This window comes from Vidua macroura, chromosome 10 (genome assembly GCF_024509145.1).
Source record: "Vidua macroura isolate BioBank_ID:100142 chromosome 10, ASM2450914v1, whole genome shotgun sequence".
NCBI classification, from domain to species: Eukaryota; Metazoa; Chordata; class Aves; order Passeriformes; family Viduidae; genus Vidua; species Vidua macroura.
In genome coordinates this window covers 24,381,222-24,525,400 of record NC_071580.1, presented here as the reverse complement: position 1 = coordinate 24,525,400, position 144,179 = coordinate 24,381,222, and the positions used below count along the sequence as shown (strand labels likewise).

The window sequence follows — 144,179 nt, the reverse complement described above, 5'->3', positions numbered from 1 at the left end:
GAGCATACACTATGCACTGTCTTCCAGTTTGCCTCCAGCCTTCTGCCCCTGAAACACCCTTGGCAAAATGAGCCATGGTTTGGTTTTTCTGCCACCTACATTTAAGCTGCTCTCTCTTACTTTCTGGTGCATTCTTCCTACAGTTTGACCCTTGCAAAAATCCAGAAGTATCACCAGATAAATCTTTCATCCTGTTTGCACCCACTTTACCCACTGATGGAAACTTCTTTCAATGTCAACACCAAATGCCTTAAAAATTAATTAGAGCTCCGTGTGGCTGATTCCATCACCAAACTCTGCCAATGTCAGAGTTACACCCACACCAGGGTCTCACCATCATTAGTCTGGTCTAGGAGACCTTGCTTTTTCAGTTGTTACTGTAAAAGGAGCAGTCAGATATTTTCTCAATTCCTCTGACTGGAAGGAGAAGAGGGCACCCATGGGCTTCAGTAAGATCTGTAAATGCCAAAATGTCAAAAGGTCAGAGATACCAAGAGGCACCTCAGTTTTAAAATAATTTCAGTATAATAATTTTACAATTATTTCAGTAAGTTGCAAAGTATTTCTAAAATAATTGATTTTTTCTTTTTAAGAGTGGGTATCTGCAGGGTTGGGCTTTTTGCTTTTTCTTATTGTAACTAGAATTCAGGAACCAAAAGTCGAGCCAAAAGATCTACAAACACTGTCTACCAAGATCAGAGGTGTCACTCAGCTTTTTTAACCACCCGGACATGAAGTCACAGCCAAATTCTAGGCATTGTCATTAAATGGACAGGTCCTTTTCGGCAGGCTGTCAGCAGCTGTGGGGCTGCACCTGGGAGCCTCAGTGGCCATACCCTTCCCACAGGGTGCATCCTGCTGTGCCTGAGCCTGGGGAGCAGCATGGGGAGCCTGGGCAGGTCTGCAGGGAGGCAGCCAGAGGGTTGTAGGTGATGTTGCAGAGCCCCTTGGGCCATGACAGTGACACTCATAGCTGGGCTGTGGTCCTTTTAAACATGCCTGCCAGTTTAAACCTAACAGCAGGCTGTTATGAATCATCAGGTGCTGACATTTTTCCAAATTTTTAAAGATTTTAATTCCACTCTGTCATATGGTTGCAAATTTCTCTAATACAACCACACACACACTGCATAGACAAGACCTGGCACACAGCTTCAAACAAATCCCTTTGCAAAGGTCGGAAAGTCAGAAAAACACACATATTGGAAAGCAATATAAATAAACCACTGTCTGTTCCCCATCACCACAGGCAGCAGAGGCCCAATACACTCTGGTAGTGACCAGAGAACTTTCAGTCTCTCAGCAAGTCCAAATTTTGGGCTAGTTCTGCTCTTCAACAAAATCTTTAATTTTCCAAGTGGCTGTACCATCTAAAGTACCATATATATCACAATCCTTCTCCAGGTCCTAAAATAATAGCAATTACTCTAAATTTTAACATTCTGTGCAGTGTATTTTTGTCCCTGACCATGGCCTCGGCTGAAATTCAAACCCTCTTCCACTCCTGAACTTTGCACCTAAATTTTGGCTCCTTAACCTTACCTTTCAGTTCTCAGAACTGGTTTGTGGCTCACTTGCTTAAACTGAATAAGGTTCCTTACAAAACTCTCCACTTTGCTTGTCCTCTTACCTCTACCTAAAGTAGGAAATTATGCACAGGTAGAAAAGGAGAGCCATCCCTGTGGCAGCAACAGGGGCCACCCCAAGCAGGCATCCCCCCTCCTGCCCTGCAGCAGCCTCTGTACTCTTTCACTTGGTGTTAGCCTCCCTGGCAGTTACCTGTCCACAGAGCTCCTTTCCCAGGTTTGATGTTTGCCAGCAAGCCACAGCTGGGACTCTTCTGAGAATCTGCCCCAAATTTCCCTCAGCAGTGAGAAAAGGCTGCTTTTTCCTGTACACTGAAAGCTGTGGGATTGAGTCACCTTTCTTCTCATGTCAGAGAGCTGAAAAACCTGAAGGTCTCATGTACATCTGGAGCTGGAGCACAGGGTGCTCAGCTAAAGGGGAAGAACTGGGGGTAATGAAATGACTGACATGCCACACGAAGAGAACATGAACATGAAAGTCCTGCCTGAGTTTCCTTCTGGCTGAGAGCTTCACTCACAGCACCCAGACCCAGAAGGTTTGCCTTCAGCAGTAGTCTGCCTCCTGAACCTTAGAGAAGACAGACCTGTATGAAACAAAACACCTTTAAATACTAGAGCACCTTAAAGCACAGCCCTTTACCACAGGCAGAGAGGTTTCTGAAATGGAGCTCACCCATCTCTGAGCATGGCTCACCAGGAGGAGGGCACAGGGTGGCAATGAGGCTCCCCGAGAGCCAGATCCCCTTTTCTGCTGGGTAGCAGACAGCCCCTGGATCCCCTGGCAGCTGGAATGAGGCTGAAGGCAAGCTGGGCTCCCTTGGTGGCTGTGCACCACAGCTCTGCTTGAGCTGCCTGTGAACACAGCTGGATGCAAACGAAAACCCAGCACTCACACTCGCTCTGTGGTTCCAGTATGTACAATAAAAATTGTCGTGGTGTAACCAGCATCAAGTTAACAAATAGAAATAGCATCACATACCCTTCCCCCCCCTACCTAGCTGCTTACATGCTGTTAAGACCTGGCTGAAAATCTCTGTCCTGCTGAATAGCAGCTGCCCCTACCAGGAGTCCCTTGGACATTGATGTGGGAGGTGCTATTGAGCAGAAGAGTAATAAGCCATAATTATGTCGTGCATCTGTTTGTTTGGGGGAGAATTCCAATTAAATTAACATTTCTGGGTGTCCCTCCAAACATATATCTTCTCCTCAATCCAGAATCATTAGAGCTCGCCTATACAGAAATGGTCAGTATTTCGCTGTCTTCTTTATTCCTTAGTTTGCTAAACCAGGTCAGGTTAAAAGAAAAAGAAAAAGAAAACAAGCACAAAAAATAGTTACTCTTTTTAACTACTGGAGAGAAACAAATTTTGACCCAGCAGTTACAGTTTCAGGCAGAGATCTGGCTGAAATGTGGCAGGCTATATAGATGTCATTTAAATTGCAGTTCTAAAGGCTTGGACTCATCTTCATCTCAAATTTGATCTGACTTTTCACAAGTTTATGAGATCAGAAAGAATGGAAGAAACAATATTCTGGATGTTGGAACAATTTACTCCAAGAACCAGATGTCAACACTGAAAAACATGAACTAAGCATCATCTGCAAAAACCAGATTACAGTAAGAATATTTAAAAAAATAAAGATCATTTGGTTAAAGAAAAACATATTCTAACCACTTTCTCCCGCACCCCACTTAATTCAGATCACAAGCCAGACTGCTAAATCAGCACTTACAGCCCTATTTTGTATTGCTTCAGTGGTTGTGGTTATTTACAAAAAAAATGCTCAAGACCAGAGAAATTTTTATGCTAAAATATTTTAATACTTGACTTTAGAAACGCTTACCAGGAAAACAACAGGAAAAGGATGTGGCCTGATAAATGCATGCTACATCTTCATCAGTGTCATATATTTATTCATTTGAATTTGATTTCACTGAAATTAATAAGTGTGAGAAGTGTGAAGTGCAGGCGTGTCGCAGTACCAAACGAGCAGCTATCAAGCTCCATTTTCAGGAAGGAAGATGGACATCTTTTAACTCACAGTGAATGTTGTCCACTAAAAACCCTTTAAACCTTTCACTGAAGGGGCACTCAGAAAAGGCAGAGAACGGAGTAGGCTCTGTGCACACCAGCTCTGAGGGAAGCAAAGCAGTGGGAAGAGGAGGGGGGAGATGGCAGCAGGGAGAGGGCAGGAGCAGCAGGGAGAGGGCAGGAGCAGCAGCTCTCCCTTCTTTTGGTTGAAACTCAGAGTTTTGGGTTTTGGTTTTTTTTTTGTGGAGCCACTGGTCCCCTTTCTCTAGGGACCACACCTCTAACTTTGCATACACAGATAGCATCCTCTAGATACAGAGGCTGGCACAAAGCTCTCCCTGCCCTCCTTCACACAGCCTCACCCCAACTGAAATGTTATTGAAATTAATCAGAAAGGCTGAAAGATTCAAATTAATTAAGTGATCACATACATATGAAACCTGGAAGGAAATAAAACAACGTCATTTAATACTTCTTTTCCTTGTTACTACATACTATCAACACAGTTTCAACAATTACCACCCAAGAGTAGTTAATTCTGAATAGGAAAGGGCAGACAGATAAGTTTTTTTGGAAGAATGTAGGACTTCTAGAAGGCTGTGAACCTCCAGGCATAACTGATGCAATGCTGTCCCTCCTGGGCTGCAGACAGAGCTGGGCCCCAGGAAGGAACAGGTGAAAAATTGTTGTGTTGGTTTTGGACATCTGGATCTGGGAAATTGAACTCCATTGCAGGTGTCTTGTATAACCTTTGGAAAATCCTTCTTATTAGCTCTGCTTCGATTTCCCACACATCAAATGGGAAAAAAAAAAAAAAACAAAAAAAACAAAAAAACAAAAACACAAAAAAAACCCCAACAAAACAAAACAAACAAAAAACCAAAAACAAAAGAAACAAAAAAACCCCAAAAAAACAACAACAAAAAAAACAACAACAACAAAAAAAACCAACAACAACAACAAAAAAAACAACACAAAAACCAAAACCAACCAAACAAAAAAACACCACAACCCAGACCCTTTCTATGCCAGCAGGACAAGACCAGATCAGGTAATTGAGAAGAGGACAAAAAACCCCAACCTTGGCTGTGCCCATCAGGCAAAGCCTGTCATGGTACATTTAGATGTCCTGTGCAGAAACCTAAATCACCCTAAAAGTGGTTTGTCCAGGCACAAACATCCTACCTGCTCAGCACAGTGTTCAGCAGGGATAGTATTTGATAAACAGGTTGTAATGTTAGCAAAGCACCAAACTGATGTGTCCAACTATGCAACAACAGGAGGAAAGAGATTTTCGTTAGCAGCCAAATCCTCTGTGTGCTCTACCTCTGGTGATAAAAAGTTAAATTTTACTAGTACATCATGATATCATAAATTGCTGCTGGTCTGTTAACATTAAAATAGACTGTGAGTTGATGTTTGGCACAACAATGGTGCACACAGTTTACATAATGAAGTAATAGAGCAGAAAACAGAGAAAGCAAAATGGATTCTAGTAAAAACATTTTTTTAAAGTTTCCCTTTTTCCCCTGCAAGCAGGTATTTTGCAAACATACAATTTTGTCAGAGTATTTCCTTTGAGGAATATCTTATCAATAGAAATTCAGGAAAATGTAGATTTATCAGCTTCTCACTGCTGTCACTGCATTCCTAATGAATTAATGTCTTAATGCTAATTATCTAAACTTGGAGGTTTGCTGTCTTTCAATTTCTGCTACCATAGGAACACTGGAAATCATGATTCAGCTGCCAAACCAGAGTTTTTCTCTTCACACAGTTTTTAACTCCTCCCCAAACATCCACTGCTGGCTCTGGTCACTTGAGCCACTTGAGCCACACTTTTGCCTAAAAGACTCTGAGGTTCCTCTTCCATTCATCATTTTCTTGTAATGAAATGACATTCAGAGACCTTCCCTCCCTGCTGTAAATACCTCTGGCAGTTTCTCACAGACACATTACACACCCAGAAACGAGCCAAGGAAAACTGACTTTTCCCATTAGGAAGAAGTGGAACCATGAGATGTAGGGTCTGACTGGGACTCTTTGGTCACCACAGGGTGCACACAGTACCTCAGCCATCTAAGCAGCCCAGTTGGCTCAAAATTGAGTGCAAGTGCCTTTTGGAAAGGAGCTCCACTTGTGCAGTTATTTTCCTAGAGCTCTATGCACAATTCACAACTGTGAAAAATAAAATGAGATCTTGACCATCTTCAGTAACTGATTTTTTTCCCCACCTTGCAGAATTCCAGCCAAAGTGCCTGTCTGATCTTGCCAAGTCAGTCACATGGTTTGGAAGTTTGTATGTTCTCTCAGGAAATACCAGATTTGCGAAAATGCTGTCTCAAGTCTTCCAAAGGTAATGATAATTTGAAGACCAATGTAGCTAATGGTTTAAATAGAAAAAATATACCTTAGAAGTGTCAAAATGACTCAGCCATTAGGCAGAAGAGACACATAAGCTATGTGTGATGTGTTATGCAAGGCCCATAGCTGGGGTGCATGAGCCTCGCTCTAACGCCTGCTCTGCGGAGCCAGAGAACAACTGAAAGTGCAAAATCTGCAACACCAGAGACAGATCTCCACCAGCTTCAAATTTCACCACTCTCAGGGCACTGAGATGAAAAATACCTACCCTGCTGATCTGGACTCAGAAGTCCCACAGGAGCATCCCCTGCTGATTTCTCTGTGGAAACTGAAACACATCTCTCAAAAAATATTAGATTGGTTCAACACTAAACATGTCAAGGCTCAAAGAGCCAGAGCAGCTCACCTGCTCTCCCAAGCAGCAGACTGAGCTCCTCCAGCACTGAAGGACCAGTGGGGCACTCTTGCACAGCCAAGGTTGGCTTGTGCCTCCCTCAATCTTTCTAGAGGACACCAAACATCCGTGACAAACGTCAGTGCCTGTGGTCAGACCACTGATTCGGCTCAGCAGCTTCCTGGCCCTGGCCCCTCGGCCCCACGAGCCACACACAGTCAGTCCCTGTGGCCACTTCCTCCACAGAAAAGCTTCATTTCACCTGTTCTGTGCTTTGGTCCTCCCCACCCATACCCATCAGAGCTTCTGCCTCTCCCTTGCTCATCATTCCAGGGCGGGTGCCAGGGGGGACAAGGAGCAGAGCACTCGGCTGGTGGGGAGAGGTTGGGATAAAACGTTTGAGCTACACGATGAGCTGCTCCTTCCGGTGACCACAGACAGACACACAGACACATGGCAGGGCTGAGGCCGAGTTCCTCATTCCCGCGGAGGAATGCGGAATGGCATTCCGCAATGCCTTCCGGAAAGGCGAGCTTTGAGCCTGTTTGCCTTTCTCCTGGTCCTGCCTCGCAGCACGAAATGAATGCACAAGTGATGAGGCGACACTGAACCCACCACACTCATTGGTATTTTAGCCGGGAAATCTCAAACTGGCCAACCAAAACCGCTACGCTCCTGTAGCCACGAGATGGAGCAACGCAGTTACAAACAGCTCTGCAGAGCCGCCAGGGAAGGTGACGGGACATTTCATCCCGCTTCTGGCTCACCCAGAGGCAGCAGGCAGTTTTGGATCACAGCAGTGGATGCTCTCTTTTCTCAAGCAGGACAAATACTTGTCTCACTGGTTAGGATACGATTTAAATCGAGAAAAACCTCAGCATGTCTTCACTGCACAGCCCTGTGTGGTTACTGACATGTCGTAAACTGGAAGGCTGACGGCAGCATCAGCCCCAAGCTGACACTTCCCAAGAGCCAGGACTGACAGCAGGAGAGCCAGGACCTTGGCTGGCACAGCCCAGCACTGCAAGGAGAAGGTTGGCCCTAAGGGCAAGCACGAGGGGTCAGCAGAATTTCTCTGGTTGCCACTGAGGGATGTGTGTGTGTCCTGAAGGGGTGATGTGTGTGTGTCCTGAAGGTGAGATCTGTGTGTCCTGAAGGTGAGATCTGTGTGTCCTGAAGGTGAGATCTGTGTGTCCTGAAGGTGAAGTCTGTGTGTCCTGAAGGTGAGATCTGTGTGGCAGCAGCAATATGGCGAAGTCCTCAATACCAACAAAAAAAAATGCATGTGAAGCAGCTCCTTTATGAGGAAAAAGGCACAAGATGATGCATCCAGCATCTGAAATCACATGAAACAGGAGGTGCTTCATACACTGGTGACATTGGTGACACACACAGACCTGTCAAGGACAGAGGAGAATGTGCAGAGGTGGCCCTCTTCTCCCAAGTCTCCAAGAAAAGGGACCCACACTTGGACTTGGGGACTTTGTGAAGAGACACCTGCCCTTAGCACAGAGCAGAGCCTGTGCTGAGAGCAGAAAGGTTCCTTGCTGCCCACTGCTTTCCCCCTGCATCCCAAGTAAGCTGTCAATGAACAGTGTGGGAGTCCTCCACGGGCTCTCCCAGCCTTTCCATTATGCTGCTCGCTCGGATTCATGTTACCCTCTCCATCAGCCCTCAGCATCACACTTTTTCATCCATTCTATTTTGAAGGCAGAGGAGCCTCCACACCTTGTCCCAGGTGCATTTGTACACCTGTCCATGCCTTCTTGGCCATTTCTTCCCTGAAAAACTCACAAGGATACTGCTGGAAAAAAGCAGATCACTCACTGGTGGTGGCTAAACTACCCCTGCCACTGCTGCTTCCCCATGCTGCCCCTCCCAAAGCATCTCTCTCCAGATGTGGAGTCTCACGGGGCTCTGTGCAGCCAGGGGACACCTTGCCCAGGGACACCCGGCTCGGGACAGCCTCCAGCAAGGTGGGCAGTGCTCAGAACATGAGGGTCAAAGAGAAAATGAGACAGAAGGAAAAGCACCGAGTGTGTGAGGGGAAAACCTTGAGTGGGAAGAGAGAGAACCCGCTGTGAGCGTTGGTGGCACTTTCAGAACTGGCATCTGCAAACCCTAGAGCAGGGCAGGAGCACAGAGGAGCACCAACCTAAAAATGAAAACTTCAGTCTCGCTGATGAAGAGGAACAAGAAACAACACATACTGAAGAAACTCCACCATATAATCCAAACTACACTAAAAAAAATAAAACTCCAAAGCATCTACAATATATCAATAACATCATTGTGTAAAAAAATACAATGAAAGTATTAAAAAAAATCCAAATTCTCCTAAAAACCAACTTCACCATCAAAAAAAACCAAAATTTAAAAACCTACCTAAAAAATCCATTTCCTAAAAACAAAATAACAAAACAAACAACATCAAATTCTCACATCATCAACAAAATTACAACAATATCTCCACCAACCAACAAAAAACCCCACAAACTTTCCTAAACACCATAAACTTTTAAAAAATAGACATTTCCAAATACAACCAAATGATAAACCCTCTCTACCTAATCATCCACAACAAAACCACTTTCCAATAAAACCCTAAACAACAACAAATAAAAAATTAAATTAAAACAATACACATATCAAAACATAATACAAATATCCTAAAACAAACTCAAAATACCCAAAAACCTCCCACAAAACAAACAAAAAAAAAACCTCACTTAACCTTAATTTTCAATACAAATGCAAACCATAAAAACAAAACCTCACAATCCTTCTAACGCTTTATATTTTAAACAAGAAATATCAAAAAAATTACCACAAAAATAACTAACTTCTAACAACCAAGTATTCATAACAACATCACTTTTTAATCCTTCAATATTGACTCTTCCTATCGTTATAAAACAGAATTCACCAAGCATTGCATTGTGGTGTGTGTGCTGCCAAAGTGAGCACAGCCGTGCACATCAGGGCAGCCCTGCTGCCCCCAGCCAGGCTGGCCCAGCCCCAGATCTCTCTTCATGGTGGTGGTGCCTGCCTGTGCTGGGTTTTGTTCATATCCAGAATACAGCCACGGTCACAAGAGCACCACAGGATGCACAGAAGTGAAACCTAGCTGAGAAATGAGATGAGGTGCTAGTCATTCAAACTTGTATTGGTTTTTTCCTTTGGTGGTGTTTCTTTTTTTTTTTTTTTTTTTCCTTAAATAGAGTCATTTCAACTAAAATACCCCGGGGAAACCCCAAGGGACTCTTTCTTCTCTCATCTCCTATCCCCCATCTCTTTCACAGATGCACAGTTTTAATTTAGCCAATATAATCCTCAGTTTTGAAATGTAAGGAGCATGCAGAAGACCAAGCAAACTACATCTGTGGCTTTTCTTTCCCTTTTTGGAAAGAACACTGCAAACATGCATACAATGGCCAAAACCCCCCACTTTTTTTCCCTTTTCTACCTGAACAAAATCATCACCTGACACTCTCCATGGGTATATTCCCTGCTCCCTAGGAGTATAAACAGATGTAAGAGTAACCCTTGACTCTTTTGAAACACCAAGTTGAAGTGAACATACCAGATCACCACTGAAAATCAGCAATCTTTTTCCTTTCTGATATCATGAAAAGGGAAACAATTACAGGATTTAGCTCAAAGCACATTTTGACAACTAATGCTCTACCCGTGGATGCTATGGACAATCAATAAAATCCTTTATTGGGGAAAAAAACACAAAACAACAATAACAAAAAAAAAACCCTAAAGACAAACAAAAAAAACACAACCAACCAAAAAAAAAAAAAAAACCAACCCCACACACACACACAGAAAAAAACCAAACAAACAAAACAAAACAAAACAAAAAAACAAAACAAAAACAAACAAAAAAAAACAAACAAACAAAAAAAAAACACACACACAAAAAACACACAAAGGAAAAAATAAAAAATTTAAAAACCCAAAGAAAGACCAGTAGAGTCAGATTTCTTTCCGTGTTATCAGAACCTGGTTTTAAAGGGTGACTCAGAGGTGTGAGTCCCGCAGATTTACATCTTAAATGAGCTGTGTGACTCCCTGTGTACACAGAGCCCGCATGCAGACCCAGCGTGGGGAGGCCACGCTGTCATGGAAATCCGTGATGCAACAAAAAGCAGCAGCACTTGGTGCTTTCTGACATTCTGACCAGCAGCTGCTTTGTGTGCAGCTCACTCTGCTGCCTTAAAAGAAAACACAAGACTGCAGAATTCTACAAGCTGAGAAGGAGAAAAAGTCAACAACCAGGGCACGAGGCAGCCCAAAGGTAAGATGACAAGAGATATTTCACTATAGCAAAACCTTGCCTTAAAAGCTTCCCTCTTGTCACGAGATCCAAAAACGAATTATATTTTACATAATTTGCATTGCTTACAGCATAGCTAACTTTTTTAATGACTGAACAAAACTTCCCTTTGCATTTATGTTTTATATAATATTTTTCAGTTTATTTTTTAATAAATCTGCACAACAGATCCTAGTCTGAAACATCTTTTAATTATAGTGAGAATTTTATTAGTTAAGCATCTTGGTGAGAAGCTGAAATTCTATTTCTCTAGACCCAGAATTTCTTAGACACACTATCAAACAAATTAAAAACAAGACTGAAGAAAAAGGAAAATAGTAATGAAATCTCCTACAGAGGCGTTGAAGTAAAGAACTTTGTCAGTATTTATTACTTTTCAGAAATTCCTTTGGCTCTCAGTAATGGGCTCCCTCCCAGCATCAGACTCACAGTGCTTCATGCTGCTTTTCTTACTTCTGTCTAAGCCAGTAACTTACGGAATCTCACTTACCTGCCATTACTGTGTCTTTAAGAAGCAAAGAATTAAATTTTCTTTTTTGCTGATCTTAATCTCACTCAAAGAGATCTTGATCTCTCAAACCACAGCACGGGAGAGTTTACCTGTGAAATACTCAGGGGGGTGACTTGATCTGCAGGACAGAAACTTTGCTCAGTTGACAAAATGGAACAGCATCAAAATCAGCAGCTCATGTAGGAAAGACACTGGTTTGAAGTAAAAACTAGAGAACAGCAGGGGAAATTAATTTCTGGGTGCTGACAGAAAGATCTCTGACAGACTTTATTTACAGGTTCCATTTGCTGTCATGGAACTGGCTGGAGGAAAGGATCTGGTATTCCTGGCCATTTGCATTTTTAAGTGACTACAGCACTGCAGAAACCAATGAGCACCTTCCTAGTCCTTATCAGGAGAGTCTGAGGGCAGGATCAAGCCAGAACCCTTCCTCTGAAGAAGATAAGTTGTGACCCCAGCTCAGCTTAGAGAGTGCCTGCCGACTTTCAGTCCCCTCTTTGCAGAGGCAAATCCAGCTGCATGTTTCCTGTAACCCTTGTCTCTGCTGTGGTAAGTCTGGCTGATTTAGACAAAATCTTATCCTTCTACCAAAGACTTAACCTCTGCCAGAAATAGCCCGTTAGAAGCTACCTGCCTGAAGCTTTCAGACAGCTTTTAGAAGGGCCAGAGGTACTACTCACAGTCCCTCTTTGCCCTGGGGTTGTGGGAGAGGGTGCAGGATGGCAGTGACTCTATGGGATCTTCACATTAATAAATGTGGGGGACTCTTCTTTTCTTGGCTCCCCAAGATCTCATACAATACCTTGATGCAGGAAACAGGATCCACATCATTGTTTCCACCCTCGTGTTCCAAGAGCCCCTAAAATCAGGGTCTGCTACCTCAGTTCTGCAGAGAAATCTCTCCAATGGGATGGTGCAGTCACACACTTTGCCCAGGCTGAATTACAGGACAGCACAGTCTGGGGTTACAGCAACAGTGCAAGTGAGGGTGGACACCAGAAAGCCCCATCCCCCCTTGAGGTACAACCTTGCCCCAGAATCATTGGCACTGAGAAGCTCCATGCTACAAGGAGCTGCAATTCAGCACACAGCAGTCCAAGAGGGGAAAAAAGGGATTTCCAAGGCTGTGGACACATAGAGACCTTATTAGCCCTTGTTCTATGTCTTTTACTGATCTTCATCTTTCCTTGCGGTGATTTTCTTCTCTTCCAGCATACTTGGAGATATGAATGACACCCATGGCAAGGGCAATATCAGTGCTACTGTGGAACTGTTCCAGCTCATCATGTACACCCCCACTTTTATCCTGGGTTTGCTGTTCAACATAATGGCTCTGTCATTCCTGTTTTTTAAGGTTAAAAAGCTGTCAGAATCTACAGTCTACATGATAGCCCTTATATTCCTGGATACTTTGCTGTTGTTTACTCTTCCTTTTAAAATCATTTCCTACCACCTTCAGGACAACTGGAACTTGGGGTCTGTGTTTTGCTCCACCTTGGAGAGTCTTTACTTTGTGAACATGTACGGCAGCATCCTCATCTCCCTGTGCATCTGCGTGGACCGGTACATCGCTATCCAGTACCCCTTCGTGGCCCTCACCCTCCGGTCCATCAAGAAAGCTGCCATGGTCTGTGCTCTCATCTGCCTGGGCACCTCCGTGGGGACACTCTCCACTTTCCAGCTGCATGGGAAGGGCCGCAACATCTCGTCCTGCTTCCATAACTTCTCCAAGAGCACGTGGGAGAACGCAGGCCTGTTCAGCACCCTGGTGATCATCTTCTTTGGCAGCATGGCAGCCATGACCTTCTGCACTGCCCAAACTGTCCGGTGCCTGAGAAGGCACAGAAAGCCAGACAACCTCCAAACACACAGCACCAGAGCAGAGAGGATCGTGGTGACAAACCTGGTCGCCTTTCTGGTGTGTTTCACACCTTACCACGTGGCGTACTTCATGTACTTTTTGGTGAAGAACAACATCATCCACGTCAGTTTTCAGCAAGTGCTACGAGACATTGTTCAGGTCACCCTTTGCTGGGCAAACCTGAACTGCTGTCTTGATGGGGTGTGTTATTATTTTGTTTTAAAGGAGTCCTTGGAAGACCCGTTGCAAAACAGTGAAAAAAGAGCCATGCAAAAGCCTTGATTTATGTACTGCATGTTCATTACTTGGGATGATGTGTGGAGAGGCTTTTGTGGAAAGTACAGGGTTCTGAACTTCTTGCCTAAGCAGTTTGCTTTAAATATTCACAGCTGAAAATATTTCCTAAAAACCAGAACTAAGTCAATTTCCAGGAGACTCTTCCGAACTTTTTTTACTTCTTTCCGTAATGTTTCCTGTTATTATTTATGTATAAAAATATATTTAATTATTCGTATGAATAGTGATGCATATTTCTTTGGATGTGATTCTTCTTTACTTTGAAAAGAAGAAAAAGGTTAACTTATATGTGGTTGCAAGTTTCAGCTTCCCTGTCCACACTGTACCTGCAAACCTTCCTCAAAACTTTAGTCACTACAGACTTGGTCTAGTAAGAAACAAAGACTTGAATCTCAGGGTAAAAAGCTCCAGACTAAATTCTGTTGCTAAATTCTGTTGCCTCCCCTGTCCTGGTCACGTATGCTTTTCCTCACACACATGCACCTGTCGGGTTTAGACTTGCACATGCTATTTAAAAAAGAAGATAATGATTGTAACTCTAAATGCAAAGGCAGCTTTAGGTTCACATGGATATAGCAAGACCTCCATGTCATTCCTCCACTGCTGGACTTCAAGGTGCAGCACTTGTTTTAGTGACAGCTGTTGTGACAGCTCATCACACATCTAACTAATGCTGCCACTGGCTCAAATTACACAGCACACATTAATTGACTCCCCCAGTTCCAGGCTTCCTCACCAGCTCCTCTCCTACTTGCAGGCTTTTCACATCTATTCCTTCCTGCTTGGTTACAAACATAGTTTCATGAACAGAGCCAAACCAAACAAGAGCATGAAATAAAATCCCCATGTCCAATGTAGTGGCAAGCACATGAACCTGAAGGAACTACCCCCACTTTATGGGGGGATAAGATAAGAGTAGCCCTGATCCCTAAAGCAGTAGCCAGAAACATGCAGAACCCTGGGGGAAAGCAACCTTTTGGACCTCAGAGCAAGCTAAGCACTCCCATTCCCCAAGCAAACAAGGCAATAAAAAATAATCAAGCAGCGAGAGCCTAACATGCCAGTCAATTACTTCTTATCAGCGCTCACAGGCAGAGATAAACCCAAAGACAAGGAGCATCCAGGCTGCAGAGAGGCAGCCCACTGCTCTGGGCCACCCCCACTGCTGCCTGCAAGCCCGTCCCAGCCATCAGCTGCCACCTTCCTGAGAGATGAGGCTGATTTAGCAATGAAAGCCAGAGTTCTCATGTTCATGCTGAGCTGGATCCTTGCAGTACCTCTTTGAGGCAGGGACACTAATCGCAGCCTCTTTTCCACACACTTTTGGCAAGGATAATGCACAAACTGTGTACTGATTTCTCCCCTGAGCTGGAGGGGAGAAATTACATGTGGGGGCTCCAGTCTGTCAAAGGGAATGTTTTTTAAGTGAATCTATGTATGAGATTGTACCAAAGAAACCCAGTTCCAGTTGGGAACACAGACCCAACACAGACCTAAGTATCTATTGTTGTTGACAAAGTCCTTTTTGGTATTCAGGCAATGAATTGTGCTTCTGAGAAGACACGGACTGTGTATTTACCTTACGTCCTGGTTATGAAAAAATGCCTGAAAATAAAATTCAGCAGGATATTCCAGCAAGAATTCCCTCCCCATAGCAATGGCCATTTCCATTGATTCCCTCAGTAACTTCAGAATATCTGATTGAATATCCCTGCCAGCAGACAAGGACTCCTCATCAGGTCCTTGCTCATAACTTAACTTTTAACTAACTACACTTCAGTAGACACAAAGATTTTACCATTGTGACTTCAGGCTTCTTTTGGAAAAAGAGTTAACAAATCATAGAAGAAAATAGTGCTGAGGCAAAGGAGTTATTTTCCATCTCAAAGCAGTGGGCCAAGCCAAGAGGGCCTCCAGCTTAACTGACAATGCCTGAACAGAGGGAACGGGGATTGCGTCAGTACCTGGGGAGGCAAAAAATGCCAAAGTATATGAGGAAACTGATCTCAATTGCTCTTCTGTAGCCTGAGGCAGCTCCATTCGTTTCACTGACATGTCTTTGGGCTTACACTGCAATAATTGAGACAAGAAGCTCACCTGTAGTTTTACGCTTCCTCTGTTGCTCAGCTTTTTTCCGAGTACGCCTGTTCTTTGTTTTTTTACCCTGCTGTCCTTGGTCCCACAGATCATAAAGTAACTTGTACTGTGATTTAATTTAGAGTGCTGGTAGACAGCAGGGAGATGAACATTAAATTTAGGAATTTTTGGCTTCTAGGCTACCTTCCTCAGCGATAACATACTGCTTAGAAAGGGCTGGGGTGTTGACCAGATTAAGTATTGTTAACACTGAACAAAGGAAAGCTAAAAATGCTTGAAGCATTTCTTCTTCATCTGAGCATCTCCTCTGTGTTTCTCCAGTGAATCTGGCCACTGATTTTTCTAGAAACAAACAGACTGAGGTGTGGAAAAGCAAGTACCTCTCCATGGACAGGGTACAGCCAAGCAGGGTCTGAGCTCCCTGCCTGTGCACATGGCCCGCAGTGCCCCTGCCTGCTCTGAGAGCACCGATGATCAGGGCACAGTAACGACTTTCATTCTACATCCCGGGACAAATTAGAATTTTGTAAAGGCAACACTTTCTACTAAAAAGTCCCCTGCTGGATCTTACTGTTTCTGGGCCTCTGAATAGTCACTCTCCAGGTCAAATGTAGTGTTGTCTGATCCTTTCTTTGCTCAGATGGGTGACTGCAGCAACTTGCTCACTGGCAGGCATTTATATCTAAACCACGAACATGGGGTATGACCAAGAGAATATTAAAGGATGTAGAGTGCTAAGAAATAAAAGGAGAAAAAATCTGAAAACCTGAAATTCATATGAAGAAAGCAAACCCAAGGATTTGTTTGGAAACAATTTGCCCCCAAGAACAGAGGACTCATTCCTAACACATATAGTTCTTAGCTTAAAATCATTAGTTCATTCTAAAAAAATGCAGTGGGGGCTAGAGAGCTGCTATAGAGCATGTTTTCTACTTGCACTTGGCTTTGCATTTGGATAGTGAAAGGCAGAAGGTTTGAACCAGCACTGAAAGCACAGCAGGTCATGGGAGCTGATGCTGCACTGCTGGGGAACTTCACCCTTTGAGCCAAGCAAGGCATTTCAATTGAGAGGCCTTTCAAAAATGCACCCCGAGGCTGCCACATTTCTTGCCAAGTGTTGCAGACGTTCAAGCCTGTATCCTGTTCACATAAGCAATTTCCCCACTCACTTCTTTGCAGGTTTCACAGAGAGACTGGGCATGTGCTTCAGCAGCAAATGCTCTATTCCCGGCAGCCTCACTCACCTGAGAAAGCAGTGAGGCTCAGACTTAGATTAACTCTGCACATCTGTCCTTTGCTTTCCAAATTTCTTGTCTTCTAGTACAACTATTATCTTATGTGTCAGGCTCAGGAAGTATCTGTTTGGCTTGTGAAAGAATAAAAGGTTTAAAAGAAAACATCACCAATGATATTTACAAATAACCACACAAATCCTATTCATCTCCCAGATGAAAAGAATCAACACAGGTACCAGGCATGCAGAAAATTCTGCAGAGTTTTCACTATTGTGGGAATAAAAAATAAAAAAGTAAAAAAAAAATTCACTTAATATATTTTATGAAAGATGTTCACATACAATGAATGGAGAAAAGTATTTACCATGAACAATATCATATCTATGATCAGCGGTAATGAGAAAAAGCTTCAGAAAAGTAATTCTCAACAGAAATAAAAAGGGTTTTATAGAGATTTTCTTATGATTCACTTCTCTCAAAATGTTCTAGCATTTTTACTGCTGCTAAAACGGGTTAAAATAGCCCTTTTTTTCTCTCTGCAGAAGGACAGCAGTATGATCTAAAGACAAATTTGTAGCACTGTAGATGCTAGGCAGAAGCCCTCTGAGAAGTGAAATAGTTAATTTTGCTGTGAAAGTGAAGTGCTGCAGATAAGCAGAGGCAGAAATCACACCCCAGCTCCCTTCACAGCTATTTCCCCACAGAGAAAAGCTGTTTGCATGCTCTTTCCATCTGCTGCATTTACTGGTGGAAGTCTCACAAAGAAGTAGAAATGTCCTAAGTGGGACCCCAAAGCAGTAGAGAATTCCCACAGCTGACCTTGGAGTGCCAGGGACACGCAGATGTGACTCCAGTTTTGGGGGGAGGACACTGATCTCACACATGAGGAGCAGTTTGCTCCTCAATCTGCAGCTGGCCAATGCAAAGCCACAATTCAATCAGGGGCTACAGCTTGCCTTATTCATCCCTGTCTTCATCCTTCCTTCCCTTTCACAAGCCTCTGCCTTCAGCTTTTGGAGGCACTGAACCCTTTAGCAAAGCTTAGACTTCTCCTCCATTGGGTTTCTTGCTAATGAGAAAGGTCTACCATAGCAACAAACTAATAAATCAGTGTCTTTAGCTGCTGGGAAATGCAAAGGACGCCTACAACCTCCTTCATTTTGTTTATTCTTATTATTCTGACTTTATACACTGTCACTTCGTAAGAATGGCATTTATCACGTTTTCTAATGTTGCTGTGGGACAGTGTTAAAATGAAAAATCTATGAGGAATCAGAAATGTGTCCCTGGAAGAAGAGCTGAATCAGTGCCATTTGCAGACATCAAACGATGTAGAACCTCACATCTGCTGTATGCCACAGATTCCTATTAATCCTTCTCTCTATTCCAAGACAAAAAGTGCATTACACTGGGACTAGGTAGAGAGCAAGCATCAGCAGTTTAGAGCTATAAACACTGGTGGGCAATTGTTAATCCAAAGCTAAGCATTACAAACCCAGGAAATCCAGTTTGGATTACACTTTGGAGTACACCACAAGAATCCCAACCATTCCTGGCTAAGTATTAACTTTGTGACTACAAGTAAAGCCACCTCCCAGAGCCCAGCATTTAGCCTGGGCCTACTTGGCCTGCCATCACTATTGAGAGTGAAGGACACTGTCTGACACAGCTTTTATCAGTTTAAAGAAGAGCTTAGGAAAGAAAGCACAAGAAGTTGCAGACAGCAGAGACCTGACTTCCTATCATACTGATAGGAAGTGGTGTGGTTTGAAAAAGTTGCAGCTGGAAGGGGGCAGAAACAAAGGACTGTGACTTTTGCCAGACCAGCTCGGCATAGCAGTAAAAGCCCTGCATGTGGGTTTGTTTCCCTCATGCAGAGCAAAATAACTTGGTATTAATAATAAACATGCTATTTAGACCTTTTTGTTTGAGCAGTGACTGAGGTATAAAACACTCTGTTTTTGCTCTGAGCTCAGCTCTTGCTGCTGGTCCTGCCTGTGACTGCACAAAGACCTTGGGGTGGGACCCTGTTGTGTCATGAGGGGTGTTTGTTCCTTTTGAGCTGCCCTGTGGTATCCCACCCAGCCTCCAATGTGGAATTGAGCAGGGATGGGGTATTCCTGGTCCATCTCACTTCTGCCCATCTCTCACGGCAAAAACCACACAAAAGGAGCCAGATTACCCCTAATTCAAGCACACAGCCTGACACACATTGCCTTATGATTCCTCAGAAAAACCACATGTTCAGGAAAGGGAGGAGGTAAAGCAATGCCATGGCCACATGTGCATTTGTAACCCACTCCACTCTATAATGGTAAGAAAAAGCCCAACACACTCAGCAGCAAGAGCGAGACTTTTAATGCCCCCTTCTTTGCACCACAATATACTGAGGCTGGAATAACATGTTACCTTGGTTGGGAACAACAGGGCAGAAACCAAGCAGGATCACTGACTCTTATCCCAGAGTTCATTTTTGCACATAATCACACCATTCTGATATTTTTTATGCTTTACACTATTATGAGTTATTGCTCTCTCAAATTAGCCTGTGTCATTTGCCTTGGGGTGCCCACATACACCTGTCACAAAACATCTTTAGAAGATATCCTAAATCTCTCTCCCACTTTTTGCCAATCAAAAATCCAATCCTGTGGGTAAATACACCCATTCTAACCCTCAGGCTATCAGACTGTTAACTTGAACACCACAGCAGCCAGACTCCCATACTGAGAACTGTTTTGTTTGTGTTAGATGAAGTATTTGTTTTTCCAGAACTCCACTGCATGTGTCTAAGAATCTTATTCCTGACATTCTCCCTAGTCATATTACAGGTTTACAATCCAGCTCCCACCTCACATCCTTAAAACACAGATGGAAAGAGAACCACATAGGTAACAATCTCTCTTATCAAAGTTTCGGCAAAATTGCTCAGGATACAAAATATTATTTTCTTGGTTGTATACAAAATGTCAAAACAGCAAAGCTGGAATGTCTTTCTGTCAGGGAGCCAAGAAGAAGAAAGGACTTTTCTAGCCAGCTCAAGAACACCTGGAAGTCTGGTGATGTTTTGAGGGTTAATGAAGACAGCACAAAGAACCATCAGGCAAGTTTCTCCAATCAAACAAGATGAAGCAGCAGCACCACAAACCAATTGCAAGTGACAAACCAGCCATGGAGCCACATTGCAGGTGGCCCACTGGAACTAAGGGACAGGAGATTAGGCGCCTGCAGCTCCAGGATTCTCAGCCCCCCGGGAAAGAGTGGGGTTTCAAACACAGCTGGAAACAACACATGAAAGTTTCATTTCTTTAACAGCTACATTTGGCCCTTGGACTCTGGGGAAATTCCTGTCAGAAGGGAATAACTTCCACTGAAGTGCACCCCACTCTCCATTACAACCACGTTTGCTCAGCCTCTGCTGCATACTTAATCCACCTGAAGTGAGAAACCCTTTTCTGTATCACAGTCAGATGCTGTGGAAGTGAGCCCAGTGTCCCAGAGGATTAGAGTCTAGAGGATTCGAGTTAATTGCACTCTCTGGACAGACTCAGGCTCCAATGGTCAGTGTCCAAATGAGGAATAAGTAGCAGGGATGGATCAGCTCTTCAGAAACAAAAAGTCCCATTTTCATGCAAATAGCATTCATTAGGAAGAACAATGAAGGACAAGTAAAGAAAAGTCAGACAAAGCAACAGAATCCTTATGGTCTGAAGGTTTTTAGGAGGTATCAGCTGCTCCTTAAACTATTAACAATATTTCAGAGGGTTTCTGTGTTTGTTTTTGCATCCCTGTGTGTGAGTTCATAGATGCAACCAAAAGTAAGTGTCCAATTTGCTTTAACTTTGTTTTTGTCACCTAAGTCCTATTCACACCTTCAGATGGGAACAACATCTGTTATCAAACTTCTGAAGGAGAAAGAAAGAATTAAAAAAAAAAAAAAAAAGGAGGAAAGAAAAATGCCATAAAAAGCAGAATGGTGGCAATGCCAACAGCTCTCCTTGGCAGGCACTGGCTGTGAAAGGGGCTCCTTTGGAAGATCTTGGCAGCAGCACCCTGGGCCCGAGGTGAGTGAGTGCCAGGAAAGGGGGCGGTGGGAGACAAGGGAGGGCTGAGGGAGCCCCTTGGCACAGGCACAGAGAGCTGACAGGCAGTGGGACAGCCAGGGCTGACACCTGCAGCACTGCTACATCCCCGGGGAAAACTCCAGTCGGCAACTGTCACAGAGGGAAAGTGCCAGGAAAATGTATATACAGTGATAGTTCTTAGAATAAATCATGATAAATCATGTATTGCTTTGCAAATTTTTCCATGCTAAGCCCTGATGACAGGAGACATCTTTTTTTGTTTGTTTGCTTTTTGGTTTGGTTTGTTGTGGTTTTCTTGCTCCACTGACACCAGAGCACACCAAGAGCACGTCACATCCAACTCATGAAGGGTTCACTACTGCCCAGCATTTTACTCCAACCATGCCAGTCACTTCTAGCACATTTTTTGAAATGACAAGGCAATTACAATGCCACCCTTCATGGTGCTACACATCCCTGAGTGCAATCTGCAGCCTCAGCCCTTTCTCCTCCTGCTCCTGCCACCATGGTCTGACAACCCACCCTTAAGGTGCATCCTTCCCCTTAAAGGGTGGGTCATCACAAACAGCTGGTTTGTTTGGTTAGCAAAACAAACCAAAACAACATTTAAGGAACAAAACAAAAAAAAACCCAAACCAAACAAACAAAAAAAAACCAAACAAAACAAAACAAAAACAAAAACAACAAAAAAAAAAACAACAACAACAACAAAAAAAAAAACCCAAAAAAAAAACCCAAAACCCCCCACCCTCAAATACTTTCCTAAGTACACCACCACATGCAGGATTCTGCCTCCACAAGGTGTCCCAAGGTCCTGTTTTGCAATGACCCAGGAGCCCAGGGGACCATGAGGTCCTCAGCTGGTGGCAGACTCTGCCTCAATGCAGCAGCACAAGAGTCTATTTTAAACATGGACAGCAAAGGATATTTAACTTTTCTCCTCAAAGCCATTTGCCAAATTCAGGAACAGTTTTGGTCAGAAAAGCAGTGTTACTTTTAAACACCCCCTGTGCCCAGGGAGGATTTTGCATGGAAACACTCACAGCTTTGGAGGCAAAGTGCAGCCTCTGGCACCTCATCTCTGTGAGGGAAAAACAGGGGTTTGGACATTAAAATATAAGTTTTAGCTTTTGACACTTCCTGTGTGTTTGGGTGAGTGCCAGGACACGGCCACGAGTGAGGGCAAGCCTCAATGTGAGGGGAGGGAGGGCGTGCAGGTCCCAGCCTGCTCCTGCCTCCACTGAGCGCTGCCACCCTTGGCCACCACCCAGCACCGTCATTGCCCAGCTGGGGTGAGTGGCAGCAGCAGGGCCACAAAACCTGTCATGAAAGGGTCCCTTGATGAGATAACAACATGGTAATTCCAGCAGCAGCCCCGCAGACTCTTTGGCACAGGTGCTGGGCAGCCCTCGGCCGCACTGGCTGAGGAGGCCTGGAGCCACGAGGGCGGCAGCCACCACGGCCTCAGGAGCAGGCAGCATGATGCCTTAAGATTTCAGCCTTTATATTTTTCAAATCCTGTGCTGCATTAGTGCATAACTCTAAATTTCATATAAAGTGTTAACTACTGTCTTCACATTTTGGTCGGACAAAACAATCCCTCTGGGCCTGGAAGCCAAGGACACCCCACAGCCTCAGGCCCTTAAAAGTACAAACAAAAGTGAATTGGGGGGAGCAAACTGGAGGTAAATGACTTCATTAGCTGAAGCTGTAATTGGAAGATTAACCCCTGACATGGGAAATGGACCCATTGGCAAATGGACCAAACTTTTAATTGTCTGAAAAACTGGTGCCCATTGTCCACCTTGGGTGCAGCCTCTGGGAGGCTTCTGACTGCCCAGGGTGCCTTCAGTAAATACCCACTTTATTCTCTGAAGCTTGTCCAGCCTCTGCTCTAGACAGCCCCTCCAAGGCATCAAGCAGACACAGAATCTTCTCCTCGCAGGTAAAACCACTCTTCCTGGCCACGCAGGTGGATATAGGCAGTGCCAGGATAGCTCACCACACCTGCGTGGGGCTAGGATTCCCCTGCCCACACACGTCACAGCACACAACTGAACATGCTGAGATGCACAAATATTAGAAGGCCTTAATGAGTTTTATGGCTCCTGCAAACAGCCCTGCACAGTGCTGCCCTTCCAGCATTCAGAGTGAAAGAACAGTGGCTGTTAATGAAAAATCTAGGGAAAAAGGCAAACTGAAGATGCAAAGCCCCACCAGCTCCCTGCATGGATGAGCACAACATGCTGTTCTGGCAGAGGCAGTGCTTCAGGAACAGCTACAGCAGATGAACTCAAATTGTCAAGGAGATTAATACCAAATATTTACCTTTTAGTGCAATCAAGCAACTTCATCAAAAGCACTGAATGAAAGCAAAGTGCATTTCTTTTGCAAACCTTATTAGAGAATTGTCATGTTTTCCTCTTCCCACTTAACATTTCAGCCAGCCATTTGATATTTGGTAGCTGCTGTTATAAAGACAACTTGGTTTGAGTTGGCTTATTGTTGGCTCACGCATTTCATGGGCTAAACACTAAAATACTGGACCAGGGAGAAAGAGCAAGCATTTCTATCCATGACATCTTAACTGAATTTTTTTCAAAGCTGTTATAAAGCACAGAAAGAAATGGTCCAAAAGGCTTAATGCAAACCTGCTTCATGCTTCAGAGGGGTTCAAGCTACGTTGCAACTGTCTGTACTTCTGCAGCATTCATTTTTCTTGGAGAGGGGGGATGAGTGTCAGTTCTAAGCACCTCCTTTCCAAATACAGCAAAGTGCTTCTCAAAGCACTTTGATCAGGCAATTCTTTTTCCCCAGCCTGCTGCTGCCAAGAGAGGAGCCCTCCTTGCAGTGCTGGGGATCTGGATGTCTTCAACTGAATGGGGAACTGAGACCAAAATAGGGCAGCAGACAGAATATGCTTAATTGGCCCTCATTTCCTTCCCAGGTCCTGGGCTCAAGCCGAGGCAAGACTGACAGCTGTGACCCTTCAAACAGGCAGCTGTCCCCAAAATACAATAAGAGCTTGATAAGGACCTAGTTAGGGCAGCGTTTGCTGCATGCCAGGGAGGAAGCACAGAGACAGCCAAGGCCTGGGGCTTGGGATGGAGCTCAGTGCTCATTCCCAGCAATCGCCATCCCGCATGACAAAGGCAAATGTGCCCCAGAACGGCTGTCATTCTCCTGGCCATCCAAGCAGCTCCCTGCCTGGGGCTAACCACATTCCCCTGGCCCAGACCCTGACCTGGGGCACAATTTCACAAACACCCTGCCCACAAAGGGAAACACAGCACGTTTAAACAGTTCTGCCAGCGGTGGGGTGGGAAATCACCTGTTTGCTGTTCCCAGCCATATTCATTGCCTGCCCATTGTCTGCCACATTCACATCACGGGTGCTGCAGGTGGTGCCACGGGATTTTTCCAACATTGCTCAATAACTGGGCGTGCTGTTGGATTTTAAGGAGGATGTTGTGTTAGGCTCTCATACCTCAGTGAGCAGCCTCAGAGGCAGCTGCTGCTGCAGCCCTTCAGGGTGTGTGCCCCATGGCAAGTGTGTGCAGGCTGTGCCACAGCCAAAGGGCCATCTGGGATATGTAGAAAGCGCCTTATAATTCAGTAGCACTGGAGAAGGCCAGGGATGGGGAGTGCTCTCAGAAATTTGGAGTCAGCATCCAGCCCACAGGCTGAGCCCCGCTCCTGCTCCCTGTCCCCACAGCTGTCTGACAGCCCAATCTCACTCCGAGGTCTAGCTGAAGTCATTACAAAGCCAAAAGCAATTCAGCTGCGCAACCTGGTGCGTGGGGCTGCCAGCCCACACAGTGTCCCCTGCTCCGCTCCCTGGGAGCTGGGGCTGCAGATGGCAGTGCAAATCCAGCCTGTAGATGTGGGTGTCTGTGCAGGGTTTACTCCATCCTGGGCTTTTTTTTTTCCCCTGCATGTTTATGCAGTGACCTCCAGTGTTTATTCTTAGCTTGTATAACATCAATACAGCAGTTTACTAGGCTGCTCCCAAATATTTGACCTACAAAATGATCAGTCTAATTTGGAGACCAAGCTGAACTCAGCCAAGTCATAAAATGCTGCCTCACATTACTACTGGCAGCCTTTAAAACCTAAACCCACAGCTGTGTCAGGTCCAAGCCTTTCTCTAAAGGGTAACTGCATTGGCCTGTATTTTCCTACACATCCCCAGAGGCTGCTGGTTTAATTGCCACAAAGACTCCTGTACATTCTAAACCACTGAGCTGTAAATCCTTCATTTCTCAAATCCAGCTTGCCAAATTTCTTTGTGCATTGCAAAGCCACTGCGCACTTGCCCACCAGTGCTTCCCAGGCCTCCTCAGTTCCACCAGACCCAGGCACACGGCAGGAGAAGGTACCAAGGGCCAGGGACAGGCTGCAGCTCCCAAAACCTCTGCAGAAGGTATTGCTCTGATGACACTGCTGACACTGGGACATTTTCAGATGGCAGCTCTGGGTATCCACAGTACCAGAGCAAGTCAGCTTACAGATGCTTCTCTGCATTTTACTTGCAACAATTTTTGGAGAAGGGAGAATGACTTAGGGGATTGACTGTCTTTCCAGCAGTGGCAAGCACATAATGACCATCTGAAAAGGGGGAGAAATGAGATGGGGCCTGATCCAAAGGCTTTCTTGTTACTTCAGGGAGAACAAGTTACTCCATGAATAACAACTGGGAGAACAGAGTGACATTCCAGAGAAACCTCTTGAAAAGAAAACAAATTTTAATTTCTGAGGTTTTCTTCCACATAAAATTGTCTTCTTTTTGGAAACTTCTTTCCCAGTCAGACCAGGAGAATATTCAACCATTGCATAATGTGATTTCAATTCAAATACAGATCTAAAAGTTCAAGTACGAAATTACATACTTGGCCTTTTCACATTAATTAATCCAAATCAGTAGAGTAACACACTAGCTTTCACTGGAGAACATCTTTGTGCTAGTGAGAACAGTTAATTAGAGCTGGCACAAACACCTTCCATATCCAGCATGAATAATAATATTCCCAGAGCAAATTTTCTCAGCAAACTTGAGGAAACAGCTGATTCTTGATTCTTCAGCCCACCCACTTCTTCAAAGATTTTAATGAGAGAGAAGGAGTTAATTGATGAGCAGCCCCTGTGCTCTTCCTGCACCAGCTCCAGCCCCTCCTCTGATGATGTGAGCTGCCAACACCAGAGGTGCCCAAGCCTGTACCATCAGTCCCGGTGCCAAGGCTGCCTTGCACGTTGTGTCACCTCTGCAGCATCCTCCTGCTGCCTTCAGCAGGACATCAGCCACAGCCAGTGACAGGGCTCAGGGCAGGGGCTGAGGCTCTGGGATGTGCTGCACCACTCGGGTCTGCTCCAGATCTGTCCCTGAACTGGGGCCTGTAGGGTGAGTTCTGCCAGGTGAGACCCACCTGGGAGTACCCCATGGAAAAGGGAACAATACATGAAAGGAGATGATGGGGAAAGTCACAGTGATCAGCTGAAACTGCTGTGGAGGTAACTCCAACCTAAATCAAGAGATTTTCCTTTCATTCAATAGACACCAAAAGCAGCAGCCACACAGGGACACTCATTTCTGCTCAGCAGTCCCCTCCTCACCTGCAGGCACAGCAAGTCAGAGCCCGCTGAGCTCCTGAGGAAGGAGAGAAACACAAGGGGTCGTGTACGCAGCAGCCAGTGAGTGGCACCCTGTCCTAAAGTCAGTCGTGTGTTAAAAAATGCCACTCATTAGAAGTATCTGACAAACAAGGGTGTTCACATTGCCTAAGGAGACTCAGATATGCAGGAACTCTTCAACTAAGCAGTCAAAGGCATCCTCTAAGAGATGTCCTTACTCTCCAGAAACAAAGACTCCTAAATTAAATATGACAAGTTAGATGGTCCAAACGTTGCTTCAAGCTCCAGTTCCCTTCCCAGTCTCATAGGGCCCTGCTGGCAAGTAAGGCTGGACACTGTTTTATAGACATTTTGGTCAATATAAATGTTTCTTTTAAAACAAAATGTTTCATTTATTCACATGATACTTTGCCATTTTAATTCAGCATTTTAGATAAAAAATTGTTTTGAAACAAGAAATAATAATTTAATTACTAAAATGTTAAAACAAATGCTTCAGCTTAACATCAGGAAGTTTAGCTGCTTCCATCCCTTTATATACTATTACTTTTTTTTTATGGAAATATTCACTAAAGCTCAACCCATATGTGTTAGAGACTTTGTTCCTTCACACTCTGCTTTTTGTTCATTTAATCCAGAAAACATTCCCTGCAACGGAGCTGCAGCACCTCAATGATTTCACTGGGACATCAGGAATTGTACTTGCCAAAAGAGCAAGAAACAGGCATTTACCTGCGACCTGGGAAGCTATTTTTGTTGATCACATGGCTGTCCAAACATGCTTTTTTCTCTCTGGGAAGCTGTGACAACATCCACAACACTTGTTCTTATAACATTCCATGTGGAATTCAGAATGAGAGCGGCAAAATGCTCTGGGAACAACTTGCACATCCTAAGGCACATACATGAGCATGTATAGGAGAGAGAACAGGCTTTCCTTAGCTTGGCATCATAATACACCAGAGAGCTGTTCCTGCTGGGCTGGAGTCCTTTCCCAGCAGGGACATCTGGCAGCTGCTGCCTGCCCAGATCCTGGTGTGACACACGAGCAGGATGCAGCCACGCCCTCCACCAAAACCAGCTCGCCATCGTGCTGGTGGAAAGCCAGGTCCTTCATTCTCCATCAGGGTCTGAACACTCCTTGTCCCAAGGCTGCAGAGATCCCAAAGGGCTGCACATCATGGGATGGGACTGGACTGTAAAGGCAACTGCAGAGAGCTTGTAATAGATAAAAACTTCATTTATGTTTTAATAGGAGACACTGAGGTACCTCCCCTCAACTGCTAAGTTAATGATTTTCCAGCAGTTCTTTTTTATTAAAAAAAAAAACAAAAAACAAAACAAAACAAAAAAACTCCAACAAAAAACAGAGCTTGGAGGTGGATGCTCCTAGAGCTAGACCAACTTTGACTTACTGTGCACTGTCTGTCAGAGCTAAACTGCCTGAGCCATGCTGCAATCTGCAAGTATTAGAAAGTAAATTATATTAGGTGCCAGCCATTATCACAGTGACCCATATTTTAGGGTTTCAACTGCATCTCTGCCAGTCTTCCTTAATCAGGTTTTATTGCCAAGCTTTTATACATGCCAATGTTCAATCAAATAAAGCAACCTTCTGCCAGAGTGTGAGCAAGATTAGGAAGTAGAACTGACTTGTTTTAAGTTCTCTTAAGCACAAGGGGCAATAAATGCAACCTTAGAAAATGAAAATCTGAACCATGAGGGAAATTTGGAAAACACAGTTTCACAACACAAGCTGGTTTTCTTTGTAGTGGACAAATCTCAGTTGGCTGACTTACTGCTAACTGGATTTAATGGAATGCATCTATCACATTCTTAGTATCAGCATTTCAGCCTTCAAGAGGCATGTCTGAAAGGTTCAGGTTTCCCACAGAGTGGTGCAGAGTTGCTTCCTCAGCCCAGAGCTGATGGAAGAAGAGGGAAGTCATGCAGAGCCGGCTGGGCCAGCCTGGGAGAAGAGGCTTTGGCAAACACAGTTACTCTAAGGTGCAGCTCCCCTCATGAGGAACCCCAGGATGGAAAGAGCACCCATACACTGAAGAGTTAAATGCAAAACGCGGCAAAAATTACTGTAATGAGCGAAACATGAACTTCCTCCCTGAATGACCAGAGACTAACTGTGGAAAGAGGAACAGTCAAGGAACAGTTCAGGAAAAATATTCTGATACTTTCCTACCAGAAGGATGAAACGGGGAGAAAGCCTGGGAAGGCACTAAGGGACCCCCATTGCTGTGTGTAGTGAGGAAAGGAAAAACCCAAAAGGCCAGCCCTGCTGAGCCAGCCAGAAGGCATCTGCAAGCTTAGGTCATGTTGGACACATATCTTGTAGAAATCAAACAGCTGGAAAAGCAGGGCTGAGCACAAAGATCCAGTGCCCACAAGCCACCCAAGCAGCAGAGGTATCTGTCTGCTTCAGAGACATGAGCTGGGCAGCTTCCCCACACAGGCTGCCCTTGGGTGCCCCAGGGATGGGAGATGGGAAGAGCCCTCCAGAGCCTGCAGGCATGGGCAGCTCCCCAGCGGGTCAGCCACATCCCCACAGCTCTCCCATCACCTTGGGAAGGGCCTCCCCACTGCAGCATCCTCCCACTGCCCAGCTCCTCCATCCCACTGGGATGGACCCTCCAGCTGCTGCCTCCCATCAGCTTTGTGGAGGGCATGTGCTTCCCATTCCAGACAAACACACACTTCACAGATCAGAGGTAAAAGACTTTATTATCCCATGGGTTTTTCCTAAGAAGTAAGATTCCCACCAGACAAAATATACAAAGCATCTTATGTTTTCTTTCTACAACTGCATTCTCATCCTATGGAACAGTGAGCACATGAGCTGACCCCAAAGAACCAAGGTTTGTCCTTACAGCTGCGGGACTGCACAGTTAGCATATCCAATGACCAGTTACATCATGCAGAACCAGAGGGGAGGGCAAGAGGCCTGTATGGTCACCTGAGTGCAGGCTCAGGCTTCTAGAAATGAACAGAAATGCAGGGCTTAAATTTACCAGTTACTTCCATTAAGCGAACCAATTCTCTGACCCACTTCTTGTCATCCTCTTGGCAATTAAAGGCTGGGACTAGCAGCAAGTTATTGCCTAGAAAACACATTTCTTGAAAAGTAAATACCCATCTGGCAGTGGGAAACTTTCCACACCAACCTGCAAGAAGTGCATATAATTCTTCATTTTACATCAAGCTTAAAGCAGAATGAAACCAAAGTGTCCTCCTCTATTTGACAGAAATTAATATTTATAGCTATGTTTATATAAAATAATAAATACTCAGCCTCTAATGGCATACTAATTCCTATTGCATTACATGACCATCCTGAGATCCTGTTTTGTTTTCACATAATTAACTCATAAAATTAACACTCAGAAGTTTAAAATATATTAACTTTGCATTTTGGTTCTGCTGACTTAATGATTGTACTTGCATTTACTTTATCCTTCCTCTTCCAAAACAACAAGCTCATTTCAACAGATGGTGAACAGGTCCAGATTTGCTGGAAACCAATTAACAAGAATGTGCCAAGTTGAAACTCACCCCATTCTTTCAAGCCAAAAAACTGCCTGCATTTCAAGAACCTAATTAGTTTTAACTACATTTATGGAACGGAGGGAAGAATATTTAATTACTCTGCAATTCTTCTATCTGATGATCAATAGAAATGCAGTTTTGTTCAAACAATTTCTCTGAAGTACATTGATCAGCTGAATCTTGCCTTATATCAGTATCTGTACTCCACTGGTGCCTGCAGATAATGTGATACACAGCTGGATTACAGTGATTACTATCAAAACAGCTTTCACTGGAGGAGTTACACAAGAATACACACTGTTAAAAGATTTGAAAAACCTGCTTCTTCACTTGCCAGTAACTACAAGTTCTGCTGCTGACACCACCTTCCCTCTGCTGAGCTCTCAAACTGTCCTGTCTGTAGCCTCACAACTATTCCTTTCCTAAATGCACCTGGTTCAGGTCATTATATCAGCCCCGAAATGGAAATCCTCCTCTTGTGCATACACCCTCTGTCCCAGTGCCATGGCAGCCTCAGAGCAATATCCCAGCCTGAAATTGCTCAGCCAGGAAAAGAGCACTTATTTCCAGCATTCCTATTTCTCAGCTATCCCTTCTACCCAAACCTGCTTCCAAAAGAGATTTCCATACTGGAGTGTGGAGGAAGCTGCATCTACCCCCAGTTATCTTTGAGCACTGTGTAAATTTAAGCCCAGCCAATGTCTTGGGTAGGTAGAAGGGAAGAAAGGGCCACAAAGGACCCCAGAGGTTAGAGCTGCACAAGCTGGGGGGAGTATAAAAAGTAGCCAGATTACCATATCTAAAGAGAGGGCTGAGAGCATGTGTGTGCAAGCAAAGCCAAGGAAGGTTACATCTGGAGAGTGGCTTCATGACTTTTGGCAGATAACAGTTTCGACCACAAAAGTGTTTTCAAAGTGACGAATGCGATGACAGTTTCCAGCCTCGCGTCGACTGACACCTAGAAGTGATTTAAAGAGAGGAGAGAGGTGAATCAACAAATGATAATCTGTAAGAACCAAAGAAAGGAGGGGAAGGAAAGCAGATGAGATGCAACTTCTGAACACTGAAATGGGGGGACAACATAGCCCATATGGAAAGCAGCATTATCTGGTCTTTGGAAGAATTAACAATCTTCTCCAGGATATAGTCCTGCAGTAAGAGCTGCTATGGGCTGAAGGAGTCACCTGGCAACAGCTGGTTCCAGCTGACAGCATCTCAGTGTTATCTCAGGGACCAGAAAGCCTTGAGAAACCAGCAGAAGTCACAGGCTGGTACAGAGCACAGCCCTGGATGCAGCCAAGAAGTGTTTAAAACACCTGTCTGTATCCCTGTGTTCCTGTTCCTGCTGCGTCCCCAGCCTGGGGTAGTGCTTCCCCCTGGGTAACACTTCCCCATGCCCTCCAAATGCAGGTCCTCATCTCTGGGCAGCTCTGCTGGCAGTTCCTCCCCCCTTACAGCAAACCCATGGTGCCCCAGTGACAATGGACCATGCCAGGGCTCCATGGGAGCAACAACCAATGTGTGCCAGCAGCTCCTCCATGTCAGTGCAGCTCCCACTGGGAAAGCACCATCAGCTACAGCCGTGGGGACCTCTGCGCCCTGCAGCTTCCCCAGAGATCCAAACCCCACTGACTGTAGGTCCATGTTCCAGGTGAGCCTTTAAGCATATCTTAAAAGCAAATTAATACAAATACTGGTATTAAAGAGTATATTGCAGCAATGTTACCATTTCAATATAAGGTACATACTGCTAATTTCCATGAAATCATTTTTACACAGTCCAGTGTTCCCTCTTCACAACACTTTCCATACTATTATGAACTTAATTAAAGGCAATTTGCAGATCTAATCTGCTCTGAATAGCTGCTACTGAATCGGGTGCCTTCATTAGGGAAATTTTCCAAACAGTTCCCAACAGCACTGCTATTAGTTCAGCCCCAGGAGCCCACGTGTAAATGAATTGCTGGCTCCTGCAATCATTTTTGCAGGATTTGTATCAGGCTGATGGATGACACAAACACAGCAGTCAGCACCCATTTGCAGCAGCATCCTGAAGTTGGTTTAGATTAACTGGATGGGAAACGCCTCAAGGCAAACGCCCCAGAGGGAAACCCCACGCTGGTCATGAAGAGTCCAGCATAGCTGTACCAGCTACAGTGGGGCTGTGACGTGCAGTGAGGAACAAGGGACAGGGCTGTGATGTGGGGTGAGGAGGATGGGGCAGGACTGTGATATGGGGTGAGGAACAAGGGGCAGGACTGTGATGCGGGGTGAGGAGCAGGGCAGGACAGTGATGTGGGGTGAGGAGGATGGGGCAGGGCAGGGCTGTGATGTGGGATGAGGAGCAGGGCAGGGCTGTGGTGCTGGGTGAGGAGCAGGGCAGGGCTGTGATGCAGGGTGAGGAGCAGGGACAGGCTCTCACGCCGGCGGGCGCTGCGCCGCCGCAGCCGGTACGTCTCCTTGCCGCTGCACAGGCGGTAGATGAAGGAGCCCAGCTGCTCCATGTCACTGACGTGCTCCGTGGCGATCATCTCCTCCTGGATTATGTACGTCTGAGGCAGGTATGTCCCTTTCTGAAACGACAGTTTCCACTGAAATAAGGCACAAACACTGCCATGATCTCATCCCTGAATGCAACTGTTTCACGCAGAGCACCATGGACAACCAAATGGAAAATTCATTCCCTGCTGAGGCTCAAGCTCCACTTACTGAAGCCAGTTAACATGTGTCCTTGTCCTTGCAAGAAACTGTCCCTTGCTACTAGCACAGGGCACACAAAACAGATTAGATCCAAAAATGGAATGTTGACATAAGGGGTGATGTCAGTGTAGGATCAACCCTGTTATAAACTGACCCAAATTTTAGAGCAGGATGCCCAAAACTGTAACTCTGAGAGTACAACAAAACCATCTGGAGAGAAATAAAAGCTTAACCAAAATTCCAGGAACTCCACTGAAATGTGCACTCTACATTTACTTCGAAAGACAAAACCCAAAACTACCAGCCCAGCTCAGATTCCAACATTCCCCTCTCCTCTCTGGTCCATTCAGCAGAGCCACAATAATGTCCTTTCCTTAGTGCCCACAGGAATGGGGACTAGACATGGGTCATGGGTACCACATTCAGAGAACTGAGTTCTCCACACACCTTCATTGCCCCAGGAACGTCTGGGGCAGTGACATCCCTACTGTTGGGGTAGAGGCCACTATGAAGGCCAGGGTGATGGGTGAGGTGTCACGGCAGAAAGCTACCAGAGGATGGAAAAATGAGGTTCCTGTGTGCCCCCCAAAGATGGAGGTCATATCTTCCCCTGCGGTAAAAAGTTCAGCTCAGCTCTGGAGTCTCTCTGCAAGTTCAATTCCAGGTGCTCAGGACATCTTTCATGTTTGGACACCATTGTAGCAACAAACAGCTGTGTAACAAGTGCAGCCTAGGCCAGGGTGCACTTGTGAGTAGATGCTAATTAGATCATGAAGCAAAGAATCACCTCTGGTCCCTTTTCCTTAAGTAGAGTCAGAGAAATAAAAGAACTGTCAGACCCTGGGGCCAAGGTAAAAGCATAACTGTCTCAAGTTGAAAGGTGTAGCTGGGTGTGTATTCTTTTGCCATCTGTCAGAGCTGGGGCACTTCTCTTCTGTTCATTGGGCAGTTTTCTTTATCTCTCCCACAGCCAATCCTCCCTCCAGGAGATCTCTGCTGTCCATGGCCAGTGTGTGTCCCTGCATGGCTGAGAAAATTCCATCATCCCGTGGGGAGATGCTGTGCCCAGGGGAGGAGCCAAGCATTCCTACCTGGATACAATCTGACCTGGGAACACCACAGCAGCCTTTGCCCACTGCATTCCCAGAGGAGCAGCTTTCTGCCCCACTGCATTCCCAGAGGAAGCCCAGGCCCATCTCCAGCAGCCCTGGAGCTTCAGAGGAAAACTCCAGCCTTGTCCAGGGTCCTGCTCCAGCAGAGCCACAGCTGGCACTGCAGGAGGGCTGAGCCACCATGGAATGGCACTGCTGCCACCACCCTGACACACAGGGTGTCAGATCCTATTGTGACTCTGTGACTGTTGGTTTTTTTGTAGTACTGCATTTGTATTTTTAATTTTCCTAGTAAAGAACTGTTATTCCTATTCCTATATCTTTGCCTAAGAGCCCCTTAATTTCAAAATGATAATAATTCAGAGGGAGGGGGTTTCAGTCTCAGACTGAAATAGCTGTGACAGGTGAAAGGGGAATCACCACTCCTCCATGGCAGTACTGTGCAACAAGGACAGTACCTTCAAGTCTCTGCCAAGAACTTTCAGCAAGCTAAAGCTCTGAGCATCTTGTGTTCTGCAAGAGATGTGGATCATCCATCATTTAACTGGGCCACCTCCAATCTCCTGCTGCTGCATGGGGGGAGCATCCCTCCATCCTTTTATGTCAGACACTGATGCAGCCCTGGTCACTGAACTGTCACACCTGTGCAGAATAAAGCCTGAAAGAAGCAGGCACAGGGCATGTGGCAGCCACTCTGCAAAGGGGCACCCTGGCATCAGGCTGGCCAGGAGGAAAGAGCAAAGGACGTTCCCCAACTCCCTGTGCTGCCCCAGTCTGCTGGAGCACACCACTGGTGTTAATTGCTGGACTGTGATTTGATTCTAGAAACAGGACTGCAGTCACTGAACAGGTCCAAAACTAAACCTTCTGCTGGGAATTAGTCTCATTCATTAGGGACTTGACTGCATTCAGAGACGCAGAGAAGGCAAAAGTCTCCAAATCCAAGGACCAACAAAGCTCACCCAGCATCCAAAAGGCAGCACTTTTGAGCATCAGGGCAGGTCATAAGGTTATAAAGATCCTCCCTGCATCGGGAATAAACTTGATCTTTCTGCCTGACCAGCAAGGCCATCCCTCCCAAATGTGGCCATGAAGATCATAGGCCCGTAGGATCACAGCTAATTCAGCTGGGGAGGGACCTCAGGACTTTATCCCATCTGGTCTTGAAAACCTTCAAGAATTTCAAGGAGGCAGCACAACCTTCCTGGGCACCCTGTTCCATTGCTCCACTATCCTTGTGGTGAAAAACTTTTTCTGAGCCCAAACCCAAGCTAACCACTTTAAAACAATGTCTCTAAGGTATAGGTTAAAGCCTCCAGAGACAGACTGGACACTACTGAACCATCTCAATAATCAGGAGGTTATTTAAACTCATATCTGCTTTGGGCTCTTCAAGCATATAAGACCATTTTAATTGTATTGTTATCACCTTTTTAAATTCAGTGATAATGCATAATTTTTACTGACTGTGAGTTTATATCTGTTATTTTAGGATGTGCCCAGTATTCCCAATCTCTCAGTTGTTTTCTCTCAGCTTGTGCAATCCTGCCTTTTCCATCTCCCTCTGCCCCAGGGACTGGTCACCTGCCAGGGTCAGAAGCTGTGACAGGTCTGGAGCGAGTTGTAAGTAAATGCGTGTTGTACCCCAGCGGGGTTCCCAGCACATTTGCCAGATAGTCACAGTGCATGAAATTGTGAGGACTGCAAGGAAACAAACTGGGAGTCTGACAGGGACTGGAGATCAGGCTCTCTCCAGGGATAACTGTTTGTCTCTGAACTCACACTGCAAAGTTCACCAGACTGCACATAGCAGGAAGCGAGCAAAGAGAATTTAAGAAAGAGTAAGAATTAGATTGTCTTTTTTCCCCCCTTTCTTTTGAACAGACCCTCACAGGAGTGATAAAAGACCCAGGCTCAGTGCCTTGATTTACCTGCAGAAGACTGAGACAGATATGTACCTTTTGCAGTCTGAAAAATCCTGTGCTTTTTTCCTGCTGTGAAGATTAAATAGTATTCTATTTTAAGATGGCTGCTTTCAGCAGCACAGACTTCTGAACTGAACAAAATCGCTGGTACTAAACCCAATTAATGCTGGCTGTGAACATAACTGCATGAGCCCAAGCCTGGTGCTGCAGCCCAGAAGGGAGAGCAGCACAGATTCCCCCAAAAAAGGTGAGTGTTGAAGGCCTGTTCCTCCCCAAGGGACACTGAGAGCTCTGCAATTGGCAAACCACAGTGCAAAACACAGGAGGGGGAAAGGAAGGAATTTTTTCTTTTTTCTCTTGATTCCTACAATCAGTAAACACCAGAGGGAAGGAACCTGCTGCTTCTCTGTGTCTCCCTGGTCAGGCTGCTCATCATGCCAGCGTTACTGTGCTGTCTGCACAATCAATACTTCAGCTAAACCTGCTGAAGCCTTCACTCTACATGGAGACTCAGGGCCAAGGCTCACTTCCCCAGACACAGCAGTTTTGATTTCCTAGGAGCTGCCAGCTGGCACCCAGGAGCCAACTCAAGGAAAGCATGCAGAAGAAGCAGGGCTGCAGCTGTACCTTCACGTTGACCAGCAGCTCCCACAGGTTGCGAGGAGGCATCACGATGGTGGTGTTGAGCTCGATGACGTAGCACTTGTCCAGCGTTATGTCGTGATACGCTGTCAGACCCTGCATGCCAAGCACAGGAATGAAACAGCTGAACCCTCTGTAATGAACTCTGACTGTGAAAATGGGTGAGAAGAGGGAATTCAGGGAAGACAGGACACTGCGTTAAACAAACCTCCCTACCAAGAAAGCAGAGAAGGTTGGAAAAACCCAGAGAGGGCCTTGGGCAGGAGGACAGCTCAGGAATAGATCATGTAACAGTGACAGTGCTAGGCCATGAGCTGCTGCAGCCAGCTCAGCCCCATGCTTGCCCCCACTGGCCCCAGGAGCTCCTTACTCGCTGGAAATCATGGATGATGTCCGCAGGGTCGCTCCCTCCAAACTGGGGCACTGGGACATTGATTTGCTCGTAGTTCTCTTCAATGTAGATCTTGACATCTTCGTGCAGCTCCAGCTGCCCTTTGAAGGGCGAGTACAGCGAGTCTTCGTACAGGACACCGCAGTGGAACACACTCTCACGGGGCAGCTGTGGGGACAGATCCAGGCAGGGGTACAACACAACCCCCCCAACAGCTACAGCAAACATGGACAGGAGTGTAGCCCTGCTGGGTAAAACACTCATCTGATGCTCAAAGATATTTTAAGATCAAGCTTTTTACCAGAAAACATTCTTGGTGAACCTAGTGCAAATTACCCTTGTGAAATGATCACATCTCACTTCATGCTAGCCAGGTCCAAAGGTAATAAAGAATTCCCTTCCAGCTTTCATGAGGAGTAATTCAGAAAGGCAAACTGACTGCCTCCAATCTCTTATATTTCCTCACCAGGTTGTTACCATCCCTCCATAGCCATGGCTTCCAGTAACTGCATTTTTCTACAGGAGGCAAAGAAAAAGCTGCGTATTTTCTAGGAGGCATAGAAGCTTGGGCCGAGCAGAGAATAATTTCTAGAGGCCCTTGTACCTTGGAGAGGCAAATGCAGCAAAACAAATTGGATTCACTCATAGCAAAACAGGAGCTGCTGTTCTCTGAACAACCTGGGAGGTGTCACTGCCACGGCCTCCCTCGAGGCCAGAGCTGCTTCTCCTAGGGAAGTGCCTCCATCAAAAGCCCAGGGACAGGTACCCTCACCTGGGACAGGGCTGTGTGTGAGGGGGGAGCAGCCCTGGGGCTGTCACAGCGTTTTCAGATCAGGTGTAAATGAGAACAGGTAATAAAGCACTGATGATTTCTTGAAACAAAGACTGCAAATTAATTTGACAGCAAGGAAATTTATGGAGAAAAGGAGTATATAAAAAGACTCTTTTGCTGAGTGGATAAGTGCTGTCTGTAGAGATGAAGGCAGCAGCAGTTCTGGGAGAACTCATTCACTAATAGCCACTCCACAGCACAGCACAACGAGGGCTCCAGTGCAAATCAGTGCTCTGGGGTTTCTTGGCTAAACACTCAGCAAGCCGGAGCTCAGCAGTTTCCTCCTCAAAAAGCAGCTCTGCCCTGTCTCATTCCCTGTGTTCTGACCCTCTACAGTGCTGCCAGCCCAGAGCCTTGGCCAGGCCAGGCCAGGCTCTGCAAAGACTATGTAGAAGAAAAGGTGCTGAATTTAATGGAGGTTGAGGGCTCACTTTCTACATCATCTCCCACTTAGTTCTTACTTCTCTGCTTGCTTTATTAATAGCAGCACCTATTTTTGTCACACCTACAGCGATTTTCTGTGCTAGAGCCTACAAAACCTACTGCAAAAAGCTGTTCCCTTGCCTGTACTCCCCTGTTCTCTGCAGGCTTGCTCTCCCCTCACAAGCTGTGCTTTCAGACTGCTGTACCCCAGACTGAAGTGATGTGGGGTTTAAAAGGTCCAACTGGCAGGATATTTTTATGCAGTTGAAAAGAAAGCAAAACAAAGCCAAAAGGGAAGGGGAGGGTTTCTGGAAGGCCCTTCCTGGCATTGGGAATGGAGGTCAGCCTGAGCCTACCATTTAAGAAATGCCTCATCTGCAGTACCCAGCAACCTGGCTCCTGAGGTAGCACAGTGCAGGGCAACAAAAATGAACAGCAACTCTCTCAAAGATGGTCTGGCTGCTGGGGCTGATGGAGCCAGAAGTGCTTCCCAAGTCACTCCTACCTGGGTGATGAAGAAGTATCTGTAGACGTACATCGATGCAAAGACCAGCCCCAGCAGCAGCACGAGCAGCCCCATGGTCAGGTAGCACACCCCGCTGAGCGACGAGCGGCGGCCCTGCGCCGCGGGGAGCGGCTCCTCCTGGGGACAGAACCACAGACTGTCAGCTGCTGCTCCGGGGCACCAGCAACCTGCTGTCCCCTCCAAGGGTGCTCTGGGGCACCAGCAACCTGCTGTCCCCTCCAAGGGTGCTCCAGGGCACCAGCAACCTGCTGTCCCCTCCAAGGGTGCTCTGGGGCACCAGCAACCTGCTGATCCAGCCAAGCGTGCTCTGGGGCACCAGCAACCTGCTGCTCCAGCCAAGGGTGCTCTAGGGCACCAGCAACCTGCTGTCCCCTCCAAGGGTGCTCTGGGGCACCAGCAACCTGCTGTCCCATCCAAAGAGGTTGTGTTGTGCAACGAACAGGGCAGGCACTGCCCTGCAAAGCTACTTCACACCTGGCAACAGTAAAACACTTGTGCATTTTGCCTCCCTTACCCCAGATACATAAACTATATACATTATATACCTATGTATTTATATATATTGAAAAGAAGTGTGTGTGTGTGTTTGTGTGAACATACACAGACATATTTATCATCAGCTTCCCACCAATTGTTCAGAACAAAGACAAGCTTTGTTTTGGTGGGAGGTAAAGACTGACCAAAAATAAAAAATAAAATCAGTAACTCTTAGCTCCTGGCTACTGAATGTAACAGCATTTATGTATTTATAGTCATTTTTTTTTTTAGTTGAAATGCTGCCACTCACAGCGGAATTTCTCATTGGAAATGTTTGTGATGGGAATTACTGGTACCTCCTGGCCCTGCTGGGGTGAGCTGACACAAACAGATGCGCTGATCTCAACTTCATTTTCAAGCACATTGCAGCACAGCTCCCAGGAAAATGGACAGAGCATCAAAAGAAAACAGACCTGTCCTCTTCAGAGTGCTGCCCACTCTATACAGACAGTAGCCAGCTCACCTTGTCACAGCCCTGAAAACAGAGGGCAGTGCAAAGGCAGGGTTACCTCCTGGAGACAGCTCATCCCAACCTATGATGCTCTTGTTTTTATTACCAAAATAACCCTTCAAATGTTAAGCAGAATGATGTAAGGCCTTTCAGAAGCAGATGAAAGAAGCTGGTGTTCAGAGATGCCCCAGTTTCCACACAGAAGAGCTGAAAGCTGCCCTCAGCTGAGCAGGCAGGGGAAGAGGCACCAGGGACAGCTCTTGCAGATTAACTCCCTCTGTGCAGTTTGTGATCTGATGTGTTTGACTACAGACACTCTTCACAGCCTCTTGGAGACTGCTATGAACGGGAGCAACAGACTGAAAAGCAAACATCAGCCTCTCATTTCTAAGGTTCCTCACTTCTTAAAGGAAGAGATGTTTCTCCAGAATAACGTAGCCAAGACCCACAGGGTGCTGCCAGTGCTGAAGCCCCAACAGGACAGGCCCCTGTGCCCCTGCCACTCTCTGGTGGCATCAGACCAGCTCTGCCCAGCCCAGCTGGCAGCAAACACCTCTTTCCCCTTTCCCTACCATGGAGCAGCCCTTGTGAGAGCAGCAGATCAGTGCCAGGCTTGGAGGCATCATTCCTGTCCCAGACTGGGACACCCCAGCATCACTGAGGCCCCCATGGGGACCCTGCCAGGTGGGGATTCTCTGTTCCTGCCCTGCACCTGAGCTCCACTGAGACGCAGGAGCAGGGGCAGAGCCAGGAGCCTGCAGCCCCTCTCCCACCTGCTCTACTCCCAGCCAATGGGGACACCTTCAGATACTGACTTTTTTATTCCTAGCCACATTCAGCCTGATAACTGACAAGACCAAATTGCTTTGGGGGAGCTACAATTCCAACACACCTCCAGGAGAAATAAACCTACATTTATTTCTCCTTCATCCCAGCTGCTGAAAGACCCACAGCAACTGGATTCACTTCCAGCTCCCTGCACTGAAGGATCACTGCAATCAGTTTGCTGCTGCTCCTCCAGCAAATAAGGGGATGAGCAAGCTGAAAAATATCACATTTTTTCTCTCCTCCTGCAGACAATGGGTAGCAACTCTGACAAGCCACAAAGAACAGAAAAAAAGAAACAAAAAATCATATTACTAGGGGAAGTTTAAAGGCTCTCTGACATGAACCACTAGGACAAAAAGTCATGCTGGATATCAAGTGTTTCACAAAAACAGCTTTCCCCAGACACTTGTCATCACAGAAAGAGTGCAGATGGTGAGGGTGAAGAGGAAGAAGAAGATCTCCTGACTGAAGCAAGGCTGAGAAAATGTTTAATGCTCTGCAAGTGAGCCATATCCGAAGGGTGCCAGGTTGCTGTGGCAGTTAATGCACCGCTGCTCCTGTGCTGGGCTGCCAGCGCTCACTCCAGGGAGGGCTTGGAGAGAGGCTTTGTGAGGACACAGCAACTCAAAGGGCAAAAAAAAAAATACTCCCACTAAGAGAAAAGCTGTGTTTGAATAATAGTAGAGAGGGGAAATAAGCCCACAATGGTTTGCTACTTGCTAGGGCAGCTCTGTCTTCTTTGCATAACCAAAGACACCATGAGACATCCCACCTCTCACTTCCAAAGACAGGTTCTGCTCCCTACAAAACATTCCTGGCTTCAGGAATAATGCCAGAGCTCTGCATTGTGGGAGAAGGTGGGAGAAGCAAAGCAGAGCTTTTCTCTGGAAGAAGTTATTAAACAAACCCCCAAATTCTGAGGGAGGAAAGAAAAAAATCAACAGCAACCATTCTGATGGAGCAGCAATTTAGGCAGTGAGGCTAAAAATGGAGACAGCCAGGCCAAGGGGAACAGTTGACACAGGCCTACAAAATACTGAATAAAAATCACCTGGAAAACCTGACTAAAAATGTGTGTCTCCATCCCCCAGCCCAGCAGATGGAAAGGCCACCAGCCTTTATCACTGTGAATAAATGACAATTTAAAAGCAGGTACATCAGTCTGCACCTCGGCCTGGGGCTGGAGGCATCCCCAGCACTGAGAGCCCATGGATGGAGCAGTGCACAGCCTGCTCTAACAGCTCTTCACCCAGGATAACCAATCTGCAGCAGCCTGGAAAAACCCAAGGAGCTTGTTGCACAGGCTGCTGCCCTGGTCATGCCACTACACACCTCCTTTCCCATAGGACATCCACTCCCTGCAGTAGAATTGTTTACAAACAGGGTACTCTAAAAACCAGAAAAGCCATCACAGCTGATTTCCATCTCTGCTTGCCTAGGAATGCCTGGCTCCCCAGCAAGGGGAGCAGGGTTTTCCTGAAGAGCAGTCCATGCCCTCAAGGCGTGCATTTCCAAAGAACAAAAATCAAAATATTAACACACAAAACCGCTGTACATTCACCAGGTATTTAACAGTATTCCAGAGAATTCATTAACCAGACACACTGCTTGCAACAAGCCATCCCATTAATTTTCTGCCTTGATCGAGCTTGGGGTTTTTTTGGCCAAGAGGAATGAGAAAGGTTGGGGTCCCTGGGCAGAGGCAGGGACACGTATTTCAGCTGAGTAAATGGGCTTTCCTCTTTTCATTGTTTTAAACACAGTATTCCAAGAGCTGGATATATTTTACACAAAAATGAACATAAGGCCCTTCCTCCCCTCCCTGGGTGGAGCAGAGAACAAACATTTATTTGTTTCTCCATGAAAGAACAGAAGGAAAAGCAACAGCAGTGGCAGAAGAACAGCATGTCCATGGTCCAGGCACTACAGATGTGCATGTGGGGTGGATAGACAGACACACCCCCAGCTCTGCAGAGCATCCCACTGCCTTTCCACGCAGTGATCCCTTCTTTGCTCCATTTTCCTTGGCAGTGCCACTTTGCTGACCCTACAGAGAGGGCTGGGCCAGCTCCTTTTCCAGGTGACCATTTCAGAAAAGGCAATGGGTAGAGTTCCTTATGCTCTGCAACCCAAGGGGAAGCCACAGCTGCTCTTCCCCTGCATGGACAACGGGGGAAAAAACACCCACCTGTCACAAAAAGCACCTGCACATCTTGGTTTTTGCCTGGCATTATCCTGCTAATCCTTCATTCCGCTGGGACGAGTCAGAGGCAGCTCCACACAGAAGCCTGAGCTCCCAGACATGCTGACTCTGATTGCTGTCAGGCATTCAGCCCAGCGCCCGCAGCAGACAGGATATTGGAATATAAAAAGGAATTCCTTTCCTCGGATAAAACAGGCTCTTCACTATGACTCAGTGCCCTGCCAGCTCATGGGGCCAGCACAGGAACAGAGTACAGGCAGCAAATACCCAGATGGGAAAGGATGGAGGCATGATACAGACCATGGGGTAGAGGAAGCTTGAAAGTAGCCTGAGGGGTGGGGAAAAGCCCTAATTCAGTCTTTGTGGATTTTCTTTGGAATTTCAGGTCTTGCTGAGGACATGATTAAAACGGCTGGTGTCCTGTTATCCCTGTTTGGTACTAAATGGTTAAGAACAGTTCTCCTACAAGGGGGTGGGGGACAGAAACCTGTCTGCACACAATGTCTGGTCCAAGGTTTGGAAATCAAGTTCAAAGGCCACAGTGAGTAAGAGCAGGGAAACCTCCCAGGCACCTGTGGCTGAGCCAATCCCCCAACTTCACAGCACTGAGCCTTTGGACACAGCACTGGAGGAGCTGTTCACAAGAACCATACCTGGTGAGATGCTGCCTTTGGAATTTCTCATTAATACAGGAGAAGGTTATAAAAATAGAAATGTGACATTATTGCTCCTTCATCACCCATGTCTTGCTGAAGATGACAGAAGTGAGAAAATTAAAAGTGTCATGTCACGCCTCGATCCCTTCCCAAGTCGCACATTGCCTTGGCAGAGATGGGCTCCGCTCATGGCCCTTTTCTGCTTCTGCAGCTTTAGAAACAGATGAGTCCTCCACAAACCCTGTTTCCTGCATTTCTGAAACACACAGTTTTGAAATCTTTAATTTTAGGTGTAGCAGGGCCTGACAAACTGAGGACAGAGATTGGCAAGTGTCTAAATATACACCCCCAACAGGAAAAGAAGCGTGGGGTGACTAAAAATAGTAGATGTGATTTTGGTGACTGACAAGTGAGGAGAGAAATGCAATGCAAAGGGATGCAGTTTGGAGAGCAGTGCCATCTAAAATATGTCATCGCTCTCTGGGACACTGTTCAAGGGAGCAGCAACCTGAGTTCTCAATGTTTGATGCACTGACATAGCTGCAAACACTGCCATGGCTTCCTCAAAGGACGCAGGCTCCAAATTTAAGAAACCCTCATGAGAACAATCTAACTTACCTTGCTGTTCATTCATTTCTGGTAGTCAAAGGCCAATATGGACTATGGGGAAAGAAAAAATATCAGGTCAAGGTCGCTACCTCCAGCACATCAAGTCCCATATTCACAGCAAAATCAGTAACTGCTTTACAAAACACAAGGACTTGCAATAGTGGCACCTCCACTTACTTCAAGTGGAAAAAACCCACAGCTGATTGCTGGAGAACTGCAGTGCTGCCACTTACCGTAGGTCCTGGAAGGACCTGAGCTCTCCTCTGATGTGATGGTTTAGCTTTGTTTGTTCCCTCCTGGGAAAGTGACCCCCATGCTTGTACCAAGAGCCTGCTCTTTCTCCTTGTGAAGCAAAGCCCCCATCCGTCCACACCACTACCAGCACCCCTACTGCCCGAGGTGCTGGGCACTCACTGCTGCTCCCTGCTCCAGGAGAAGCACTGCAGAGTTTGTGGGATAAACTTTAAGGTGAAGAAATCCAGAGCTGCCTCGCAAAGACAACTATGTCTGTACTCAGGAATTCCAACACAGGGGAGCTCAGTGGTGGAGAGCCCCCAGGGATGGCCAGAGCGAGCTGAGTGGGCAGGCAGGCTCCAGACTGGAGAACCTGCCAAGCTCTGTAGAAGGGAGGTGAGAGACTACACACAGTTTGAAAAAGGCAAAGGAAGACAAGAAGAGGGAGTGGAACAGAGAGATAAAATATCACAGCAAAGGCATCCTGGCATCCTTCAAAGCACCCCCGACACTCCAAAGAAGGCTCCTGTGCCAGATGAACAAAAAAATGAGTCCTGTCCCCAAGAGCAGTTATGCTTGGAGAGAGGACAGGAAGCAAAATGAGAATACCAGGTGAGCCCGTGGGGGAAGACTGCCTGAGCAACTGCCCTGGCTGAGAGGGGTCAAAGCTCTGCACTGGCAATGAGAGGCCTCTCAAGGAACCCACACATGGAAGGAGAGACCTTCCAGGCTGAAAGGAATTGCTGATGCTCTAGGTCAGAAAAGGGAACATGTGCATGAACAGACAGAGAGGAAAACACACACACACACACACACACAGATATATATATATATATATATATATATATATATATATATATATATATATATATATGGCACACAGTTTCCAAGGCAACCAAAGTCCCTGCTCACAGTCCTTGAGCAGTGCTTGCACTGGCCAGCCGACAGCATTTCCACAGAGAACACAACTGATGACTTTTGGACTCAAAGATGCCTGGAAGCAAAAAGAAACCCAAAAAGCAAGCCTAACCCTAACCCTAACCTTACCCTAAGCCGGTAATTAAGAGACTATCACAGCTGAAGGCAAAAAAGTTGCAATAAATGAATCTAATCACACCTTTGAGTGACACCATAGCATGTGACTAGTAACAAAGCCACCTGCCTCAGGAGTCACTTCACAGTGCTGGAAATTAGAATATCAAAAACAACCACTGGCTAATTAAAACCCCCAGCGTTGTTGCTATATGACAAAGACAGCAGGATGTTAAAAATGCAGCTTAGCATGTGGGAGCTCCTAAGCACTCAGTGATCATATTTTCCTTCTCCCTCATCAGCAAGAGAGATATAAATCCCCCTCTTTTCTTCTTTTTTCATCCCTTGATGGAACTAAGGGGCTGTTTCTCCTCCCTCTTTGCAGAGGGGTGAAGAATTAATTTCCATATTTTTTGTTTTGTTTTGTTTTTTTTGGCAGAGGCACAACAACTTCCAGCTGGAATGATTCCAGCCTCCCTCTCCTTTTCCCAGGAGTACAACCATTCAGAGCATTAGCAGAGCCAACAAAGCCCCTGGTAAAAACAAGACTGTTCTTACCACGCTCACCGCTGAAGCCCCCGAGCATCATGTTGAACAGAGAGGCAGGCAGAGAGAAAATAAACAGCTGTGACAAAGTGGCAAAAAAATATCCCAACCTGGGCATTTAACAGCCTGACTGCCAAAATACTGATTCTGATAAACACAGCCTGATTTCCAGGCCACTCACTGCAACGATGGGGAAAATCAGTCCCTGCCATGGAGCAGCTCCAACACCACAGCTAAAAGGCCCTGGAGCACCTGGGCAGACCTCACCTGGGAGAGGGAAGGAGCCAGCAAAGCCATGTGAAGGCCATGGGTTGTTTAGGGTCTTTTTTACAAAAGACTCCCTGAAGTGGGAGGTGGTATTAAAAGAATGGGAATCTTCCCCAGGAGAAGAATGGAGGTTAAGCTTTGGCACTGTGTCTCAAAACCTCTCTAGAGCGATGAAAGGCAAAAGGCAGCTCAAGCAGGATCGAAGCAGAGCAGCTGCTCTGGAAATAGGGAAAGCTCTTAAACTGAGAGGTTGGCAAATTTAAAGAGAGCCTTGACTCAAAGGTAAAGACATATGCAGGAGGGCAGACACCTGACTCCTTAAAAGACCTCTCACAAATGCCAAAAATATTCAAGAATACTGCAAAACTGAAGTAAGGAAATGGCAACAGCTTTCAGCTTGCTCTTGGTGTAGCTGAGCCCTCCTTCTCCCAGGTGAAGGAAAGAGAAGCTGCTACCAAAACTAGTCTGTTTGCTTCCACCATCATGCAGGGCTTGGAGGAAGCAAACCATGAGCCTGGGTCGCCACCAAAGTGCTGAGCTGTCCCTCGGGACACGCTCCCCTTTTCCCAGACTGCAATTGTACAACTGCTGCCACGTAAAACAAACCCACCTAACAACCCATGCAAGTGGCCCTGGGCACAAGCCAAGGGAGCTAGAGGCTGATTTTGCAAGAGGTGTGAAGGATTGGGTGCTGTGGCAACACATTTGAAAGCGGAAAATGTGACAGAGAAAAGACACATCAAAAGGTTTCACACGATTTCACCTGAAGTTTTTTACCTCTAGTGATGCCTTTGGACGCTAATGAAGCCCCAGAGCAGAGCAACAGCTGGGCCCAGGACTCATCTGGACATTTCCACTGGGCTCTCACGCTGCTTCCCCCAGAAACTCCATGTCTGGAGAGCTTTTGGGTGTGTAAAATTTAAAATCACAGCACCCACCTCAGAGCTGGCATAGTCAAGGCAAACAGAGGTGGTCAAATCAGCCATTCTGGATCTCACCAAGAGCAAGCCAAGCACTGCTGATCTGGCTACGGCAAATGAAGCTAGCACGGTCCCTCCTCACTCTTCCTCTAGACGTGACTGATTCCCAAAAAGCTGGAAGAAAGGACACAGCGGTGCCCAAGATGCCCAAGAACACCCAAGGTCCTGCCTTGTGCTGGTTCTGCAGACAAGAGGGACAGTCCCAGCCAGAAACCTGCACTGATCACTCCGAGCAGAGGGGCAGAGTCCAGCAACTCCTGGAGGGCAAGTTCAGTCATCTTCAAGGAACCAGACTTCAGGTCACAGCATTTGCTCCTTCCTTGAAAATCAGGACTTGCACAGTGTCACACCATAAAATGAAGTCACTGCTCCCTTCTGGAACACTGACAGCTATTATCTCTTCTCCCAGCAACAGCATAGCAAAACTCTGACACTCAATCCTACACTTGAAAATTCACCACAAAGAAAAGGTGTCTAGTTTAACAACAGCAAGAGAGAGAAGGCAAATTTACCCTTCTCTTTGTTGTTCAAACTGACTTCAAAGGTAGGACATAGCACTAAGAAAGACAACTCTGAAAAGCAAGTGCAGAGAGATGACTGAAAAAAATCAGCACCCTCACACTGTCCTCCTTCAAATGGTAACACTGGCATTAAAAAAAAACCCAAACATTCCTAGGTTCTCACACATCACTTGGGAAGAAAATGCACACCTACAAGTGAAGATGCCTTTTCCATCTCCTGTAAATCTGGTAATGAGCAAACATTTGGCAGCACAAAATCAGGAACTGCAGAGCGGCACATGGGGACACCTCATCCTCCATCTCTCCAGACCTGGCTGCAGTGCTCTGCTGGATGCAGCTCCCTTCTTCTGGGCTTCTGCCCCATACTTACTTTTGCTTCATTTGTACCCTTTGAAACTCTTCTTTTTAAAGGTATTTCTTGGTTTTCTGTGTTTTGCCAAAAAAAACCTCACCAAAACTGCTGCACCCAAAGCAGGTAAACGCAGCAGGTTCTTCCCACATGAAGAGCTTCTCCATGCAAAGCTGGGCTGGCTCCAGCTCTCCCCCACCTTTGGGAGAACACAAACCTCTGGACAGCTATTTCCAGTTCCTCTGTCTCCAGCTCTTCAGTCTACATCTCTTTGCTGAAAGACAGCTAGATGTTTCAAAATTCAGTTGCATTTATAACGCTTCTTCTTGGAATAGATATTCTCTGTCCTAATCCCTCTGCCAGTGTTAGTCAGATCCTTTGTCATGCTCAGCTGGAATATCAAATATTCATGTCCAGAGTCCAGTAAGACACTGAAGTCTAGTATTTCACTAGAGCAGATCCTGCAAGGGTCTGCAGAGATGTCTCCTGCAGAGACCTTTTTTTTCCCAATGCAGACCTTTTCCTCTGCTTCCAAGGCATCCCCAAACCACAGAGAACCAAAACCAAATGACAGTGCTTCTCTTTAAGCTGACAACTCCATACAGGCCACAAAAAGAAATTACCATTTCAGCCCACATGGTTATAGGAGGGTTGGGCAAAGACCAGGAATAACCTTCTGTTACAGGAGGCTGCTTCTTAAAATTTGGATCTGCCATATTCAGCTCCCTAAGCCTCAATATGGTGAGAACCCCCACAGCTCGAGAGCCTCAAGCCTGCAAACATGGCAATGAGCACAATCAATCCACACTGCTGCCAGCAAGCTTTTCCTTCCTCTCTCTGAATTTACAGCTTGTTTTGTGAAAAAGCCTCTTTTAAAAAGACTCTTCCTCACAGCCCCTTCCCTCGCCATCTGTCTCCCACCTCACAACATTCTGCAAAGAAGTCGCTCACAAAACCCAACACTGCACTGGCACAGCAGCGTCCACAGGTTGGTGTGACTCTGCTTTATGTGCCCAAAGAGCCACTGCTCCTCCACCTGCCCGATGATCTGGATCCCAGCTCTGGAGCATCACTGCTCAAGGTGCACCAAACCCCTGGGAGCCAGAAGTGGCATTGCTGTTCTGCTGCCACCACGAAGACCTGATGAGCTGATCCTCTTGGACTTGCTCAGGCAAATGCAAAGCATTCCCAGCTCACCATGGCCAGCTGAGCATCAGGAAAGGCAGGGGAGCAGGGACACAGCACCAGCCCCAACATTGAGGCACTATCTGCCTGCTTAAGAGCTCCACATCCACAGGAGACCTACTCCTCACCGGGGAGATGGGCAGTCACAGGGAACAGAGCTTCCTGGGCACCAGAGGCGTCCTCAGGGAACATGCTCCCCATGGGTTTCCAGGCTTTGCCCTGCTATTTCTGCCAAGCAGGGCAACCACACTGGGTGTGGGAGCTGTGGCAACACGGAGGAGGCTGGGACAGCTCAGCTGTCAGCCAGGAGCTGAGGCACTCAGCAGACAGAGGTCCTGAGGTGCAGCTACAGAGAGACCACCCAGACACAGAAGGGTTGGATGGATCCAGCGCCAGGCAGCAAGCAGCTCCTTGTGGGAAACTTCTCCATACAACCAGGAAGGCTGTGATCCAAAGACCACCGAGTCTTGTCAAGACTTTGGGAAGGCAGATGGGATGAAAGACATCAAATCAAAGCCTGGTATTACTGCAACCAACCAAGAGCAAAGCATCGGTCACAATCTGCAGACACCATTGTGTGCACCCTGGAAAGCCCCTCGCAGCCCCCGGGGCTGTGAGTCACTGCCAAGGTGTTTCCAGCAGGCTCACCAGGCCTGTGGATATGGAGAGAGCTCTCCCAGTCCTGCTTGGGCCATAAAGCCCTTCTCTCCCACCAGCCAGACCTGAGCAAACACTGCCCTGCCTTTGACACTCATCCCTCCAGAGACAAACAGGACTGCATGAGCAGTGCTTTCCCAGAGGCAGGACAACAGGCTCCTGTGAAAGCAGCCCCTGGATCACACAGGTGTGCTCCCACTGCCTGCAAACCCCCCTGTCCCCCCAGACACCAGCCTGTGCTGCAGTGCTGCCTGTGGGGCACCATTTCCCCCAGCCAGCAGCACCAGGTGCCGGATGCAGCCCTCAGCCAGGCCAGCGGGGCAGCCAAAGCCCACTCTGGACAGAGAGAGGGCTGAGAGGTGCCTCTGCCCTCCAGGGCTTTCATCTACACCAGGTGAGTCAGAAGATTTTCATGAAACCCCTTCTCCTCTGTCTCTTGCACTGTCTCTGCCAAATAATGAGCATTATTAGAGGGGTGCACAAGGGATAAAAAAAAAAAAACCAAAAAACTGAACACACATTTTGACTAGAGAGCTCCAGCCATCAGTTTTATTTGGTTCCTGTGGATTTCAACATCCACCACAAGCACAAGGAGCATATTTCCCAGAGCAGTTAAAGACACAGCCTATGTATTTATTTCCATTTTGGACTGCAAATAGGGAGTTCAATTAAAACTTACTGAATACTATTTTGCGTCTGAAAAAATATTTTCCAACGAACACAATGGATTATTTTACTGGCTGCATAACCTCAAGCTGCCTTCTGCTCAAGGCTGAAGGCACAGTTCCTGTAGGCCACAGTTCCTACTTAATGACAAGACTGTTTCTTCTATAATATCTTAAAGTCTTGCAACAGTCTCAAAACTACGTGGATTTTTCTGACAGGAGTTTAAACTGCATATTCTTCCCTATTCAAGCCAAGCTGTACAGGGGAGAAACACGGTTCAGCACATGCAAGCTTGTTGTCACGACTCCTCACCTACTACTTTTCAGGACACATTAGCATTACAGACATCTTCCTGCCTGCTGCATCTTTGCATTCACCGAGCACCTGCCAAAATTCCCAGGCTGCAGAAGTGGCCGCTGAATCATTTCCCAGCTCTGGCTCCTATCACTGGGATTGAAGTTATGAGATCAAAGAGGAAAGGAATGCAGAGCAGCTTGTTTGCATGTCACCAATGCCATTTTGCTGTGAGGCAGCTAGAGAAAGACACACACAGATGGAAATTATTGGCAACAGGAGCAGGAGTATGGCAAGAAAGGCTGGCTACAGAAAGACCAACACCACAAGCCGGGTGTTTTACAAAGGTAAAGGTCCAGCTAAGCCCAAGCACACCAAAGAATCCACTGTCACAGTCTGAAAAACATCATCAGGAAGCGGCCACCTGATGTCAGTGGATGTGCTGCTCCCTGGACATCCTCACACTGCACAGACTCACTGTTACCCACTCCTGCCCTTATTTCATGGGTCTTATGTTGATGTTCTTACATGTCTATCTGCTGGAATCAAGAGACTGCTGAGGAGTCTTTGTTCTAAATTCATGTTTCTAGGTTCCTTTGTAGCTCACAGAGGTGGGCTTAAAAGAACACCACCGTGCCTCCCAAGAGTCACAGAAAGGCCCAAGGCAACACAAAATCCCCAACATTTATTATTTCCTACCTAAGCCAATTCCATACATCTGGCAGGACCTGAATCAGAATAATTTTGATTGCTGGGATCTGGCAGCACTAATGATAGAAACAAGCTTCTGTTACTTTATTACTTTTTAAACTGCTTTTCTCACAGCACTCATGAGAAATGGATCCTGCCTGAACTCATGTAGGATCAACAGAAGAACTGAGTTTCTGGCTGTGGAAAGCTGTTTATGTGGAAAGTTTAATGGCAGGATGAGCTGGAAGTCCAGTGTGATAGTCAGCTTCCAGGGTTGGACATCAGAGGCAGGAAGAAAACCAGCACCTTAGTTTATAATTAGGAAATACAGTCAGGAAATCACTGGAAATCACCAGCAGCCACGTTCCCCCAGGTCTCTGCAGAGCTCCTTGGTGTGAGAATAACAGATGCAACCATGATAGACTGAGCACAGCGAGACCCTGGCAGCACAGCCAAGAGCTGAGCACATCGTGTGTGATGGGAGAGATCATCATGGTCTAAGTGACTCCCTGAACTCTGCACAACAGAGCAGTCTCCTGAAGCCCCTGCTGTAAAGCACTTCTCCAGAGCAATTCCCACTTGTTTGGTGAGGCACACGAGGAGAAACACTCTGCCCTGCTGCAGGAACAGAGTGAAACTACAGCTCCCATATTGTTTTTTGAGTCAGAGAGAGACTAGGGTTCAGTAAATTATCAGACCACATGCACAGCCTAGGGATTTGCGAGGAATACAGAAATGCCATTTAGGACTCCTCTGAAACGGGAGTGCTGTAACAAGGCAGAGTCGATGCTGTGGGTCAGGCCCAGATCAGGACGACAGCCTCACAATACACGGTGTGGAATCCACCCAGCACGTCCACCCTCGCAGGAGGGCAGGCAACTGGGGTTCTCCAACACCAGAGACTTCAGAAACGCCCAACTCCTGCCTGGTTCACTGTCCGTGCTCGAGAGAGGCATTGCCCGACAACGCCTGGCCACAGCTCCCACAGTCCGGGAGCGACCCACACAGCTCTGCCCAGCCCCAGCCCACGTTCTGCATCTGCTACGGATGGTCCAGTACCTTCCCCTTGTGCCTGAAGGGATCCCAATCATGCAGGCATGAGCACTGGTTCCCCTCTCCAACCCATCACCTGAAGCCAGCAGATCAACTCCACATCACCGTGTCAATTCCCATCTGCAAAGCATCTAGAGCTCTGTGCTCTTAGCCCTTTGCTTCCCATCTTGCTCCAGCACCATCTGCTTTCCTCCTCTTGCCTCTTCCCCGTACCAACAAAGCCTTCAGAGATGCTGGGTTTTGAAATCCACCCAAACCGAAATTACATTCCCGCAGGCTAAACCGCCCAAAGGGATGAGTTCTGCTGCCACAGAGTGCGCTGGACATTCACTCCCGTGCCCAGGGACGGCTGCTCGCACCACGGCGCCGCTACCCTGCCCCATCCCCTCCCCGCTCCTCTCAACTTCGGGCGCCCACCAAGCCCCCGAAGCCGTCGGTAAAGCCGGACACTTCTGCCGGTGCCTGTACGAAGCAGCACCACACCACCCGCATCCCTCGTCTCCCGCCGCCCCTCGCCCCCGCTCCACTCACGGCGCCCGGGGGCAGCAGCACGGCGCCTGCCACCCCATCGCCCCCCGCTGCCTTCTCCTTCTCCTTGTCCGGCTTGAGCGCCGCGGGCGGCTGCTGGACGCCGATCTTCACCATGGCCCCGCTCCGCCGCCACCGCTGGTCCCGGCACCGCCCCGGGGAGGGGCCGCGCCGCGCCCGCCCTCAGCGCCCAGCCCGCCACGGGCACCGGGCGGGCCCCGCACCCTCAGAGCCGCCCGCGGGCACCAGGCGGGCCCCGCACCCTCAGAGCCCAGCCCGCCACGGGCACCGGGTGGGCCCCGCACCCTCAGAGCCGCCCGCGGGCACCGGGCGGGCCCCGCACCCTCAGAGCCCAGCCCGCCACGGGCACCGGGTGGGCCCCGCACCCTCAGAGCCGGCCCGGGACCTGTCCGCCCACGGAGACCCGGCTGCCTCACCACCCCCGGCAGCACCGCTGTGAGAGGCCGGGCTGCGGGACACGGAGCGGGTGCAGCGGCACCCCCGGGATCTTGGGGTACGGCACGGTCAGTACTGCCCGTGGCACTGTTGACATCGGGTCAAAGGGGAAAAAACAAAACCAAACCAAACTACTCCCGAGCCTGAAGATGCACCGGCCTGCAGCAGATGTACACAGAAAGCAGGGGTTACTCTGGGGAAAGCTGGAGAACCCAGCTGCTCTTGGCTTGGAGGCCACAGAACAGAATCCCTGGAGGAACTCGGGTGGCCTTTCCCCCAGGATCAGCTCCGGGCGGCACAGCAGATGGATTACCTTCGTCGTGGGGACAGTGATCCACAAAATGTCCTGTCTGCCAGAAGCAGAGTGTGGCACGCAGAAGAGAACTGGGGGAGGGTTGGGTTGCTTTTGTGCCACCAGATGATGGCTGGAGAGCAGCAGGGAGCACAGCAACGAGTAAAGAACACATGCTGACAGTTTTGTTAAGTAAAAAAATGGAAAAAAAAATTAACAAAATCCTCTCTGCCAGCTACAGGTAATAAGGAAAGTAGGAAATTGTCAGTCGATAAACACAGCACTACCCTTACATTGATTTGGTCCACTTAGACATAGTATTTATTTATAATAAAGTTGTTACAAGCATTTTCTTTCGATCCAGATAGGTTCATTATGTACTGAGTGCTTTACATCATGTTTTGAACTAACCCATTGATAAATTAGTGCTAAATTTTATTTGTAAAAGGCACCTTTGGCAAGGATTCAACATTGACTCACAACAATTGCTCACAGTGCTGACTTACTTTGTTCAATATTTGGAGCTGTTTAGTCCTCCCAGCATCCCACCCTGTGGGTAAAAGTTACATGGGGATTACAAGTTTTATCTCACACAGAGATAAGGGGCTGCATTTCCACAACAGCATCTGATTTCAGCAGCTCAGACTGAGACAAGATGGTCCGGAGATTATGGAAATAGGAGTGTGTACAGCCAGATCCAAACATCTCACACTCACCATGCAAACCAGGAGACAGCCCACCAGGGTGTTCCCTGACTAAAGCTGTTAGGCAAATGCTAACTCTTCTAATAACATTTGTCCCATATCACATGTAGCCTTAGAGCAAGGAAATGTCCAGAACAGGGCAGAAATCCCCTTGTGCCCCTCTCAAGCTACCAGATCATCCTGCTGCCCAGACTGGGCCCTGCCCTGCCCGTTTTTCAGGTTGTTTAGCCCACTCATCCTCAGGGACAGCTCTCTGTGTGACAAAGGCTGCGTTACCTCCTCTCCTCCAGCCTGGTGCTCCACGGGGCAGCTCTTGTCACATGGGAGAAACCTAAAGCCAGGATGCAGCTGAGGAAAAGTGATTATGAAGTACATCTGGTAAAACCAGAGAAAGCTTGACACTAAAATCTTCAGTTTAAAGGCAGGAGATAAAGTTAGGGTTTGTTCTTTCCATTTATGTCTAAGGGGATTCTGGCCCCCCACCCCCAGTCAGTCAGTCTGCGGGACTGGTCGGACAAGTCTGCAGTCAGGAGAATAAAGGATCCTCTTCTAATATTTAGGTCATTTGTGACAGATACTGATAGAAAGAGGCACAAGGCTCTTGATGGTTACCAGGACTCCTGACAGAACTAGTCTATTGATTTTCTGAGAGGCAAGCAAATGGCAAGGCAGCATGACACCACGGCCAAGCCAGCAGCGCACCAGGCAGAGTGACAGTGTGACTCTGCCCTTTCCTGCATCAGGTGCTGGCCTGTCAGCTGCTGAATCAGCCTGGGTCCTCTCCAGAGCACAACTGATTTCCTGTTTCAAGTGGGGAGAAGCACTGATCAAATATGTGAGACTGGCATTGGAGTGTAGGTGTTGGGGTGTCCCCTGTGCACAGCTGGGGCCAGGCTGGCTGTTCTCCAGCAGGAAACCTCCCCTGGCAGCCACTGCCCTCCCTGGGGGTCTGTACCTCATGCCCAGCACAGCCTGAGCTGCAGCACCCTGTACAGCATGAAATGGCCCCTAGAAGGACATCCAGAGCAAGAACTGCTCCTGGGGAGTCACAGAACCTGCAGGATGCTGTTAATGTTCACATGTTCTTTAAAATTATTTTTTTCTTTTATACATGGCAATATGCACAAGTGCCTTAAGCAATCCTCGAGTTTGCAGTATTTGTGAACATAGCTGGAATACTGGAATATTACTTCTGCTGTACCATAAAAAAACTGCAGGACTGACAAGGAAGGTAAGTTATTCTCAGCATAATGATGAACCCAAAACAAGTAAAGGAAAATGTCAAAATAATTATAAAATGGGTCAACATTAAGGGTGTAAACTGTTAAGCATCTTTACTTATTTAACATTTCAAGATTGGGTCTCAGTACAGCCACGGCATTCTGTGGCATCTCCGGATTTCAATTACATCCCTGGATAAATGGCTTTGCAAGCATTAAGAAGAATCAGCCAAGTTATTACAGGCCGAGTTTCAGACTAAAAGATTTCTCAGTAAGAAAGCTCCAGCTACAGGCCCTTCAGTTGGGGGCTTAGACGATAAACACTGACAATGAACACAACATTTCTAGCGCTGCTTAAAATTGTGTCTCTTGGCCTGCAGTGGAGAAGCGACATGCTGCTTACAGAACATCTCGCTCAAATCTACTGTCTTTTCTATTTTTAAGCAAGCAGGTTTCTATTTAAAACTCCCACCTTACTGACTTCCTTAAAGCCATCTGCTGGTTTATTAGTCTGTGACAACAAAGTTTCTATCTCTGAATGCAATTAAGTGGAATCCCAGGGACAATTTAGTTGCCTGACCTTTCATTAAGAATAGCAGCATGATAGCACTTCTCAAGAAATTAAGAATTGGGACCTTTATAAAACTTATTAAACTGTCCTCTACCTTGCCACTTCTCACTTTTCAAAAAAGCACTTATGTAAAAAAACCCCAAGCAAGCCGATATTAAAGAGAGAGCACAAGATAACTGCTTTAATATATTCCAAGCCAACCAAAATGTGTTTGTCATGTATTGAGCTGCATCTATTTCTGAGGTCTGCCTGGTGTCTTAGCTGTCGTTCCTCACTGTATCAGACTGGAAGGAAATGAGAATTTTAGAGTCCTTAAATCATTCTGCTTTTCCACTGCAGTTCCAATAAGGGCTTGTCCTAGAGTGTGCCTAAAAAGGAACAGAACTCTGTAATGTGCTGAAAATATACTTTTATTTTCCCTTCTTATGCTTGATCAACTAAACAGAAAGGTTTAGGTCAGGCTAAAAAAAAGAAACTGTTAAAAAAATCATAATCACTCTTAAAGGAACAGACCACAAACGCAGAGGATGTACTCGTGGTTTTTTGCTATTCCTTACGCAATCTAATTCTAATTACCACACATAATTGCATGAGGTAAAGCAATTACCTGTAGCCAAAGGTAGAAAATCAATCCAGTGGTTTCCATGGAAAGCTACAGCTTTCATCTGCAGCTGAACTGAGCTGAATTTCTTGTCACTCCTAGGTACCTGCTCCACCAGCCAGGGCAGTGTGTCAATCCCTGGGACAGCTATCAGGGACCACATCCTTTGTTCCTTCTTTTCTTTGAAAAAACCCTGATGGTTCAGCAGCAGCAGGAAGCCTTGGGCTACCTAGGAGGGTAAATGGAAAACTATTACCATTATGTACTTCAAAAATAACAAGAGAGTAATTTTCTCCTAATAGTAGAAATTATCCTGGATTAGTCTCCCTCCTGGAAACTAGCAAGCTCCAGGTATCTTGGCTTTCTTTTACAAACTCCGGTGTATAAACGGCCAACATTTGGCATCCTTCAGTCAGTAGCTGAAAAAAAGTATTCACATTTCAAAAGGTGTGCACAGACCAGATGCACAATGGCTTTGACCTGAACAACGCTCAGTTAACCACCGCTGGCAGGACAGCTGAAAGCCAGAACCAGAGGCTTGTTAACATTTGGTTGTCTGTTGTGGCACCAAAACCCCTTCACACGACGTGCCAAGAAGTGGGAAGGGATGGCGAGAACAGGAAGGGAAAATGTGGTTTGGAGACAGCACCCAAAATACCCAGGCTGGATTTTTATGACATGGAATAAGCAGGGAGCATACCCAAGACAGCAAAATTACCAGGACTGCTGTATAGTTTATACATTTTATGATTTAGAGGGAGATTTTCCATTGAAGTATCCACAATTTACCTGGAAACTTGTTAGTTCCACAAATCAAATTACTTCAACTTTATATAATTTCTGGAACCAGCAGGGATGGAATTCGAGTTGCTGGCGAAGCACTAGTGAAAAGAACAGGATACAAACCTAAGAGCCGAGAAAGCCCAGAAAGTGGGAAGGGCCCTATTTCCTACCTTTACATATGAATGCAAGTGTTAGGACACAGCTTAGGCACGAGGGGGGAAAGGGAATGGAGGGGAGATGCTGGTTTAGGATCAAAGGCTGGGGCCAGATTTAAGTAGTTGCTGGAGAAAGTGGGTGTGAGGTCTCAGCTCCACAGAGTTCAGCTGCATTCCTGCCCCATTCCCCGAGAGCCCCAGAGGGACGGAGCCCCAGGTACAAGAGAATACATAACCTGAGCTCTCCCTGCCCCCTTCCCTTCTGTCACCTCATTTCTAGTTCTGTACTCAAGAAGTGGGCTTTTTGCTGCACCTGCACCAACCTTGAGATATTCTGCTTGTCTGGTGTTGAAAGAGGCCAAAGGATGTGGAAACCACAGACTGAACCAAAGCCCCCATCCTGCCTGCCAGGGGCCTCAGACCAGAAGTGAGGGGAGGGATCTGGGGAGGCTGCATTGTGTTCCCCCCACCATAAGGACTGTTATCTCCAAGTCATTAGGCCTGGCAAAACCCATCATCTGGCAGGTGCAGGCAACTGTTCCCTGACCATGAGCTCTGCCAGAGCAGTGTCTGAACCAACAGAACCATGGTGGGAGGCTGCCTAGTGCAGATGCAGCACAGTGCCAGCCTCAGATGGGGGGGGTGAAGCACCACTGGCTCCAGTTTCTGTGGTGTCGGGCGCCCAGCCCCAAGAAGACGTGCCTGCAATTACAGCTCTGAGCACAATGCATGTTTTAGTCAACTGCAGAAAAGCCAGGGAGTTGGAGGAGGTATTAGCTCACACCAGCAGCCCCCAGTTTTCATCAGCTCAAGCCCATCCATCATGCAAGTAACCTACTGTGAGCAAAGGCCCCACCTCTTTATTTCTCAGCATTCCTCTTCTCCAACAGTGACCATTTACAAGTGTATGGAGTTACAGGACATGGGGCAATGGCTTCGAACGGACAGAGGGCAGGTTTAGACTCGGTATTAGGAAGAAATTCTTTACTGTGAGGATGGTAAGACATTGGAACAGATTGCTCAGAGGAACTCTGGATGACCCATCCCTGGCAGTGCTTAAGGCCAGGCTGGATGAAGCTCTGCTCTGGTGGAAGGTGACCCTGCCATGGCAAGGGGGTTGGAATGAGATGATGTTTAAGGCCCCTTCCAACCCACACCACCCTGTGATTCAGGATTTGCTGAGAGTGAGTGACCACACTCAGCCTGAATAAAATGCTTTATGGCAAGAGCAGAATACACTGAAGGAACATGACACTGAAAACCAGCACCAGTTCTCCAGCGGAGTTTAAGCTGGGAAGGAGGAAAGTGTCACCTGCCAGCAGCTTGACTGTTGAAGATCTGCTTTGAAAGTTCAGCTATAGTAACTGTGCTGTTCCGTGACAGCCACATCCTCTGAGTGAGCCTGCTGCCTCTTTTAATTAGCCCATCTCCATGAACACCTCGGGATTTTATGTTACACTCCTAGAGAATTGTCATTACTTGAACCCAAGGGGGATGAAGTATCACAGGACAGTGTAACAAAACGAATAATCCCCAGGAGATGGAGACTTTCCTGTTAACCAGGTGTAGGACTGTGAAAGGAAGAGCCTGAATCTCCTCTGTCCTCTTTCACTTCTATCTCTGTTGAAATTTCTGTCTGGTGCCCCATCACTGCCCAAAATATTTGCACAGCAGGCACCCTCCTGCTTACCCTGGTTTCTTAGATTTGGTACTTCAGTGCCTTGCCTGAATGCACTCCTGAGAATACACACCAAGAAGATGATAAAAAACAAGAACAACAAACCCACTGCCAGAGTGTTAAACAGAGGTGCAGACTGAAGCATGGAACTGAGTACCCAAGGCAATCTCCTGCTTGGACATCCTGTTTTGGCTTCTTTGGGACGGTGAACAATCCTTTTGTTCACACACCTGGTTTGTCACACTCAAAATTGCTGCAGATCAGGTGACATGGAAGGAACCTGCCACCCCCCAGCAACATGTGACATCCTATCATACCCACAAAACTCAGTTAACACAAACAAACCTCAGTATTGCACAGCTGACAAAGAGTTTGCAGTGAGAGAGAGAACCACTCCTGATTACAGCATCAGCACTTTATACAAATTCAAGCAAGCCTGGAGTCAGCAGAATTGATCTAACCTTGCTACGTAAGAATCCTCTGCTACGCAGCCCAAATGAAATAAAAACCAAAGCAAGCAAATTAAACTACATCCAGTAATTGCCATGTTCCTGTTCAGAAGGCCCCAGGGACAAGGGAATGCAGATGACATCTATGATGATGTTCAGGGATGTGGTTTCTTTGAAAACTGGCACGTGACATGGAGGAGAGCTGCCCATTGATTAGAAGAGGCTCAGGGGGTCAAGCAGACTCCAGCAGTCAATAGTGCCAATGGACAAGCAATGAAAAATACACTTGGGTTAGTTCTAATGCAGTTGATTACATAGGTCCAGTATTCACACAGCTGAAACAAGCTCCCTACACTCTCTTCTTGCCCCCCACACTGCTTGACACCTTTCTGCCCAGGAATGAGGGCAGCCCAGCTCAGACATAGATGCTCCAGTTCACCAGTAAATGCCCAAACTACAGCACAATCTTTCTCCAGCCACCCTCTCCTTTGGAGTGTAGGCACAGCAAATCCAGATGACTTCATGCACAGAGCATCCTTTAGTGGCAGCTTCCTTTCCCCTGGGTTTTTATCTTCAAGGCCTACCAAACTGTACCCCTGCCCACCAACCACCCCTGTTCCTGGGAATGTGTATTCCACTTCCATCCCACACATGAGAAACCATCAGCTGGCAGATCATATGGACACAGCTCGTGCCTGTTCTGCCAGCAAAGATGCTGGTCTGCAGAGCAGTTAAACCTTGTCATTGCCCAGAGGCAATATTTTCAGGTTGATATTACAGCTGGAGTGCCATGAACAGATATTCCTCTCAGGCTTTTTCAAAACACCCAACACAGCTGCATCAGCAGCTGCACAGTTGGTTGTGCCAAGGGCAGGCAATGCAGTTTCAGTACTGTAGGGAGGGACACCAGAACACTCTCCTGAATGTTTCAAGCATGACTGGGGTAACTCTTTGGGGTATTGCCACAAATTTGCTTCTAAGAAATGGGCTGCTTTATGTTGTGGCTCCCCTTTTATATTGAGATTTGTCTTGGTGTAGCCCTGGGATGCACATGTTGGCCCTGCTCTGCCTTCATGGTAAACCTGCAGTGCCCTGTGTGAGGCAGAGAGTTGGCAGCCTCATTTTAAATCACTTTTGGGTTTGATTTCATCAGTGTTTTTCCAGATTTTTATTTATGCCTTGTAAAATTTTCCAGAAAGCAGAAAATCTGTTCAGTCAGGTCACATTGTGAAGGATATGCCAGTTTGTCCCTCCACAAGTCATCATGACATACTCCCCCTGGTCCCATCCTTCTCTGCCAAGAGGAACTTAAGAATCTCTTGATTTAAGGAATTAAAAATAGATAGAAATATATATAATAAATACATAGTTTTAATTCATATACTTAAAAATATATAGGAATTAAAAAATCTCCTACTGCCAATATTGTCAAAGTGGAAAAAATAACACACAGTGGGACTCTTGAAAACACACAGCCTACTCTTTCATAGTGATCAGAAAGAAAAACCCATACTCTTGTGATGAGCTGCTCTCCCACTCTGTGCCCTCGTGGCTGCTGGCCCATCTTTCACAGATCTCAATGAGACACCCCATAATATGAACCTGTGAACACCTCCCACCCAGCAGCATATCAGGTGGATCCCTGGATGAACATACTGCACTACTCATGAGCTGAGTGCACTGTAGGGATTAAAATCCCTTCTTTTCTGGTCAAAGAGAGAAGCTGCAGTGCCCCACAAGGCAGCACAGGCCATACACAGAATATCCACGTTCCAGACAGGGCCCTGGCACAGCACGTGGCTGCAGGTTTGCAGGATGGCAAAAGACTGTGAGAAGTCCATGTGGATCCTAGCTGTATATATGGAATTGGCTCTGACTCCTCTGAAACACCTTCTTCCATAGTGAAGGATGGGCCTAGGAAGCAAGACTTCAGAAGCTGAAGAGCAATAGCATGTCTTTATTTTTTCGAACATCTCTATCCTAAATTCAGTGTTTGGGCATAAACATCATGTGTTTTCCTGGACACAATTGCAAGGAAAAACCAGACAATAAAACCTGTACTCCAAAGTCTCATCTCACAACTCACGTAAAAATTTTAACAGGGCAACAGACAGGGCAACAGCACCTTGAAACAACCCTATTTGTAAAAATTCGTATTTGATGAGCAATGCAGCCTGCAGGTTACTATAGCAGCCAGATCCGTCACCTAGGTGACCAAGCACCAGTGATATCAACATTAACCTATCCCTACACACAACCTCACACTGTGCACATTAGCAGCCTTCCATTTCTTGGAAGTTTCTCTTCATACCAACAGATGGACAGCAGCAGAGCATATGCACAGTCTGCAGGAGGGGTGAGCTCTCCTCACAGCACCAGCCTGCCTTGCTAAGGAGGATTATTTCTGACAGCACCACCTGTGGAAGTGCTGGGCACTTGAGGCAACCAACATGTGTAACCTGATTCACTACCAGAATAATAAGTAGCAACTTGCCTGAAAGCTCTGTGGAAAAGCTTCTGGTGGCCAAAGAGTCCACTTAACGTAGCAGAGGGTCTGAAGCATGAATCCACACAAAACAGAGAGAATGTCTTGAGGCACTGGCAAGGCCTTCCCCCAAGGAACCATTACTTTTTGGAAGCCAAACTTTCAACAAGGAATACCAAATCCAATAAATTCCCAAATCAATACCTTACCTATTCCATGGGAATGATCTGTTCCAAGTAAGGCCAAAAAAGACGTTTCTCTAATGTTCCACTGATGCTGTTTAAATCTGGGTATCTGAGGAACACTGCTGAGTAGAGACGTGTTTGTTTACAACCAAGCAACACTTTGATTGCAGGGACAGATTCAACTCCAGACTCCTGGAAAATACTGACTTTTTTTGTAACAATGTTACATAATTGGTAGCTTCTGTAGTCTGAAGGGATTTTGGTTGCTTCGGCTAAAGGAAATTAAATGATATTAAGACTTCCCCCCCCCTTTTGTTAAAGGCTGCCTTTATATCCCATTGAGAAATTACCCGAGACAGAAATCTCTTTTCCTGCACTTTGATAAATAGGGATGACTCATTATTTCCCCATTTTGCTTTAAATATCCTGTCATCCTTGTGGTTTGCTTTGTTCAGCTATTCTCTCAGCTTCATACAGTACCTGCTGTAATGACACTGGAAGTCCTCTGTGGTTCTTCTGCCCTTTCAGTGCATCCCCTTATCAACAGAGCACTCTGACCTTTACACATGCCTCACTTTACTTACCCAGCAGACACTTGCAACCCCCCAAGACAGCCTTTCTTTGATCACCACTTCCTAGACACGTGGAGATTACATTATCTTGGCAGAGCCAAAAAACATGTCCTACCTTTCCAAGCCTTTACCCTCACTGAAGCACACTCAGATTTGGGGCTGCAGTTTAAATTTTCAAAGTCGACTGAGCTGTTACAGCTTCAGGAGGTGGGGAAACTTCGTCAATTAAATTTATTTGTTTGAAACCTGATTGTTAGCTTCCTTGTCTTTTGCCCATATTTCACTGCCCCCTGTTCCTTGTGCTCAGTAAAGACAGTGGTGTCTTTTACCTGCTTATCCATGCACAGGTTGAGTAAAGACCATTAGAAGCCAAGCCCTTTGTAATCCTGGAGAACAAAAGAATAACTGTCTTCCTGATAAAGCCAGTTTTCTTCTCTGTCTCTCACTGGCTGATGATGGGATAACACCAGCAAAAGAAAACAAGATCAAAGTCATAGTGCTAGATCTGAGAAGATAAAAGAAAAAAATTTCAGAAAGGAAGGAACATTGGGCAGATGAGAAAAATAAGAAATGCACTTCTGCAGCAAAGGATATTTTACACTGAGGCTAGACAAGGGCAGAAGTTTTTAGGGAAAAACAGGGCCTCTGTGTTCCAGGGAAGACATCTAATGGGGCCTGAAAGAGTCAACCTCAACACAGAGAACACTTGAGCAGTGGAAAACAAAAAAACAGGAGCATGGAAATGAATAAATGTTTTATTGTTAGCTGAGAAGTGTACATTCTTTGTTGTTGACAAATGCAGCTTGAATTTTGCAGAGCTTTTGTATCTGCTTGCTTCCCTCATGAAAACACCCTTCAGAGGTGATCCAGGAGTGCCCAAGGGCTCCCACCCTGGCCCTGCAGAGGCTGAAGCTGCCTGGGGGCTGAGGTTCAGCCTCAGTACACGAGTCAAAGTCCAGACTCTGTGAGAGGAGGACATACCTGCCTTGATTTGCTGATGTCAGATAGGGAACAGTGTGACCTGGAAACTTTCAGAGGGACTGGCAAGGTGAACAGAACACATGGATGCAGTCAACTGCTCAAGAAGCTCTTCCTGTTTTTTGTCTGTGAATTATATTAAATAATGCTTATTTAGTTCATAACCCTAACAGTCCTCTTCAGAGAATTGGGTATCCAAGGTCAGGATGCCTTTCAGGACAACTGGATACCTTTAATGAATAACTGCACTTTAAACAGTGAATTTAATTAAAATGCATCACTACACTGGAGAAAATATCCAGCCCTTGTGACATTATGCAATAGTGCACTCAGTGTAGAGATACAAGATAAACAAGGAACACTCTGACCTCGCGTATCATCCTGCATGACTTAACTTCCTATTACTTTTTACCTTTCTTCTTTCTCAATTCCTAGTTATATTTATATATTTAGGAAAGATAAGAGGCTACGTGAACTTTGCAGAACTGCCAACAGCTGCTCAGGTGGAACTCTTGCCATTATGAGGTTGCAAGCATGCTCACCTGTGCAGAAAGAAAACTTCCTTCACAAAATATCTCCCTGGTCTTTCCTGCAGGAGCATTGGAATGCTCAGTTGTTTCCAACTCCATGCCTCTGAGAAACGAAGTGGGTCCTAAATGCTGTAATCCCCTTTTGACTTCCATTTTTATCACTCTCAAAACCAAGTCTGCAGCAGGATTTTGTCTGTTGTTGCAAAGTGCAAAGAGCAGCTCAAGATGGCACCTGAGAGGCAGGAATATAAAGCTTCCTATTTTATATAATGACAAACAAGAGAAACCTTATTCATCTGTTTCTGTGTGAGGAAGGCTCACACTAGAGAAAACCCAAAAAAACAGGAGAGAACTGCTTGAAGAGATCATGAAAGGAGACCTTCAAAGGCAGAGGGCAAAGAACCTTTGGATTACTTTCTTCCCTTTTTATAATGCATAGAGGACATGAAAGAGGTTTTTCAGTAGTTTTTTCTTATTCTAAAAGGATTTTTCTTTGGTTCCTGCTTCTCTTTAACATTAAAAATTCAAGTCTTGCCTTGAATAGAAGGCTCTGAGGCAAACAGCATCAAAGACATGCACAGGTCAGGATCAAGTACATTGGTAAGGACATTTGGTTAGTGCCCATCTTGCACTGGATTCTTAAGGTTGCAGATAAAAGTCAACAAATCTGAAGATTCAAAAACCAAACCAAATTGAGTTCAGCTGCAACAAATACTTTTAGAATAGTAAAAAATTAACATCTTTAAATTACTAATGTTTTAACTTTAAAAAAATTAAATTATGTGCCCCCAAAAATTCACAGTTGTGTTTGGGCAGAAGAAACCTGCCCTTCATACTCAGAGTGAAATTAGTGATAAATAAAAATAGTGATAAATAAAGCACCTTTTCATTGCCTTTGTGTCATGGTGAATAGGGTCCAAGTTACCTTTTGAAACAGACTTGTATCCCACACCCTTTTTCTGCTGAAGGGAGAAATACTTTCTCAGCCAGCTGGTCTCTTTTCTGAGTAGGAAAGCAGCAGCAGAGCTGTTGGAGAAGGACTGTAGACTATTTCTTGTGCAACAACAGACCAAACTTCAAGTCTGTCATACCTACAAAATGCCAGATGATTTTCTCCACTGCTTGTAGGAGCAGGAAACCTCTCAGACCCTTGGGTGGTGAAACTAACTGCTAAAAACATAAAAACACAAAATAAAAGCATCTTCTTGTAACACAAACATGATGGATTTGGAAGTCAGCAAGAGGAAGCAGAGATGGTGCATCTGATGACATTTTTCCAGTTTCTTTCTCAGGGTAGATCTGAGCTTTCCAAACTGAAGTGTTATTGTAACACTTTTTCCCTGTTCTGCATATGTGGTTTTGGTGGATTGACTACTGAATATTGAGTTAGGGATGCTGAGAGCCTGCTTGTGTTCTCCAATTCCTGTGGCTATGTTGCCCTAGTCAGAATTAAATGATACATTACACCCTGAGTCACCCTCTGCTAATGCCTGCTAGATGTTTTCTGGCATCAAGGTTTAGAACTGGAGCTCATTGGAAATTTTCCATAGGGGAGATTTTCTGTTTCTGAGAAAATAGGAATTTTCCATGAGGGAAATAAAAAGGTTGTTTCTGAAAAAAAAAAAAAAAAAAAGAAAAAGTTTGTTTGCAAAGAGGATCAAAAGATAGTATTTCATTTTTTATTCACCTGGACTAACCAAACTGCTCAATGCCCCAGGTGATCCATGTGAATTTTGGATATTTTCTGATGGAGACAGTCCAGTCAGAGCCCAGCCTCAGACAAAGAGGGGGCTGTGACTGCAATTTTCAGATGGCCCCATGTGACTGCTCATTTCTGACAGCCACGAGTGTCACAGGTGCTGGGCAGGGCAGGGCTGGGAGTCACAATCCCCCAGTTACACAGCAGGGTTACAGCAGCCCCGTGCAGGGATCTCCAGCAGTGAGACACAGACCCAGACAGGTTCTCCAGTGAGGGAGGAGGCACTCCCCAGTAACCCCCAGGTGCTTGCTGAGTTAGCATTTCCACCTCCACATCCTTTATCCTCTGCTGGAACCACTTCCTCCACTCTTCCATCCCTGTCCCTACCACTCCCATTCTCTTTCCTCACCCCTCATATGCCACTCCTCAGTGACACAGCTGCTGCTGCTGCCCCTCAGCAGCTCCACACTGCCACTGGCACTCACTGGAGCTGTCTCCTCCTTGCCTGGCTGCCCTCACCCCACAGAGGCACAAACTGCCCATCTCACGTGCAGAGTCCAGGGGCCACCTGCACGCTGCTTCCCACCAGGAACCTGAATGGGAGACAAATCCATTGATGCTCTCCAGTCCTTTGCCCCTTCAGCAGAAGCTTCTCCCACAGCTGAAAATGCTCCCAAAGCTTGGTTTTCATTTGTTGCTGTTGCTTTTTGTTTTACAAACAGAACCACACAACCTCTCATACTCGTCTAAAAGGAGGCGCCTCCTCTGCCCTCCCAGTACCCATCAGGAATGCCCTGAGATCTGGAGTGTCTGGACTGTCAAGCCAGCAGTAATTGTCTTCTCCTGCTTCAATGGGCTCTGGCTCAGGCCACAACATGCAGATAAACACCAAGGAAACCAGATTCCAAACCTGAAACTGGTGTCACCATGAACAACCAGTGCTGGCACAGATCTGGTTCTGTGACTTTACTGCTGTAGGGACAAAAAGGAACAGAGAATTGCCCACTTTGGAGCCTCCTCTGAAGTGTGGAGAACCTCAGATCAGAGCTACCAGTACTCTGTCTGGGTAGAGACCTTCTCACTTACCTTCTGCCTCCAGAAGTTAAAGGCCACAAAGCAAGATAAGACATTCAAATTAATATCTTCTGGCTGTCACTGGACTTTTGTCCCTTGATCTATGAACTTCTTTCCTCATTCCCCTTCAAATAAAGCAAAACCTCCCTGTACGAATGTAACCCTGCAGACCTCTCATAAGCAGACCACACACGTCCAGCAGTTCAGGAGCTACAGGAAGGACCTGAAGGAAGCAGAGCTTTTGGGCAGCACTTATTTCCCACAGCCTTCAGACAGCTCTGAATGGTGCCAGAGGGTAAGGCTGGAGAGGTGTGCACTTGTTGGCACAAAAGCAGCTTCTATCAAGCAGCAGATAACAGTGACACAGCTGCCACCCCCAGGGCTCTCCAGGAGAGCCTGCAGGCAGTCGTGGGAACAGCCTTCATGCCAGGCCATGAAACCACTGTTTGGGGAACCTTTGGAGCTCCTTTGTCCCTCTGCTGTACCATCTCAAATGCTGCTGGATTTGCAATTGCCTTTCCTCTCCCTGAGAGTGCTGATCAGTCAGGCAGACAGCACTGCAAGGAACCAGGGTCTGGTGCTGCATGGAAACTGCAAGGGTCAGTCTGAACAGGGCCACGAGGGGCAGAGATCACCCTGACACTGTCACTCCTGGTGGCAGCACGGGGCAACCAACAGCTGCAGCAGAAAGTCTTTCAGAACTAATGGGCCGAGAGAGCAGGAACCAAAGATGGGATCTCTGCTGCACACAGTGTCACAGGGTGACACTGGCAGAGTCTGACCCTGCCAGCTGGCCTGACATCAGGGGAGATGTCCCAGCCACCCACCTACAGCCCAGAAAGGACAGGACAGGTTGCAAATCTCACTGACAGAGCCCATCCCTGCCACCAGAAACCCAGAGCTGAGTGTTCGTACAAACAGGGCAGCACTTTGAAAGTAGAGGCTCCTAAAGCACTGGCTGCTTTTTAAATCTGTTATCAGCTGCAGGTACTGAGTGCCCCACACAGCTGTGTGTGGGTGTTGAGAGCACCTGGCTTCCCAACACTGCCTGGCCACCAACCACACACAGATCTGAGGCCTCTCAAAGCAAGGGTCGCCCTGGTCAAACTGTGCTACTGCTGCTCCCATCCCTCTCCACATCCCCATGTGCCAGACAGTGCTGAGCCCTGTGTGTGCAGTACCTGGGATCTACTCTCACTCTCTTCTCTATTTTCTGATAATATACAAGTAGTATTTCCTATAGGAAGTCATGTTACCTGCAGCAATGACACTGGATAATAAACTCTTTACACTCTTAACACCCAGAATAAAAATCATCAGACAAATGACTGCACTTCTTACATGCAATTACAGAATAGTTCCCCAAAAATACAAAGAGCCCCTTGAAAAATGAGCTGAAAAGACAACTGGTAAAAATCAGAAGGGAAGGGCAAGAGTGAAAGACGTGATTTGCCAAGAGGATTGGGATTTTTCTAAGTGTAAAATCAGACTCAGGAAGAGAGAGATTAATTAACAGAAAACAGAAGTGCAGAAAATATCCTTTATGGACTTGGAGGTTGGGAAGCAAGGAGTGGGAGCACCAAAAGAGCTAAAGAAGATTTAAACCATCTTACATTCCCAGAGCAGAAACAGCTCATGAGGCTGAGCACACACCTGAGGCAACACAAAGCTGCTGCTCTGCTGTGCCACCACAGCTCTGCTGCAGAACTGCATCTTTCCTCAACGTGCTTCACTGCCCTGTCCTGCTCCAGGCTTTTTCCTGCAGGTTTTAAGCTGATCTGTGGCATGAGGCAAGAGCCACCAGCTCAGCCAGCAGCCACCACAGCATGGGGCAGCTGGAGCACAGCAGAGCCAACACTCTCCTCCTGGGAGCTGGCAGAGCCTCCACAGCTGGTGGGAATGAGCCAAACCCAGAGGCCACACAATCACGTGCACCTGGGCTGTTACCTGCCTGACAGGTGTTTTTCAAAACTAGACTAGAGTTTACTGCTCACTGTGAAAAGCCATCAGGCATTGCAGTGATCAATGCAATCAACTCCTAGGTTCTGCACACCTTTATTAGTAAAATAAGACTTTCTTTTTGAAACTGGGATGTCTAAAATTGACAATAACTCAATGTAGCCATGAATTTAGTCTACTTGAATTTTCCCATATGAACCTTAGACCAGAGCACCCCACAAATATGACACCAAATGTGCACTGCAGTCACGTGTTACTAATTACTGACCTGCCATGTACAATCAAGGGAAATTTCATTTACACCAGTCAAGGCTGACAGAAAAAGCATTGCTCAGAAGAAATATTCAGCTAAAAGAAATAACTCATAACTTAATGCTCTCTTAGAAGTTTCTGCACAAAATTTAAATTTTCCCCATGTTAGCTTTCGGGTTACTCTTGTATCAAAGACATAAAGGGAAAACCTTTTCAAATTGCAAAGCAGCAGTAAGGAATGATTTGTGCAGTATTTTAATATTCTAATTTTTTTCACCATGTCCCTCCCCTTCCACCCGCAGGTTTTACCCAAACTTGGTGAACACACAAGACTGGCATTAGAAATGTGAGAGCTGGGCTCCTGCTTCCCAAATAACACCAAGAAGTAAGAATACGTTCAGCATCTGCCCATCATAGCTTTTTTACACTTTGGTCCTTGTCAAGTACTTGGTTTTTATATCAGATAAACTGAAGCCAAAATTCCAAGCCTGCCTGTATAGTGTGTAGCATATTACATCTATTGCATTCTGATGGCCAAAAAAAAAAAAAATCACCTTTAAAATTACATTATAGATATTTTCAAGCTATTCACAAGCTCCAGTGAACTTATCTCACACTTTTCCATAGGTCTGTAAGTATTCCTGCTATGTTTGCTTTATCTGTGCTTTCTGTCCTTCTAGAACATCCCTCTGATGTGACTTACAGCCAAGACTCAGCCCTCACCTGCCGCTCTCTACGTTGTAAGGGCTCCTCAAACCTGCAACATGTGCAGCACCAACTTCAGCCCAAAGGATTTCCCCCTTGAAGAAACATGAAAACTCTGCTCTGCCCATACACTGGGTTTGTGGGACTGTTCTCCTATTTCAAGCCACAATTTCTAGGGAAAAATATGTTTTAGAAAAGGAGTATTATTGTAAATCCTTAAATGCTTTTTCCACGTAATTTGGGTATTAGCTGGCACAACCCAGCACTCTGTAATTCCAGAGATGGGAGGTGAGGAAATTCAGCAGCTGCAATCTGAAGTTTTATAGTCAGGTGAAACTCTGTACCTTTTAGCCTCTCCAGACTGTATTTCTCATTTTGTCTAGATGCCCAGAAACCTGAATTACAGTCTGATTTCTCAAATTGACACTTTTCATTCCATACAATCTGGAGATGCTGGTAAAGACCTGAGGCCAGAAGCTCGGCTGGCTCACATCTCACTTTTTCAAACACTGTTCAACACTGCATGTCTTATTTAGATGCCCTGACTTATAGTTACAAAGGCTTATTTATTAATGTTGCAATATACAACATTCTTAAACTTAAAACAGATCTAAGAAACCTATACAGCTTTTATTCTCATTTTATGCTCAAATAAATGCAAACCCAATCCTTCCTTCAAGTCTCTGAATAACACTAAGCATATTAAATTCAGTTCCACATCTTTGAATTGTAGAACCTTGTTAAGCAACACTCACATTTTTATTACCCTGAGTTTCTCCTTGGTGGGATGTGAGGCACATTCCCAAAGGCTGCCACAAGAGGAAGAAAGAAGAACTCTTAATGGGATCCCCCATGAGAGCTCAGTACAAGGAATTTGCTAGGGAAGAAATGGAAAAACACCTACTGGTGATTTAATTTTAGTCAAGGAGAACAGACAACTGCAGTCATTTATCTTGTTTGTTTTCCAAACTTATCCACTAAAACATATCTAAATTGTATATTTATATTACTGCACGCCGTTTATGTTCCTTCATTCCAAACATGCCCTGTTGACAAATTCTGCAGTGTTGCCAGCATTAGGAACACCTAGGCACAGTGTCACCCAGGTGCTGTCACCTCCAGCCACGCGACACCCTCCTTTGGTGCACATAATCCTGCATACTGGAATTACACAGCCCCACCACAACATAGCTGGAAAACTCTCCTGCAATGGAAAACCTTTAGCCTTAAAGGTTCCTTTATGGAAAGTGAGGATGTCAGGTCTGGCCAGGGCATTTCTGAGCAAGGAAACAAAATATCCTTACTTGTGCAAATCAGAATCTCCAACAGGAGCCCTCTAAAAAAGAGCTCGCCTTTATTTTTTGTTGTGAATGCAATACACTCACCAAAAATCTAAGCTGGCTGTATAGCTTGGGGTTTTGTGGTGGCATATTTTAAACAGAGGGGCATCAACAGATATTTCAAAACAGGAAGCAGAACACAGGACCATAGAACAGTCTGGGTTGGAAGGGACTTCGAAGATCATCTCATTGCAGCCCCCCACATGGACAGGGACTCCATTAGTCCAGGTTGCTCAGGGCTCCATCCAGGGATGGGGCATCCACAACCTCTCTGGGCAACCTCTACCACTGCCTCACCGCCCTTACAGTAAAAAATATCTTTCTACTATCTAATCCAAACCTGACCTCTTTCAGTTTAAAGCTATTCCCATTTGTCCTGTCACTCTATGCTCGTAATGTCCCTCTCCATCATTCTTCTCTCATGAAACAGGCAATGTCCTTCAAAGAATGCAATATATTGATGCATACCACTGCTCCCTCCTTTCAGCTTTTTTCCAGGTTGTGATTTTTTGGATGTTTTGACCTGCCTCTAGTCACGTGGGATTTAAACTGGATCTGCCCTGATAGACTTGTAAATATAGATGATATATGCCAGAAACAACTCTTCACAAGTTCAGTGTGCTCAGAATAAGCTAGACACTGATTTAAAGAGGTAACATGTAAAAGAACAGGGTAATGTTTTCCCCATTATGATACTAACCATCACCTTGAATAGCAATTTGCTGGAAAGCTAAAAGAAACAGCACTTAAAACTGCCTGACAAAGACCAAAACCTTTGGAGAAAGGAATACAGATGTATCATGAGAAATAACCACAAAGGTGGCAGAAAATAAAGGCACTGCACCCAGAGAGACAGCACCAGTGAACAGCCATGGGAAGAAAAGCAGCACAGGATAAAAATTCAACACAGCAGCCAGCTAAAACAAAGGGGAGAAAAGGGGAAGAAGCCAAAGGAAAGCTGATGGAGTCGCCTGCAGGGAATGACCTGGCAGGCCATGAACAGAGGGAGACTTACTGACAGCAGCTTTGTCCCAGGGTGATCCCACGGCTCCAAGGACAGCTCCTGCTCGGGGTCCTGGAGGTGCCAGCTCAGAGGGCAGGTCCTGCTCATCACCTCTGTGGGGAAAGCAAATTTTAATAAGTCAGAGCAACATCTCCTTGCATTGCATGTGCTTCCTCCCACCAGGGCCATTTCAAACACCTCATCAAGTGCCCGACTTGTCCACTCAATTAAAATTTGCCATTTGTCTGACTAGCTGTACTAATTACTCCTTCCCCCTGCAGTCTGGGATCTTCCTGTCTGTGAGGAAGAGAAATGCCAACATTTTCTACAGAGGCTCCAACAGGTGTAGTCTTTAGTGGGGGCTACCAAAGACCAAATATTTCTGTTTGCAAAGTAATTATGTTCCTGAAGGGCAACTTTTTGTTCAGTAATGTTACTGAACAAAACCATCTGCAGAACCTGCACCAAAAGCTCCTGAATGTTGCTTAAAACACAACACTCTCCTGATGTTTGCCACACTGCATTAGCTGGGGCAAACACATTACCTGTGACAGCAGCTCCAGAGCAGCGAGGAGACCCCGGTGACCAATTACAGTCTTGGCTCCTGAAAATCAGAGAGAAGTGAAGGGCCAAAAATTTAACAACCAACCCTATCAGGTCCTGTCTCCAGCCACAATGCAGGAAATAGCATCTCCTCTTTGCCATTGCCAAAAAGAAATAGAATCAGCAATAATAATAATACAACAAGCCAAGGGAGGCTACCAACAATGAATTAAAATTGATTGCATCTTTAATACAGCACTTTGTCTTAATTCTTTAAAAATGTTTTTGCGAGACAGTTCTTCATGATTTAAAATGATTTCATATTTAAAAGGAAGAAAGCTGAGCCACTCTAAGGCAATAAGGGAGACCTGCTACATATCCACAAGAAACTGATCCTCTCCAGTAATACAGTAAAGAACACACGTTTTTCTTCAAAATTTTATTTTAATTTAAATTATGGGGCCAGCCAGATTTTTTTGGGTACGAAACATTTTCCTCAGGAGAAATGAAATGCTACCACGGAAATAGAATTACAATTGTATACATCTCTTATTATTAAAAAAAAAAAAAAAAAGAAAAAAAAAAAAAAGAAAAAAACCCAAAAACAAAATGCTTGCATTTAAATATGTTTTAGTAATACCCTTAAGCCTTCAAGCAGATAAGAAACCACTTCCAGAACAAGTTTTTTAATATGAACAGCACATCGAAGGAGCTTTAATTTAAATACAACTTCTTTTCAAAAGCCAACATTCAAATGTTTCCACATATTAAAAAAGTCACCATAGCCATTGATTCCAAGGCCTAATATAGAGAAACCTCTATCCCAGTCCAAATGTTTCCACTTCTTTACACATAGGAATCTTTAGCACATCTACATCTTTCTAAAGAGGAAGCCTTACGTGTTATGGTGAGTAACTTGGCAAATAATGTTTCCTCCACTCAGCTATGATAAACCAAAATATAACAGACAGTTAGTACTGAGCTACAACACCACCTCATGCCAGCTCTGCCTGGCATCTCTGGGAAATTTTCTTTCCTGTAAGCAAAATGATTCTGTTTGCGAAGGACACATTAAGAACCTTTAAAAGACCAATTTTTAATGTTAAGAGCAATTTTAAACAACCGAGTGAAAACACTCAATTTTCTGGAGCTCTGGGAGTTCCCTTGTGAAGGCTTTCAAATCAGCTCAAACGTCACTGATTGTGAAATATTTCAAATGGAAAGAGGACAGGAAGCAAGAAACATTTTCTGTAGCATTTGCAATCATTCAGTCATGCAGAACTGGAACTTTCAGACCCCAATCCACGGGTTTTTGCTTGGTTGTGATCTCAGCATTACTATATGATGGATAGATACAATTTTAATAACATCATTTAGCTATAATTAGTAGATTCCTTTTGTATGGTCACAGTAACAAAAACATGGTGCAAAATCAGTTGGGTTTTCTGTTTTTATAAATACTGATAGTTTGCAGCATTAAAGAACAAAATCAAGAAAAAATTAGATCATTTTGTTATCCTAGGACCTGTGAAATTGCTTCTTGAGGTCAGAGGGAATGAAATCACTCACACAACTATTGTACTGAGTTATTTACTGTAAGAAATGACGCACTGCAGGCTCCCCAGAAGCCAGAGGAATCAATATTAATTTAGCATAATCCTTGCCATTTGCAGAGCTGGTGAGCACAATGCTATGTAATTAAATAAGGCCAATATTATCTAGTAAGAATGTAGTAGAAAGGGTTCCAGTTCTGTTTCAGCCTACCCTAATTGATGGCACCCCATTAGATACGTGAATACAAAGAATTTGTTTGGGTTTGGGTTTTTGTTTCCTTTTAAATGCTGCAGTACTTAAGATTGTTAAATCAGCATTTCCATGTGATCTGAAGTATTCAATTACATATGAGCATTCATTTTGCAAAACTCAATATTAGGTAATAGTTACAGACTAATACAATAACATTCCTCTGCTGTACAAATTAAATCATATTTTAAAGAAATGAGCAGCCTAGGAGTTATATACAAAAGAAACAGCAAGCATTGTTGAAATGAAATGCAAAATGTCACTGCTAGGTCTACTGTCTGAAATACCTTTAAAGTAAAATTAACAAAAACCCTTAGAACATATTTCCAAGTTTACAAGTCAAGTCTCAGGAAAATCAAATCATGTCAAAAAAATTCTATAAAGCAGTGAAAGGCATATATACATTTTCCTTATGAACCTTGAGATTTCACTCTTTTAAAAGTTGCTAAGTTTCAATATCAGTTTATTCGCAAGACAACTGTTTATCCCAATAAGCTCACATCTTAGATACATTTCCCCTTTGATTACAAATAAAGCACTGCACATTTTTTTTTTTTTTTAAATCAAGGCATATAATCTTATACTATGGTGCCAGGTATGCACAGGTCACATTGTGCTCATTATCTCAAACAAGGTTAAGTGCAAACATACAGATTTATTCAGATTTGCAAGCATGCAACCTGTTACTTAACTACATGAATACCTTCTCTCCTAGACCAAACTAGTATCTATATGTTTGCTTTCACGAACCTAGAATCTTTCTTTTCAGGACTCCTAAAACAAGCAGTGTCTTTGAATTCTGAAATGACACAAATATCAAGAAAGTCCACATTGTGCAAGAAAGCAGCAGCTATGTTTCTCAACTTGGACTAAAAATGAAAAGAGAAAAACAAAAACCGTTCACTGAACAGCAGATTAGCAGTAATGTTCCTCATGAATCGATAAGAGTGCCTGATGCTGAATATCTAACAGCAAATGCTGAATTTGGGTTTAATATTTTAAAGGTTTATTGGAGTTTAAGCTTCTTGCTGCGCTGGTCTCTTCAAATCCCTGATCTGTTTAACTAAATAGGTCTTCTCATCATTAAATTGTTCATCCTCGGTCCTGTCATTCTGAAACTTGCTGAGGAACTCAATGAGTTTGGTCTGGTTCTTTAGAAGGATGTCTAATATAGGCTGTGTCTTGTTAGGATTGGCTACAAACACCTGCAAGAAAATAAAAGACATTGAGCACAACAGCGAGAAACAAAAGGTTAAGTTAAAAAAAATCTAACAAAGTACTGATGATGACAAATTAAAACTATGTTTTAATTATTCCAGTATCCCACCAAAAAAAAAAAAGGGGTAAATGCAAGTTTTTAAATAAAATTACTTTTTTTTTTTTTTTCAATCAGGGCATAAGCTGAACATCAGTACCAAAGTAAATCTAGTCTGTGGGAGGTGACCAGCCACAACAGCCTCTGCAGAAACCACTGAAGACACTTTATGGTTAAATTCTATGGCAAATGTATGGTTTCATATCATGTGCAGCATCTGATGGGAATCTCACACTTCACTGGAAAGTTTTAGACCTCAAGTTTTAACTCTCAGCTGCCTGTCTGCTGCGAAGTCAGAAGCCATCTGTTATAATGGTCAAATTACAATTCAGGTGACCTGACTGAAATACTGCTGTCCTTCAGAGATCATGCAGTGTGATAAAACCCCTTTTGAACTGCATGATTGTGTATGGAATCATGCATTCCTCCTTATCTTAACATATTCAATTCCAAAAGTTTCTGAGAGACAATCTGACGATCACATGGAAGTCCCTAAGTGGTTTCTAAATGGTTGTCAAAAGATAACCAAGATATCTATTTGTAAAGATGGATCACAATCAAGCAAACATCAGTGCTCCCTTTATTTAATCACTCAGCAGACATTAAGGTAAGCTCCATTTAGGCTCAGCTAAGCAGTTTACTCAATTAAACAACTTCTGGCCAGATTCCTTCTGTTTCATGGTAGGGTTTTGTAACATACCTTGAACACATGGAAGGCCTCGAACTGGATGTTACGACTCTTGTCTCGTAGAAGGTTCATCATTAGTTTGAGATTTTCAGGTTTACTGATGTACTTTGTCATAATTGTGAAGTTGTGCCTGTCCAGTAACAATTCACCGAGAAGCTGAAGGCAGAAAAGAATGAAAACTGAAAGAATTACTAACATAAGAATCGACTTGTACATAAATGCTTTCAGACCCCCTGAAGTGGTGTGGTGCTCTGTGAATGCAGCACCAGTGGTCAGGAGATAAAGCAGCAACAGAACTAAGTGCCCTAAATTTCAATGTGCAGGTGCATTTTCCCCTTATTTCAATGACACAGTTTCTCCTTTTCCTCAGAAAGTGACAAATCACACTTGTTCCCCCTTGTTATGAACTGGAAAGAGAAGTCTTTCATTTTTCCCCCCATGACTTCATTATTTTTTTCACTTATACAGAAGCTATTCAGCATAGAAAGAATGCCTTTTAAAAGACCCAAAAATCCATTAAACAGGTTAGTACATAAAATGAAATATTGACTGGTTTTTTGCTATCTAAAGGGTTTAAAAGGATTTTGCCCACAAGGATCACCTTTGCTGCAAGCTCTGGATTACATTTATGTTCACTGTTTCTTACCTACTTGAATGTAAGATCAGTATTCCTTTAGGCACATCATGTGAATCTTTGTTAAATTACTTAAATGTAACCAGACTCATTGAAGGAAAAAAAAAAAATCAACAAAAATAAAGAAATTTGAGGAGCCATTTCTTCTTCAGGAGAGAAATTATTTTGGTCTGTGCTGGACACTAAAATATGTGAGAACTGGACTAAAAAAATTAGCTGATCCAAGAATTGAAATGTATGGAGAATTAAAATAAATAGTATTCAAGGCTGTTATAGAAGCCATTTCAAATAAAGTTAAATCACCTTGAAAATAAAGGGAATCTCTTTGCATTTAAGAAGAAAATAAAATTGCCTTACCTTAAGTGACTGTCTCTTTGTCACATAATTTTCTGAATGAAGTAACTTCTCATATTCACTGAAGAACTAAACACAGAATAAAGAGTAGGGTTAGGATGTTTTCAAGTGTCATAGGCATCTTCTTCCAAATAACTGCAACAAAGTGGAGAAGATGCAAATCCCTAACAGAACCAAACAGAATCTGAAATCTCAGTAGGGTCCTGTAAGTCACTGCATTGTCACTACTTACGCTTTTAAAGCATACACAAAGTTAAACATTGAATATGCTTTAAAAAATATGCATTTGCTCTTTCAAGAGACTTTAATGTTTAGATTACAGGGCAGTGGAAGGAGTTTCCTCGTTATTTCTTAGAGAAATAGGCTGCCCAGAGCAGCTGTGGCTGCCCCATCCCTGAAGTGTCCCCGTCAGGCTGGATGGAGCTGTGAGCAATCTGCTCACAGGCAGTGCCCATGGCAGGGGGTTGGGACGAGGGGATATTTGAGGTGACAGCTCCCAATTCCCAGTTCCCAGGGCTATCCTGGAAAGCACAGCATGGGCTCCCTCTGGAGGAGAAACCTGGCTCCCACAGGACCACATTCAGTGTAAGACTGATGTCTTGCACTCACCAGAGGAAACCGATTTTTCAATTTGTGCAGGGCTTTTTACAAACGCCCAAGTGACCAACTGGAGTTGCCATTCAGAGTGTCAAAACGTGAGGGCATCAGAGTCAGGCAGGACTAAAATAAACATTTACCTTGCACACTCTTTAGGTTTTTTTAATATTGTCAAGTTTTACTATTCATGAGTAGTCTGTTTCATAGCTGTAACGCTGTTAAATACAATTTCACTGTGACTTTTTTTAGAAATACATTTATCAAAATCTCTTAAAGTTTCAGATATGATTTCACAGCAAGAAGAACTTTGCTTTCAAGTAGATGAGGAGGTCAGCTAAGTATCAACTCTGCACATCTAATTTCTCAGAGCCTCTTACCTGGTTCCCAAACAGTGCCTCAAGCATTATCCAGTAGATATTTCAGGGCTAAAGCAAGTAGTCAAAAAGGGAATAATAATTTTTGTCTCCTGTTTAAAGCTGAGTCACTGAGAGAAGATATTTGTGATTTAGTGAACATGCCTGGAGACAAACCTTTAAAAATCAATGTGATTCCAAGTTTGTTTGTTGGTTTTGTTTGGTTTTTTTTTTTTTTTTTAATTGCTTGTGAAGTCTGGGAGTTTTAATCAGAATAGGATTTAAACACTTAAATATCTTTGTGGAACTGGTTCTGAATAATCTGTTGAAAGGCAAAAGGATTGAAGTCATGTAGCTGAAAATGTCAGGATAAATGAAACTCTCTAACATTATTTGTTTTGGCTTTAGGGGGAGAAACCGAACCCTAAGTTCAGTTGATTGAATATTGTGTGGAAATCTCCAAAACCAGAGCTAAACAAGGAATAAAACCATTTTTTTGAAATAAGATACACAGCACCAGAGAGCTCTGAATATGAAAAGGTGTCTGCTCACCCTATCGTAATGTTGTTCCAAAAATTCTGCACTTAACAACTTGTGTCTTGTAAGCAAATCCTGTAAGAAAGCACAAACCCAGTTCTGTCACTAGAAATACTTCAACAATACAAAGACATTCAATCCAAAATTCTCCTATTTCATTAAACACACTATTTTAGAACATGAATGTAATTACCTGGACGCTGCTCGGGATTCTTGGCATCACTTAGGAAAGATCTGTGATGAGTTATTTTAATTCACAGAGAAACAGCCTGTGAAATTATCACTGAAGAGTGCTATTTATGGATCAAGGCTATACTCTGCACACAACTGAGGTTAAGACCATTTAATATTGATTACTATTATGCTAATTGTCCCCATAACTGATAGTTTTAGGGACACAAAAATCGGGCCACAGAAAATTTCCCCAGACAAAGCAACAGCATCAGATATCCTCAGGAGGAGCACAGGAGGAGCTGAAGACACAGATTTAAGGCTCCTGGCATGGGAGTACACCTGCATTCAGGTAATGCATGATACAGCTTACTCTCCAGAACAAGATTTGGGGGAGCACATGTACTGTATGTATTTACAGGTGTGGCCTGCATTCTGAGAAATAAGGAAGAACGGTGTCCAGCTTACCCATCTGCACCACACCTATTTTCTTCCCCTCTCCCAAGGCGTGTTTTGCCAAGAACATCACACGCAGCAGTGGGTTGACAAGGCAGAGAAGCACAAAGTAGCCACTCCAAGGTGTGAGGACGTTACCTTGAAGGTGGCGAATGCATCAGACGCGATGTCAAACGTTGACATTTCCACGTATCTGAAGAAGTCGTAGAACTGCTCTGACCACAAGATGATTTTAGCTAGCGGTTCATGCCGGATGCATTCTCTAAGCATTATCCCACAATTTAGAGCAATTTCTGGAGATTCGTACCTATTCACAAAACCCAACAAGGATTCTTTATGAATTTATAAACTTTCACAAGTTAGCACTGCAGCACCACATTGCTAATTACAGTGTTCAGTATTATCAAGTAAACAAACCCATTAAAATTAGAGGTACATATTCCTGCATTCAACTCCATTTTTAACTATTTCTACTAAATACACCTGAAATAGCTGACAGTTACAATTATAGCAAATTCAAAGCATTTTTACAAACTGGGAAACAAGACTAAATAAAAATACTTTCTTTGCTCTCAAAATCACTTTTCTTGTTCCATACTGGTGGGATTGCAGACATCTAGAAAAGCAATAAATGATTTGCCTTGAAAGCTGCTCGCTTAAACATGACAGCAATTTCCATAAAACCTTCCATGTGAGCACGAGGGGTTAACAATACTGGACATAAATTCAGATCCTCCTCCTCTATTAAACCATTTTTCAGCATCACTGGCTGCTCTGCACATCATGGGGTTCCAGCTTCTGGAGCAGTCACAGCCTCTCACATGCCTTCCTGCCTCACACCTCCAGAATCCTCCCTCCTAAACCAGTGGAAGCTAATTGAAATTCCCCAAAATTTCAGGAGAAACGTATGATTGTGCAAACTGAGCATTAACTATATTACGCTACAAAAAACAACCTGAAACCATTTTCATTAAACCCTGCAATACTCTCCCATTCAACCTGTCATGGAGATTTGAAATCTACCGAACGTTTTGTAATTCATGCCACAGTTTAAATTCACATAAATTTGTCTCAGTTGGATACCAGATGTAACATGTAAATTGCTAAATGCCCATTTCAAACATCCTGACTTACCAATATGAGTTTCAATAACCCCTGTGAGGATAAAGCTCTCTGAAGTGTGACAACACAGACTAAAAGTGAGCACCCATTCAACCACTTACCAATGAGAACATGCTGAAAAAGCAGTTTTCTTTCTCTGCACCTCAAGTATCTTTGCCTTCTTTTGTAACTTATTTTGAAGATGCACTGAATCAATAATTTCTTCTGCATTATGCCACAAGTAATATTTTCTTTTGTCCCTCTAACATTTAAATGACATTACAGGCAAGTAATGCTAACAACAGGCATATCCCACTGAGATGAGTGGCCCTTTCATACACCCTTGAGTTATCCCAGTAAGTGCAATAAGTACTCCTCAACTACAGCAAGCTTACCCAGAAGCTGTAGCCAGATTTATAAATAGCTGTATTTTTAAAAATTGTTTATTAATGTTTGATGAGCTTGTCTGTCCCAAAACAACACAATGGAATTGCAATTTTCAGAACTATCTTAATTAATGTTACTAGAAATGCAAGCAATTATTTTCTGCTTTCATGTTTGAGAGCTGCAGCTCTACATGCATTCAGTATGGCAGGACCCTCCAATATCCAGCACACCAGATATTACAGAAAGAGAGAAAGAAACAGTTGTCTGACACAATATGCCATGAATCATTCCTTTTTTCGGTCAGATTTGTGTTGGTGTGTGTCAATAAAGCAATATAAATCATTATGAATATAAAGTCTAAGGCCAGCAAACTGGAAATTACTGTGGTTACAAGAAAAAAAGAACAGCCTTCAAGTGTTGATGAGTAAGTTCACAAGAGAATAGTTTAAAAAGGCTCAAATAGCATACTGAAAGGAAAACATCTTACTAGCCCAGTAAGAGTATTTCGAAGTACTAACAGTTCTCAATTTTCAGTTCATGCAAAAGTAGATGGTTGGGGTTCTATTTCTTAAGTTTTCCTTAACTTAGGGGAATTACAGATCCCAAAACCAAGGAAAAAGAAAATAAAATTAAGCATATTGCAAAGGAAGAACAAACATGTCAGAACTCACTGCTTCTCTGTGCATTTAAAAAGCCCCTACTTCATGTAAAAGCATATTTATGCTTCACAGTGCACATACCCTTTTAATAGCATGAATAAGATATTCTGTTGAGTGCAGATGTATTCAACTGTGGGAGTTCTTGTACCAATTTGTCTTCTGAGAATGTTGTTGAAAATTTGCGCAACATCTTTCTTGCCCTGTCAAAAACATCAGCAGTTAAACACAAAATATGGAAGTCCACAGGCAAGTTAGCAATTAAACATTATCATCTCCTCGTGCAGCCATACTGGGGGGGTTCTGCAGTTCAGGCAGCTTCCATACTCTGATCTTGAACAGATTCTCTTTCTTTATGTCCATTTCAAATATGCCAAAGCACTCAAAACATGACACCACATTGCAGGCAGATCACGGAGAATTTACATTACAGAAGTAAAGCCAGTTATGTTCCATCAGGTATTTCTATGTAGCATCAATCTCCTGGGCTAATTTGATATTTGATTTTGCTAACAGCATAACAGTTTTTAACTGTGCTCTTGCCTGGAAAATGTATTTCTTCAACATTCCATTATCCTCTCCCCTTGTCTAGGGACACACAATGCCACCATTAAGAGTGTGCAGAGCATTTCCAACTGCAGTGTTAACATCCAACTTAGAACTGCAACTTATGAAAGTAGAATAAATGAATAATAATACACACAGAAATCATCCACTAACCTAAAATGTAAGTGTCACATTTTTCAGTGTACAACAGAAGTATAAATAAGATCAGGATGCTGGAATTCAGCACAAATTACACACCAAAAAAAATTTCACAAGCATAGCACCAGACAGTGTAAAAGGAACTGGAAATGTTCTTGTTGAATAAAAACACATCTCCTGTTTACTTCTTCTGTTGGACCACAGCTGAAGATGACAAACTGGCAGACATCTAACAAAAAGGTGATTATAAACATACACAACTTCCACTGTCATTCACCATTTAAAAGCCAGATTTCTGCAATTAACTGTCCATTCTGGACTGCACAAAGACACCTTCAGGATTATGTGTTATCAAATTTATTCCACAAAAAGACCAGGTCAGCTTGTACTAAGCTTGGACCTGCTAATAAAGGCCTGTAAAGCAACTCCACCTACAGGTTCCCTGAATGTTCTACACCAAACTTAGATGTATATAATGTTTCTTGCCAAGCTCTAGCTGTGCTGCAAATCTCCTGACTAACACCAGGAAGCTTTCCAGCAAAATACAGGGCTTATTTAACTAGCAAGAATTTTTAAAACATCATCAATTATTTAAAATTCCTTCAGTTTTCTAATCAATGTAAAAAGGACTGCACGAGAAAAAATGAAATGTTTATGAAAACGTAGGAGGACTGGAGTTTTACAAATGGCATGTTTGTGAATTACCACAGACAGTTTTGCTGGAGTGTTGTTTTCAGGATATAAGAGATTGTTTGTAAACGCTTGTTTTCTCAATTACAATTCCATTGAAAGCCAGCCCAAAGCAACACCAGAACTCTTTGTTCTGACATGAGTAGAGCAGTGTTTGCAGGAATTGCTTTACTCAAACTCCACATAATATAATCATCAAGTCCCATTCACCAGCGCTGCGCTGCTCGCGGCGTTGGCCTCGCAGTCCCCAGCAAGAACAGCATTTCCTTATTACCCCATCCCTGAGCTGCCCGTGGCACACAGCAACCCCACAGCCAGGTTTTGTCCCTTTTTTGTGCCTGGCCAAGTGACCTCATAGCCCAACAGGCCTCGACCCTGTGCCAACAGGCACGATGGGCAGAGGTGAGAGAGACACTGTGCTTGTATTGTCTTCTCAGCGGAAGGATTCAGCTCCCCTGGGCAAAAGGCAGTTTTGGTTTGGGAGGGGTTTTTTTTATCCTTCACTTTAAAAATCCCAAAATAACAGAACAAGAAACCCAGTTTCACCAGGGATACCATCTCCATCACTGCAAACCAGCAAGGAGATAACTGGTAAGTGTTAAGACTGGTAAGGAGATGGACTGGAAAGCAAGCTTCCAGGGAAGGGCAACACTTTAAACAGGCCTGGGCACAAGGCAAGAGCTGGACAACTACAGTTTTCTTCATTTAAACATCAAATTTGTTATTTTTCTAGTTTTTACTTCTTACTGTTCTATGGGTTGTCTTCACCATAGCAATTCAGATTCAAGTACATTTGAGACAGTTAAAGTGTCACAATGAACCGTCCCTGTCTATTAATAAGCTGTCTATTCCTGCTCTACATAGAAACCATCTTCAGAAGTGAGACTGAAAGGGAAAAAAAGTTTAGTTTGTCACTGAATAACCTGCAGCTGTGATGGGAAACCAGAAAGAAAAAATTCCAGACCCACTCTTCAAGTTTAAAAACCACCAGAAAATCAAATATGTATTTCCATCAGCAATGAGAAAATTGCTTCAAATGCAGTAAACCCACACAGATATTTGGGATATCAAAGACAACATCTGACTGGCTTTGTAACAGCTGGGAAGCTGGAGCACAGGTGTGTTGACATTACTTCTAGGTAACACCTAGAATAGCTGGACAGTCTGCCAGCTGCCGCCATAAAAAGCAGACATGGTCCAGCCTAGAAAGCAGTGAATGACTCGTTCTCCCTCCAAGGGGAACCATCACAGACTCCTGAAACAAAGCAGCAGAAGAGCCACAGGCAGGAAACAACTCACAATCTTTCCATGTCCCCTTAATAAAAAGCACAGTTCTCCTTAATGAGAGCAAGCCTGTGCAAATCGTTATCATTCTTCATTACCGGGAGATAATGAAGGTTTCCTCTGCTAATAACTGGGCTGAGTAAACACCAGGCTGATACCAATCTAGAGGTCAGCAGAATCCAGATGACATTTCATGATTTCCTTTCTTCAGCAATTAAAGGCCATCCCAGTTCAGCATTCCCTCTCAGCTTTCCCAGGTTTCCGTGCTTATTTAACAGCCTGAATGTTTTATGTATGGTATAAACACTTGTGTGGGTAGGGAAAAAATACCACTGTATTACAATTAAACACAAATCAGAGGGAGTTATGGGTGGGGTGGAGGGGAGAGAAAAAAGAGCAGGGAAGAAAGCCATTGTTTTTGGAATGTCAAATGACAATAGGACTTTAAACTGTTGTGTTTGTATTGTGAGCGACTTGTTTATGAACAATCCCATTTTTAAGCAATCTTAAGTGGGATGATCTTTATGGTTGAGGCTGTGGAGTGAGATGCATGGATTTGGCTCCCTTCCTAGACAACCACACGCTTCTTGCGAGACCTCAGGGAGAAGAGAAAAATCCAATTGTACTGCAACATCTCATACCTAAATAGGATTTTTCTCCATGGTGCTAAGTTATTCCATGTGACATGGTGACAAATGCCACAGAGGCTTGTGGAGAGCCTTTAAATATAAGTAAGTATTGCTATTTTAAATTGATCAATAAAAACTTGGGTTTGTTTTTTTAATAAACAGAAAAAAGACGAGGAAAAGCAAAAAGGTTGCATCACTTGTTTTTAAAAGAGAGAAATACTGGACTATTAATAAAATTAACAGCTTTAAATTATATATTTTAATTTATTCATAAATGCTACAATAATTCTATTACTCTTCCTAGTAATTTGATGTAGCAAGATGAACATAGAGATACACCTTGTAAGTATGAAGGTTTGTGCTCACTACAGGATTACTACTAAGAGATTAACGCTTCTGTGTACACAACAATTCAGAATTATTCCATAATTTTAACAGAACTGTACCACCAGATTGGAGGTTTATCTGCAGATTATCTGCTTAAAATTTGTGTTGTTTATATGCTTAAATTCACAGATTTCATATTTTATAGTTGCTCAATCTTCTGTGCAGTTTGGAAGTGTCTCTCTAATGGATGTGTCATAAGCACAAAATAAAAACTGAAGACTGAAACATTTTAACCAATTAAAATGGTAGGAATTCAGATGTGTTTAACAAAAAGAATATAAGAAATGTCAAACCTCCTTTCTTACCTCAAAATCAATGAGCTGCAAGTCAGCTACTAGGGTACTAAGAAGACCACTGTTGTATAGCTCCTGAGCAAGCTGTGCCACAGCTTCTGTTTGGGGCTCCTTTTCATTTGTGCCATACAAGATTTCTTTCATGGCAACAAGGTTTTTTGAGACCTCCTCTGTCGCCTAAAGAAAATGGGAAAACAATACAGTTAGAGAACAATGCCATTTGTCTTTCTAACTGCACACTCCTTTATTCTTAACATCTGCAAACTTCCATTGCGGGGAGGAATAATCAGGAAATGACAATCCGGTAAAAAAACAATAGATATTCTTTCTGCAAATAGGACTGTTATGAGACTGGCATTTTTTAAAAAAACCCAAACAATAAAAAGCAGAGGCAAGACATACAGTTTAGTTATCAAAGGTAAAAATCTCTTCCTTTTTACTGCCTTTTAACTTCTCATTCAAAAATCCCCTAAAGGACAGCAATAGAATGAAAAGAACATGACAGAATTTCCATTCTGTAAAACAGTTGTGCAGGATCAGATTGGAAAACATGACATGGAGCCTCATGCCTAGGGAACTGCTCAGAGACACCAAACGTATCCCTCCTGTAGATTTTGCACACATCAGGTTCTGCCAAATACTAGGCTCCCATTCCAGTTACTGTGGGTGAAGTCTTTCCAACAAACAAAACCTCAAGGAGAACCAACTTTAACCTTCAGGTTATCTCAGCACACAATAACAACCTGGCCAACAGACCCAGAAACAGATGCACTCAAAAGAACACAATTAAAGGTCTAAAATCCTTCCCTGCTTGAAGCCCACTTTACAGAAGCCAAACAGGTCTGACTTGTCACTTGTGAGGCATTCCGAAGTTGCCATGATGAGCTGGAGCAGCCTTTAGCAGTGGAAACACAGTTATCTCACAAGTAAAACTAAAAAAAAATATAAATCAACAAGAATACTTCTAAACACCCACTTCTGAATCTTAAAACATAGTTGTATTGGACCAAAAAAAGAACTACTCCTTTCAATATATATGTTTACTGAGCTTGGGGGCAAAATGCTGAAAATTATCATTATAAATAGCTGGTTTAATTATAATGGTTCTTCACATGCCTAAAAAGTCTGAATGGTTTGTAAGTGCACTGATTTTTAGTAATTAGATGAACCTGCCAACAAAGTATGCATATACTTCAATGTAAAGTATTTATGATTGATAGCTCACGGAAAATTAATAAAGTGAAAAAATTACCACTTTCTGGATATTGCCAGTCTTATAAGGGGTGTGTAAAAAGATTTCTCTTTTTATCCAGAGAGGCTTAGGATCAGCATGACCCATGCACTATTCAAGCTAAAGCCATTCCAGCTTTGCTAGGTATGCAAGCAAGGATTCCATGACCTTTAAGGAGGCTCCGTATCATTTTTAGCTCCTCCACAACTTTCCACTCCCTGCTGCCTCCCTCTTCCTGTTACTCCAGTTCCTAGTCCCAGTTGTCTCCTCCTCAATCGAAATCCCAAAGGATTTTCTGTGCACTGTTGGTAAGACAGCAAGAAGCAGGTGTTCAGTAAGACAACTTCAATTCATGCCAGCTCCTGAAGACGTGAAATGGGAACAGCAGCTCACCGTGCTGGAGCAAAATTACACCACACAATTGCTCTCTGAAATTCAGAGGAAACAGCCCTTTTGTAGAAGAACAGGAACATCTGTCAGACATGGAAATATGAAGAGTCTGTCCCTGCACACTAATGTAGAAAGCAAGACGAAAGAGGAAGAAAGGCAGCTCAAGTAACTGCCTATTTCAGCTAAAACAATGGCAGTATCGAGGGCATGCCTGTAATTAAGGTGAGTGGAGAATCTGTCCTACCAAAAGCCCAGGGAAGAGGACAAGCCTCCCAGCCCCAACTTCAATAACCACACTTGAGGGCTCTCCCTCACCACCAGCCCAAGACAGACACCAGCAATGGAAATGCTTGCAAACCAGGCAGAAAACACCACCAGCCTGCAGTGTTTCCAAACACTTAGGGCTTTAAAAAAACAAAAGTCTTCTAGCCCAACATGAACATACAGTTTGGGAACTTCAGTAAGAGACAGGAGGACTTCAGTGCTCTTCACAACTGCCAAGACCACCTGCATGTGCTTCACTGGAAGTTGGCATGGCACGAAGCCGTAGCTAGAGACACAAAACTATTGAATCACTGAGGCTGGGAAAGTCCCTTAAGCTCAAGGCTGCCACTAAACCACATCCCTAAGAAGCAGCACAGCTGAGGCTGGAAGGTACCTCAGGAGGCCACCAGGATGCTCAAGGCAGGGCCACCTGAGCCCTGCCAAGCTGACCAGGCTGATGGCCAGCCATGCTCCCAACAGCTCTGTGGATGGGCACTCCATCACCTCTCCAGGCAACCTGCAGCAGTGTCTGACCACCACGCACCAAAGCACCTGCCTAGCGTCACTCCAGCTAACATTTCTGGCTATCTTCTGGAAACTGAGGTATGAGCTTTTCTGAAGTATTGTATCAGTAACCAATGCCTATCAATGCACTACACTGCCATAAAATGTAACATCCTTATACTACTTCTACTCTAAAATTCAACATCAAAAGGACTAGAAATAAACCCTGACAAACTCCTAGAACTTCCTTACTCTTGTATATTCCATGAACTCTCAGACGTATTCCAAACACAGGATGTGCAGACCTATTTTTGCCATTTCAGATGCAGAATGGAATTTAGATAGTTACACTGAAAAATATAATGCTACATTAGATATCGGTGTGAAGAACCAAGTAAAAAACCACTAAAAACAAATAGAATCAAGAAAGATAAGAGAAGGTTGACTAGCATTACTTACAAGATTTTCTAAGACACTGAGATCTAAATTGCCTAATGCATTGCTGTCTTTTAAGAGGGGAAAAAAATCTCTAGAGAGAAAGATCAAAATACACAATGAGGTTCATCCAAAACCCCACGATCAAAAGTGGAACTAACAATCAGACACCATACGTACAAATATATAAAATATATCCCAGTAAAATATATGACCAGGGTGTACTTTACATATACGGAATACCTATATTCTCTGTATATTTTATAGAGAGTATAAGTATATATTTTATATACGTATATATAAAACAGTATATATTTTACATGCTAAAATTTGTATTTTTTAAGTATTAACATCTGTATTTATATGCTCTCAACACTGGGAAGAAGCAACCTGAATTTTACAGGAAAATTTCATGGCAAGTCATATTTGAAATTTAATGGTGCCAGGAAATCAATACCATCTGAGGACAAGCCACACTATAAAAGTTAAATGTAAAGCAAGGAAAATAGAGAAAGTACTTCTCTATGTTTATGAAGGACAGGAAGGTACTATTTAAAAATAAAAGCAGACACCATGAAGTCACATATATGACTGTTATACCAGAATAGCTGCACGTCTTTAAAGCTATGATTTATTCCAGTCTCTGGAAAGATCAGTGAGATACCCTAAAATTTAGTATTTCCTTAAATGGTAAGCAGTGCAAACCCCAAATATGCTATCTAGAGTCGTACAGCTGGATTATTTGGGGTTTATGAACAGCAGAAAAAGATAAAGAACACATGGCCAGTCCTGAAATATTTCCAGTGAGCTTGGCAGACTCCAGGCCTAAGGAACCCCAGTGGCTGGGGGCTCTCTACACATGGATAATGCAGTTACAGAAACTGCACTATTAATGAAAACATCCATCAAAAAGATAAACCAGATATAGCTTTGAACCTGTACTGGGTGAATAATTTTAATAATCTAGAGCAGTATCTATCACAACTAAAAACCATCATTTTAATAACTATTTAAATTGGCTGGATTTCAAAATGCTTACAAAAATATGCAACTCCATAAATGTATTAGTAACTTCATCGGTGCAGTAGCACATTTAAAGGCCAAAAATGATTGCATGATTTTCCAGTAAACATTTAGCATGGAGACAGCACAGAAGAGCTACATTCAATTAGAAGAGAAGCACGTCGTCTCACCTGCCACTTCCTAAAGAAGGCTCATCTTTACCCCTTGAGTAACAGCCCCACACTGGAGGCCAGGCACATTACTTAACCTTTAGCCTTCTTTCAACCACATATTAATTGTACACATGTGCGTAACAAATCTAGGATTTGACTGCTTTATGAATGACAGCATTAACTCCCTGAATGAAATGTGACCTATGGCAACATGGCACAGCATCACCCTGGCACAGCTGAGCCAAGCAGCTCATGGTGCAGCCATCACACAGCTGTGACATCAAGGAGAGAGGCCAACCACGCCTGCAAGGGCCAGCCTGCCTGGGATAACAACAGGGCTCCAGCCAGCACCCAGCAGCCCAAAGGGAGCTGCTGGGACCAGGTCACGCCAAGGTCAGAGGGTAGTGAAGAACAACTTGACTGCACGAGTAAATATTTACCTGCACGACAGTAAATGTGTGCCACACACCAAGTGAACTGCTCACACCAAGTATGAGAAGAATGCTGGGATCAGCCCAAAAGGAGGAAGAGATGTGAATAAAGACTAACTAAAGGAGTAGATCAAGGGTAGGTCCTGCTTACAGGAAAGGAGGTTTCCTTTGCTTTCCCTTTAGCCCCCCTTTCTGAGAGAGCACAAGCAATGGAGAACAAACAGCATAAATGATGAACACATTTCAGTTATAAAGCACCTGGCATCTCATTTCCCTTCCCAAATACTGACAGACAGCAAGCCATGACCTCTGTGCTAAGCACACACTGCAGCCAGGATGCACCAGAGCTGTGGCACAGAGGGAGATGGGAGAAGTGAGCCACAGCCCAGCTCCCCCAGCCGAGCTCCCCGACGAGCACCACACGCTTAAAGGACATTTCAAATGACCTGGAGAACTACCTGGTTAATTTTTCTCCAGTCTTCACTGAGCTCAAAAGCTAGATTAACATGTAACTAGGATACACTTGAATTTCAGATTTTTGGTTATAAAACAAATTTTCCAGTATTACAGGGCAAAATGTTTCATAATTGAACAAGACATTACTATTGTTTTATATCTTTTACTTTGAAAACTATCTTCCATTTTGATTATAAAGAATGAACAGGAACCCACACTGTCCAAGATTTAAACATCTTCATTACCTCATTTGATTTTTTGTTTCCTCTCACAAAACATTAACAGTTTTAAATTTCAGCCTAAGCACTGAAAAAAAAAAAAAGAAGAATTCTGCTCAAACATAATTACACTTATAAGTTCCAGGGAAAATGATTTGTCTAATTTTCTTATAAATCTGTATTTCCAATTGTGCAAAAAAATTGTCAAAGAACATTCTCCACACAGTAGCAAACTGAGTATTATAAGAAATGAAAAGTGTGTAAGAAAAGTAGGTAGTCCCTTATCCCAAATGGATACTTTTATAACCACTCCTGAGTGTTTAGAATGCTGACCCAGCACTGAAATGACACCATTGATATGTGACAGGCTGCAAAAGCATACCCCTGGATCAAACAGCAACAGTGATAAAATTACTGAGACACACTGTAACATGTCCAATCACCAATAAAGTGAAGTCATAAAACAAGAACAACTTTTGCATCCTTCTCCCCTTCTAGTACCAGGCAGCAATTTTTATGCTTCATGTAGAGTGTGTTTTTCTATTTAGCCACAGAATCCACCCTGCCACCACCACAGAAATCTTCTCCAGAGGAGGCCAAAAAGTTACATAGTAAAAAGGATCATCATAATAAAAGGGATAATGAAAGAGAAAAAGATGCCTAAATGCTGAGATATGGGCATGAAGAAATGTTTGTTCACTTCTAATAAAGGCTACTGCTATGACCTCTGTCTTTTAACTCCAAATTCACTCCAGTCATTTCTACAGACTGGACAGGAAGAGGGCACAAATTCAGGATGTCTGCTTACAGAGCTGTGCCTCAAAGATCTGATGACTGGTCCGTAAGATACTGAAGAACTTTCTCCATCAAACCAGCAAACTACATGAGCTAAACAGTCACAACCAGAGTCACCTTCCTGGAGTCTTGGCTTGCCAAGGAAACAACTATTTCCTGATGAATCTCTTATGAGATGTGGACACTGGTGGTGCGAGTGTTGGGATTCATCAGCTCCTTTGTGAATAGCAAGGATGATGGGGAACAGCAGTACCATACCCAGGCTCATTCCCCTGGATGTCAAGATTTATCCTTTCTCACACTTACCCTAGTGAATGTGGGCTGCCTTTGTACTCCTGCAAGCACAATGTGTTACCTGCTCTAGGACACAGGCTTAGCATATTACTTCTTGTCAAAGCAACAGCCTCACAGAAATGAGGTGTTTCAAAAAGATGGAGGTGTGGGACTAAAGGCCAGCAAGAAGAAATGGTAATACCAACCTTCAGCTACAGCATCAGGAACACAGGCATGTGCTACAGGACACAGCTTCACACCATGGGATGAGCTGGTCTGTTCCCCATTAGGGATCGCAGCAAAAAGAGGACACAAAAGAGCACAGATTTTAAGACCAGGCCACATTTCCAGGAACTAATAATGAGGCCAAGATAAAGGAGGCAGTGCCTCATCAGAGACTCTTCAGAACGCACCTACCCCTCCTCTCTGACAGAAGGCTCTTTTAGAGATAGAAGAAAAGCAGCGGCAAATAAAAATCCTTCCAGCCTTCACACAAGCCTGCAGAACAGAATGTAACATTTTTCTCTCCAGTAGGAGAGGAAAAGCATCAGAGGAAACTACTGTGGTACACTGAAAGACACCTGGAACGTACCACAAACGGTACGTGGCAAACGGGTAGAAGATGCTAATTACTATAGAATATCAGAACTAAGACGGCAATTTAATTAAGACCCTTAGAAGTAGTAGCGCCAAATCTAGGTGAAACTGAATGTAGAAGAGTTGGCCACACTCTGCTTAAAAACATAGGTGAGCATGAAAAGATTGTGACTAAATCCGACATGGGACTCTGTGGATGCCAAGAATGGTGTGTAATAGTTCAATAATGCTGGGAGAAGCTCCAAGGAGGGTGCTCCTCTAAACCTCTGCCACACAATTCACTCGGTGGGATGCAGCTGCATGCAGGCTGAACTTTGAGGTCAGTTCCTGTCAAGCTGTAAAATCCAGAGCGCCAGTTGAGAAGTAAATGACTGGGACAGGTACACAGCCTGAAGTAAGAAATCCACGTAAAGGAAACTGCGCTAGCACAGGAAATTCTCACATCTTACTGCGGGCTGAAGAAGAGGCAGGAAAGCCAATACATATTCTCTATCCATTAAATCACAAAGTTCTTCAGCTTCAGTAATAGACACTCTGCTCTGTAAAGATTTGCATGGACAAGCAGAGACAGAACTACTTGTGCAGTAGTGAAGGCGCTGTGGTGGTCACAAGCACCAGAACACTGTACGGCTGCGAGCTGCTTATTAAAACAATGCAATGTCCTACAGTGCCAAATCGTCTTAAATATCATTATCAGCTGCCAGTGGCGTAAGCCAACCAACCAACAGGACACACACCTGTTCAAAGGTACATAAATTACCCTTTACCAGAGTATAAACCACCAAAATAATTCCTAACTGTTTCAGTTTCAACAGCTGTAAATGCCCCCTTTCCCCCACTTTCAAATACAGTTTAGCAACTGGAACATCACAACTGTACCTTTTCTGCCTTTTTGTCAGAGATGTCTTGTTTTTCTAGAACTGCCATGCTCTCCTTCAGGTTTTTCACTATGTCTGCAGGAGACTTGTGCGACTTGCCAAAGGGGAATGGCATGATTGCAAACCACAAGGTCTTCCTTCTGTGGCTCCTGCTTTACCTGGAAAAGGAGGAGAAAGAAAGTACATCAAAAATAGACACTTGAGCTCTGTGTAACAACACACACAAAGATCAAGAGAGAATAGCAAAGGTATAAAATGCATGGAATAAATGATCCTTGACAGGTGAACTAGAGCTTGCCACAACAAACTTCAATTCTTGTATTTCCATTTCTTTTAAAATACAAGATACACAATCAAAGAACTCATATTAAAATCATCATCTTATGCTTCAGGAACATAAAGAGTACGTTAATTATATCCAAAGCCACATACTGCACACATGCCCCATATGGGCAGGACATACAAGGATCAATTATTCCAATTAATGCTGTCAAGCCAAATGCCTTCTCACACGACATGTTTGACACACAGCTCCCCGTGTCTCAGGGCCCTGCTATGACTGCCCAGGCACATGCTTTTACCCAGATTCACTCCATAATGAATTTGCAAATGCAAAGCAGACCCCAAAGTCTGCACCTTAGTGCAGGACCCACAAACACGAAGCAGGCGAGGCTACAGACAGCAGCCTGTTCCTGTCAACACACCTGGCATGTCCTGACATTCTCAGATCTGTAACAATACTGAAATACAGTCTCACCCTCACACATTTTATGGGAAATAAAATTTGACACCTAGCAGGGATACATACAGCACTTGAAAACATTAAAACTAACACCTGATGTGTATCTTTCTCAAAAGCATAAAATATGTCTTACAAGAGGAAGTTTCCTTCCCTGAAAATTTCTGGCTCTTGAATCTAAATACATTTATTCTTCTATATATTTACACGAATTTACTTTTACACACACACACACATATATGTATATATATATTCTCTTCTGTGTACAAAATAGAAAAGTACTACTGGAATAAAAATGAGCGTACTGAAGCCTCTGTTACTAAACACATACACCTACATGTAAACAATAATAAAACCTACTTACAAGTGAACTACATGAAGTATACCTCTACAACTCTAATCTAGACAGAAGAGAACAGGAAATCGTCCATTAAAAATGCTGACAGTGCTTCTTCTGCTAGACACAAAAAAAGACAGCTGAAGCTGGCAGAGCAGAGCCTACACTGTCATTCCAAAGAAGGGGTATTACCCTGAAAGTTGAATTTCTATGTCCCTGCAGTGCCTGCGTAGTGAGTAACAAGTCAACTCTAACCAGTACATGTTAAAGTTTCTTATCTGACACAATGCACTTTGCTCCTTGATTAAAATACCAGCTCATCCACCAGGAACTCCAAAACCTTACTCCTGATCTTCCTCAACAGTTTTGATCAGGGATGAAAAATCCCAATGTAATGCTATTTTTGAGTTATTTTTATTTTTCAAACAAATAAGTTTGGCTGGCCCAAGGGCAACAATTTAAAGGGTAAGAACAGAAGAACTTGGATCTTTAGCCAAATAAATTTCCATAAATAGAGATTTCAGGTAAGCAGTTACAGAGATTGTACATTCACAGTTCCATGCCTGCAACTGATTTAAATCATAAGGTAGGTGGTTTTTAATTAGATTGCTTCCAGATAGAAGTATCAGCAGGAAGATTGAAACAAGACCTTCCACCAGCCATTTCCATTCTTTAACAGATCACAAGGACTTTCTGTTGCATTTACTTTGTAGTATGTGTCATTATAGTAATCTCTCATTCACAATCTGCATAAAGAAGGGGCTGTAACACTGAAAATACAAAAGCAGGAGATAAAAAGAGATCAAAAAGTGCCCACGGGTCATTCTTTTGACGAGAGAATTTTATGCCTCAAACTTCATCACATGTCGTGGAATAGAAACCTAGAGCTAAGAAAAGCACTGCTACTGACTGTTATTTAATCAAAATAAATGGTATTTAAAACAATATTTAAGGAAAATGAAGATATTTTCACACTTTTCCTAGAAAGAGAAAGTGAAAATAAGCACCATTTCCCCACAACACAGATGACACACCTCGAGCATCACAGCAACTTTAAATGTTCTCTTTATCTCTCCCTTTGATTACTACTTCTGCCAAATTAAGATGAGCCCTGAAAACAAATCTGGATTCTTTCATGTTTGCGTATCATCACTGATAACAGCAGTATTTAACAACTACTCTGCCTATTCATTCTGGAAGATGGCTATACCATATAACAGAGGACTGGCTTGAGAAATTGACAGTCTTAACTCCTTGGATTCTGCATTAAAACAGAAGCAAATCCACTAGGAATCAAAACAGCCGAGAGAACAAAAACACATGGAACCACAAAATCTGGTATGACAACAATATACACATAAAATAAATCAAACCAAAGAAAACAGCTCTGCACACTCCATTTCTGGATCAGAACTATGCTACTCCTAAAGTCTAAAACACTACAAGGATAATACAAAACCTATTGAAATATAGGATATTGATAAACAACTGACCTCATATGTGCCAAAGGTCTAGGTTAGCAAAACTTTATTTGCCTCTAGACAGTGCCCAATTTTTTCTTTAAATTAACAATAGTCTATAGCTTTGATTTATTCCTGAAACCTTCCAGGTTCTGTGTAAATCAGATACACTTACATGCATACACAAGTCATACACAAGCTTCACTCTATATACTGGCATATCTAGTAGAAAATAATCAATTAATAACAGCTCGCTAGCATACATTCATATTAAATATTTTCTCCCACTCCAGGTAAGTTCCTGTATGAACCTCTCAGAAGCAATTTAGAAAAATCAGGAACAACTGTCAGCACCACTAAGAAGGAAAATCTACATCCTTGATTACTGAAGATAACATTTTGCTTCAAGGTATTGCTTTTATTATATAAAATGGAGTAAACACACTGTTTATGCCATTTCAGTTTTATTACTGGAAGGAATGCAATGGCACTGCTGGGAACATCATCTGGGGCCGCAAGACTGAAGATCCCACAAACCCCGAAGCAAAATTCTGTTAAGTGAAAAACCTGTGCCACATCCTGCCAAAAAAAAAAAAAAAAAAAAAAAAAAAAAAAGGCAAGCAGGAGCAGTGCTTTGTCTCAAAGCTGTACTTCATGCTGGAGAACATAGACAGGCTGTTCCTTTTTCAGCCCAGCAAAACTACCCCCAGCAGCACTCTGGGCACAATAGACAATGACAACATCTGTGTGGGATCGGAAAGAGCTGCCACCACCCACATCTGCAACACAAGAAAAAAAGGGAACAACATCTAATGACATTTTCTGCAAATAAGAATAGGCCTTACATCATGTCAAATGATAACTGATTCACAATACTAGCACCTGGCTGCCTTGCAAATTCAGGATAAAACACTGACTGTGGGTAAACAAAGGATCATAGGATTCCTGAAGAGTTAAACTGCTCCAAGTACATGGCCAGCTCTGTGCTCTGCTGGGCTGTTTTGCTTTATCTTCCCTTCCCAGAAACTTCACGTTCATCCATTTGTTAAAAGAGACCATGCACAATATTTTACAAACTTCAGGCTTTCTCAGGCATGCATTTTGTTTCACCAGTACTCAAGCAGGCCAAAGGTAACAAAATTTAAGGTCCTCAAAGCATCAGGGTCACAGCCACAAATAGAAATCTGAAGTGATGTTATCAGTGCCATGGACCATCGAACAACAACATGGCACATGGCCAAACACCCAGAGACTGAAGTTCCACTGACACACTCGGGCACTCTGGGACATTTGGGCTGTTGTGATAACCAGAGATAGTAGCCCCACTGTTTCAGATAATATATAACTTCCAGCTCTGTCAATGCACCAGGCATCCATGCAATTTGCTTTATCTATAAGGCTTTGTAATTTTTTTGTTCACTGGATTGACCACACAATCAGTAATGTCCAATTTAAATCTAATGCATTCCATATATAAGATTTTAAAGTGTCTGCTGAGTAAAAAAAACCCAGCATTTTTCTGTGAGGACAACCCTCCTGCAGAAAAAAAAAGCCACAGGATCAAATACAGAAGCGTGATGAACTGACTCCTTTCCTTTCATTAATTTAAATTCTCTAAAGAATAGATACAGTAGCCTGGAATATGGTCTGTCATGTAGCTGAGCTTTTTTTATTTGAAGGGTCAGAAAATATGCTACCTCTATAACAGAAGTGTGTGCCACCATTTAAACCCTGATTACTTACTATAAGAAGTGCTTTTTTCTGTTGTAGGAAGTAAGTTTTTGTTACTGTGAGATGCCTGCATTACTATTTTCAGAACAATATAGGTACAAGAAATGGTACAATTACACTCCTGACTGCACTAAGATGTGCAGAGTTACTCCACAGACAAATGAATCTGTGGCACCAAAGTCTCACCAGCACAGACTTCTAAAGGGAAGAAGGGAAAGGGATTAAATTAACTGGAAAGCCATACCAGCACCAAAAGCAAGGACACAAACTCAAGCCTTTTTACTTTAGACATACCATGAATTTACCACAACATAAAATTAAAACTTTTTTTCTCTGCACAGAAGTATAATCCATAAATAAAGCATTATTTAAGTATCCAGACATATTCCAGCTCCAGAGAGCAAACCACCACCTATCCCCATGCAAAATGCTACTTAACTAATGTACAAAAGCCCTACATTTCCAATTTTGTGAAACAAACAGGTGCAATAAACTCAATCCTTACTCTATTATGGCCCTCACCATTTAATTGCACTACATTAAGTCCTCAGCTGTATCCTTCTACCTTGTTTATACACACCAAGAGTTTAAGGTGACTGCTTTTGCAAGCTCCTAATGAGGAAAAGAAGAGGAAAAACCCCTTCAACTATTTCCTGGCTGCAACTGCACATGTTAAAAAAGTCCAAGCCTAGTGAGAGAGCCCATGTAACATCCAGTTAATGTGCACATGAGAAGAAAACTGCTGCAGATCAAACAAAATCAACATAATTTTAGTAAGGCCAAATAATTACCAGTAAAGTTCCCCAGGGCAGAAGAGCCAAAGCCAGAGCTGGCCCCTGCTGATGGGGAGGTCCCATTCCCCCTCTGCTCCACCTTCCCCATTTTATGCTGACCCATCCATGAGCTGAGCCACTCACCAAGCCACTAAAAACTAACACGTAAAAGGAAAATAAACAATGAGTAGTGTAGGGAATGTAGAAAAAAACATCCCTTTGAGCAGCAAGTAGTTGTCAACCAGCTCCCTCAGCTCCCGATCTCTCCAGAAGAGAGAAGAGCACTTTGTGGTGAGGCTGGAGCCAAATCAACAGCAGGGCTGAGGGGCAAGGTCACTTTCCATCAGTTATTTTGAGAAGCCTGATATTTGTCCCAGTGCCCAGCATGCTGACTGAACCGACCAAAATGGCAGAAGACAAAGCCAACAAAAATGTGAGACATAAATAAAAATTCTGAAAGGTTTTTAAGGCAAACCAGTACAAGGCACCCTGAGCTGTGAGCCACACTCAGCCTGCGGAAGGGAGGAGGAGAGGGCTGAGGCAGTCAGGAGGGAAGGGCACAGCAGCTTCCCCTCCTCCTCCAGGTAGAGGGAAGCTGCTATCTTCTATCCTGAAATCCTATCATGTGTTGATTACCTTCCACAGTGCTAAAAACACATAGGAGAATGGCTTAAGCAAATACACTTAAATAAACTAATGAGTCTACAAAGGCAAAATACCTAGTTTGACAATAAACAGTTGGGGCTGTGCTGCATGTGGATTTTTAATTGACAATTTATCAGCCTATTACAGACACAACATGTTGCATCTTGCTAAAAAGGGACATGTTGTTATTAAAAAAATATAATGCAGCAAGCTTATGTTTGTCTTGACAGACCTGATTTCCCTCAGAACTCACTGCTGCATGCTTCTTGATTAAAAGGGATCATTAAGCTGGTATAGAAAACAGTAACATAAATCAGTTTTCTTGAGGTGTAACGGCTACAAGGGGCTGTTAGCTCAGCTAGAATTCACCACTGTGAAGTCTGGTTGGAATGATAAAACCAGGAACAGATCAAGAAATTATGCATTTTTAAAAGCACTGTCTCACTGTCATACATGCACAGCATCCCAAAGGAAGACTGACAGCCATGCCTTTGATCCAAGAACCATTTTTTATGCAAGCTACCATGCTCGTTGGGAAAAAAAAATATGAGTACTTCAAAGCCGGAAGCGACACCTTATTAGCTATTCAAGCCTCTTGTACAAGATTATGAAATGTTACCAGCTATCAGAGTATTTAGGCAGCTGAAGTTCCTGCCTGTACTTTCTGTGAGTGTGCTTTGTCCCAGACATGTGCAGCAGCACGGCAGGACAGCAGCCAGGTGCCACTGGGAAGCATCTGGAATATTGCTGCCAGCTCATCACTGCAAATTCCTGCCTACAGCACAAATTCCTGAAAGGCCTTTCTACTTCTGGCTGCGTAAGTGCAGTGACCCAGGGCAGCATCCATCATTTCTTCAGACTCACATTCCTCATTAAAACATTCTTGCACATTTTTCATGTGCTGTGTTCTACTACATCTTTCAGTATCCTCATTCTGGATATATATATGGTTTCCCACTAGATTAGAAGATTTTCTAGAGCTTCAATATTGTACCAAAGCAGTTCTTTTCTTTTCTTTTGGATATGTTAAACAAACTGAAACACAACAGCCTCTCCTCCAAAATATGTGTCTAAGTAGCAGAGTTTATTAACACAAGCTCACCTGAAAAACTTTCCTATCACAAAGGAAATGAGACTGATAAAGAGCAGGAGCCACACCACAGTGTAGTTCAGGGCTCCAACATGAATTGTTCACTGTAGCCATGGCTTTCCATGGCAGAGCATGGCTCTGCTTGTAGATGGCAATTACTGGCAAAATTTTACAGTATAGGCAATTTTGCTATCCTCTAAATACTTCCACATACTTTTTCAGTATTTCTTTCAACATAACTTTAAAATGTTGATAAAAGAATTACACCAATGAGCTTTGGATCTGTTGTGATAATTTTGTGAGGAATTTAATTCATACATACAAGTTTTCTTGAAGGACAGGCATGTTCATCTCATACTTGGCATGTCCCACCCAGCACAGAACACTAGCATCTTTCTTAAAATTCATTACTAACTTATTCCATCAAGTCTGCAGCACACAAAAGCTTTAATGTGATTCAAAAGCAGTTTCACAACTCTGCATCACAGAATTATTTGTAGTGTGACCCACTTAAAGATGAAAACGGAAAAAAATCCCCTCTTTAAAAACAGCAACTTAATTCAGGGAAAAATGAAAATCATGAAGAAAAAAACTCCCTCCTGGTAACAGAGAGAACAGTGAAGTGAACAAAAAAATTAATTTAATGGATTCAGAAAAAAAAGGGTAATATTGGAAAATAAATTTCTAGATAAACATGAAATTAATAATGTGACATAGCTTCTTACTTTCTGAATATTTCCAAACAATTAAAAAACTCTGGCAGTTCATAGCCCTGCTTGTTTCTTTAGCACCAAATGCCATCTGATTCCTTTCATTAAGCAGGCTTCTCTCTTGCCATTCAATTAATTTTCTGATCCTTCTGCCTCTTCAAGAGCCTCCTTCTCCAGCAGACACCTGCACCACGCTGGAAAAAGAAAAGGGCAGCCACTGCCATTGGGCTCCACCAGCTCACTGCAGCCCCCTAAAACCACATTATACTCTGTGACTTGGACATTGTTATAGAAATTGCAGTTTAACACAGCTACAGCAACATTAAGTAGAAACTGATTTTAAATAGTACTGCTGCTTTTAAGGGATTTCAGAGACCCAGCATAAGCAGAAAAGCTTGTTAATACTAAAGCTTAGAATGTGAGATCCCAGCCTGTCTCCATGTTGAAGGAAATCTTATGACTCAGCTTCTTTCCCTGGTGTGCTGTTTGGAGTTACCCCACCCATCCATTTCCCCACAAACCTGACTGCTGTATTGCAATATGGTATACAGACAGGCATGTGAATGCCTCACCCATTCCTTGGGAAGTATATTTAAAAATTAATAAAAACAATAATAATTCTACCATCACAAAAAGCAATTACTGTCTCTAGCACACTGTGCACAAAAAACCAAAGAACTTACCTGAAGCTTCAAAAGTTGTCAGACAATATGCCCATGTCTGCCCAGGCAGAAGCTGAAACAATTTTCTCTGGATACCTGACTGGTATCCAGTCAATCCTCTGTTGGCTCAGTTGCCCGTACTGCATCATTACAAACCCCAGAATATTTGTTCCATGACAAAAAATGCTGCACTTCTGTACGCACCATTCTACCCACCCTTGGAAGCAAAAATGCAAAGCAAGAATCTCCTTTGTAACTATTTCTAGTCTTTTGCATATATTATTCCCATTCCTTTCCAGAGGTTCTCTTTGTACCAGATTTTCTGATATACATCTAATGGTCAATTTTGGGAGTGAAGTAATGGCAAAAGGGGAGGCAGAAGGACACTGCAGCTTCATTTCTGATTTATTTCTCAGTGTGAAATATGGCCTAGAGTTCACACGTTCCAGTAACTCAAATCAGCTGAGTGTGCAAAACCCCCCAGGTGAAGGACTGGAAACCAGCACAGCACACAACATCAGCACCAACCACAACATCAGCACCGAGCCCGAACCAGAAACCTGGTGCAACAGACAGGGGGAAAACATCACTTTAACATGAGTTGGCCACATAAGGAAGGAGGGTGAGAATCCCAAGTGCCAGCACAAGGGAAGTGCACGTTCACTTTCAGTGTTTTGTTTCGAATACAAGTTGGGAACAATTAAACTGCAAGAACTGGTCTGGGGCTGCTCCAGCCACAATCCTCTAAGGCACAATTTTCTTTAGAGGATATTCTCTCAAACAAAAACCTACACTCAGTGAAGCCATTCTCTAGCAGCACAAATTCACAGAATTCACAGAATGACCAGCTTGGAAGAGATCTTCAAGATCATCGAGTCCAACCCAGCCGCAACACCTCAACTGAACCCTGGCACCCAGTGCCACAGGTGCCAGTGCCACATCCAGGCTTTGTTAAACACGTGCAGGGATGGTGACTCCACCACCTCCCTGGGCAGACAATTCCAGTACTTTATCACTATTTCAGTAAAAACGTATTCCTAATATCCAACCTATATTTCCCCTGACACAGCTTGAGACTGTGTTTTCTCGTTCTGTCAGTCGCTGCTTGGAGAAAGAGACCAAACCCCACCTGACTACAACCACCTCTCAGGAAGTAACAAAGCTAGGGGAAAAAAAATCATAATTAATAAAGTATTTACTGAAATACAATTTCAATAAGAAGTGTATCACTTTTAAAATTACCTTTAAAGAAATTCAACAATATTTTTCCCATGGTTTCTTTGCTTTCTTTGGAGACCATATTCTGTGGCCTGCTAGTAACTTCTAACGCTCAACCCAGGTTTATTAAAATTTAACACAACATAACTCTTCATCTAATTTACCTTAAGATCAACACATTTTTAGCAAACATAACCTACAAAATAAGATCACTTAAACAACAACAATATTAAAGCACTAACATTATGAGCAGTAAAACCAGTAAAACAGTGACCTTGACATAGCTGGGGAACATCCTAAAACCACTGATTTAGGAACTGGGAAGACACACCAAGGAGTATCCCTCCTCCCATAGTGATTACTACTGGCCCCTGCCATGGGCAGCACGGAATGAACTCATCCATCTCTGCTTCGCCACACTCTGCGTGAGAAGGCTCCCCTTCCAAAATAATCCATTTGGGAGCTCACAATAAGACTCTTTATGTTAGACTACTGTGGAGTTCACCTCAGCTCCATAAGCTTTACAAACCAGCTGGGATGACAGGCAATCAAGCATAGCTTAACTACTTGGGCTCACTTTTGTGCATCAGCTGGGCAGAAGCAGGGCTGAAACTGAAACCCAACAAGCACAGGAAGCTGTACTGCAAAGAGCTGGTCACAGTCCACAGGGGTGGCTGCAACCTCAGCTGACTCCTCCATTCTGCCACTGTCACCTCAACTCGAGGTCTCACTAGTGTGACACAAAGATTAAAATGTAAATCACTGGGAGATCAATTCTCTTGAATCTGAGCTGATTCTCGCCACACAAAACCAAGACAATTTGGTGCACGATCCAATGATCCATATATCCTCTACAAAAGGGAGTTCCTGTCAAATAACCTATGGGAGTTATGTACTGACTCACAGAGAAAGCAGGAGAGGGCAATCAATAAATGACTGAGAATCATGACACCACCATTACTCGTAATCTTTTCCCTCTAGTTCATTGCATCCTCATTCAGTAAAGGAAAGAGTTGTTCAGGGCTTTTTCCCTTGAATTATCTCTTACCTAGTACTAGGAGCTGAAGCACAGGCAATATCCGTGCTGATCCACACGTCATTATCCACCTGACAAATCTGCTTTCTGTCTCGCTGGTTTTTTTGCCATGGTCCCTGGCACTTAGAAGACAGTTCTGATGACAGTACAAAGGGTTTACTGACACAGCTCTGCTAGCAAATCCTACCAGTGCAGATACAGCTTAGATTAGTAAAAACCACAACATCTGACAATGATAACTGCAACTAGGGCTTTAGTTGCCCTAGTGCCAGGGCTTTACTGGTTAAGTATTTTTATAAAGAGTGCTCCTTCCTTCACACTGCCAGCCAGGATCAGTACAGCATCAATCAAGTGTCCAATTTTCCCAAGTTAGCTGTGTGGAGGTGCCTTTTAATACAGAACTCTCACACAGCTCATCCTCAGACAGAACTCCCTGATTCCTCATGGGTATACTGTACCAAGGACAGTGTGGCAAAAGGGAACACATCACAAAGAACAGCAAAATCAGAGGATCGTCAGGAGAAACTTTCCCCCTAATTACTCAAGAGCAAGATTTCATGGGCATCACTTGAAAGACAAAAGAAAAAAAAAATCAATGCATTACAGGCCACAACATATCTGTGATATTCAGGTGCACATCTATCTCATTGGTACCAAGACACCAAAGTGAGAAATGAACTCATGAGAGGCAGCTGGCTAAAATCCAGCCTGATATCCAGGGTTCAGGAAAGAGAGACACTTTGATAATGTATTATCCCCCACAAGGAGTGGTGTTCCCCAGGGTCACAAGTGGACTGGCACTGTTCAGAAGTGTGGGATTGAGCACCCTCAGCAAGGGCTGCTGATCACACTAGGCTGTGTGGCGCAGCCAGCACACTGCAGGGAAGGGATGCCATCCACAGGGTCTGCACAGGGTGAGATGTGGGCCCGCGCAGACCTTCTGAAGCTCAAGGAGCACAGCAACTGCAAGAGCCTGCCTGAGGGACAGGGCAATCCCGAGCACGACCACAGCCTGAGCAGAGAATGGATTGAGAGCATCCCTGCCCAGAAGGACTCGAGGGTGGTGACTGGTGGGAAGCTCAACATGACATGGCAATGTGCACTGTAGCCCAGAAAGCCACCCACATCCTGGGCTGCATCACAAGCAGAGTGGCCAGCAGGGTGAGGGAGGGGATTGTGCCCCTCTGCTCCACCCTGGTGAGACCCCACCTGCAGTGCTGCACACAGCTCTGGGCCCCGAGCATATGAGGGGCTACAGTCAGTCCAGAGGAGGCTGAAATGATCATCAGGGGGCTGGAGCACCTCTGCAATGGAGACAGGAGGATAGAGCTGGGGCTTTCAGCCTGGAGAAGAGAAGGCTCTGGGGACACCTTAAAGTACCTTCCAGTCCCCAAAGGGGCTACAAGAGAGCTGTAGAAGGGCTTCTGACAAGGGGGAATGGCTTCAAACTGAGAGCAGTCAGGATTGGATTAGATATCAGGAATTAACTCTTCCCTGTGAGGGTGGAGAGGCCTTGGCACAGGCTGCCCAGAGAAGCTGTGGATGCCCCATCCCTGGAAGTGTCCAAGGCCAGGATGGATGGGGCTCTGAGCAACCTGGTCTGGTGAAAGATGTCCCTGCCCATGGCAGAAGGGCTGGAGCTGGACAGTCTTTAAGGTGTTTTACCAAACCAAACCATTCAATGATTCTATGATAAAATTATCTCCCTTTAAAAGTAAACAACAAACCATTACTGAATAAGCGACCAGTTTTTGTGCCAAAATAATACACAAGCAAACAAAAAAAAACCTAGATCTTAAAGGATAATTCACTTTGTTCTTCCAAGAAAAGAACCAGCCATTGTAATACAGAAATTTCACATAAGTAATTTCAACATCACAATATACCTTAAGTGGCTATAGGAAAGTGTATTTTGCACAGTTCCCCTAAATCACCTCTCTTTTTTTTGCCAGTTTAAATGCTTGGTCTAAGTCTTCAAAGTCACTAATGGAATTCAGTGCCTGATATGTAAACCGCACCACATCTCAACTGCCAAGATAGGTGTGCTCCTTTGGGGCAACACAGAGCACAGAAAGATATATTTAATGGCAGAGGTGATGCATCCCAGGATTAAGAGAGCTATCCAAGTCACAAAGCTTCAGGAGAGATGAGGTGAGAGTCACAACATTTAACACCGTGCCATTGTATTTTATAGATTTTGAGGCAGAGGGAGAAGAGTTTCAGCTAACCCATTAACTCCACTTCATGTTATGAAATGCTCTGCAGCACAGGAATCAAAAAGGGGGAATTATCTAGATTGCTCCCAAAATGTGCTCAAGCTCTTGCCATGGCAACCTTATTAAGAGTCCTCCTGATGACTCACAAGACACCAGTCCAAAGATCTATGTTACAGCAGGATACTTATGCATATGCACTCTGAAAAGCCAGCCATTCCTGAAAAACCCAGGGCAAAATCCTTTTCCCTCCTGACACCACCTGAGAGTTTCAGTTACTCGAAGTTATCGTATATTAGTGAAAACAGAAGATAAACAATGTGTCAGATGTCTGTGCTGATACATACTACTTTTCATCTGTCTTCCTCTTTTTGGGGACACTTGAGTTCTCTTTCCAGGCAGACCACATCATGCTAAGCAAAACTCTGCTTCCATGAGAGTAACGAATACAAGAAAAGGACAACCTTGGAACAGACAGGTTAAAAGTCTTCATAAAAAGTTTAACATCTAAATTTATTCCAGCCAAAACTCACAAGATAGTACCTTACAGTTCCTGCTTGCTGTTGACCAAAAGTTTCTGAAAGCATGTTTACATTTAAAGAAGAAGGAGGCTGGAGGGAATCACACAGCAGAAAGACACCCTTCCAAAATAAAGTCTTCCCAACTGATTGGACTTCAAAGCAACTCGCAATAGCTGCTGTAGATAGGACTCTCCAAGGCAGAAGAGCCCTGAGGGTTCACAAATGTGACAAACCAGCACTGTTGATCTGTCCATAAAGGAGTCAGCACCTGCCCTGACACACACAGACAAACACCGATGAAAAACTGGCTGAGAGCTACCTGGCTGCAGACAGCACGTGAAAAACAAGGTTTGGAACAAGATGTGACTAATATTAAGTCAACTAACATGGTGGGAAGCACCTCTGAGGAACGGTTTCCTTAATTAATCTGCTAAGAAGAGCTGGACTGGAAAAGGGAACTATCAAATTGTTTCACAATACTAAAAGAAGAACTCCCACTTTTCCTCTAATGCAATTACTGTGCAGTGCTACCAAGACAAACTTGAACACTACAAAAGAAGTTTCCATCTCTACAAGTTTACCCAAGGAATGATCACACATCATACCTGAAATGACTGAAAAAAATCATTCTGCAGGACAGCAGTTCTTCTAAAGGGCTGACACCAAGCTTGGGTGGAACTACTTGCATTTTAGCTGATACCTATACAACTAACACTGTGCATTTTTACTTATTTCAGCTATGCCAGTAACCTGTCAGTATCCTTAGGGCTATGTGGAAAAACAAAACAAAAATCCCACAACCCTTGAAATTATTAATTGGTGTACCAGCTTAACATAATTTTATTGAATTAGGGATTACAAAAATTACTTAAATAAGAGTACAACAGTACAATATCATCACTTTCTGTATCACTAAGAGGCTTCAATGAAACAAGGTCTTAAATAAAAGGATATCAAGAAATCAAAACTCCCTCCCTGGCCCTGCTGCCCTCACTGCTTGTGATGCAGCCCATAAACTGTAATGCAACCTTTACATTCCCCAGAAATTACAAAAATAAAAGGCATGCAGTGACAATTTTGGAATCTGACCAACCATCTATTAGAAAGAGAGGTAAGTAAGGGGATTTCACAGAATTCAGATGTACTGAAATCTATTAAAATAATTCTTTGCTACTAAGTCAAATAAGATTTAAATAAACAATGTGAGAGACACTGTTAATTCATGGATTTTCAAACTATCCTTTTTAGCTCCTAAAATATAGATTTTAATTTTCCCTTCACAGTCATTTTGAAATTAGTTTAGCTTGGTTATTAATTTAGGGACTTGCTCAAAGTCTGGATTTTCTGAGTTTTGGTATAAATCTCAGAGGCACCAATCCACGACACTGGAAGTGAGAGTACCATAATGAATACAAGACAAGGTGTAGAAACTTCTGTTGTGCTTACTAACATTTCTGAATGCTTGCTAGTAATTCTGAAAGTTAAAAACAGCCTATTTTGAGAGAAAAGCTTCTGTATTTCTGGCCAACAATCATTCTCCTTGTTCACTAAAGAGCTCAAGAACAGCTACTTCTGAAACACAGATTTGACATTTCTTCCTAGATTTGATAGTGTTAAATCCTCAACCTGCATCAACATGAGGAGTGACTGACAGTGCTAAAGGGAGAGCAGAGCTACTCAGACTCCAACAACTCTGTGACCCTACCCAGTACAATTCCTAAGGGAGGCAAAGAGCCTTGCATGGTCAGCCTCAAAGCAAAATCTAAACAATCTTTGTTGGATGTTAACTATAAATCCAGCCCCAAATGGCTGTTAACATTTTTTTTACATATCAACACACACATGTAAGTTCTCAAGCAAGAAGGAAAACTCACTACACCGTTTATTTCTCTTTCTGGGAGAAAAAAAAAAATCTATATACAGGCAGGAAATAATAACTACAGTCACAAATTAAGAAGCTGGGGACTTGAAGTCTGTTTGGTTTTTCCAGGTTAAAAGAATGAAGAAAATTAGCATGCAATTCTCTCGGAGAATTTAAAACTTAAATACATTCATATGTTTGTCAGCATGCACAAATGCCCTGAAGTTTTTGTGACTTTTGGGGAAAATATTCCATAACCCTGTAATGAAGAGGCTCTTTTGGATCTAATGATGTTAAACCCGTCACCATGACACAAGTTAAGGGTAACACCAGTCAGATAGCACAGCTGTGCCAGGACTCTGCCCAAAATGCTCTGTGAATGGATGCAGCTCCTCAGAGAGAAACTGTTTACTCCAGCTCCACCCTATTACAGAGTCAGTAGAGTTGGGATATTGCTCAATGTCAATTACAGACATAAAACGGAACTATGTTAGTCAATTCTGATGAGTCAATCTACTGCTTTTCTTAGAGATTACAAATCTAAATAATCACCTCCAGAACAGCGCTTGTTTAGCCAACATATACTGTTTTCAAGAAGCTGTCTTTGCTGTCAATCATTACCTCTGTAATGCATGGAAAAAGACTATTTGCCCTGCTGACTGGAGCTTGTGTTTGCTTTCAATCATATTTTAAGACAAGCTGAACTTCTCAGGTTCATATTTGAACTCTCAAATCCAACAGCCAACACTTGATTTAAGGTTTTCCAATTCTCTTGATTATTTTAGTTTTCCTCAGTTGTACTTTCTTAAGAGAAGCCTTCACTCATTCCACTGATAAACTAGACTACAAAATGAAAATTTCCATAGGAACTTTTACTTTTTTAAAGCTGGGAAGCAGGCAACAAGGCAGAGGGCAGCAAAACCAGGTCTCTTGGACAAGACTTGGGCAGCAGAACTTGATCCCAAATCTTCCTTTCTCCTTAGGCAACACATAACCCAGGTGCCTATAACATGGTCACTGCCTGAGTGTTCGTCCTCTTCAGGAAGGCCAGATTGAGATTTGAAGGCTAACAACCAGTATCACAGCATCACTTCAGGTGCCTGATGGACCAACACCACTGTGAATGCTCTCTAACAGCACAGCTGGTCTCCAACCGCCCTTTCAGAAAATCACAAACCTCTAGGGCAGGTGCCTTGGAGTACCTAAAATACAACCACATAGCTATGTTTAGGCAACTGTATTTCACATCACAAATGGGTGTCACTGGAAAAAAGTTTAGGAAGTGTGTGTTTCTCAAGTGCTCCTCCAGACAAGGTGCACAACAGTCACACACTCAAAGAGAGGAGGAAATTCTCTGTGCTTAAGCATCATTCCCTGGAAAAAGTGGGGAGAAGCACCGTGCTGCTGAAGAACACTCTGAAATGTACTGTCCTGAGTATCTGTGAACCCCAAGGACCTGGATCCTCTTCTTTTGCAGTAAAGCAAAAAAACAAATACACTGCTACTAAAAAAGTACATTCAAAGGATGTTATGTGCACCGAGCTGAAAAAACCTGGAAACAACCACATAAGGTTTTTGTACCAAATCAATATCAGCAAAGCAAGGTTTGGGATATGTGCTAAATTTTGAGAGATTAACTTTCCTTTCTCAACATTTGTCGAATATAGTACCAAGCATATACAAAGTCTTTATCAAGAATCGTGCCTCAAGTGACCTCCTCCAAGGTTATCTCTTTAAATTCTCCTGAGAAGTTTCTCCATTACTACCAAACTCCAGTCAGAAGAAACCTGGGACTTGAATAGCAGGTGTGACAGGTTAGAAGAGCCAGGCATTCATAAATCGTGTGGGAGCGAGACTTCTCAGGCATCCCTGTGTTACACTCAGCGCATGTCTGCATCACTAAGGTCTCTTTTACAATAAAACCCTCACATTTTCTTTGCTAAAATTTTGCATCTCTGTGAACAGACTTTACTTGTGCCTATTTTTTGTCTGTACATGATATTCAATAAAGCCATAATGTTATGTGATAGTTAATTTAGTGGTTTATTTTATAAATTATTGCAATACATCAAAACAAAACAAAAAAAAATTAAATTTTCTGATATCTCTTAAAAGGAGTATCATCTACCAGAGCAGTATCTTCACATGTAACAGTCAAAAGTAAAATATAATGACCAATAACGTTTGCCTCATTTCTACAAGTGTAGCAAAACCTCCTGAAACTGCTTAGCCAGGGGAAGAGCTCAGAGCTCCACTGCAGCAGGATGCTCTGAATGGGTGTGATCAGCAAACACATCTACCACTCCAAACAGGCTGTCACTCACAACTCGGTGTCTACAGACTTTTTCTCAAAGCAAGCTCCTCAGCAGATGAGCTGAGAAGCTGCTGTGGCTCTGAATGAATATTTTGAAAAATATATCTACCCATGAGGAGCTTCCCAGGTACACTTGGCCAGAAGGTAAAGAAAAAAACGACAGAGAAAGTTGCACAGTCGAAGCAACACTGGCTGCAAAAGCCAGCTGGGGTGTCAGAGGGACCTTCTACAACTCTGTGCAGCTGCCTTTCCTCCCAAATCTATGCACTGCCATGCTTCACTCAAAAGTCAGTAAATAAAACAATGAAAGCTATTCAGAAAGGTGTTTCTTGAGATGTCAAGCTGTTTGCCTGGGCAGCTTCAGCAGCCAGAAAAAGATCACGCATTCCACATTTCTGGAAACACTTCTCCATTTTTTCATTCTGTGTTTTAACACAGATAAACTTCAAAGGAGATAAGGCATTTCACACATGAGTGACTGAACATAAGTACTGTTCTCACAGTCACATACATTCAACTCCCTGAAAAGCTGACAAATTAATTCTCTTTAATTTATAGCCAAGTTCTATCTTAGCTATTTTTAAGTCTCATGTTTCAAATCTTGCAGGGTTTGCAGTTAAAACAATTTGTTACATTCTCTTAGTCAGAAAAAACAATTTGTTATCAATAAAGACTGACTTAAAAAATACATAACAGGGCAAGGATCAAAAGCAGCACAGAGTAATTTTTCACTGATGCAGCCATTTCCCACACTTGGCAGTATACCAGAATGTTTTAAAATATCCAATGTTTTAAACATCTATGTAGTAACTCAAAAATACCTTCATCCAAAGATGTTTGTAAACTTAGAAAAACATCTTACACTAATACTACAGTTCTCTACTAATTATACCTTGCCAGTTTTTGAACCGTCTTGCTATATTTAACCTTCTGGTGAAGAATTCTCTGAGTATTTGAAGGGGAGGGAAGGATTACAGAGGAAATGGATCTTTAGAAAGGAACTTGGAATTTAACTACAAGTAGCAGAATTTCAATAAACAGAAAGATTAGCTACAACATTCAGTAATATCCCCCAGAATTTTATGCCCTTGTGCATATTGTTAATATTTGCTTCCTTTTACCGAATTTGAAGCCAACAGTCAGGAACTTTTTGTAGTGTCTTTTGATTAGATCAAGCATAGCTAGAATGCTCAGACCAAAGGAGTTAGAAATTGCAGTTGTTTATTTAAACCTAAGCCATTTACTTCCTAAATTAACACTGTCTGAAAAAAAGAGGCCACGAAGGCTGTTGAGGAACAACCACAGTTATTCCTGTAAACACACTGAATTTTGACTGCTTCGAGTTTGGATCAATCCTGAATTCAAGCCTTTATAAGGAGTATTTAAATAGGGGCAAACAAATGTGTTATTTTATCACAAGTTGCAATAAGGAAAGCACATAACTCTGCTCAGGCTAAAGAAAGCCCAAACTCACATGACACCAGTGTAAGCCTTAGGTACTCCTGATCGTGCATTTAACAGCCCAGCTCAAGTCCTTTAAAATAATTCAAGACAGCCTCATCTTCTAATTTAACCTTTGTGTTTGCACTTGGGGGGTGGGGAGGATTTCAGCATAAAGTTTCACCTTCTCACTGCAGACATGCAGCTTCCCTTTGGCTCACACCTCTGCACCTCATGGTGCCAGAAGCATGGTATCGAGAGAAAACATGGGCAGAGAGAGTTAAACATACAAAATTTCAACTGTACAATGCAGAAGTGATAATGTTTGAAAAACATTCAACTCACATTTTTGCTTTGCACATTATTTACATAAATAGCTGCAGGCTGTTATGGAACTATTAATTTTGAAGGAGCAGATGAGTCAAATCTTATTTTTGATAGGTAACTGCAAGATGCCTCCAATTAGACTAAGATAATCATACTTTAATAGCTGCTCTTGTAATTAAACCATATTACACAGTGTCACAAGTACAGAAAAGCAGGGCCAGAAGGGAATTCAAAAGGCCACCAGGCTTCTTCCTGCCCCCTGCTTCCAAGCAGCACCAGCTATTTCTGAAACTCCACAAAAAAGCATTATTTTAGCAAGTGTCTAAAGCCTCTAAAGCACATACAGAGATTATCAGCTTTCAGAAGTATTTTACACAAAAAAATAGGCTGCAAACAATTAATGTAAAAAATCCGCAAAAACTGAACAAAGAAATTATTCAGAAGGGAAGACACTGGCCAGCAATTCTCATATTCACCAAAATGCCATAAAAAACCTTAGGAAGTGCAGCACATACAGGCAACAGTCAAGTCTCATTCAACTACCAGCCATTAATTAATAAGAGCTACACGACAGAATGCAAAAAATAGACACCATTCCCTCCTGAGTAAGCCAATCAAGGAATTCCAAGAGGCGCAGTTTTAATATTATCACGCCCCACTGGGAATATACATTTGTCTGGGCTTGATAATACCCAAAGAGTATAATTATCTCTCAAAGACATACTGTCACAAAGTATTACTCAACCGCTGCTTTTATTTGTAAACACATATTTTTACAAATATAAATTCTGTTTTACGCAATGCACACAAAACACATCAAAATTTCAGAACTTTGTGTCAACATAAAGAAGAGAATGTCAGTAAACTTAAGATAAAAAAATCGATGCTATCAGCATTCAGGGAAACTCAGCAGCATGCTAGTCCATATTTACAAACTCACATTCTATGACTATCCTGCTTGGTCCCAACACCACCAGGCACGACCTCCTCCTGTCCCAAGGTGCTTCTGTCTGACCAAGGAAAGCCCCAACAACAGGTATGTTACACTAGTAATGAGATCCACATCAAATACAAATAAATTTAAGACAAGTGCATCCTAGCTGGCTGACCCAATTGTTTCTCACACCACACAAACACCATGAAGTTAACTGTGAAATACAATATTCTTACAACAGCCGGTCCACGGCAGGCAGAAACCAATCAAGGCACCATCATGCCACTTACAGATCACCTTATGTGCCAACTTCTACAGGACAACTGAAAACAACAAAAAATCAACTTACTCCTGAGCCCAGAATAGCTTATTCTACCTCACAAAATATTTTGTGGCCTTTTTCTTCTTCTGCAGTTAAAGGCATGTGCCACATCAACAGGTATTAGGTAACAGCTGTCAATTAAAGGTACACAGTGTTTTAAACAGTAAAAAGCTATTATTTAAAAGCTTTGATACCAAGGTGCAAGCTCAGGATGTTAAATTTCCTCTGACTACATGAGCTCTAGGTGTTAAAAAGGAAGACACACTTCCTGATAAACCACACTGCTAAGGATCTTGAATTAAGAGTTTCTGACAGGTAAGTTTAAAAAAAAACCCACGTGCAGACAAAACTTTACAACATTTTGATGTTAATCAAATTTAATTTCTGATCTACACTGAAACTGTTCTTCCACGCATTGTTATTTGCCTCACTGAAACTGAAGAGCCTAGGTCATGTAATTTAATCTTTGACTCATCATGCAAATTAAATCACACCATTCCCACAAGACAGCATATAGGTTTTAAATAAATCCTGGGCACCTACACGATCCCTCACCAGAAATTAAAATTTTAAAAAATTTTAAAATACCAAAACCGGATACATCCTAGTTTCAGTACCGGCGGCATTCCCCCGATTTGCAGGGAAAAAAAAACAATGATAAAACTTTTCTTATCCTACGGAGCAAAGAGATCACGCTGCGTTAGCTGTCTGTGGAGCAGTCTGCAAAGAAAACAGGCTCTGAGCAGCGCTCCCGCACAGCTACTGCTGCGGAGGCCTATCGGGGCTACCCGCAGGAACAACAATTGTAGGAAGAGGCCCCGGAGCCGGACCCCGAGAGGCCGCGTAAGGCAGTGCCGGCCCCGCACCTCCGGCTGCTCCGAGCGGCCAGGGCCGGAACAAAGAGCGGTGGTCGCCGGCAGCGCCCCCGGCCCGGCCGGCCCTGGGACGGGACAGGCGCTGCCCCTCCGCCCTCCTCGGGAGCGGCCCGAGCGCTGCGGTTCGCTCCGGGCCGAGCCGTGCGCGGCTTTGCGTTGATCGTTCCCCGGCCCGACGTTTGAGCAGCTCGGGGACCGGGGCGCTGCCGCACGGGAAGTGCAGCCCCGGCCGTGCCCTTCCCCTCGGGCTGCCCGGCTGTGCCGCACGGCACCCCCGGAGCAGCGGCTGCTATCCGCGGACCTGCCCTCTGCCCAGGCCGGCGGGACTCGGCCGGTCCTTCCCGGCGCCGAGCGGACAAACGGGCCCGGAGCGCGGCGGGCACCGGCCGGGCCGCGCTACCCGCGGCCCGCAGGGCACGGCCCGGCCCCGCGCCGGACAATGCCCACGGCTCTCGCCCCCCCGCAGCCCCGGCCGCCCCAGTACCTGTACGTCCGGCGGGCCCCGCCCGCCCGCTGGCGGCTCTCGGCTCCGGCGCTGCGGCTGCGGCAGAGGCGGCGCGGCCCCGGCTCGCCCGGCCCGTCCCCCCCGCCCCGCGCTCACGGCGTCGCACCGGCCCGGCCCTCCCGCCCGCGCTTCCGTCCGCGCCGCGGCGCCGCAGCGCCCCCTGCCGCCGCGGAGGACCGAGAGCGCTGCCGAGCCCGCCTCACGTTTTGGTCATTTCCTCGTTTTATTGTTCACGGTGCTTTTGGTCATTATTGGTGTCACAGAGCCACCAGGGTTGGAAGAGACCTTTCAGATCATCCGGTCCAACCATCCACGCACTGCCACTGCACCCCTAAGCCACTAAACCACATCACCCAGCCCCAGGTGTAGATGCCTGTTGAGCACCTCCAGGGTGGGCACTCCACCACCTCCTTGGCAACCTGTTCTGATGCCTGACCTCCTGAACAGGGAAAAATATGTTTATAATATTTAATCAGATTCTCCTGCCTCAGCTTAAAGCCATTTCCTCTGGTCCTCTCACTGCAGATGTGGCAGAAGAGACTGGCCTCATCTCCCTACAGCCTCCTGCCAGGGAGTTGTACAGAGCAAGGAGGTCCCTCCTGAGCTCCTGGAGACTGAACAACCCCAGCTCCCTCAGCCACTCCTCATAAGACAAGTGTTCTAAACATCTCCAAACCTCTCACAAGCCTTGGTGCCCTTCGCAGGACACGCTCCAGCACCTCAATGTCCTTTTTAAAGTGAGGGACCCAAACTTGCACACAGAACTCGAGGTGCAATTTATTCCTTTATTCTTTATTAGTAGTTAACTGCCTTTGTAATTACTATTTAAATTTTATTTATTGGTATTTGTTCATTTGTTATTTGTACTTACCATTCTTTTCATCATTTTTACCCCCCTCTGCCCTGCCCTTTTGCAGACCCTTTACACCTTCTGTAGTGTCACAAAACTTCTTTTCCATGCCATGACCCTCAGGGCTTCAGTGTGGGGCTGGAACTCAGCATCGTGCCTTGCACATGGTCTGATTGTCCTGATGCATCAGGTGCTGGTGATTTACAGCCTGGAGGTCTTCTGCAGTCCCCAGCACGGCATGGAAGGACTCCAGAGTGGTTTTCTGTCCCTGTATGTAATACTCATCTATTACTGGCACTGTGGCAAATGCAAGTTAGCTTGGATGGAGAAAAGCCCACACCTCTCCCAGCATAGATCAAGTTGATATTGTCCATTAGTGCGATATAATACATTTAAAGCAGAAAATACATTTTTAATGGCACAAGTCATGAATTTCTTACAAGCCACAAGGTGAAACCTGGCCCCAGGAGATCTGATGCAGCACCGGCATGCAGCCATGTGGGACCGGCTTTCCCAAAATGTCCACAAGCTTCTAGTGAGCCGACAGCTCCTATCTTCAGCTTCATCTTGATTACATCCACATCCCTCTGCTGCACTTCCCTGTCTCACTGCTGGGGAGGGTTTGGGTTGGGTTTCTCAGTGTTCTACAGCAGTGCAGTTCAGCTGCTCTGAACTCCACACTTCACAGATCCCTGGCTGGCGAACCTCAGATGTCGGTGGGCAGAGCTGCCTCTTGACCTCTTGGGGAGTCTTCACCAGCTGTGTGCTACAGCTCAGACATGGAAAAATGCATCTGAGCACACTTGCAGCCACCCCAGCATTCGACAGCAGGGGAGCACAGAGGGGCAGGCACTGGGTGGTGGGACCGGGCGGCTGCAGTAGCAGCACTGGTTCCACAGGATACTGCCCTGGACAGGTACCGCGGGCTCCAGGTCCAGCCTGGCACCATGCTGGGGCCGCGGGGCGCTGCCCAGCCAATCCTGCCACGCTCAGCACCCCAGGGGACAGGACATGGGCATGTAAACAAGTGTGTGTGCATGCATAGCATTTATTTATATCTACCTCCTATTTATTTATTAGTATTTATTATATGTATTCCTAATATTTATTACATTTATTCCTGATATTTATTATATTTACCTCTTATATTATTTATCTCTACCTCAAATATTTACTTGGTGTTGTAGGAAGATGTAAGAGATGCAGCAGCACTGGACCTGAAGCAGGAGGGGTCGTGGTGCCTGTGCAAGGTGATGGGACCTTGACTCATGGCATGTGGTCAGCAAAATTTTGGCAGTTCATATATCCCACTTGTGAGCTGGGAACAGTTGATTTCAAAGCCAGCATGGAAAGGGTGTGTATATCTGAGTTCAAATGGTTAACCCATACTTAGGCTAAAACCATTCAAGTTTAAACATAATTATCAGGGTACTGAGGAGAGAGGAGAAGGAGCTAAGGTGAGCACTGTTAAAGGGATTCAATATCAGCTCCTGGAGAATAGACACTACTGCTTTACAAATGACCATTGGAAAAGAGATCACACCAGAAATGGGTTCAGTGCAATTGCCATCCCTGCACACTGCAGAGAAATCCCTGAGCAGAGAGAGCATGATTTTCCTAAACTCTTAGAAGCAGGGATTAAATACAGCATGTGAGAGAGCTCCTTGCACACTAATGAGTCGCTAATTCACAGTCATTACTGAGAGATCCATTGTGAATTAATTAATTCTTGCAAGTTAGGTAGTGAGTAAACATTAAAAAAATCCAAGTAACTTCAGTGGGGAAAAAAAAAAAGGTATTTAGAAAGGCAAGCATGCAGGTGCTTTGCTTAGGAAGGACAGAGCTGAATGGGATCCTGGGGCTTCTGCTGCTGGTGGGAGGCCCAGGGAACCCTACAGCCCAGCTCTAACTCCTCCCATCATCATCCCACACCAAAAACCAGCAAAACTGCAGAAAAACAATATGTCAGCCTGTGAAATTACCCCTCCTTCAAGCAGCTCCATTTTGCTGCCCTCTTTTCTCCTCTCAGCCCTTACCTCGCGCAGGGCAGCCATTCTCTCCTGGAGTGCCATGGCAGCTCTGCGAGGCCGGCTGCCCTCGGCTCTCCATAAGACCCTGTAGCCATTTCCTGCTCTATCTTCTCTTTTCAATGGCACACATGTGCCCTTTCCCCTCGTGCCTTCCCCTCCTGTCCCCACTGTCCTGCTGTCAGCCGGCCCCAAGTGCCCCTCACGTCCCACGCAGGCCCTGAGTGCCTCTTGTGCCCCACGCAGCGTGTCCCACACAGCGTGTCCCACAGAGTGTCCCACGCAGCATGTCCCACACAGAGTGTCCCACACAGAGTGTCCCACACAGTGTCACACACAGTGTCCCACACAGAGTGTCCCAGAGTGTCCCACACAATGTCACACACAGAGTGTCCCTCACAGAGTGTCCCACACAGAGTGTCCCACACAGTGTCACACACAGTGTCCCACACAGAGTGTCCCTTACAGCATGTCCCACATAGCGTGTCCCACACAGCGTGTCCCACACAGAGTGTCACACACAGCGTGTCCCACACAGAGTGTCACACACAGCATGTCCCACATAGCGTGTCCCTTACAGCGTGTCCCACACAGCGTATCCCTCACAGTGTGCCCCCAGCCCTTGCAGCCGGCCACACACTTTGGGGTGTCACTGCCCAAAGTTTTACTGGTGGTGTCACAGCTGGAGCTGTGTCACACAGGTGTCACAGGTGTCCAGCAGGAGCCCCGTTTGTACAGAGCTCCAGCTGTGCTGGGAGCAGGCAGGGAGCCCTGAGGTAACTCCGGTGCTGTGGGTGTGTCACCCACGCCATGGGATGGAGGGGCTCCGGATCTCCATGGCCTTCTGACACAGATCATCTCAAAAAATACTCTGGCTCCTCTTGGCAGCTGCCTGGAGGAACACGCGAGCAGGGGAGAACAGAACCAACACCCAGGAGATGCTTTAACTGGGCATGGACTGGTGTGAGTCCCAGAGCAGAGCCCATGTTCCTGGCTCCTGACAAGGTGCTTCAGGGCTGAAATATTAGAAGTAGGGACAACTGCAGTTATGCTGAATTTTTTCTGTTTAAAGTTCAGCAGAAGAAGAATCCTGAGCCTTTCCAAGGACTTTGAACCAAGCTGCAGTGGCTGAATTTAATCACTAGGTTTCACAAGTGCCTCTGACAGTTCCTGAAACTGCATTTCACCCATTACTGCCTGGAGACATTTGCTGCAGACTCCTAAAGCTTTTCTCAAAGAAACATCTGTGGGTGAAAGTTTTTTTACCTTTCAGTTCATTCAATTATTACACAATGAGCGGACTTACACCCCCAAAATCCTATTTACAGTAGAAAACACAATTAAATGTAATTGCCTTTCATATCAGTTAGGAGGTTTTTTCCTCCTGGAGATTCCATTATTTAATCTTTAATTCAAGGTTCCATTTCAGAATTAGAACACATTTTAAAAACATTATAGCAAACTACAAGAACTAAGAGTTAGCATGTAAACATTGTCAGAAAAGAGAAAATAATTACCTGGAAAATCATAGAAAAAAAATCAGGTGCAAATCCCTTTCCTGGAGAGCCAGTCATTTAAATAAACTTTTTATTACTGTGGAACAATTGAAAGTTATCTGTAAAGCACAACATCCATTCCAGGGAGGATCTACTACTAAAGCCAAAACCAGGTTTTCATCAGCACTGTAAACATGAAAGGAAGTAAAAGAAGTCACCCCAAGAAACAGCACTACTGTAAAATGTACTTCCTGAGCTAAAAACAAAAAACAAAACACCATACACAAAAAAGCAGTCAAATACAGCCATTAATTCAATAGAACTGGAAGCAAATACAGTAAGAATCCCAAATCATGCAGAAGGACACAAGGCTGTGAACACTGCTGAAAATGACTGTTGGGTGATTATTTTTAGATGCTTTCCCTGTTCTTTTACATTTTAAAGAAATGACAAGGTGACTAACTGGGTTCATATTTAAGTAGTGCCTGTTAAACTTTGAAGCTCACAGCCTCTGGATAACACTGCTGTGCACTTGCTTATCCCTTTACCCCTTCAAAGGGCTTTGCAGAAACTAATTAATTAGCTCTTACAGCAGAAACTTGTGAGGGGCACGGGCTTAGTGCTGCCCTTCAGATTGATTCAGGCTCAGCTAGCACAGGAGCCCTTGCCACGTCACTTGACAACACCAGCAAATACATGTACGACCTTTCCTGAGACTCTCTAACGCTCCTCTGCGCCTCTCCTCCTGCTCCTGATGGGACCCCTGGCTCCCAATGAGGAGAGAACTCCAGAGCTCTGCTGTCCCAACCTTCAAAGGCAGGCACTGCTTTGGAAAAGGGCTACAAAACTGTATCTTCTGAATATTGTCTGTGTGCAGGTGTGAGTACATGTGTGTACACATGTGTGTATAGACACACCTGGAATGGGGAGAGGGTGTGAAACATCATCTTTGAAATGCAAAAAGAGGGGATGAAACATCATCTTTGAAACACAACAAGAGGGATGAAACATCATCTTTGAAACACAACAAGACACCCAGCTGATCACAGGTATTATTCTGGAAAACTCCTTGGGGAACTCATCTGTCTTGTGGCCTCTTTTGCTTTTTGACAGAGCAAACCCAAGGCACAGCTCCTAATGTTAAAAATCAACAAGCAAGAAAAAAAGGGTTGTGGCAGTGGGGGTTTCGTTATTATTTTACACAGCCTCGTTATGGAGGAGCCAAAACAAGTGCAAACTCTGCTTTTCTTCTTCCCATACCAGCCCACAGAGCAGCACCCACCTTCTCACAGCTCCTGGTTGCTCTACATCTTGGCAGGGCCATGGTTTTCCTACCCCAAGGTGACTGTGCCCCAAGAACTAGCAGCACTTCCTACACCTTTTGGGTCCTCCACAGCAATAAGAAATGCTCATCCCTGTAATAAAGGAGTGTCTCCTAGATATACCTGAAATGATGGGGGGGGGGGGGGGGGGGAAAGTAAAGAAATTGAAGAGTAGAGTTGGTTTAAAGCAGGCAGTATTCATAAACAAAAACAAAATAGTATAAAACCTTTCGCTTTAATTGGTAAGAAATTAGTTACAAAAATAGAGATTAAAAGAAAATCTTAGAGAACACCATGAGGCTTCATAGAGAATCCAGGATGGACTTGGCTCACACAGACCAGAGACCCTGCAGCTCATGCCTTCCCCTCCTAAACCCTCCTGTGTTCCACTGTCACAGCAGCAGCCAGGCTGTGCCAAGACAGAACCACAGAGTGCCAAACACCCAAGTGAGTGTTTCCCCACTTCCTTGGGTGCTGCAATCCCAGCCCTGCAGCAACAGAAGCGGGCAGCAGGTCGGGAATGCTGCTGGTGAGGGCAGTGCCCCCCTGGGCAGCCCAAGGGCCCAGGACAGCACGCAGGTCACTCCTCCTGCAGAGCACAGCCCGTGGCTGGCCTGCTTGCCCCATTCCTGCTGACAAGGTGTCCTGTGCCAGGGGCTCAGGATGTGGTGACAGCACACGTAGACACACAGACTATAAAAAGCAGGCGTTGGCGTGTGGCCAGGCTGGCACAAAAGCCACATTTACTCACAGAAGAGATATTTTTCTCACAAAGATGAATCTTAACCCACATCGCTCTGCAGCCTCAAGAACTGAGAAGCTAAGAAGAAACAGGCAGTGTGGGAAGTGCAGAGGCTGCAATGTGGGGTGTGCAGGGCTGGGGTGCAGGGTGCTGAGCCTGGGGGTCCAATGTGGGGGAGTCAGGCATCCATGCTGCTGTCAAAGTGAAGCTTACTGAATAAACCAAGCATTTGCTCCATTACAGATCAGGCTTGTTATCATGTGACATCTGGTAACATCTCACACACACAGAGCGTGAGAACACCCAGAACTGCTCTCCTGAATGAAATAACTCACCCAGAGTGTGAGAACACCCAGCATTGCTCTCCCAAATGAAATAAGGCATGCTGCATAAAGAAAGTTCAAGTATTCTCCTTGAATGGTCCCTCAAAGTCCCCTATGCTGTCCTCATGAAGCTTGGCTCTTCTGCCTTGTACCACCTTAAGGGAGCTCTGCATCCAGGTCTCTGGTCTGTGTGAGCCAAGTCCATCCTGGATTCTCTATGAAGCCTCATGGTGTTCTCTAAGATTTTCTTTTAATCTCTATTTTTGTAACTAATTTCTTACCAATTAAAGCGAAAGGTTTTATACTATTTTGTTTTTGTTTATGAATACTGCCTGCTTTAAACCAACTCTCCTCTTCAATTTCTTTACTTCCCCCCCCCCCCCCCCATCATTTCAGGTATATCTAGGAGACACTCCTTTATTACAGGGATGAGCATTTCTTATTGCTGTGGAGGACCCAAAAGGTGTAGGAAGTGCTGCTAGTTCTTAGGGCACAGTCACCTTGGGGTAGGAAAACCATGGCCCTGCCAACATGTAGAGCAACCAGGAGCTGTGAGAAGGTGGGTGCTGCTCTGTGGGCTGGTATGGGAAGAAGAAGAGCAGAGTTTGCACTTGTTTTGGCTCCTCCATAACAAGGCCATGTAGAATTCAGCACAGGCAAGGGGCTAACCCTTACAGCCTGCCACCACCCATGCAGCTTATCAGATTTTCTGCTTCCTATAAGGCGCTTTTGGCCCAGGAGCTGTGTTTCAAGCACTCTGTCTGAGAAGCAGCAGATAAGATTTCCTGTGGGGCCTGGAGCGCTGCTAACCTGCCAGGCAGGAGACAGCTTGAGCAATGGCAAGAGCATCAGCTGATCCTTAACACGAAGGCTGGATGGGGGTGTGTGAAAGAAAAGCTGAGAATTACTCAGCCGCTACCAGCCTTGTAATTATTTCCTATCCCAGGAGCTCATTCCCAAAGACGGTAGAGCCAGCTGGTACCCAGGAGGCTGAGCTGGGGCCAGAGAGGTTTGGTGCACTCGGTAAAGGAGATGGATTTAGAGATGTCAACAGAATTTCCATGTGTTCAGTGCTACTTTTGTAGCTGGGCTTTCTCTGTGATGAAAATACTTCATGTAGCACTGTCCAATGCCATGTATGACCTTTCTCTCTCCAGCTGTAGCAGGAGAAGCAGGTGAGCTCCCAACTGCACTCCTCCCCTGCCCACACCATGGTGAACTCACAGGCTTTGATAGGCCACCACAGACATCAAACTCATCTGCCAGATGCCCTGTGCCTCTTCCCTGCTCGCCACAATGCTCATCTAGCCACAAACCCCATTGCCTCCCAGCCCTCTGCCAAAAATGGGGACCTGGTACACACAGTGTCACTCCATCCCCAAGGATCCCAACACAGAGGGTGTCTGGAGCAGCCTTCCCCAGCACAGCCATGGCTTCCCTCACTGCAAGCTCTGATGGTGATCTTGGACCCACATTCCATCGTGAGTGGTGTCTGCTCATTGGGACTGTGCTCTCAACACAGCAAATGCTCTTCCCCACATCCCAAGAACAGATAAATCATCCTTTGCTTTCCTGACCAACTCATTTCCAGCACCATCCTGTCCTGAACGGGATGCAGGACACAAGTTCCTGCTGCTAACGCCGCTGGGCCACGGCAGGTAGCCCATTCCAACATCCTGAACTGAGGCCAGTCTGGAGAGGTAGCCCTGGTGCCCCCGGGCCATCCAGCAGTGAGTAATCTCCGAGAGACTGCGGCTGAGGTGCCTGAGTGCCGGGAGCCAGCCCGCCTGCCCAGGCACCGCCTGCACCCTCCGGACCCGGCCCGTCCAGTCACCGCGCTGGCACGTCCTGCTGCTGTTCACCTTCCTTCCCGACAGAATATCTCAGCAGCAAAACAGCCCTGGTGAAGCAGGGCTTCAGCACGGGCTGCTTGGGGGTTGTGGCTACTGAGAAACATGCAGATGTAAACATTTTGAAGGAGAGCTTTACTCCTTTTAAAACCTCAACCTTGAGCCAGAACCAACCTTCTGAAAAAGCTGGACAAAACCCTCTTTATTCAGAGTGAGTAAAGCCCCTGTAAAGCAGCCTCTCCTTGGAGAGTGTTCATGGTAGGGGAGGCCTGGAGCCCGAGTCGAGGGAGGGAGCACAGGGTGCAGAGGGTGCCCCGTGGTTGCACATCAGGGCAACCCACAGCCTGTGCTGGCAGCAGCCACTGTCCCCACCTTACCCTGCCCACTGCCCTGCGCTTTGCTCCTTGCTTCCCAAAGCCCACATCATGTGGTGAAAGCAGAGCTGCTGTCAGAAAAGCAGCCCCAGCAAACCCACGGACACCTGGGAGTGACGGACTGGCAGGACCCTGGAGCAGGACCCTTTTTCCTGCCTCTGACAGCACTGCTGGGGCCAGGCACCCACAGCCCCACACCCAGCCAGCAGACACACCCCAGAGCAGGTGCAAGCAGTCTGGGGTCAAATCCAGCCTGGATGATCTCCAGCCTGGAAAAAAAAGGGGGATCAAACAGTCCTTCTGTGACCCACAGTGCAGATTGAGCAGTGCTCAGGAACATGCCCAGCTCTCCTCCTACTCTCCCACAGTAAATCCATCCCTGCAAAAGGCTGAGCTGCCTTAACGAGGCCATTCATTAACCAGCCAGGGCATAAGTTGGACTTGGGGTTGCCTCAGTACTGCACAAGCCTCCTTGTTAGCCCTGTCAGGTTCTGAGTTGGTGCCCACAGAATCACCCCAAGCTGCAAGAGGCAGGAGGGACCAGCCTGGGCGGGTGCACGGGTCTCTGTTGACGTGCAGCATCCTTCTGCAGCGTGGAGCTCCTCGTCCAGCTGAGATGCCTCCTGCTTCCCAACTGCCATGCAGAAAGGGCTCTGCTGGCAGGAGGAACACAGCTGACACCCCCAGCAGGGGTTTGGGCTCCTTGCCCCCATGCTTGGCCTCCAAAGAAGTGACACAGCTCAGCTCAGCTGGCTCTCCCCTCTGGCCCTGAGCAAGGAAGAGGAAGAGCTGTCCTGGCACATGGCAGCCTCGCTGGCAGGAGCAGCTCTGCCCTGCCCAGAGCCCAGAGAAAATGGACTAGGATGGAGATAAAGAAGGTCAAAATTTGCAGGAATTAGAGAAACAACCACAGAGCTCCTCAGCTTTAACATTAAACTGGAATTAATTACTTTCTTATGTGAATTCTCTTGGCTCAGCTGCTTTTTCTCTGGGCTTCTCACTTGTTTCCTACAAAGTGCTTAAGCAGAAATATTACCAGCTTTCATGGAAAAATCTTATTTTATTCTAAATCTAATTATTTTATCAGCCAGAAAGAAGGGGAACGAAAAGTTCTCTCAAAATTTTTGCTGTCATTAAAATAAACTTTTTTTCCTACCAAAGTCAGTTTTACAAGGCTATTTCAACTAGATGTGGTCAATAGGATTGGAGCACTATTATTATTATTATTATTATTATTATTATTATTATTATTATTATTATTATCTTGGTAGAAGCTCTTTTTTAAAAGCCTAATCAAAGATACCCCTGCTCTCCCGCAGTCCCTCCTCTGGTGCTGCCTTGTCCCGAGTGTGGGACAGCCCTGCCCATCCCAGGTGCCCGGCAGGTGCTTGCCCTCCATCCCCTCTGCTGCTGCATGGGGCTGCAGAGCACCTCAGCAAGGATTGATCCCTGGCCACAGCTCCGTGCTGGATGCCCCAGAGGGAGCACAGGGGACAAAGAAGGGACACTCCACTTGCAGCCCGGTCAAATTCCCTCGTCCCGTGGCCACCGGCTGCCCCCAAGCCCTCCGTGGCGGGGCCGGGGGCTGCTGACCATTTCTGTGCTGGTGATTAGATTGTTCACGGCTCTCGGGTCTGTTTGAATCAGCGCCTTTGTTCGGCGGCGCTTTCCCACGTCCCCCGCCCGCCCGGCAGTCGCGTGTCCCGAGTCACAGAGGAGCCCCGGCCGCGGCTCGCCCAGGAAAGTCCTGTTCGGAGCAAGACATCTGCGCCGGAGGGAACCTGCCAACATCTGCCACACTTTCCCCCTCTTCAGCAGCCTTTCTTTCCTTCTTAAATACTGCAGGAACAGATGTTAAAAGTTGTTTTCTTTCTCCGGGGTGTGAAGTGTAGACAAATAGCAAAAAAAAAAAAAAAAAAAAAAAAAAAAAGAGAAAACTCGAAGCAGCACTCACCCCTCTCTCCTTTTCTTTTCTTTTCTTTTCTTTTCTTTTCTTTTTTTTTTTTTTTTTTTTTTTTTTTTTTTTTTTGGAAAGACCAGGAAAAAAAGGAGGCTTTGTTTACAAAGCAGAATCCCCTTTTCAGTGGAACCTGGCAGTGGCAACGCAAAAGGAAAGCGGGAATTCGCAGAAAGCTCCTGTAATGCTCATTTGCATGGGGCTGTTGGGTCCCTGCAATCCCCGGCACAGATGTCAGCCTTGCCCAAAGCCAGGGCAGCTCTCCCGCCCGCACCCCCGCCTCCGAAATAAAGGCTTTTGCTGTGACTGAGAGGTGTAAAATAACTGTTTACAGCCAAAGCTGCTCTTCTTTTTCACTGCGGAGCTGTCTTACAAATGAACCTTGAAATGAGCTCGCCCGCGGCAGATGCCCCTGGGCAAGCCAAGGGGCTCAGATGCTCGGCTGGGCTGGGCACCCGGGGCCACCCCGCTGCCCATGGCCTCCCCTCCCAGCTCGGTGTCCCCCTTGCCATCGCCTCGCTTGGTGGTCCCCTGGAACAGCCCCGGAGCTCGGGGCAGCTCGCAGGACAAAGGGGGCAGGAGGGAGGGCGAGGCAGCAGCCAGAGCAGAGGCCAAGGAAGGGAGAGAGGGTGAGGAAGGAGGTGCTGCCATTCTAGACACTGAGAGATCTTTCCTGGTGGCACCGGGGGCTGGCCAGCCTCCGGGGCCACCAACATGGGGGCACAAGCTGCACCCCGCAGCAGTGCCAGCAGGCATGGGACATGCTTTTCAGAGCTTTTAGGTAATTCTGGATTTGCTGACACCCCTGCTGTGCTCAGCACCTTGGGAAGGTGCTGGTCTCTGCACAAGGTGGAGGGAGATGGGCAGGCACTGCCAGCTTGGGCACAAAACACAGAGAGTGCTCTGTGCCCCATGCCCCAGCCCAGCCCTGCCTCCTCCAGGCCGAGCTGCTGGAATAATGTGGCCTCAGCTACACCTTTTATAAATATCAGCAGCAATCCATTTCCTTGGACTGGAAAAAGCTGGGAAAACCAAAGGAGTCTTCACAGGCGAGGAGCCTGGGCTGGCTGATGTGAGGGCCTCCTGCACAGGGTGGTGGGATCTCCTTTTGCTATCTCTGAAGACAACACACCAGAGATAAGAATTCCACCCCTTTACCTGGCACAAAGGATAAGTTATGAACCTTCCCCTCCCAACCCTCCTCTCCCAGCACAACCACCACCCCAGCTCATCCCAGGCCATTGCCAAAGTAGGGCACTTATAAAACCAAGTAACTGCATCCCAGCTCTGCATGTGACTGACAAACAGCCTCGGCCTGCCAGGTCCCACGGCTGGAGACATGTTTTGGTGATGAGCCCAGGCAGCAGGGCATGCAGACGTGCTGCAGGTATGTTTGCATTGACACACAAGCAAACACACTCACACCCACACGGTGCTTGAGCAAGGAACAACGTCCTCGCTGCTATCACTGGGGAATGTCCCCACCCAGAGCTGGAGGGGCAGAGGGCTCTGCAGCCATGGCACCATCTATCTTACAGAGATGTTTCTTTAAAACACTTGTGGAGCAAATCTGTTCCTGTAGGTGTACTAAAGACCTGGGTACTTCAAGCCGAAGTAAACCTATGTGTAGCCTGCATTGTAGAATGCTGCTGTTATTTTTTATTTATTTGAATACAAATATTTCTTTTTCCCGGGAGCTGGGAAATCCCCCCAGTGCGTTGGGAGGGCTTGCAGTGCTTCTGAACTGCTGCAGCTGCTTCCTCTCCACTTCAATAAGGTGATAGATTCGACACCAATCCAAAGGGCTTCACCTGTGGGACTCAACAGGACACTGCCAAATCCTGCTCATTAGCAAAGCAGCTTCAGAAAGCAAATGCAAGGTCATGAAAAACGCCTTCATACTGTCCCCCAAACCAGGCAGGAGTGAGGAAGTATAAAAGTTCTCACCCCACACCAAGTCTCCTCAAAAGGCCCCTCATGCCCTGCCCCAGCATTCCAGAGCATCAAACAGACAAACCCCCTTCCTCACAAAGCTACCCAAGCCTCGCAGCATGGGGGAAAAAAGCCCAAAGAAATAAAGCTTCCACAGGACTAACTCAGCTCTAGGTTTGTTAGCGTCTTCAATATTAAATTCTGCAGAGCAGCCAAAAACTAGAAGAGTTACATATTACCTACAATCCACCCAGGTGCAACAGATAATTCAGGTTCCCAGGAGGTAAATAAAGTTCCCATGTTTTCCATGTTTAGAAATACTAGAGTATTTCTGTGATTGAAACAACCTTCCTTCGGGTGTCTGCTGTCAACAGTTTTTAATCGATCGTCATTTCCTTGTAATAATAATCCCTGGGAGCAGGAACTCCTAGCTGAAGTACTCTATTATTAAATTAAGAGGCTGTTACAATGATGTGAAACGACTGGGGTCAGGTTAGCAGGTAAAAACAGGCATCGCTTCAAGAAGATAGAGGAGAAGAAGATGAGGAGAAGGCATTTTCCCAGGTGTAATTCAACCACTTCCCGGCTATTGTGTCCCTCCCTGGGAATCTGTGCAAATTGAGCGAGGAGCCGTGCAAGCTGCTCCGAGCGCGCCCATTTTCCTTCCCTTCTTCCCGAACAAAGGATCCCTCCAAAGCCCAGCGTCGGAGGCTGGACATCTGTCGCCGTTTGGGGGGGCCGGCGTGGTCATTGAAAAGAAGCAGTGACCTGTCAGCTTTGATTGATGGCCACAAACCTCCGGGCTCGACCCCTCGTGTGGGAAAAGAAGTCCCGCCAAGGAAAGTTGCCTTTCAGATGCTAATTTGGGGTTATAAATACAGCCGAGGAGCAGCGGAGCAGCGAAGAGCCCGTCTGGAAGGGGAGCGAGCCACTGCCCGAGGGCCTCCTTCCCTTCTCGTCCCATCCCATCCCATCCCGTCCTGCCGGAGCCGGGCCGGCTGCCTGGAGCAGGATGACTGCCGCGGCCACCACCGGCACGCACAAGGTCGCCAGCACCAAGGAGGAGAGGAAAGTAAGTGTCCCCTGAGCTGGGCATGTGAAGCCGAGCCACTGCTTCCAGGACACAGGAAGGGGACAGCACTTTTTCTCCCATTAGAGAGATGTTTTCTCCGAATTTAACTCATGCGGGTGTTTTTCTGCTTCCTTTCTATGCCTTCTCTCTGATTTGATCGTGTGAAATGAGTTTCTGTGCTTGAAATGATTGGAAGTGGGAGAAGGGAGAGGTGATGCCACCTCAGGGATGGGCCGTGGCTGGAGCTGGCACATGCTCCATCCACATTTTGTCCCTGCTGAGCACTGTGTCACCCTGCTCTGGCTTCACACAGGGGAGGGGGTCTCTGGCATTGCTGAAGTGCAGCAGGGAGAGCAAATGAAAATATCAACTCAGTTTTTCCTGCTCCTTTTCTTTGCCAGTTAAGGAAACCCCTCATTGAGCGGAAGCGAAGGGAAAGGATTAATAACTGCTTAGACCAGCTGAAGGAGACTGTTGTGGGTGCATTTCACCTGGATGTAAGTGCTCATTTTATGCTGCTTTTTGTCCTTCTGCTGGTGGGAAATTGGGTGGGGAGGGGGAGAAAGGGAAATGCCTCATCTTTAGAGCAACTGGGCATGGTGCAAACCCCTCTTTGCCTTTAATTGCTGCGTTCTTCCCTATCAGCAGTCTAAACTGGAAAAAGCAGACATCCTGGAAATGACAGTGAAGCACCTCCAGAACATCCAGAGCAGCAAGATGATGGGTGAGTGCCCGGTCCCTCGCCCTGTGCCCGGTCCCTCGCCCGATGCCAGCGGGTTTGATCCCCTGGCAGCCTGGCACAAGCACCTTTCGGACCGGCCGAGGCCCCGGCTGCCGCCGAGGTTTGGCTGTCTCCACTAGATGGGGAGATGGAGCCGGGCACTGCTTCATCCACGGAAGGCGTTTTTTCCTTCCAGAGCCGATTTCTGCCTTTTGGTGCAGTTTGGCCCCGGCGCCGGGCAGCAGGGCACAGGGATCACACCCCGCTCACCTCCCCCCCGCAAACAGAGCCTCTCTAGAGCCCAGTGGCTTCAGCAGTGAGCACCGCGGTCACTCTTCGCCCGCTCACCAGCCTCCCTTTGTCTCCTGTCCCGCACAGCTGACTCCAAGGTGGGTCTGGAAGCCCAGCAGAGGTACAGCACCGGCTACATCCAGTGCATGCACGAGGTGCACAACCTGCTGCTCACTTGCGAGTGGATGGACAAGAGCCTCGGGGCGCGCCTCTTGAACCACCTGCTCAAATCCCTGCCCAGGTCTGGGGAGGACACCTGCAAAGCAGCGCTCAGGTCTCTGAGCCCGTCTCAGCAGCCTCTCCTGACGCAGAGAAGTCCCCTGAGCCCTAAGGGCAGCGCTCGAGGCACAAACCCGTCACAGGAGCGCCTCTACCCTGCGGAGAACAAGCAAGCTTCCAAAAGTTCCTTCCAGCTGCCCTCGCTGTCGCTTTTCAACCAGGCTGATGCTGCACCTCCCAGACAGGTTCTGCAGCCAAATTTTTCCCATAACACCCCCAGAATGGGGTCATTAGATATGTGGAGACCGTGGTAAAGTGTGTTTTCGATTTTTGTCCTAACCTTAGACACTCTTACGTATGTATCTTATAGATATGTTTCTTTAAAACACTTGTGGAGCAAATCTGTTCCTGTAGGTGTACTAAAGACCTGGGTACTTCAAGCCGAAGTAAACCTGTGTGTAGCCTGCATTGTAGAAGGCTGCTATTATTTTTTATTTATTTAATACATGTAAATTATTGTCTAGAATCCTCTTGTGCTCTTTAGTGTATAATAATTATATAGTTTTCTTGTCTTACATTCTAAAATAATTAACTTTCTATTAATAAAAATACAAGACAACAAGCAACGACCCTCTCTGGCATCAAATTTACCTTCAGATCTCACATAAGCCATTGAGATCCCTTTGTTGGATAAAAGGGTAAGCGACTGGTCTCTTCTGCTTTTTATTTTTATTATCATCCCTGTGCAGCGTAGGAGATTCCAGTGTTGAGTCCTGTAAAAGTGCTGCAATGTTTAGGAGGAAAAAAAAAAAAAGAGAGAGAAAGGGAGAGACTTGGTCTGGACTTTTTAGGCTGTTTAGAAATTCTCTCTGGGTTGCTCAATCTTTCTGTGCTGTTCCCAGCCTGACATTGCTCTTGAGCTTGTGAGTACATATGTGTGTATATATATGTTATATATATATATATATATATATATATATATGTATGTATGTTACATAGAGTTATATTTAGGGATTTTTTTTTTGTTTCCATAACTAAAAGTTCTAAATAAACCTTTTGAAGATAATGACTGACATTTCTCCCAGCCTTGTCCCATGTACTCTGAATAAAGGGTGTTTGAGCATCTGCTTTTATTTGCTTCTTTCACAAGCAGCTTTTCCTCCATGCAGTTGAAGTAGCTGGTTTGAGGGTTGCCCCTGATACTTTGTAGGAAAGCAGCATTCACCACGCACACAGACAGCATTACCTGGATCACAGGAACACTTTAGAAGTTATGGAAAGTTAGGAAATAGGGAGCTGGGTTTATCAGCCTGGATCTGATTTAGCTTTTACTTTTAGATTTATGTTTTTAAATGTTTTAGCTTTTACTTATAACTGAATCACAAAGATCATCTAGAGGGCAGAGGGTAAAATTCCCTGTGAACTGGACCGATGTGACTGGGACAAATCTGCTCGCTTGCTGGCAACATTTGGTGCCCGTTTTTCATCTCAAAGGCAGTTAGAAGTTGCTCACAGCAGAAATAAAAGAGTGGGGAGCACTTAAACAAACACGGCGCATACTAATGAATGGCCCTGCAGTTCGGAGGGGCTCATTATGCAGCCAGATCTATTGGATGAGGCACTGAAGCAGTGAAAACCAGCACCTCCAGGTTTAGCATCTTTTTCTGAGAAGCTTTCCCTTTTATCCAGCCCTCTCGAAGAGCCATTAGGAGCAGTGGCATGAGGGTGGCAGGAGAAACAACTGGCCTACACCTGGCTGCAAAGAGGCAAGGCAGGTCAGGAGTCAGGCAAAGACACAGAATTGCACAAACCTCAACCTGAGTTTCTGCCCTCTGCCTGAAAATGAAGACTTCCCCCCTTTCCTGATGGGGCCCTTTGGAGTGATCACCAATGTGAAAAATACACATCATCATCATCCTCATCCCACTGCAAAGGTCCAGAGGAGAGTGGGAGGTGGGGCCACCCCAAGCAAACCATGGCAGCAAAGCTCAGAGAATACTCATGGGTAGAGAAACCAATCAGGCAAAGAAAACGGCAGAATCCTGGCAGAGAAAAGACATTAAAGATCTCCCCAGTTTACTGTCACAAATACAGCTGAGTTCAGATAAAAACCCCATCCCATGAGAGCCCCCACAGCTGCACCCACCAGGGGAACCTCCACTGCACACCAGTGTGACCAGCAAGGAGAGCAGCTCCCTACCCCAGACCGAGCCTGAAGTGCTCTTGTACTTCTAGAAGGGGTCAGCAATGCATCTCATGGCACTCGTGGCCACCTTATTGCTATGCTGGGAGAGACTGATGAAAATATTTTACTGCAGTTTGACAGCATCAGCTTAAAAACATACATTCCCTCTAAAAGCTGTAAATCCCCAGTGACTATAATTATTAGCTATGGTTACTGTGCTGAAAGGAGATCAGCGGGAAATATCTATTTCCCACTATCTCTGCTTATTTATTTTGTGTCTTTGAAAATATTTTGTGGTTAGTGAGTTTTATTATTTCCTGTTTCTAATCAGTAAGGGCTTTTTTTCTGTTGTGGGTGTGGAGGGAAGGGTCACATTACAGCTGTTGAGAGAGTTTTAAAAATAGGAAAGTGAGACTGCAATAATTGGCCAACAATCTCCAGCAACACTTTGAGTACAAGACACTCATTTTTCATTGCCTTCATTTCAAACCAAGGATGACTTTTTCTATCATCTCCTTGTCCTCTATCCAACCAGTACTGCAGGAATCCATTGCGAGTCACTAGCGTTCAGTAAAAAAAAATGTTTCTTCAGAAAGCGGAGGATTACTCGTAGCACTTCAAACACATGAATTTCAGCTTTTAGTTAGGTTTGACAAAGGAACTCCATATTTACTTCAAATCCATCTGGTTTCACCAAAGCCAGGACTGTACAAGAGCAATAACACTTTGCTCTTCAACATAAGCACCTCTCCACTGGCAACCCAAAAGTGCATTGCCAGCTGCTCCCATCTTCTCCCCAGGAGAAGGAAGGGAGCAGCTCCTGCCAGCTGCAGAGTGGAGAGCACTGAAGGGCTGGGGACACAAAGCCTGTGAGGAACCACTGAGGGAGCTGGGGGTGCTCAGCCTGGAGAAAAGGAGACTCAGGGTGACCTTATCACTCTCAACAGCTCCTGAAAGGTGGCTGTGCTCAGGTGGGGTTGGTCTCTTTCTCCAGGCAGCACTGACAGAACCAGAGGACACAGCCTCAAGCTGCACCAGGGGAAACACAGGTTGGATATTAGGAATAATTTTTTTACTGAAAGAGTGATAAAGTTCTGGAATGGTCTGCCCAGGGAGGTGGTGGAGTCACCATCCCTGGATGTGTTTAAAAACAGACAGGATGTGGCACTGGGTGCCAGGGTTCAGTTGAGGTGTTGGGGCTGGGTTGGACTTGATGATCTTGAGGGTCTCTTCCAACCCGGTGATTCTGTGAATTCTGTCCTTGGCAGCTGCTGGTGGAAGCTGCCCCTCACTCACACAGGCTCTGGACACAGCAGCAGAGCCCAGACAGATGCTGCTCTCACATCTGCAGCAGGCACCAGTGGCTGTGGCCCTGGACTGCCAGAGGTGCCAGAGCACAGCCCAGGGATGGATCCCCCAGCACCTTCCAGGCTGCACCCCCATTCCCAGCTGGGACTGCGTTCCCAAGGCACAGACAGGGTTTGGAGGCACAGACACCTCATGTGCAGGCTGCAAACAGCCAGCACCAGCACCCACACCAGATTCCTGGGCTCAGGCATGGCCAGACAGACCTGCTTGCTGGTTGCAGCACATGCAGGGCTGGGACAGCAGCAGAGCTGGGCTTTGTCCCCTGCCAAAGTGCTGTTCCAGGCATGTATTTGTGAATGGAGAATTAAAAAGCAGTTGCTGTGTACACAGGGATGTGGGGAAGCCTGGACCTGAGCCTCAGGACCTTCACGTGCCTTCAGTACAACCTTGCCTTTTATAGCAACATAAGCCCAGGTGGACGGAACATCCACACGCACAACGGTCCCCTCTTATGGAAACTTCACTCCCAGACCTGCTCTCATGCAAACCAAGAGGAAAACTCTCACTTCTTTCTCAGACAACAGGACCAAACCCTTTCCCACTAGGAAAGTACAGAACTTCATCAGTATGGAAGAGAAATCAGCGCCCTGCCATGCTGTCTTCCCCCTGACACACACACAACCCTTGGGACCTCTGAGCATCCCTGCCTTCTCCCTCACTCCTTCTCCCAGCCTGAGGGTCCCACAGCCACCCTCAGTGACAAGGCCAAAATGCTTTAGAGATTTAGGAGTGGTGCTGAGCCTCTGCACATCACTACCTGAGTGGGCTGAGCACAGGGCAGAAAAAGGGAATGTGGGCTGTATCTTCACTTGAACTCTTTGTTGAGTGCTCACTTTGGCAAAAAAGAGACTCTGTGCTGCCAGTGTAACCTCTCCAGAGGGCCTGGAGGGGCTCCTGATCCTCTGCACTCCCAACAAAACCTGGCCTTGCAAAAGCCCATGCAAAAGCAATTCCAGTGTTTTCAAACTGCTCTGAACCATGCTGCCATGGCTGTGAGTGCTTGCAGATCACTGGCAGAAGTGATCCTCTTGGGAGGAAATGAAAGCAAACCCACCACCAGCAGAAGAGCAAAGACTTCACTTTCCCTTTATATATGCCATCCTCCCACAGCTTCCAGCGTGTGCGTTCCTATCTTAGAGGGACATGCTCACATTTCATCTCATGACAAGCAATGCTGTGTTGAGGACCTAATCCGAAGTTTGTCACATTTTTCAGAGCTTTCACATACTCATGAATAATGCAGCAGAAGCTGAAGCCAGCCCTGGATCTGTTCTGCACTGCAGAGATACTTAATTTCTAAGTCAAAGTCCTGGTGAGAACATGGCTGGAGGCATCACCAGGACCTACCAGAGCCTGGGAACACTTTGCTCCAAGACTCTCCTATGGCTCCTGCATTAGGTAGCATAAATTGCATAAATCCTGCCACATCTTTGGAATTGAAAAGTGCATTAGAACATTTCCATCAAGCTTTCCACAGCTAACACCACCAAGCAAATGGACTTCTTCAATCAATCCCACATCTGCTGCCACAAAGAGATTGGGTCCTCTGGAAACAGCTCAAAGGGTCCTCTTCAGGGCTCAAGGACTGTCCATTATGCTCTGCAAAATGCCATTGAGGAGAAACAGGAATGATGCCTCCTCTCCAGGGTCCCTTCCCAAGGAGGCAAGGGAAAATGGCAGCACAGAAACTTTGGTTTCTATTGGGATGCTGCCCAGCAGGGGCAAGAGAAACCACTGCCAAGTTGGCCCTTCCTTTACTAGGAGTTCTTCCAAACCCCCTCCTCTCTGCCCTTCTCCCTGCCCAGCCTCCTCTTCCTCCTTCATCACAGCAGCAGGATTCTGCTGAAGGACAATTTCCCACTCCAACTGGCATAACCTGAAAGTGGCTAACTGCAGCCCCAGAAGCACCTGCCCATGTCTGCACCATCTCCCACTGCTCAAGATGTTTCTCTTGCACGCATTGAGAAAAGCAAATGTTAGGCAGGATGGTGAAGAGAGGCAGGGGAGCCATGGCTGGGCTCCTTGGGACAGAGCAGCCCCAAAAACAAGGGCAGAGTATCCCTGTGTAGGAGCTGGGACTTTCCTGGGTCCCTCTGAACTGTGGGAAGAAACCACTCAGGAGCAACCACATAACCTCAAACTTCTCTGTCCCCTGCCCTGCCCTCCTTAGCCTACGTGGGTATTAAAGTACAAAGCAAAGCACTTTAAAATATGTACTCTTCCCACTGGAGAGGCCGTGAGAACAAGCAATCCACATGGGATAGCAATCACATCACCTCATGTACTCCTCAAAAGTGCTGAGATGTTATTTTGATAGGTGTGATAGAAGAACAGTCTGGTCACTGAACACAACGAAAGCAATACCTGCACAGACAGGCTCTCCAAACCAGGCATGCTGCTGTCAAAACACTCTGGGCAAAAGGAGACAGTGGCTCCTGGCATCTGCCATGCTTTGGCACTGCCCTCATGAACACACCTGCTAGAAAACCTCTGCAGGAGCCCAGGGCTTTGTCCTGCCTTGACCATCAGAACCCATGAGCAGAGAGCACTTTCCAGCACAGAGCCAAGACAGCAGAGGAGAGCCCTGAGCTCACCAGCACAGCTGACCTCACCACAGCCTTGGGCTCGGTGTCAGCAGCCCCGTGGTTCTCCAGAGCAGGCACAGTTTCAGCAGCACAGAGTGAGGCAGCTGCTCTTGTTCCAGTCCCGGCTCTTGCCTCCACCTGCTCTGCACCTGAATTTTTCCAGCATCCTGCTGTATTCATCTCAGAGATCTCTAAATGAAAAGCACCAGCAAGATGCCAGGGATTGCACAGATTAATGAGATGAGGCAGGACTTGAAAAGCACCTCTCCAACCGACTGCCATATGAATCACTTCTCCACTGTCTTCCCAACTCCAGCACTTGCCTGTTCCCTGTCCCTCTGTGCAAACATTCCTTTGCTACCACTGGAGCCTTTCCCCCAGAGCAGGCAGTGCCTGGCCCAGCCTTCCCACTGCTTCCAGCCTTCTCCAAGACACATTCCCCACCAGGCATGGGTCACCCAGCTGCTTTCCTGCCATTCTGCCCTTGTGTTGGCAATGGTACTGTCAGCCCAGTTCCCTCGGTGCACAGCCCCCTGCCCGTCTGAGCTCACCCCACATGAGGGGCTGTGCCCCCCAGGCCAGGCACTGCTTATCCTCCAACAGCAAACACAAAGGTAACATGGAAGCACCAAGCTGTGCTTGGGAAGATTAGTGTGTGGCTGGGAGGTGCCTTGCTTTTGAGGAGTGACTCTCTGTTGCTTTCATGAGAGGTTTTTTCCCATCCTGCCCCCTTATCAACCAGCTGGGAGGGGATGTCCCTATCAGAGTAGCAGGCTCTACCCTTCCTGAGGAGGTGGTGCCTGGCCACTCCAGGCACCAGTGATTCACACAGGAAGAGTGTGGGTTGAGATGATCCCCGAGCTTGACAAGGAGGAGTGGGAAACTTTTGGCACTGAGCCTGGAAAGAGCCGCTTTGTGTTCCAGCTGTTCCTCCAACAGCTGCAGGGAAACTGGCCCTCCTCTGAGCCCTCACCTGGTGCTTCTGCTGCCCTGCCCAGGCCAGTGCCAGCTGAGGGACAGAGCCTGGAGGTGGTGAGCTTGGGAGTGCCCCTGGGAGCATTCCCTGGCCCAGTGCATCTCCTGGTCGGGTTGCTCAGCCCAGTGCAGCGCAGCCAGGGCACAGCGGCGAGCGAGGCAGCTGCTGCTCTGCCCCTACAGCAAAACACCTCCAGCTGCCAGCCCAGTGCCTCCCAGACCCCGATCTTCTCCAGCAGAGGCGCTTTTACAGCTGCAGAAGGCAGCAGGGGCCTTCCCAAGGTGTCCCGGGATGGCTGCAATTACTTTCCAGATCACAGGGACCCCAGGGAATATCCAGCATCTCTTCTGACAGAGGTCTCAGCAAGGAGAAGGGGGGGAAGAAAACCATTCTGGCCATTCTGTCAAACACCTACTGCGTAAAACAGCAGCCAATGTTCTCCTCATGGCCCATGCTGACTCCACCACAAAGGGGAGGTACTCGACCCTCACCCTGGCAGAGCAAAGCCTGCAAACACTTCAGCACAGGCCACGCTGCAGCTGCAGGCATGGGACACAAGCGAGATGACCTGTGGTCCCTGGAGAGCTAAACTTCAACACCCACTTGAGGCCGCTACTCAGCAAGAGCTCAAGGGTCACATAAGATCAAGGACAGTGCCTACAAGAGCAAAGAATTATGTGTGATAGAGAAGTTGGCTGAAGCAGTTGGTTCTGAGGCACCTGCACCTCCCATGTGTGCTGCTCGAGGATGGCACTTCCAGCTAGGCTGAATCTCCTGGAGCAAGGGCCTAGACATGCATGTCCTTCCCAGCTGCCCAGAGGACCAGCTGCTGCTTTCATCCACCACATCCTCTTCCACAGCTGGAGAACATCTGGCACCAGCTCAGGCAGAATGAACCCAGTTTGTCTGAAAAAAACTGCACCGCCAGCCCATGGAGTGTGCAGAGAGCAAGGACAATTAGGAAATTTGCTTCAAAACCACATGGCTGCTCCGAAATGAAACACCAGTAGAGTTAGAGCCTATGATCTCTGAACTCCCACTGCTTCTGGAGGGAAATATGGCTACCCCAGATGGAGCCTTAAGTGTTTCCATAAGCTTTTGGTTTCACGGCTTCAATCCTAGCCCCTGGGGGGGATTTTACACACCTTTCACCTTTCATCCAGCTGTCTGTGTCTGTATCCAGCTCCTGGCATGCACATCAGAGGGGCCTCACCCAGCGTGCAGACGGCTCTCCTGCCCTGAACCCGGGGCGGGCAGCGCTCCAGCCGCGCGCGGAGAGCCAGCCCACGGCGCTCCCGGGCACGGGAGGCAGGTCTGGGCAGGAGGGATCTGCCTGCCCAGGGCACACCCCTCCACGCAGGGCCACTGGCAAACAGTCCTGAGATGGTTTTGGGTAGTGCCCACCTGCCATCAGCTGGCCGAGTCCCATGGCCAGGGAGCATCCCCAGGGAGTACAGACAGCTCCAGGCAGCCGTCAGCAAAACGCCCGTGGCACAGGAGCCAGCGTGGGCTTCCCCTCAGACAGACCGACCACTGCCAGCTTGAGAGGACAACATTCTCCATTCACATGGGAAGTGCTGGTTTTAATGGCTGTCATCAGTCAAAATGACCAGCCAGGACAGCAGGCACACCAGCTGTGTTTTACAACAAGAGCAGGTTCACTCCAGCACCAACATCTCTGCCATTCCCAAACAAAAGTCCTTCCACAGCTGGGACAGAAACCACAGCAAAGTGGACAATAACCACCTCCTCAAAGGCAAGGTGTCCTTATCCCAGAGGTGTTTCATAGCTTCAACAATGCTCTTTTCAACCTTGTCACCTCTTCACAGGCAGGTAAAAGGCTGAGGAGGAGCGGAGTCTGGCTGCCTCAGAGCCATGAAATATCCATGGCTGAATGGAGTTCCAGACACCTTCAGTGCTGCATGGTGCTGGGCTGGCCTGGTGACTGTGCTTACCACTGCCACACTGCTGCCATCTGGTAAAATTCCTTCAGATAGATGTGAATACCCCTCTCAATAAATACATGAAGGGAATACACACTCATTTTCAGGGACACTGCAGTAATTCAACAACAGTTTCTTTGGCCCACCATACATATATCCACACGTGTGCATGTGTATATACATAAATAAATATACATATATATGGGTGTGCATGCATTTAAACACACACATAAAGAAATATCTGTAAGACTTCTTGGGAAACAGAAAGATAAGGAGGCAGCAAAACATGAGGAGCCTAAAGCCAGTACACAAAATAATTGCTTCTCTGAGCACCTCCCCACATTTTTCCACAATAAAGTCAACACCACTGAGGGTAGAAGAACCAGCCCAAAGCAGCAGTGAAACTGCAACAGCAGAGCAGAGACAAACAACCACAGACAGGGAACCAAAGTGCATAAGGCAAGCAGCAAATTGGCTTGTACACACTGCCAACAGAGTCCTACTGTGGCATTTTTTGTGAGTTCTGATTCCCAGGTACTGCGAAGGAATCACAGCTCAGCTCCTGGTGTGCCCCTCGGACACAGGGCAGAGACAGGAAACTTCATCTCGGGCTTCCAAGAGTTACTGCACTCACAAGCAGGATGAGATGGTTTCCAAGATCATACAGCTTGTTTGCTGTGGAGAAGGAAGAATACCCCTTTTCTGAAGGGATATTTCAGAGATGTGAGAGCAAGAGAACCACCATTTTCAGGAAAAAGAAGGATGGAAATGCTAATTATTTCCATGCTCCCCTCTGTCTCCAGCTCCCTCAAAACCATCAGCTCCTCTTTAGCATCCCCCTCTCCCAAGCTCCAAAAAGGTAATTTCAGAAGGTTATTCCTAGAGACAGCATGGTGTGTGTACACTGAATGAAGGCTGCTCTGCATTCCTCCTGGGGAGATAAGGAGGTGAGGGGAGGAATTCTTTCCCCTGCGTGTCTGTGCATGACCCAGACCCAAAGAGCAGCAGTGTGCCACTGGCAGCTCCCCAGCAGATGACTCTGAAGTGTTTGAATGCAAGTCAGGGTGACAGAAATGGTCAGGCTACAGCAGCCCTTCTCCAGGGCACAGCCCCAGCTGAGGCTCCCTGCCTGCCTGGGGACCTGGGTTTTACACAGAGCTCAGGCTTTGAGTGCTGGAATATCTCACTTTGGGGTGCCCTGAGGAAAAACCTCCAACCTCAAGGTGTGATGGGGTGTGGGAATGTGGCCATAGGCCCACAAACACATGCACACACTTCCCTGGCACGCTGTGCTGCCAGTGATGGAAGCCCACCACACATTCCTGCTTCTAGGTACGAGCAGGGATCAGCCATGCCTTGCTCACAACACCCTGGATACTGGCTTAGGGAGCAGCACCTCACTCAGCATATTCCTGAGCCAGCAGCGACTGAGCAGGAGAGGCAGACTATTGGCTGCCAATCAATTGATACTCCAGCTCCTGCCACCTGCCCTTAACCAGTCCTGCTGGTGCAGCTATACTGGCAAAACTCCCCACCACAGCAAAATCCACCAGTGGCATCAACACATCAGACAAGCAAAATCAGCTTTGTTTACCCAGTGCTTTTGTACTGGTATAACTGGAAGGGATTTTGCAGTGAAGCAGAATAATGAAAATCAAACAAAGAAACAAATCTTTGTCATTGATGTCCTGTGCTGTGCAGCTGTTGGCAGTGTGAGGTGTCTCATTTGAGGTGCAGGCACAGAGGGCTGTTCAATTACTGGTGAAAAACTCCCAGCTCTGGGGTGAAGTATATGTGGATTTCACTGTTCTTTGGCTGGGGTAAGCAATCAAAAATAGTGTAGACAGCTGGAAATGGAGGTGGAAAAGAAGAAGAGAGCTCTTAGCATGAGGCTTCACCCACTGTTACTCTGAGACTGATGTAAGTGGCCTCTGGCCTGGAGACCCTCTGAGCTGTGGGACACACCTGTGCAGGAATGTTTGGTGTCTGTCAGCCAGGTCAGAGCCTGGAATTTCCCCTGCTTGCTCCATTGCTCAAAATACCTGTAACAAAACCAGAGCATGAGAATGACTTTAGATGAGAGTAGGAGCTCACCCAACACAGCATCCCATCTCTGATGGCCCAGCGAAAGAGTTAACAGGGCAAGCACAGGGCTGTCACTCCATAGCACAGCCTTATTTTGCTTTCTTTTTATGGCTTCCATTTGCAAATTGCCTAATTATAATGCTTGTACGTTGAAATCAGAATTAAGCAGGGCCGAAAAAAATGAAGCTTGAGGAGAGCTGAATTTCAGAGAGCTGATGTTGAGGTTCTATTTTAAGTCCGGTCAGATTTAGGGCTGCCAATCAAAGGGTCACATTTGCCTTCAAAGGCTGCAGTGCTGTGAGGGATTTCCCGATGCTAAGCGCCCCGGCTTAGCTGCCCGTGGCTGCGGCGGGCAGAGAGCGATCCCGCCGGCGGATCAAATACCCAGCAGCTCAGTGCTCTTGTCTGCGGGATGCAACCAAATATTTGCCCTAATCCCGTTTTCCAAGGGATGGTGCGGCCTCACAGTGCAGGAGATGCTCTCCAGAAGGTCGCATCCCCTGGTGTTCTTTGCTGGTCTCTCCAGCACTGCCCCTCCACCCGCCCCTCGGGTGAGGACATCGCAGGTGCTGGGACTGTCTGGTGGTTCCGTGCTCTCCAGGGGAGGTTTTTGGTCGGCCAAAAGGGGAAGGAGATGGGTGAGTCCCTGCATGGGTGCCCCTGGGAAGGGGCGAGCTCAGCCTGATGCGGCTGCAGCACCCACAGAGCACCCGGGGCAGGGATCTCCCCAGGCTTCCCTCTCCTCCCGTTACCCTGCCAGAGATTTTACAATTACTTTTATGAGTTTCCCCAAGGGAATAAAAAGATTAAGGCATGAGTAACAAAACCAGAGGCATGTGGAGTCTGGCCATGGCACAGGGACCAGCCCAGGCTCCCACCTGTACTGGGGGGCTGCTTTGATGCCTGCAGCACATGGGAACTCCCGTTTGGATTACTGGAGATCATTTTCTCCAGGAATTTCACCACACCTTCTGCTTCCACCGTGCTATCCTCCATTGCAAACCTGACCCCAGACATGAGCACGTCTCACCTTGACTGCCCAGGGAATGCCAGCTTTTCTCAGCTCACAGTGCAGTGAGCAGCAGTGGCTATTCATCGGGAGAAAAGGTGTTTTCAGAGTTGAATTTTGGCACCCCACCCCTTCCCCAGTAGAGGGGAATTTTGGATTCTAATCTGGTTCCAAAGTCTGCACAACCAACCCCTTTACCAGAGCCACAATTGCCCCACTGTCTACAATAATACAGCCAGTGGGTGAAACCCACCTTTCTGGGTGGTATCAAATCCATGTCAGAGGAACAGAGAGCTGCAGAGAAGGAGGTGAAATGTCTCTGGAGGAGACACAGCACAGGCAGGCCAGGGGAGGAGAAACTCCATGTTGGTCTCTTGGAAATACCTCATTTCACATCTAACTTTGGAATGGATGACCACCAAACCTCCTTTTAGGGGCCAAAAATAATACATGTACATCACACCTGTGGGAAAAACAGGTACAGGAATGAACTGCCATCGACAAAGACTGCCCTGCACAGGTTGTGCTCCACTTGAGAACAGCCTGCTCTTGAGTGACTCCACATCCCAACCTCAGAAATCAGAGATACCTGCCGAGGTTCTGAGCACAGGCAGCCCTTTCCAAACTGGGATTGGAGAGGGGAACCAGTCTGCAGCCCTCTGCTCCAGCTCCCCATGCCTGCTCATATCCGCTGGGAGCCGCAGCGTGGGCAGGGTGTGCAACACCTCCCTGCTGCTGTCTGAAACCAGAGTGCAGCCAGGGGCTCACCACAGCCACAGCTGCTGGGGACAGCATTCCAGACTGCTGTGACAATCTGTATTTATGGGAACACAATACCCACAGGAACACTCTGGGGACTGTCCCAGCTGGTGGAAACAGGGCAGCTCCTGCAATGACACTCAACGCAGGAGCGAGGGGATGCCAGCCAGCAGCTGCCCTGTGTTTGTACAACACCACAATTCAACAGCTGCTGCGTGCCCCCCGCACCCCAGACCTCCTGGAAGGTAAATACACTGATGCAGGGTAACCCCAAACTCTCGGCAGCAAGGGCACGCACTCGGTGTCATTGCTGGGCTCTGGAAAGGACAGGCACAGGGATCTGAAACAGGTTCCCAGGATGCCCACGGGTACTTTCTTTTCTGAAAACTGCATCTCTTCCTTCTTTCCTTCAAGTGAGTGTGTTATTGCAAAAGCCTAGTGAAACTCTGAAATCACACTTGAATGGGCTCTAGGAAACAAAGCCACAACTTAGAAACAAATACCGATTGCAAGAGCAGTGGAGGCCTCTAACAGGCTGAGCAAAGCCAAATTCCAACCCAGGTGAGCTGTTCTGGGGCAGTGTGGGCACACACAGCCCTGGCTGTTGCCCGTACAGGGCAGGAGCTGC

The 144,179-nt window shown here is 45.4% G+C and overlaps 4 protein-coding genes across 5 annotated transcripts; 2 read left to right on the top strand and 2 right to left on the bottom strand.

The window, feature by feature from the left end:
- Positions 1–11,712: 11,712 nt before the first annotated feature.
- Positions 11,713–13,427, top strand: LOC128812359 (G-protein coupled receptor 55-like). The gene is made up of 2 exons (XM_053986709.1): positions 11,713–11,782; positions 12,446–13,427. Exon 2 carries the CDS (start codon positions 12,459–12,461, stop codon positions 13,374–13,376), a length of 918 nt encoding a protein of 305 aa, XP_053842684.1. The 5' UTR covers positions 11,713–11,782; positions 12,446–12,458; the 3' UTR covers positions 13,377–13,427.
- A 15,726-nt stretch (positions 13,428–29,153) lies between these two features.
- On the bottom strand, positions 29,154–52,983 carry ITM2C (integral membrane protein 2C). Its single transcript, XM_053986689.1, has 6 exons — positions 52,835–52,983; positions 38,525–38,662; positions 36,744–36,932; positions 36,359–36,469; positions 32,417–32,567; positions 29,154–30,952 (listed from the first exon to the last, which is right to left on the bottom strand). The coding sequence occupies exons 1-6, from the start codon at positions 52,946–52,948 to the stop codon at positions 30,861–30,863; spliced, it is 795 nt and encodes a 264-aa protein (XP_053842664.1). The 5' UTR covers positions 52,949–52,983; the 3' UTR covers positions 29,154–30,860.
- Positions 52,984–73,636: 20,653 nt separating this feature from the next.
- CAB39 (calcium binding protein 39) lies at positions 73,637–115,536 on the bottom strand. Of its 2 annotated transcripts, none has more exons than XM_053986462.1 (9): positions 115,445–115,536; positions 93,754–93,910; positions 86,118–86,282; positions 82,202–82,320; positions 80,112–80,280; positions 79,362–79,421; positions 77,863–77,928; positions 76,884–77,027; positions 73,637–76,073 (listed from the first exon to the last, which is right to left on the bottom strand). In XM_053986462.1, the coding sequence occupies exons 2-9, from the start codon at positions 93,865–93,867 to the stop codon at positions 75,885–75,887; spliced, it is 1,026 nt and encodes a 341-aa protein (XP_053842437.1). In that variant the 5' UTR covers positions 93,868–93,910; positions 115,445–115,536; the 3' UTR covers positions 73,637–75,884. The 2 variants fall into 2 exon arrangements, with proteins under 2 accessions (XP_053842437.1, XP_053842438.1); XM_053986463.1 differs by lacking the exon at positions 115,445–115,536 and adding an exon at positions 113,770–113,839.
- Positions 115,537–129,350: 13,814 nt separating this feature from the next.
- LOC128812408 (transcription cofactor HES-6-like) lies at positions 129,351–130,955 on the top strand. The gene is made up of 4 exons (XM_053986788.1): positions 129,351–129,410; positions 129,812–129,907; positions 130,056–130,134; positions 130,510–130,955. The coding sequence occupies exons 1-4, from the start codon at positions 129,351–129,353 to the stop codon at positions 130,953–130,955; spliced, it is 681 nt and encodes a 226-aa protein (XP_053842763.1).
- The last annotated feature ends 13,224 nt before the right edge of the window (positions 130,956–144,179 follow it).

Excerpts from the sequence above, each read along its gene's own strand:
- LOC128812359 (XM_053986709.1), top strand. The coding sequence starts at position 12,459 with ATGAATGACACCCATGGCAAGGGCAATATCAGTGCTACTGTGGAACTG.
- ITM2C (XM_053986689.1), bottom strand. The coding sequence starts at position 52,948 with ATGGTGAAGATCGGCGTCCAGCAGCCGCCCGCGGCGCTCAAGCCGGAC. Across the intron at positions 38,663-52,834 it reads TGCTGCTGCCCCCGGGCGCC|GAGGAGCCGCTCCCCGCGGC; the intron begins GTGAGTGGAGCG and ends TTCTGTCCCCAG. Across the intron at positions 30,953-32,416 it reads GCGGCGCAGCGCCCGCCGGC|GTGTCAGTCGACGCGAGGCT; the intron begins GTGAGAGCCTGT and ends AATCACTTCTAG.
- LOC128812408 (XM_053986788.1), top strand. The coding sequence starts at position 129,351 with ATGACTGCCGCGGCCACCACCGGCACGCACAAGGTCGCCAGCACCAAG. Across the intron at positions 129,908-130,055 it reads TGGGTGCATTTCACCTGGAT|CAGTCTAAACTGGAAAAAGC; the intron begins GTAAGTGCTCAT and ends CTTCCCTATCAG. Across the intron at positions 130,135-130,509 it reads CCAGAGCAGCAAGATGATGG|CTGACTCCAAGGTGGGTCTG; the intron begins GTGAGTGCCCGG and ends TGTCCCGCACAG.
- CAB39 (XM_053986462.1), bottom strand. The coding sequence starts at position 93,867 with ATGCCATTCCCCTTTGGCAAGTCGCACAAGTCTCCTGCAGACATAGTG. Across the intron at positions 86,283-93,753 it reads CTGACAAAAAGGCAGAAAAG|GCGACAGAGGAGGTCTCAAA; the intron begins GTACAGTTGTGA and ends CATTTTCTTTAG. Across the intron at positions 80,281-82,201 it reads TTATTCATGCTATTAAAAGG|GTACGAATCTCCAGAAATTG; the intron begins GTATGTGCACTG and ends TTTTGTGAATAG.